The 117,165-nt window shown below is 44.3% G+C and overlaps 1 protein-coding gene across 1 annotated transcript; it reads right to left on the bottom strand.

The window, feature by feature from the left end:
- Window positions 1-9,521: 9,521 nt before the first annotated feature.
- Window positions 9,522-86,622, bottom strand: slc13a2 (solute carrier family 13 member 2). Its single transcript, XM_046297767.1, has 12 exons — window positions 86,244-86,622; window positions 62,856-62,984; window positions 62,465-62,601; window positions 61,493-61,746; window positions 60,920-61,100; window positions 53,879-54,001; window positions 12,804-13,013; window positions 12,528-12,643; window positions 10,651-10,769; window positions 10,388-10,549; window positions 10,070-10,207; window positions 9,522-9,774 (listed from the first exon to the last, which is right to left on the bottom strand). Exons 1-12 carry the CDS (start codon window positions 86,340-86,342, stop codon window positions 9,640-9,642), a joined length of 1,803 nt encoding a protein of 600 aa, XP_046153723.1. The 5' UTR covers window positions 86,343-86,622; the 3' UTR covers window positions 9,522-9,639.
- Between the last annotated feature and the right edge of the window lie 30,543 nt (window positions 86,623-117,165).

Consider the following 117,165-nt stretch of genomic DNA (forward strand, 5'->3'; position numbering starts at 1 on the left):
ATTCAACCACGAAGGCCTGATTCATGTAGTCTCCTCTGAACAGTTGATGTTGAGATGTATCTGTTATTTGAACCCTGTGAAGCATTTATTCGGGCTGTAATTTCTGAGGCTGGTAACTCTAATGAACTTATCCTCTGCAGCAGAGGTAACTCTGGGTCTTACATTAATGTGGCAGTCCTCATGAGATCCAGTTTCATCCTAGCGCATGATGGTTTTTGCTACTGCACTTGAAGAATATTTCAAAGTTCTTGAAATGTTCCATATTGACTGACCTTTGTGTCTTAAAGTAATGATGGACTGTCAATTCTCTATGCTTATTTGAGCTGTTCTTGCCATAATATAGACTTGGTCTTTTACCAGATAGGGCTATCTTCTGTATACCACCCCTACCTTGTCACAACACAACTGATTGGCTCAAACGCATTAAGGGAAGAAATTCCACAAATGTATTTTTAACAAGGCACACCTGTTAATTGAAATGCATTCCAGGTGACTACCTCATCCTTCAGGGCCTGAGCTACAGGCAGTTTGGTTAAGGTATGTAATTTTAGGCGAAAATTGAAAAAAAAGGGGCTAATCCTTAAGAGATTTTTGAATGACTACCTCATCTCTGTACCCCACACATACAATTATTTGTAAGGTCCCTCAGTCGGCAGTGATTTTCAAACACAGATTCAACCACAAAGGGAGAAAAACAGACATTAAATTTCCCTTTGAGCATGGTGAAGTTATTCATTACACTTTGGATGGTGTATCAATACACACAGTCACTACAAAGATAGGAAACCGCTCAGGGATTAACCATGAGGCCAATGGTACCTATAAAACAGTTACAGAGTTTAATGTCTGTGTCAGTAGAAAACTGAGGATGGAGCAACCGCATTGTAATTACTCCACAATTACTAACCTAATTGACAGAGTGAAAAGAAGGACGCCTGTACAGAACACATATATTTCAAAACATGCATCCTGTTTGATACAAGGCACTAAAGTAATAACAATAAAAATGTGGCAAAGAAATTAACTTTTTGTCCTGAATTAATACAAAGTATTATGTTTGGCGCAAATCCAGTACAACACATTACTGAGAATCCGAGAGGAAAACCTGGTTCAGTCTGCTTTCCACCAGACACTGGGAGATTAATTCACCTTTTAGCAGGGCCAAATCTACACTGGAGTTGCTTACCAAGAAGTCAGTGAATGTTCCTGAGTGGCCAAGTTACAGTATAATTGTCACGCCCTGACCTTAGAGAGACGTTTTATGTCTCTAGTTGGTTTGGTCAGGGTGTGATTTGGGTGGGCATTCTATTCTATGTGTTGTATTTCTTTGTGTTTAGCCGAGTGTGGTTCCCAATCAGAGGCAGCTGTCTATCGCCGCAATTGCTGCCAAAGGTGATTCTAACATGTGCTGACTCAGACTTATGTAAATGAGATATTTCTGTATTTCATTTTCAATAAATTTGCGTGGATCTGTTTCTACATCTGGATTGCTTGCTGTCTTGGGTTTTAGGCTGGGTTTCTGTACAGCACTTTTTTACATCGGCTGATGTAAAAAGGGCTTTATAAATCAATTTGATTGATAGTGAACCACATCAAGTTCCACTCTCTCTCTCTCTCTCTCTCTCTAGTGAACCATGGGAAGTTTCCTAAGCAGGAGGACTCGCATGCGTTCGAGGAGGACAGCAGCAGTGGCAGTCTGTCTCCAGAGCAACACCACAGTGATGAGTCACAGGGGTCCGCATGCCTAAGTGCAGCACCAGCCCTCAATAGCCCTAAACAGGTAATAGTCCTTCTCCTCCCTCTTACCTCCTTCGTTACCAGACCCAAATAGGCCTATCGTCCTCTCATTTCCCCTCCATCTCTGTTTCCCTCTTCTTCTTGCTGCTTCTTCTCTTCATTATCCTCCTCCCTCTTGATAATGTATCTTAACATAAACTATCCTCCATGAGTGCACACACTATGAACAAAAGGTGCACCAAAGCCTCCCCTATTCCTTCACAAACATACCCAAGTCAGTTATATGGTATATGTTAGTTATAGTTATATGGTATAAATTTTGAGCTTAACAAACAAGAACCCTCTACCTGGACATACAGTCCCAAATGGCACCCTATTCCCTTTATAGTGTACTACTTTTGACCAGGGCTCATTGGGCACTATATAGGGAATAGGGTGCCATTTGAGATGTGTGCGCAGTCATCAGTCAAATGATTTGTTAAGGACATTGAATTGTTGTGATCTTATTGTCTGGATAAGAAACTGTTAAAAATGACAACCATATAGATCCATGCAACACAAAATCATGTAGCCTAATGTGTGATGATGCTACTGCATATTACATATTGTATCTGGTTAAAAAAATAACCACAATAACAAGTTCAAAGTTCAAGTAGAATTGTATTAATTTAATTTATACGTATTCACAGAGCCGATACCATGACCTCTGCTTTAGCTATAAGAATATATGTTGAGGATCAATACCTTTTTTACATTTATTTAACCTTTATTTTACTACACTGTAAAAAATGTTTTTGCACTTAAGTTAAAATAACTTTATTTAATCTATTCAAGTCAATTAAATGTGAAAAATGTGTTGATTTGACAAATCATGTTAAGTTGACTTCAATTCAACAAAAGCTGTACAAAAAAATTAGTTCAGTTAGCAAATAAAAATTTGCTCAGTCAACTTTCAAATCAGAACTAATAAGTCAAACTAAAACAAGATCCTAGTTGTGCTGACGAAAAATGGCAAGTTATAATAACTACAAGTCATTACATTGTCTTAACTTGTGGTGGCAGGGTAGCCTAGTGTTTAAAGTGTTGGACTAGTAACCAAAAGGTTGCAAGTTTGAATCCCTGAGCTAACAAAGTACAAATCTGTTGTTCTGCCCCTGAACAAGGCAGTTAACCCACTGTTCCTAGGCCGTCATTGAACACGAGAATTTGTTCTTAACTGACTTGCCTAGATAAATAAAGCTAAAATAAATAAATAAAACTTACAAAATCAAGTTGAATCAGCTATCAACTATGTGTGCACTCAACTTTCAAATTAGATCCAATAAGTCAAATGAACTAAATAAAGACAACAGTTGTTTTGACTTTAAATGTCAAGTTGGGATAACTACAATTTTTGACATGAACTTCACTTACAAATTTAAGTTAAATCAGCTAAGACCTGTGTGTTTAACTTTCGAGTCAGAACCAATAAGTCAAATCAACAACACCAACATAACAGTTGTGTTATGTGTTATGATAACTACAATGAATCACACTGTCTTAACTTACAAAATCAATTTGAATCCCCCAAGAACAATTTGTTCAGTTAACTTACAAAAAAAAGTTAAATAAACTAAAACAAGATCCCAGTTGTGTTGACAAAAAAATGACATGTTATATTAAGTCATTACATTGTCTTTGCTGATTCAACTTGGTTTTATAAGTTATGAACTATGTGTTCCCTCAACTTTCAAATTAGATCCAATAAGTCAAATGAACTAAATGAAGACAAAAGTTGTCATGTCTTTAAATGTCAAGTCAGGATAACTACAAATTTGTACATTAACTGACTTAAAATTAATATGTGCTTATTTAACTTCTAAGTCAGAACCAAGAATCAAGAAGTAAAATCAGTAGTCTGTGCAACTGCCTCCGGTGCACATGTACTGGTGTGTGGGTTGGAGTCTGGGTTTGAACTTCTTAATTATAGCCCAAATAGTGCACCCATTGCTAGTGGAAGCCGTTTTCTTTTGTGTGTTTTTGCCTTTGTGTGTTTTTGCCTTTCCACATTGTGATTGATGATGAAAAATGCCTTATTTTTAAATCCCAGTTAAGGGAGCCATGGAAGGCCACAATACAACTTTGCTGGAGTGACTTCCCCCATATTCCTTGCAGCCAATAAATTCATTTTTTGTCTCTGAGGGCAAAAGTCACATGTAATATCTCATTTTCTCATTTCTGACACCACTGCAGCTAATGTTAAAGAATATGGAGCCACATAGCATGAACTGTGGCAATTGTATGGGTTATGGGTTCATATTGTGTTAGCTGAGAGTTACAGGTTTTTACTGCATGAAGGTCTACACGTGTAAGGCCAAGCTGCTTGCTTAGTAAGTAGGCATATTGCTTATTCCTGTGCAGACTAACTGTTAGTCGCTCTGGATAAGGGTGTTGATTGATAGGGGATATTGATCAAACTTAATTTTCAGTGGTAATTTATAGGCAGCGGCGCATTTCAGGAAGCGGATTGATCAAGACCACGCTTCGGCAACTCCTATACTGCATTCAATGTCTTTCCAAGCAGGAGTGAGTAGCTTGGCAAAATATGTTTATAAAAATAATGACAACTTTTCAGCACGAGAATAGCAAGGACATTAGCCACTGTGTTACATGCTAGCTAGCTGGTTAGCACCACACACACACCATGTTAAAATGGTAATTTGGTTAAATTAAGAAAGAAAATCAGATGTTTGGCAAATAGTATTTTACTATATCAGTTAAAATCAGATTACTTGTGCAATTCTGCTATGTGTACTGTAGTATAATTGCAGCTAAGCTTGCTGTTATCGTGCTGTTAAATAGCACCTCTCTAGCTAGCAGCACACATGGCGCCTGTTACTGTAATGAGTGAAGAGGTGTGGAGTCAGGCGCAGAGAGCAAAAGATGTGGGAAAACAACACGCTTTAATGTCCCGGAAACATAACATGTACAAAAGTGAAACACAAATGAACAGAAATATAAACGGACAGCGTGAAACCCAAATGCCAACAAAATAACCTCAAACAACAAAACAGACGAACAAGCCCGCACGAAACAGAAGCGGGCTAAACAGACTATATATAACCCTATCCTAACAACCAAACTAGAAACAGGTGCTACCAATTAGACAAAACTAAACGAACACAGAACAACGGATCGGCGATAGCTAGTAGACCGGCGACGACGACCGCCGAGCGCCACCCGAACAAGAAGGGGAGTCACCTTTGGTAATATTCGTGACAGCGCCAACTGACTAACTAACTAACTTGTCATTTGTTTGATAACCTGCATAACAGTAGCTAGCTACAAAAGCCAACTGTTGCTACTGTAGCTATGCTTATAGTTACAATTACTATTAGATTGGGTGGTAATGCCCTGTTATCAGTTTATTTTACTATTGTGGTTATATTCGGTGACTTGCTCGTCAAAAATCGAAAAGTCAAGCTAGTCAAAAATCAGATATCAAACATCAAACAATAGCATGGTTGTGCTGCTATCCTGTTAGAAGGTAATATATTATTTTATTACAATGGTTAAGGTGGATTTTCATTGTGTTCCATGGTGTTATTCACCCCCTAGTGGAGCTTTCTGATACTTAGAAAGACTGTACACAAACAAGAAGTGGAGAATTCGTTCTGCACGCTTAGAAGCAGCGAAAAACAACGTTACGGTGCAGGTCTTTTAGTGTAGTTATTTCTTGTCACTCTTCAGCCTCTGAAAGGCTGCTCCAGTTTCAACTGTTCTGCCTTATTATTATTTGACCATGCTGGTCATTTATGAACATTTGAACATCTTGGTCATGTTCTGTTATAATCTCTACCCGGCACAGCCAGAAGAGGACTGGCCACCCCACATAGCCCGGTTCCTCTCTAGGTTTCTTCCTAGGTTTTGGCCTTTCTAGGGAGTTTTTCCTAGCCACCGTGCTTTTACACCTGCATTGTTTGCTGTTTGGGGTTTTAGGCTGGGTTTCTGTACAGCACTTTGAGATATCAGCTGACGTACGAAGGGCTATATAAATAAATTTGATTTGATTTGATTTGAAAATATTTGTAAGTTCGATTCAAGCATTTAGCTAGTGATGATAATCTTGTTATTGATAGAGTTGCTTACATATCAATGTTGGTTGGTTGCATTTACTTACACAAATTGCAATGCCTTTCATGTATGCCATTAGCTGTATTACTTTGCTCTTTGCTCAGTGTTTGAATTATTAATTACCGTGCCATAAAACCATGTTTTAATGGTGCCATTTACAAATGTGTATGGGTTTATTGGACAGTTGAATGAAATCAAACTTAGACAAAACATTTTATCTTAATAAAAAAAAAAAATCTTCCCTGATATTGGTTAAAATACCAATTAGTGACAGCAGAATTTGGCTGCCCGTTTAAATGCACCCAAAGACATTAATCTAAAAATATGCGTTGTTAGATTTTTTTTATGACAATAAAAATGCATTCTAGGGAGCGATACATTGTTGCAAATGTATTTGTTAATACATAGTGTAATAAATGTTCTGAAATACACAAAAGGACTATTTTGTCATTACAAGCTGGATATAATTAATTGATTTCAATGTAAGTTGTTGAATCGATCAATGTCCTCTTGATAGTAAAACAATCATTGTAAATATAAAGTCATTTTAAAATGGAGATAAGCTTTACTGAATCTGAACATTGTTCAACTGTACATACGGGGTTATATTACGTTTACAATTTGTATTAGTCAGTCATTTTGTTGAGTTAAAACAGTGGTTCTCAACCTGCAGCCTATGGCAATCTTGTCTGTTATGTCATTAATAGTATAGTTATTTATTTGTGTGTGGCCTGCTTGACTTGCTCGTAGCCATAGTGTAGCGCCACCAGCCAAACAGGTTGAGAACTATGTGTTACAATAACTCAATATGACGTAGGCTTGACTCTTTTTTTAAATGTGACATTAAATCAGATAACTCACACTTTAATGTTGTTTCAACTTGTTATTTCCAGTCATCTAGTTGCGTGGCCTTTTTCAAGCTCAGAGCACTTAACATGTCACGTTATCCTTGCATAGACCATTTTGTTATGTAAACTTTAAATGTAGTTTTGATAATTATTACTAGTTACAGTAACTTAATTGAAAGTTGACTTAACAAAATGTGAAATTAACTCAACAAAAAACGGTTGGTTATACTGACATGATGATGTGGACTTAGGTGTTTTTAATTTGTCAACAAATGTTGCTTTATGTTGCTATGATAACACAACATTTATTGTTGACGTAATAAACATTTAAGTTACACTGAAATGAAGCAGTGTAATTAGATGTCTTATTTGGCAACAATAATGTAGCTTTAGTTATTAGAATTCCACATTTATTGTTAACATAACAAAGGTTTAAGTTGATTAAAATAATAATATTAAATTAACAATTTACAAACATCAAATTAACAGTCTATTGTTAGTCACAATAAATGTAATCAAAGCTAGGATACCGTGAAATGTGTAGTACTCTGAGCTTGAAAAAGGCCACTGGAAATAATAAGTTGAAACAAAATATCTTTTTTTTACAGTTAGGTAAGTCAGTTAAGAACAAATTCTTATTTACAATGACAGCCTACCCCAGGCCAAACCCTCCGCTAACCCAGACGAAGCTGGGCCAATTGTGCGCCTCCATATGGGACTCCCGATCACAGCCGGTTGTGACAAAGCCCGGGATTGAACCACTGCGCCACCCCATTCCTACTTATATGCTATATTTCAAGATATATATACATACACATTGCTGCACAATGCTTGCTTTGAAGTTGTAGTCTCGTTTTAAGGATATACTTGTCTGGAACTGGGACAGATTCGATTCAAAGGAGTGCACTACTGTGTTGAAGCACCATTCAACCCTATTCCGCTTCACCAGATTTACAATTACATGTAATGAACACTAGGGGGCAATGGAACTGTATTGTAATGTATGGCCCAGTCCAGGAACCACCAAGACCCTAGTTCGCTAGCCCCTTGCCCTGACCACCTAGGCACTTTTAACATCAGACTTAGCCTATCAGAGGGTAAGGTAGAGCTGCAACCATATTGTATATGGTATCTTATTTCTAAACTGTCCTAAATTAAGGAGAAAATACTGCAGCTGGTGTACTTGTTCATTGTCACTTCAACATTATGTGTGTGTGCTTAATCTCCCTTTCCCATTCGCTTTGTCTCTCTCTGTCTATGTCTGACTTTCTGTTTGCCTGTCAGTCCACATTTACAGTACCAGTCAAAAGTTTGGACACACCTACTCCTTCAAGGGTTTTTCTTAATTTTTTACTATTTTCTACATTGTAGAATAATAGTGAAGAAATCAAAACTATGAAATAACATCTATGGAATCAAGTAGTAACCAAAAAAGTGTTAAACAAATCAAAATATATTTTATGTTTGAGATTCTTCAAAGTAGCCACCCTTTGCCTTGATGACAGCTTTGCACACTCTTGGCATCCTCTCAACCAGCTTCACCTGGAATGCTTTTCCAACAGTCTTGAAGGAGTTCCCATAAATGCTGAGCACCTGATGGCTGCTTTTCCTTCATTCTGTGGTCCAACTCATCCGAAAACTATTTCAATTGGGTTGAGGTTGGGTGATTTTGGAGGCCAGGTCATCTGATACAGCACTCCATCACTTTTCTCCTTAGTCAAATAGCCCTTACACAGCTTGGAGGTGTTTTGGGTCATTGACCTGTTGAAAAACCAATGATAGTCCCACTAAGCGCAAAGCAGATGGGATGGCGTATCGCTGCAGAATGCTATGGTAGACATGTTGGTTAAGTGTACCTGGAATTAAGTAAAACCAGCAAAGCACCCCCACAGCATCACACCTCCTCTTCCATGCTTCATGGTCGGAACCACACATGAGATCATCCATTCACCTACTCTGCGTTTCACAAAGACATGGCGGTTGGAACCAAAACTGACAAATTTGGACCATCAGACCAAAGGACAGATTTCCAAGGTCTAATGTCCATTGCTCGTGTTTCTTGAACCAAGCAAGTCTCTTCTTATTGGTGTCCTTTAGTAGTGGTTTCTTTGCAGCAATTTGACCATGAAGGCCTGATTCACAAAGTCTCCTCTGAACAGTTGATGTTGAGATGTATCTGTTACTTGAACTCTGTGAAGCATTTATTTGGGCTGCATTTTCTTAGGCTGGTAACTGTAATGAACGTATTCTCTGTAGCAAAGGTAACTCTGGGTCTTCCTTTCCTGTGGCGGTCCTCATGATAGCCAGATTCATTATAGTGCTTTATGGTTTTTGCGACTCCGCTTTAAGAAACTTTCAACGTTTTTGAAGTGTTCCATATTGACTGACCTTCATGTCTTAAAGTAATGATGGACTGTCATTTTACTTTGCTTATTTGACTTGCTCTTTTGCCAAATAGGGCTATCTTCTGTATGCCCCCACTACCTTGTCAGAACACAACTGATTGGCTTAAAAGCATTAAGCAGGAAAGAAATTCCACAAAATAACTTTTAACAAGGCACACCTGTTAATTGAAGTGCATTCCAGGTGACTACCTCATGAAGCTGGTTGAGAGAATGCCAAGGCAAATGAGAATACCAAGGCAACTGGTGGCTACTTTGAAAAATCTCATATAAAATATATTTTTATTTGTTTAACACTTTTTTGGTTACTACATGATTCCATTCACATTTTTGATGTCTTCACTATTATTCTACAATGCAGAAAATAGTAAAAATTAAGAAAAACCCTTGAATGAGTAGGTGTGTCCAAACTTTTGACTGGTAATGTCTGTCTGCCTGCCTGCCTCTCTATCTCTCTCTCTCCCTTGCTCTCTTTGGTGCTCATATCAAAATCCTCCCTCCATCCTCCTCCTTCCTCCTGCCTCTCTCTCCTCCCCCTCTCAGGGCTTGGTCCCATGTGTGATGTTGGCCCAGTCAGGGAAAGTGCTGAGCTGGAACATTGCGTCTCCCCAGGTGTTGATGCCCAAGTTGATGGTCAGGATCCCGATCATGTTCAGCATGAAGCCTGCCTTCACCTGGACAACACAACAACACAAATTCAGGGTATACAGTAAACACTGTTGTTTCTGAATGTGTAATAACATAATATATGCATTTTAGCTGACACTTTAATCCAAAGCGATTTACAGTAGTCTGTGCATACATTTCAGTGTATGTGACCCCAGTGGGAATTGAACCTACTATTTTGGTGTTGCAACACTATGTTACCATCTGAGCAACACAAGACCACTACTATGGTTGTGTGTCTGTGTCTATCCATTTGTGTGTGTGCACTTATGCACCTGTGTGTGTGCATGTGTTGGGTCTCACCATGTCCATGACTTTGAGATTTCCATAGGAGAAGACTATGGCATTGGGAGGTGTTGCCACAGGCAACATGAATGCCAACGAGGCACAGATGGTGCAGGGCAGCATCACGTACAGAGGATGCAGCCTAATAGCTGTGGCCTGGTGGGAAGTAGAAAGGAACACACCAAGTCAGTCAACACACTTGGACATGTGGATGAGAGAGACAGACAGAGAGAGGGAGTGTGTGTGTGTGTATGCAAATGTGCATGCATGCACACTTATTGTGTGTGTGCGTTCGTTCGTGCATGAGTGCGCATGTGTCTGTTTGTGTGTGGTTACCATAGAGGCCAGTATGGGCAGGAACAGTGTGGTAGTAGCTGTGTTGCTGGAGCACTCAGTGAAGGTCCCCACCAACAGACAGAGTAGCAGAGAGATACCGAAGGGAGGAATGGACTGTAGAGGAGCTAGACTCTCACCCAGCCATTGAGACAGACCAGATGCCTAGAGAAACAGATGGGGTGGGCGAGATGAGGGGGTGAGTGGAGGTGAGAGCGAGAGAGACAAGATACAGGGCATTATGAACTAGATGCCTGCACACAAACCTCGCTACCGCTGGCCAAAGCAAAACCTCCTCCCAGCAATAGGATGATATTCCAGGGCATGCGTTCGTGGACCACATGCCAGTTCAACAGAGCACCTGGGGCCTTTTGCTTCCTCTTGCCTGGAGAGTGGGTGGGGAGTAAGAGAAGGAATAAGTGAAATTAATATTAACAATGCACATTAAAGGCCTATCTCTTCATTAGACAGTGAAACTGAACTTTGTCTCATTGAGTCTTCTTAACTGAACAGAATCTGCAGACAAAGATACAGTTGAAGTCGTTTACATACAACTTAGCCAAATACATTTACATTTAAACTCAGTTTTTCACAATTCCTGACATTTAATCCTAGTAAGATTTCCATGTTTTACGTCAGTTAGGATCACCACTTATTTTAAGGATGTGAAAAGTCAGAAAAATTGTGTAGATTGATTTATTTCAGCTTTTATTTCTTTGATCACATTCCCAGTGGGTCATAAGTTTACAAACACTCAATTAGTATTTGGTAGAATTGCCTATAATTGTTTAACTTGGATCAAACTTTTCTGGTAGCCTTCCACAAGCCTCCCACAATAAATTGGGTGAATTTTGGCCCATTCCTCCTGACAGAGCTTGTGTAGCTGAGTCAGGTTTGTAGGCCTCCTTGCTCGCACACGCTTTTTCAGTTCTGCCCACATATTTTCATTGAAATTGAGGTCAGGGCTTTGTGACGGCCACTCCAATACCTTGACTTTGTTGTCCTTAAGCCATTTTGTCACAACTTTGGAAGTGTGCTTGAGGTCATTGTCCATTTGGGAGACCCATTTGCGACCAAGCTTTAACTTCCTGACTGATGTCTTGAGATGTTGCTTCAATATATCCACATAATTTTCCTGCCCTCATGATGTCATCTATTTTGTGAAGTGCACCCGTCCCTCCTACCCCCCACAACATGATGCTCCCACCCCGTGCTTCACGGTTGGGATGGTGTTCTTCGGCTTGTAAGCCTCTCCCTTCTTCCTCCAAACATAACAATTGCCAAACAGTTATATTTTTGTATCATCAGACCAGAAGACATTTCTCCAAAAAGTACGATCTTTGTCCCCATGTGCATTTGCAAACCATAGTCTGGCTTTTTTATGTCGGTATTGGAGCAGTGGCTTCTTCCTTGATGAGCGGCCTTTCAGGTTATGTCGATATAGGACTCGTTTTACTGTGGATATAGATACTTTTGTACCTGTTTCCTCCAGCATCTTCACAAGGTCCTTTGCTGTTGTTCTGGGATTGATTTGCACTTTTCGCACCAAAGTACGTTCATCTCTAGGAGACCGAACGCGTCTCCTTCCTGAGCAGTATGACGGCTGCGTAGTCCCATGGTGTTTATACTTGCGTACTATTGTTTGTGCAGATGAACGTGGTACCTTCAGGTGTTTGGAAATTTCTCTTAAGGATGAACCAGACTTGTGGGGGTTCATCCAGGTCTTGGCTCATAATTGCCCATGATGTCAAGCAAAGAGGCACTGAGTTTGAAGGTAGGCCTTGGAATACATCCACAGGTTCACCTCCAATTGACTCAAATTAGCCTCAGAAGCTTCTAAAGCCATGGCATCATTTTCTGGAATTTTCCAATGGCAGCCAACTTAGTGTATGCAAATTTCTGACCCACTGGAATTGTTTTCAGTGAATTATAATTTAAATAATCTGTCTCTAAACAATTGTTGGAAAAACTTGTGTCATGCACAAAGTAGATGTCCTAACCAACTTGCCAAAACTATAGTTTGTTAACAAGACATTTGTGTGGTTGAAAAACGAGTTTAAATGACTCCAACCTAAGTCTATGTAATATTCAGACTTCAACTATATTTGTTATTGTGTCTCTGTCATTGAACCCCCCCCCTCACCTTCCTCCCCAGCCTCTCCCTCCTCTTCCTCAGCACTCCCACAGCAGAACGGCCGTGAGGGGATAATGAAGAAGAGCGTGGACATGAAGATGGCAACAGTCCCGTCTGTCACAAACCTGAAGGACACAACACAGCGAAAGAGTTTAGAATTCAGTTAGAAGAACAGACATTCACATTTTATTGGTGTGTGTTTGTGTGTGCGTGCATGCATCTGACTGCATGCCTGCCTGTGCCAGCCTGTGTGCATGAATGTATCTGTATGTGTGTGCTACTCACGCTCCATCCATGTTAAACAGTACAGTGGCCCAGCCTGGCATGAAGCCTGGTTCTCTGGTGAACCACATCACCACCAGCAGGACAAAGATGGTCAGCACAGCCCCCTCAGCGAAGGTCATGCTCCCCAGCTTCCTGTACTCCTCCTTCATCACTGCGAACGCCTCCTTGTCTCCCTCATTCTTCTTCCCGCAGCCAAATGACTTCTTCATGCTGTCAACGACACACACGGACAAGGAGTGAGACCTCAAAGAATCAATTCATATCAAACTAAATTGAATTAGGAGCCATTAGTTAGAAGTAATGTAGCATGTTCAGCGGCTTCTGCTAAAGTGATGTTTCACCGCTGCGCATTCGATGTAAATGTCCATTAATTTGTTTTTAAAAAAGTAGAGAATTGCCTCACTACACAGAAATACCAGTGTTTCTGCATCTCGCTGGAAGGGAAGGGCCATCTACATTTCCTGGTTGTAAAAGCAAACCATAATATGTGGAATTCATGGCGATTTCAGGATGTAGTGCCGCACCTGTCGGAGTTGATCCAGTTGAGAATTGGTGTCAACAGATAGCTAACGTTAATTACGGGACCAGCCACTCGTTCAAACATCAGAGGGTGTCTCAGGGGAGTCGGGATATGCAAAAAAAGACATTTCCATTTACACCTCACACTTAAAGGACAAATATAAACACTCCCTATTTGACCTTTTGAGATTGCGAAGAACTTTTTATTTTTGTGTCAACAACAACTGTAAAGTTTAGTCATGTTGTAGTGCTCAATAGCTGGATGTGCAAACTTCAAGTAAGTGCAGGCTGCTGGGGTAACATTTCATTGGTTACCTGCCGGAAATATTCCTTTGAGCCGATAGTGGCTGGCGGCAGTGCTTAATTTAAGCTAAAGCCTGCTGGAACAGGAACTGGCACTTCTCCGTTTTGGATTGTTTCGTTCCGGGAACCCATTTGGCCGGCAGGTACCTCTCATGGCATGAAAAATAATTGTCAAAAATTTCAATAAACGCGTTGAAAGTTCATTCGAGTTGCCTCTGTTAATTGTCCTCATTATTAGGACTATGATTTACTCCTCATATTGTAGCATACAATATGTGTCTCCACACACCTAGGCCATTGATGGATTCAATACAACGTTGTTTTCATTGATTTCAGATCATCAGTTCGTCAGTGTCAAAGTAGCCTGACTTTTTGATAATTTGTGCTTTCAAGACAACTGGGAACTGAAAAAAATGAGGTCGAATCATGACGTCAGTGATCTTCAGGTCGGAACTTTGGGCATTTAGAAAGAGGCCAGGGTTCCCCACTTGAAATTCTGATTTGGCTGACCATTCAAGATGTATTTTCACCAGTCTGAGCTAATGTTTGTCCAGAGTTCCCAGTTGTCTTGAACTTAGTGAAGTATGAGAGTATGAGAGACCATGAGTTTCCATGGTCCAATGTATTCAAACTTATAGCAGGCAGGGTGAGTGCTTTGCAACTCTTGCAGTTAGCCACTTATTCCTTCCAAACCACTCATTGTTGAATTTGTAATATTCGGTCCAATGGCCGATGAGCACCAATACCTTTTATCTATCATTTATCTTCATACGATAAGGATTAGAAAGGATTTGCCAGTAGATTGTCGAGGTGATTCAAGATGTCTTGAGTCAACCGGTTTAATGGCCAACCGGTTTGTAATGGCCAACCTAAATTCACTGCATGAATTTAGGATTAAAGATGTGCTTAATATGTTGCATGGGCTCTGTGTTTTAATAATAGTGTTTAACATGATTTTTACATAACTACCCCAGCTCTGTACCCCACACATATAATTATCTGTAAGGTCTGTAAGGTCCCACATTCGAGCAGTGAATTTCAAGCACAGATTCAACCACAAAGAATAGGGAGGCATTCCAATGGTTCTCAAAGAAGGGCACCAATTGGTAGATTGGTAAAATAAAAATAAATCAGAAATTTAATATCCCTTTGCGCATGGTGCAGTTATTAATTATACTTTGGATGCTGTCTCAATACACCCGGTCACGACAAAGATACAAGCGGCTTTCCTAACTCAGTTGCCGGAGAGGAATGAATCCATTCAATTGATTTTAACTTAAAAAACTAAACATGGCGGTCTTCGCCTTAGCAATCTCACTGCAATAAAGACCTCCTCCGTTCCTGTCATTATTGTAAGAGATTGTGATATCTCACAACTCAAAATAGAGCTAGTCACTTCCAAGGCAGTCAGTCAGTCAACTAATAACTGATCATAACATTGATGTGATTGGCCTGACTGAAACATGGTTCAGTGGGGTTCAGTGGGGTTTGTCCAGCATGTCTAAGGACCTACGCATTGCCACAGTCATACCCTGGATCTAGGTTTGTCTCGTGGAATACAATTTGTGAATCTAAATGTTTTTCCTGATAATCCTGGACTATCGGACCTCCCTTTTATTACAATTGAAATCTCAAAAAACATCTGCTAAAACCCCAACAAACTGTTATTAAAACCTGCGAAAAAAAAATATTGGACAACCCAAAGACTCCCTCCACCTACCCAATGACACCGGAGTACAACAATCAGTCAACCACCTACATTTTTAGGCTTTGCATAATACCCTAGATGCAGTCACACTTCAAAAAAAAAAAAATTCAAAATAAATGAGCTCCCTGAAATACAGAAAATACCCGACCCTTGAGGCAAGCTTCCAGAAAATTGGAACGGAAATTACGCTCCACTAAACAAAGTCTTCTGACGAGCTTGGAAAGACAGTAAAGTGCAAGATTGAAGAGCCCTCACTGCTCCTCGATCAGTCTACTTATCCAACCTGAGTAAGGAGAATAAAACAATCCAAAACATATTGTTGATACTGTTGCAAAGCCAACTAAAAAGCAGCAATCCCCAAGTGAGGATGGCCTTCACTTCAGCAATGATGAATTCATGAACTTCTTAGATTAAAAGATTATGATTATTAGAAAGCAAATTACGGACTCCTATTTAAATCAAGTCAGGTAAGGCAGGTCCTCACCAGACACCAACGGCAACAATGTCGCCTATGGGCACAAATCCACCATCACAGAAGCAGACAGGACTGGCAAAAAAAGTGCTCTTCACTTCTTCGTTACACCGAGGCTTGTACTCTGGAGCGGGATCGATTTTGAGGTGGAGGATCCGTCATGGTCTGGGGTGGTGTGTCACAGCATCATCGGACTGAGCTTGTTGTCATTGCAGGCAATCTCACCTCTATGCGTTACAGGGAAGACATCCTCCTCCCTCATGTGCTACCCATCCTGCAGGCTCATCCTGACATGACCCTCCAGCATTCCACCAGCCATACAGCTTGTTCTGTGTGTGATTTCCTGCAAGACAGGAATGTCAGTGTTCTGCCACGGCCAGCGAAGAGCCCGGATCTCAATCCCATTGAGCACGTCTGGGACCTGTGAGGGTGAGGGCTAGGGCCATTCCCTCCAGAAATGTTCTGGAACTTGCAAGAGCCTTGGTGGAAGAGTGGGGTAACATCTCACAGTAAGAACTGGCTTATCGGGTGCAGTCCATGAGGAGGGGATGCACTGTAGGACTTTATGCAGCTGGTGGCCACCCCCCCTTTGTTCAGAGACACATTATTTCATTTATGTTAGTCACATGTCTGTGGAACTTGTTCAGTTTATGTTTCAGTTGTTGAATCTAAACACAGTTGACAGTGAGAGGACATTTATTTTTTTGTTGAGTTTATATCGGCCTATATTGAATCTTCCTTTCCTGTCAACATTTTTTGAAAAAGTTGTTTAGCAGCTACTCACTGCCTTGCTGAGGACAAATAATGTATATGAAACACTCAAGGCTGGTTTTAGACCCCATCATAGAGACTGCACAGTCCCCTCTATATTGGTTTCCTAAGGCTGATTTCAAGGTTTTATACTGCTAACCTAAACAGCAATAAATTAACTTGCTCCTACCTATCTCTCCAATTTGGCCCTGCCTTACATATTTATATGTACTCTATGTCACAAGACACAGGACTCTTTATTGACCCTAGAATTTCTAAGCAAACAGCTGGAGGCAGGGCTTTCTCCTATAGAGGTACATTTTCATGGAATGGTCTGCCTATTTATGTGGGAGACGTCTCAACCTTTAAGTCTTTACTAAAGATTCATCTCTTCAGTAGGTCCTATGATTGAGTGTAGTCTGGCCAAGTGGTGCGAAGGTGAACAGCAAGGCACTGGAGTGACAAACCGTCCTTGCTGTCTCTGCCTGGCAGGCTCCCCTCTCTTCATTGGGATTCTATGCCTCTGACGCTATTATGGGGGCTGAGCCACTGGTTTACTAGTGCTTTTCTATTCCATCCCTAGGAAGGGCGATGGACTAGAGTGGGTTGAGTCATTGACATGATCTTCCTGTCCGGTTTTGTGCCCCATTGGGCTCACGCGGTGGAGGAGATATTCGTGGGCTACACTCAGCCTTGTCTCCTTGTAGTAAGTTAGTGGTCTATTGATATCGCTTTAGTGTTTTTTTTATTTATTTTATTTTATTTCACCTTTATTTAACCAGGTAGGCTAGTTGAGAACAAGTTCTCATTTGCAACTGCGACCTGGCCAAGATAAAGCATAGCAGTGTGAACAGACAACACAGAGTTACACATGGAATAAACAATTAACAAGTCAATAACACAGTAGAAAAAAATGGGCAGTCTATATACAATGTGTGCAAAAGGCATGAGGAGGTAGGCGAATAATACAATTTTGCAGATTAACACGAGTGATAAATGATCAGATGGTCATGTACAGGTAGAGATATTGGTGTGCAAAAGAGCAGAAAAATAAATAAATAAAAACAGTATAAAAACAGTATGGGAATGAGGTAGGTGAAAATGGGTGGGCTATTTTCCTATAGACTATGTACAGCTGCAGCGATCGGTAAGCTGCTCGGATAGCTGATGTTTGAAGTTGGTGAGGGAGATAAAAGTCTCCAACTTCAGCGATTTTTGCAATTCGTTCCAGTCACAGGCAGCAGAGTACTGGAACGAAAGGCGGCCGAATGATGTGTTGGCATCATTGGGGGCTATTCCGTGGCAAAGTGGGTGGAGTTCTCTCGCTCTCTCTCTTTCTCTCTCGGTCTACCTCTGGCTCTCTCTCTGTTTCTCTCTCTCCTTCTTTCTACCTCTCTACTGCACCTGCTGTCTCTGAATTCTCGGCTATGAAAATCCATTTGACATTTACTCCTGAGGTGCTGGCCTGTTGCACCCTCTACAACCACTGTGATTATTATTTGACCCTGCTGGTCATCTATGAATGTTTGAACATGTTGAAGAACAATCTGGCCTTAATGGCCATGTACTCTTATAATCTCCACCCGGCACAGCCAGAAGAGAACTGGTCACCCCCTCAGAGCCTTCTTCCTCCCTAGATTTCTTCCTAGGTTCCTTTCTTTTCTAGAGGGGTTTTCCAAGCCACTGTCACGCCTTGGTCTTAGTATTTTGTGTTTTTGTTATTTATTTGGTCAGGCCAGGGTGTGACATGGGTTTATTTTGTGGTGTGTTTTTGTATTGGGGTTTAGTAGGTATTGGGATTGTGGTTGAGTAGGGTTGTCTAGCATAGTCTATGGCTGCCTGAGGCGGTTCTCAATCAGAGTTGATTCTCATTGTCTCTGATCGGGAACCATATTTAGGTAGCCTGGGTTTCACTGTGTGTTTGTGGGTGATTGTTCCTGTCTTTGTTGTCACAAGATAACCTATACAGCCTTTCTCGTTTTGTAGATTTAGTTATTTCATGTATCGTTAATTTTTTCATTAAAGAACATGAGTAACCACCACGCCACATTTTGGTCTGCTCCTCTTTCAACAGACGAACACGGTTACTGCCACCATGCTTCTACATCTGCATTGCTTTCTGTTTGGGGTTTTAGGCTGTGTTTCTGTATAAGCTCTTTGTGACATCTGCTGATGTAAAAAGGTCTTTATAACTACATTTGATTTGACATTGAATGTTTCTGAGTGGTCTAATTACCGTTTTTGATTTAAATTGGCTTGAAGATCTATGGCAAAACTTGACCATTGCTGTCTAGCAATGATCAACAACCAGCTTGAAGAATTTTAAAAATAATAATGGGCAAATATTTTATAATCCAGGTGTGTAAAGCTCTTAGAGACTTACCCAGAAAGATCCACCGCTGTAATCGCTGACAAAGTGTCACGCCCTGACCTTAGACTCTCTAGGGTAGGGGGCAGCATTCGGAATTTTGGATGAAAAGCATGCCAGAATTAAACGGCCTGCTACTCGGGCCCAGAAGATATGATATGCATATAACTGGTAGGTTTGGATAGAAAACACCATCGCTAGTTTCCAAAACTGTTAAAATAGTGTCTGTGAGTATAACATAACTGATTTGGCAGGCTGAAACCTCAGAAAAATCCATTCAGGAAGTACTTTTTTTTTTGGTTTTGTAGTTTTCTATTCAATGCCATTACATACCTTAAAACCACTTAAGCCTACCCCTTACTTTTTCAAACATTCTGTTAAAAATCGCGCAACATTTCAGCGTCCTGCTACTCATGCCAGCAATATAGTATATGCATATGATTAGTATGTGTGGATAGAAAACACTCTGACGTTTCTGAAACTGGTTAAATCACGGCTGTGACTATAACAGAACGTGTGTTTCATCGAAAAGCGCAAGGAAAACTGATCACCGAAAACTGGAAAAAATATCAATGCACCACTTGCATGTATTGTCTATGGGACAGCAAATTAGATGGGGCCGAGATTGCAAGTCCTACAGCTTCCACACGATGTCGCCAGTCTTGTCAATTGCCTGGGCGTTGTTTCTTGGTCAAACGAGTAATCCGGTCTCCGACAGGATGTTTTGGAAGAGAGATTTCCGACCATGATTTGAAGACGTGGAGCTATTGAATACACATCGCCCCGTGATCAATTTGATAGATTATTAACGTTTACTAATACCTAAAGTTGGATTACAAAAGTATTTCGAAGTGTTTCGTGAAAGTTTATCGTCGACTTTTTTAATTTAAAAAAAATTACGTTGCGTTTTAAAACGCTGTTTTTTTTCTGGATCACACACTTTTCATAGATGGATATTTTGGGTATATATGGACCGATTTAATCTATAAAAAAAAGACCCAATACTGATGTTTATGGGACATATAGGAGTGCCAACAAAGAAGCTCGTCAAAGGTAATGAATGTTTTATATTTTATTTCTGCGTTTTGTGTAGCGACGGCTATGCAAATGTTTTTGTTTACGTCCCCTTCAGGTATTTCGGGATGTTGCATGCTATCAGATAATATCTTCTCATGCTTTCCCCTAAAAGCATTTAAAAAATCTGACTTGTTGGCTAGATTCACAACGAGTGTAGCTTTAATTCAGTACCCTGCATGTGTGTTTTAATGAACGTTTGAGTTTTAACGAGTGCTATTAGCATTTAGCGTAGCGCATTTGCATTTCCAGATGGCTAGATGGGACGCCTGCGTGTCGGGTGGGCTTAAGGAACATTTTGACATTTGCCATATGGTTAGTGAGAAAGTCCACATTGCAAATATACGGTCCCTTAATAGACGTCCGAATACGTTTCTAAAATTCGCAGACGGCGTCGGGCCGTGCGGCAGGAAGTCATTAAACGAACTCTCTCGGACATTCGGTTTCTGTTTTATAAAATAATCAAATTTTGGTCATTTTTCCGCTGTCCTGGTAAATCCCACAAGAGGGCGAATGGAATCATATTGCAAATGTACAAAACATCACCAATCACGACGTGGCCTTATCTCCTAAATGGAAAATATTTCGAAGCCAAAACTTGGTGAGCATAGGTTTGGCATAATGGGCAGTTGGCCCCGAACAAGAGGGCGTCTAGGTTTTTGAGTTATGGCCATTTTTCGGGGATAAAAGGTCCAAAATGAAAATAGAGCAATAATTTTTCCGCTTCACGTCAAAGTAAAGGAACCTACGGTGTCAATAAAAAAAGAACCAGCCATTTATCTATAGTCATTTAAGAGAAATCGTACAATGTCAAATTAGTGATGTTCAACAGTTATCGATCCAGTTGCAGCATGTTCATACAAATCTTTTTAAAGTGTGCTTTTTAAAGTGTGCTTCGGAGCTCTGCGAGATTTCTGTGATTTTCTGAAATAATAAACACTCACTAAACCCTCCGCAAATAAGTCAGTTCTTAACGTAGACTTAAAACTCAATATTCTATAATTGCCTACCCCAGGGAGGATATGTGTTCACTTTCAGCTTCCTGTGTAAACTGGAAGTGCCTTAAAATTGTGTCATAGGTGCTGTTTCGAAGGGTTTCAAAACTTCATATGTGTGATTAGGCAACCCTCATGAACTGTATGTCAGTCATTTCTCCCAACAGATATCAAAGGGCGGCAGGGTAGCCTAGTGGTTAGAGCGTTGGACTAGTAACCGTAAGGTTGCAAGTGCAAACCACCAAGCTGACAAGGTACAAAGCTGTCATTCTGCCCCTGTACAGGCAGTTAACCCACTGTTCCTAGGCCGTCATTAAAAATATGATTATTTTCTTAACTGACTTGCCTAGTAAAATAAAGGTTAAAAAAAACTCTCTCATACACACACACAGCAATGATGGAGTGACAAAATTCAGTGCTTAAAGACACACAGAGCCTGCAATGGCATTTCCATATTCTCAAGGCTGTGCCGAGTTCAACGAGATTCCCCGCTTGACCATAGCACGCTCTGAGTGCAGCGACCGTGAAAAAAGTAGGCCCAAAATTAAGCCTGGCCCTAAATGTCATTTGCTTTTGGGTGACAGTGAGAGAAGGGTTAGGGTGAGAAGCACAATTCGACCTCAGGTACGTTCCTGAGGTCCTCCCGATCTGTGCAAGCCTAACCTTGACCGTGGCATTAACCCTTAACAGTTAATCAGGGTTTTTTGATCTCACAGATTACAATGACATCGCTCCCCATAGGAATACATTGCCTGCTCCTCTAAAGTCAACCTGAAGCCTATGTGGGTTATGAATGCCTTATGAACCTGTCTTCAATGACAATTCATCAGGCCACTATGAGGTCTACCTGTGTTGATTCTAAGCCTTCCTGGAGCAACCGGAAGTGGTTAAAATCACCCTAAAAATGTTTTTCCATACCCAAGCAGCAGTTTGTGATAAATAGTGCATTCAACCCTGTGTAAATTGGTCAGTTCTTAACGTAAACACTGTAAAGATTCTGTAATGGCATACCCCAATCAGGATATGTGTTTACTTATAGCTTCCTGTGCCAATCGGAAGTGCCTTAAATGGTGTCATAGGGGCTGATTCAAAGGGTTAAAAAGGTCAGATCTTTTCAAAACTTCATATGTGTGATTAGGCACCCCCCATGAACTGTAAATCAGTCATGTCTCCCATAAAATTTCCAAGAAAAAAAATCACACACACACACAGCTAGGACAGGGGGACACAGTGTGGTGCCTAGAGACAGACAGTGCCTGCAATAGTTACCTTTGTTCGAGCTAAAAAATAACCGTCAGACTTAGAGTTCTGAAACTTTAGAAACCTGTTCTAGACCTCAGGTTGATAGTGCGTGGTGAGTTACTTGGATCTAGAAGGTTCTCGGACCGAGAAAAAGCCACGTACATTTGCTATGAATTCAATTCATTTAGACCATTACGAAAATGACGACATTTAGAAAAGTCTCCGAGACACAAGACTAGGTGCATTGAAACCGGCTCGGCCCATAGAGACGGACCCCAATGTTTCTGTCCCATAGCTCATTTATGGACCCCGTAGCAAGGCATGGAAAAAAAGTGGATTTTCAGCACCAATTAAGGTCTTGTTTGGGCGCCGAAGGACCTATTGAGCTGAAACTCGGGATTCGGGGTCGCCTCATATAGGCCTACACAGAATGTCAGAACTGGACCCGCAGCTAGAACGTAACTATGTGTTTTACGTTTTTATTATGTTTTAAACTGAAGGCGCTGTGAATTATGGGCCTGCTCTGATATATGTGATAGTTGGCTTCTAAATGAGTTGGAAAAAGTGGGTTTGGTGTCAGATGGTATCAGTTTGGTGTCAGAATGACATCTAATTGACTGACGGACACTGACTTGCTTGTTAACCTTTGTACATTTGCAAAATGTTTAAACGGAGAGGGACCATCACCAAAATGGCATTCTGAAATCATCACTAAAAATGGCATCACCATAGTCTCCAGACTGTGCCGAGTTCAATGAAACACCCGATGGACCATAGCTCGCACTGAGTGCAGCAACAGTGGGGAAAAAGCAGGCTCAAAATGAGGCCTGGCCCTAAATTTCAGGGGCTTTTGGGGGACAGCGGCGGAACCGTTAGGTTTAGCAAAGCATTTTGTCCAGCTAGCAGCAGGTAACTTGGTCACGGAAATCAGAAAAGCAATCAAATTAAATCGTTTACCTTTGATGAGCTTCGGATGTTTCCACTCACGAGACTCCCAGTTAGATAGCAAATGATCCTTTTTTCCAAAAATATTATTTTTGTAGGCGAAATAGCTCCATTTGTTCTTCACGTTTGGCTGAGAAATCGCCCGGAAATTGCAGTCACGAAAACGGCAAAAAATATTCCAAATTAGCTCTATAATATCGACAGAAACATGGCAAACGTTGTTTATAATCAATCCTCAAGGTGTTTTTCAAATATCTATTTGATAATATATCCATCGGGACAATACATTTTTCAGTAGGACCGATGGCTACCTCTGTATTTTAAGCGAGAATCTCTCTGGGAGCATCAGGTGACCATTTGCGCAATGTAGCCGCCTACGGGTATTCTTCAACATAAATGCGTAAAACTACGTCACAATGCTATAGACACCTTCGGGAATACGGAGAAAGAGTAATCTGGTTGATAGCCCATTCACTGCTCAATAGGGATGTATTGGAACGCAGCACTTTCAAAACATGAGGCACTTCCGGATGGGATTTTTCTCAGGCATTCACCTGCAACATCAGTTCTGTTATACTCACAGACAATATTTTTACAGTTTTGGAAACTTTAGAGTGTTTTCCATCCTAAGCTGTCATTTATATGCATATTCTAGCATCTTGTCCTGACAAAATATCCTGTTTACTATGGGAACTTTTTTTCCAAAAATGAAAATACTGCCCCCTAGTCACAAAAGGTTTTAATAGTAATAATTCTAATTTGATTTTCAATGTTGTTTTTTACACATGAATCACGTTGTGAGTCGTGTGTCAAAATGGGGGAGTTACCAGTCCTTTAAGGTTTTGGATTGAAGTTTACACACCTAAGAGAGACCACTGTTTACTCACCTAAAAGAGACCACTGCAAAAGTATCAGTTTCTCTGGTTTTACTATTTATTGGTATGTGTTTGGGTAAAATTAACATTTTTGTTTCATTCTATAAACTACTGACAACATTTCTCTCAAATTCCAAATTAAAATATTGTCATTTAACCTCCTGTCTGGCACAGGCGTTCTGCTGGCGACCCACCTCGACAGCAAACGGTGAAATTGCAGAGCGCCAAATTCAAATTAACATTCATGAAAATACAATAATTATTCATCAACATAAAGCTTAACTTCTTGTTAATCCAGTCGCTGTGTCAGATTTCAAAAAGGCTTTACGGCAAAAGCACACCATGTGATTATCTGAGGACAGCGCCCCACATACAAAAGCATGAAAAACATATTTGAACCAGTCAGGTGCGCAATGAAAGTCAGAAATAATGATATAATAAATGCCTTACCTTTGAAGATTTTCTTTTGTTGGCACTCCAAAAGGTACCAACTACATCACAAATGGTCCTTTTGTTCGATAATGTCCTTCTTTATATCCCAAAAACTCAGTTTAGCTGGCGCGCTTCAGTCAATAATCCAATTCCCTCCTTCAAAATGCATACAAAATGAATCCCAAATGTTACCAATAAACTTCTCCAAACAAGTCAAACAACGTTTATAATCAAACCTCAGGTACCATAATAATTAAATAAACAATACAATTTAAGACAGAGAATCGTTATAGTCTTTACTGGAGATAAATAACAAAGAACGCACTCTCATCCATGCGCATGACAACAGTACAGCCAAAATTGGAGCCACTTAGAAAAACGACAAATTCTATCAAATTTTTCCGAAAACAAGCCTGAAACTCTTTCTAAAGACTGCTGACAGCTAGTGGAAGCCCTATTAACTGCAATCTGGGAGGACTTGCCTCATAATAAAGATGACAGCCAATTGTAATTTTTTTGGGATGGTTTTTCCTCTGGGTTTCGCTTGCCATATCAGTTCTGTTATACTCACAGACATAATTTTAACCGTTTTAGAAACTTTAGAATGTGTCCTATCCAAATCTTCCAATTATATGCATATCCTAGCCTCTGGGCCTGAGTAACAGTTTACTTTGGGCACGCTTTTCACCTGGACGTCAAAATACTGCCCCCTAGCCCAAAGAGTTTTTAAAACATTTACATGCAGACAACTGGTCAAAATAGCAAAAACAATGCAGTGTTGTCAGACCTTGAATAATGCAAAAAAAACATTTCATATTCATTTTTAAACAACACAATACTAATATTTTAACTTAGGAAGAGTTCAGAAATCAATATTTGGTGGAATAACCCTGATTTACAATCACAGCTTTCATGCATCTTGGCATGCTCTCCACCAGTCTTTCACATTGTTGTTGGGTGACTTTATGCCACTTCCTGGTGCAAAAATAAAAAAGTTCAAGCAACTCTGCTTTGTTTGAAGGCTTGTGACCATCCATCTTCCCCTTAATCACATTCCAGAGGTTTTCAATAGGGTTCAGGTCTAGAGATTGGGCTCGCCATGACAAGGTCTTGATCTGGTGGTCCAAAAAATCCTATAGACTCTGATAGACTCTGATTATCTACCCGTGAATGCGCACTCTTCAAAATCTCCACTCAATGTTGCTATCTCTTGCCCCCAAAACGTGTACCATCTGGGTCAACTTTCTTGAGTTTACCAAAACAAATCAGACATAAATCATCCTCACTGGCTGGTGTCAACGATACGGGCATCATCCCAGATTATAATAAACAATTATTTGTAATATTTAGAAAAAAGGTACAAAATTATGAATATGTTTGTTCCCCATTTCAACAACCTGAACCTCCTTTCTGTACAAGTGAGAGGATAAACCCACAAGTACATCACAAAGTACATATCTTCATACACATCTTCATAAGGACAATATAATTACTAGGTGTTACACAGGATATAGCTAGTTAAAATATATGTGTATCTTCAGGGGTACTTACTTGTAACTAGTGTGTACTTATATAGTACATTACCCATCCTGACAGCAAATGTATTTGGAATTAACTAGAAGTAACTAGTTACAATCTTACTGTCACGTCTATTCTCCCTCCCTGGCGCTCGAGGGCGACAGTCTGCCCTTCATTAAGCACACCTGTTATAACGTCTGCTTCCAACTCACACCCTCAAACACATAGATCCCTTAATTAAACGCAGCTCACTTTCCAGCCCACTTTCCAGCTCACACTCTCAAACACCTAGGTCCCTTGAACGCAGCTCACTCTCCAGATCCCAATCACCTGAATTATAATCACCTGTTCACACACCTGTATGCCATTATCACACAATATTTAGTTCAGTTCTTTGCACCCCAACACTGTGAGATATTGTTTGTTTTGTGACACACGTCTTTCGGAACTCTGTTTTTCCTTGTGATTTATTCCTCCCATGTATGATAGTTTTTGCCTGCCTCGCTAACGATGCCTTTGGCATATTCCCAGTCTTTAGCCTATCGGTTTTCCTGTTATCTACCTATTGCCTGATCTCCTGGACGACGTTACTAGCCTTTTCCCTGCCTGTACTTTAGCCTGTCGAATTTCCTGTTATCTACCTATTAACTGATCACCCGGACGACGTTACTAGCCTTTTCCCTGCCTGTACTTTAGCCTGTCGAATTTCCTGTTATCTACCTATTAACTGATCACCCGGACTACATTACTAGCCTTTTCCCTGCCTGTACTGTTGCCCTTTTGGACCCCCTGTGTATAACCTTCTGCCTGCTCAGCTACCTGCCTCCTCCTGTGGTCCATTGCGATAAACACCTGCTGCGCCCTGCTCTTGAAACCAGCTCTCTGTCTCCCCCCGTGTTCATTTTACCTGTCACCATCATTACGCACAGCAGCGCTCATTGGACTCACCTGGACTCCTACCCTTTGTTGATTACCCCGTCTATAACTGTCTGCTCCCCCGTTTGTTCCCTGTGTCTGCATTATTGTCGTTATGTGTTCATGTCCAGACGCTGTCCTGTCCTGTTTCATGTGTGTTGACATTAAATGTTCACTCCCTGTACCTTCTTCTCTTCTCTAGCAGCATTGATTCTTACACTTACTGCTATAGAAAATGGTGAAGGGACATTCAACATTCATTAATTTGCAAGTAAACGTTTCAATAAAACTAGATTGGTCTGTCAATATAGGAAACAGTTTAAACATGGCTTGTATGCAAGACAACATTTATTTGTGAGTTTTACACAGCAGTATGCAGGGACAGTTAGGACCACCTGCTCTTTCCATGACAGACGGACCAGGTGAATCCAGGTGAACGATATGATCCCTTATTGATGTCACTTGTTAAATCCACTTCAATCAGTGTAGATGACGGGTTGAAGAAGGATTTGTTAGCCTTAAGACAATTGAGACCTGTATTGTGTATGTGTGCCATTCAGAAGTTGAATGGGCAAGACAAAAGATTTAAAGTTACTTTGAACGGGGTATGGTGGTAAGTGCCTGGCGCACTGGTTTGTGTCAACTCCAATGCTGCTGAGTTTTTCACGCTCAACAGTTTCCTGTGTGTATCAAGAATTATCCACCACCCAAAGGACATCCAGCCAACTTGACACAACTGTGGGAAGCATTGGAGTCAACAATGGGCCAGAATCCTTGTGGAACTGTAATGGATTTCCTCCTCTTCGTCTGAAGAGGTGTAGCAAGGATTGGACCAATACGCAGCGTGGTAAGTGTCCATGTTTTAATAGAAAAGACTGAACATGACACAAATACAAAACAACAAAGTGAAATGGAAACTAAACTGTCCAGTGTGGCACAGACACTGACACAGGAAATAATCACCCACAAAATACCCAAAGAATATGGCTGCCTAAATGTGGTTCCCAATCAGAGACAACGATAAACACCTGCCTCTAATTGAGAACCAATCTAGGCAACCATAGACCTACATAAACACCTAGAGGGAAACAACCCCATAAATCTACAAAAAAACGAAATAGTACAAACACCCTAGATTAGACGAAAACGCACGTATCACCCATGTCACACCCTGACCTAACCAAAATAATAAAGAAAACAAAGAATACTAAGGCCAGGGTGTGATAGAAACGCTGTCAACATCTTGGCTGTTCTGAGGGCAAAAGGGACGAAACGAAATATTAGGAAGGTATTCCTAATGTTTTGTACACTCAGTGTATATACTGTTGTTGAGAATATATACTACTAACACCTATAATAAATACTACAGTTCTACACAGGGAATACCTGGATATGGTGTGTTTGGCCTGTGTAGTGAGGTGTTACAAGGGGAGATTGTTGTTATGGGACCTTTCACATCTCCTCTTGAGAGTAATTGACACGCAGGGAAAGGATTCGATTCCCCTGCCTAGATTCTCCTCACATAGAACCAACTCCAAAAATAACCTATAGGCCAACAAGCGGTATTGTCTGTAAGAGATTGACAAAAACGCTATTAGCTTTTCACGAGCAGTCCTTGTGTACTGTCTGTATTCCTATTGTAGCAGCACAGTGCAGAATATGACATCTCACAAACACGTTCGTTAGCTACAACACACATGTAGTTACCTAGACTCATATGAGTCATAAAGCCAAAATCATTACTTTTTTGCTCCTAATGAGATGCTCTGAGGCTAGCTAAGCTAGGTAGCTAATGTCAACCTACAGTACATTTTGGGTATAGCAAACAAAGCTAGCCAGCTCAACTTGGCTAGTGGTACCAGCAAGCCCTGTTATGGCTGAATTGATCACAAAAGTATACTGTACTGAACAACACCGCCTTGTGTAAAAAGATAGCTTATATTGCTAGCTAGTTACCGACAGCAAAACAACTTACTTGTTTGTGATTTGCCCTCCTGGTCCAGCTGGTCAAGGCTGCCGCCACCAATTGATCTTGGAGGTTCTGAAGAACGTCCCCAGCACAATTGGACAAGGAAGTAAAACACAATTGGACAAGGAAGTAGGGCTCCCGTCACATTGTAGTCTCTACAAAGCCAGGGAAAATGAGTCAACTTAGATATCCTGCAATGTCGTGGCAGATTTGAACATTGTTGAGATGCAATGGCTATATTCAAAGAGGAAAACCATCTCTACCTGCTGCTAGCGTGATTGTGCAGTTGGCGAACAGAGGCCACAATAATTGCTACAAATCATGACTCATTTTTAGATCAGGCTCAATCAACTGATGACGTCATTGGTTGAACTCTCAAAAATGTTAAAATACAGCTATTGTCCATAATTATGTCCGAAACACCTATCATCACTCATAATTATGTAGGGAGACTGGAAACAGCCCAAATAGTGTCTACTGATGAAGTTTATGTTAAGCGGAGTGGAACAGGGAAACCCAAGAGCAGACTCAGACGAAGAGACTGGAATGAAGTAACCAAGGTATTTATTGAAACCCAGGGGGAAGATGGAGTGTAGGCCAGGGGAAGCTCTGGCAGGTTGCAGGAAACCAGGTGTGGAGGCTGAGGCTGGAGTGAGAGGGGTTGGGACAGGGTAAGCAGGTCTGTAAGGGAATCCAAGGCAGCAGTGTAGGAAATCCAGGGCAGAGTAGCAGGATGAGGAGACGTGGTACTGGAGACGGGAACCAGAGTCAGAGTATTTATAGAGGTCTTGATTATGGAACAGGTTGCAGCTGGTGGGGATCTGCTCTGACTCCAGCACACCTGTCTCCACCCACACAATCACGCACACACAGAGACAGAGAGACAGAGAGACAGAGACAGAGAGAGGGAGAGGGATAGATAGGGCACTGGGGGAGTGGCGGCAGGTCAAGGAGACACAGGATGAGCAGTAGAGGGCGTGACGAGCAAATGTAACAGTTTCCCTAAAATAAACCCTTTCTCAAAGTTGTGTAAGGACAGACGCTGGAGACGAGAAGCAGGTACGGGGAGTGAACATTTAATGAAACATGGACATGAAACAGATCACGGACTGCGTCTGGAAAGGGCAAATGTAAACGACAAGAATGCTGACACCGGGAACCAACAGAGGAACAGACAGATAAATATGGGGCAATCAACAAAGTGAAGGTGTCCAGATGAGTCCAGGGAGCGCTGATGCGCTTAATGATGGTGACAGGTTTGCTTAATGAAGGGCAGGAGCAGGCGTGACAGTACTCCTCCCTCTAGGGGCGCTACCTGACGACCCACCTGCGCGAGCCTGATAGGCTGGCCGAGGCATGGGCACTGGACAAGCCGGCTGGGGCGTAGAAGCCCGACAAGCCAGTATAGGCGTGGGAGCCTGGCGAGCCGGCTGAGGCAAGGGAGGGAGTCGGGAGCGAGAGGGAGAGCGGGACCAGGCATGACAAGTTGTGTCTTAAATTTTACTCTTATTCCCACAATAAACTAGATGACTAATAGGGGGATCTGTTTTGAAGCAAATACACCTCCATCTTGGCACTTCCCCACCATTGTAAAACATATGTTGGATGCTATAGAAATGCATTTATTACAGGGCCAATCAGCAACAATAACAAAGCACCACTGTTTCGGTACAAACCTGAGGGATGAGGCAGGAAAAACGTAATCACTATCAATACAAAGCAATGACTGCAAGGACTGAAAATCCAAAATGAAAGTTTAACCATGTTTTGAGGCCATAAAGTGTTTGATTACATTTACTTGGTTTGCAAACGTTGTAAGTAAACAAGCTTAGAATTTGGGTTCTGACAGGGTACGAAAGTTAAACTAAGCTCATGAGGCATTTAAACTACATGACCAAAAGTTTGTCAAACATCTAATTCCAAAATCATGGACATTAATATGGAGTTGATACCCCCTTTGCTACTAGAACAGCCTCCACTATTCTGGGAAGGCTTTCCACTAGATGTTGGAACATTGCTGCGTGGACTTCAATCAGCCACAAGAGCATTAGTGAGGTCGGGCACTGGTGTTGGGCGATTGGGACTGACTTGCAGTCGATGTTCCAATTCATCCCAAAGGTGTTCGATGGAGTTGAGATCAGGGTTTTGTGCATGCCAGTCAAGTGCACAGGGGGCATTGTCATGCTGAAACAGGAAAGGGCCTTCGAAACAGGAAAGGGCCTTCCCCAAACTGTTGCCACAAAGTTGGAAGCACAACATCGACTAGAATGTCATTGTATGCTGTAGTGTTATGATTTTCCTTCACTGGAACTAAGGGGCCAGGCCCAAACCAGGAAAAACAACCCAACACCATTATTCCTCCTCCACCAAACTTTACAGTTGGCACTAGACATTGGGGTAGGTATCATTCTCCTGGTATCTGCCAAATCCAGATTTGTCCATCGGACTGCCAGATGTGTTTCATCGCTCCAGAGAACGTATTTCCACTGCACCAGAGTCCAATGGCGGTGAGCTTTACACCACTCCAGCTGACGCTTGGAATTGTGCATGGTGATCCTAGGCTTGTGCGACTGCTCGGTCTTTGAAACCCATTTCATGAATTCCCGACGAACAGGTCTTGTGCTGACGTTGCTTCCAGAGGCAGTTTGGAACTCTGTTGAGATTTTTACACATTACACGTTTCAGCACTCACCGGTCCCATTCCGTGAACTTGTATTGCCCACCACTTCGCGGCTGAGCCGTTGTTGCTCCTAGACATTTCCACTTCACAATAACTGCACTTACAGTTGACCGGGGCAGCTCTAGCAGGGCAGACATTTTACAAATTAACTTGTTGGAAAGAAGGCATACTACAGTATGACAGTTCCAGTCACTGAGTCACTGTCACTGAGCTCTTCAGTAAGGCAATTCTAATGCCAATGTTGGTCTATGGCGATTGCATGGCTGTGTGCTCGATTGTATACACCCGTCAGCAACGGGTGTGGTTGAAACAGCCAAATCCACAAATTTAAAGGGGTGTCCACATACTTTTGTATAAACAGTGGCTTTGGAAAGTTTTCAGAACCCTTGACTTTCTCAAAATTTTGTTACGCTTCAGACTTATTCTAAAATAGATTAAATAATCCTCATCAATCTACACACAATACTCCATAATGACAAAGCAAAAACCGGCTTTTAGAATTTTTGGCAAATTTATTAAAAAATTATACTTATTTACATAAGTATTCAGACCCTTTGCTATGAGACTCACAATTGAGCTCAGTTGCATCCTGTCTCCAGTGGCGCAGCGGTATAAGGCATTGCATCTCAGATTGGGACTCCCATAGGGTGGCGAACAATTGGCCCAGCATTGGTCGGGTTTAGCCGGGGTAGGCCGTCATTGCAAATAAAATTTGATCTTAACTGGCTTGCCTGGGTAAATAAATGTTAAATAAAAAATCATCCTTGATGTTTCTGCAACTTGATTGGAGTCCACCTGTGGTAAATTAAATTGATTGGACATGATTTGGAAAGGCACACTCCTGTCTATATAAGGTCCCACAGTTGACAGTGCATGTCAGAGCAAAAACCAAGCCATGAGATCGAAGAAACTATCCATAGAGCTTCGAGACAGGATTGTGTCGAGACACAGATCTTGGGGAGGGTACTAAAACATTTATTTAGCATTGAAGGTCCTCAAAGACACAGTGGCAGCATCATGCTGTGGGGATATTTTTCAGCTGCATGGACTGGGAGACTAGTCAGGATCGAGGCAAAGATGAACAGAGCAAAGTACAGAGATATTCTTGATGAAAACCAGCTCCAGAGAGTTCAGGACTGGGGGCAAAGGTTCACCTTCCAACAGGACAACAGTCCTAAGCACACAGCCAAGACAACACAGGAGTGGCTTCGGGACAAGTCTCTCAATATCCTTGAGTAGCCCACCCAGAGCCCGGACTTGAACCTGATTGAACATCTCTGGAGTGACCTGAAAGTAGCTGTGCAGCAATGCTCCCCATCCAACCTGACAGAGCTTGAGAGCTAGTTAAGGTCTTGTTGAGCAGCTAATTAGCAGAATCAGGTGTGTTAAATTAGGGTTGAACTGAAAACCCACAGGAAATTAGATCTTTAGGAAGAGGGTTGGGCAGCCCTGCCTTAATGCATACTTTTAAATGCTATTATGTGAGCTAAACATAACAAAAAAAGGAATATAATTTATAAAACATTTTCATTCAAGTATAAAAAAAAGTTTGAACGTTTACTGCCCCAACTACAACAAGAAAAACACTTAAATACAGTACAAAACTGTAGAATTCCATTAGTTTTTCTGGGGAGTGCCAACATGGCCAACCGATGGCTTCAAAGCCTCTTATTGGCCAATACATAGCATCAGCATTCCAGGGTTGATACAGCAGGTCTATAAATATTTGGACATTGACCAAGTTATTATTATTTTAGGTGTCTACCACAGCATATTGGAATAATGAATATGAGCTGAAAGTGCATACTTTAGGGATAGGGGACAGCATTTTCACTAGTGAACTGCCTCCTACTCTGTCCCAGATGCTAATATATGCATATTATTATTACTATTGGATAGAAAACACTCTGAAGTTTTTAAAACTGTTTGAATTATGTCTGAGTATAACAGAACTCATAGGGCAGGCAAACAACCAAACAGGAAGTGGAAATTCTGGGGCTGGTTGATTTTCAACTCATCGCCTATTCACATCCAAATAAGATATGGATCGGTTCGCACTTCCTATGGCTTCCACTAGATGTCAACAGTCAGTAGAACGTGGTATGAAGCCTCTTGTTATGCAGGTGAATGAGGACCCAAAAGCGACTTGGCGAAAACAGAGTCTTTAATCCAGTAAAGTAAAAATACAATCAAAAAACACAATTTCCACTCGTAATGACGAGAACAGACTGGAGACTCGATCTTGAACTGCAGGTTGCCTCGGGAAGGCACTTGAACTTAGCAGACTCAGACACCTGCTCACCACGCAGCATCTGAGGGAAACACGACACGACAGGGCGATACACAGACACAGCACGGTGAACAATAGACAAGGATCCGACAAGGACAGAAGTGGAAAACAAGGGGAGAAATAGGGACTCTAATCAGAAGACAAAATAGGGAACAGGTGTAAAAAGACTAAATGAGTGAGTTAGGAGAATGAGGAACAGCTGGGAGCAGGAACAGAACGATAGAGAGAGGAGAGAGAGAGAGGGGGAGAGAGAGGGATAGAAAAAGGGAACGAACCTAATAAGACCAGCAGGGGGAAACGAACAGAAGGGAATATTATATTGTCTTGTCATTTTGCTTTTCCTTCTGTTCGTTTTCCCCCTGCTGGTCTTTTTAGGTTCGTTCCCCTTTTTCTCCCTTTTTCTCTCTCCCTCCCTCTCTCTCTTCTCTCTATCGTTCCGTTCCTGCTCCCAGCTGTTCCTATTCCCCTAATCAATCATTTAGTCTTCCCACACCTGTTCCCTATCTTTTCCCCTGATTAGAGTCCCTATTTCTCCCCTTGTTTTCCGTTTCTGCCCTGTCGGATCCTTGTATATTGTTCACCGTGCTGTGTCTTTGTATCGCCCTGTCGTGTCGTGTTTCCCTCAGATGCTGCGTGGTGAGCAGGTGTCTGAGTCTGCTACGGTCAAGTGCCTTCCCGAGGCAACCTGCAGTTCATGATCGAGTCTCCAGTCTGTTCTCGTCATTACGAGTGGAATTGTGCTTTATGATTGAATATTTACTTTACTGGATTAAAGACTCTGTTTTCGCCAAGTCGCTTTTGGGTCCTCATTCACCTGCATAACAGAAGGATCCGACCAAAGAATGGACCCAGCGACTACAGACGCTCGTAACACTGCCGTCGAGATCCAAGGAGCCATGCTCGGCAGACACGAGCAGGAATTGTCTGCTGCTCGCCATGCCGTGGAGAACCTGGCCGCTCAGGTTTCCGACCTCTCTGGACAGTTCCAGAGTCTTCGTCTCGTGCCACCTGTTACTTCCTGGCCTGCCGAGCCTCCGGAACCTAGGGTTAATAACCCACCTTGCTACTCCGGGCAGCCCACGGAGTGCCGCTCCTTTCTCACCCAGTGTGATATTGTGTTCTCTCTCCAACCCAACACATACTCTAGAGAGAGAGCTCGGGTTGCTTACGTCATTTCACTCCTTACTGGCCGGGCTCGAGAGTGGGGCACAGCTATCTGGGAGGCAAGGGCTGATTGCTCTAACAATTACCAGAACTTTAAAGAGGAGATGATTCGGGTTTTTGACCGTTCAGTTTTTGGTAGGGAGGCTTCTAGGGCCCTGGCTTCCCTATGCCAAGGTGATCGATCCATAACGGATTACTCTATTGAGTTTCGCACTCTTGCTGCCTCTAGTGAGTGGAATGAGCCGGCGCTGCTCGCTCGTTTTCTGGAGGGACTCCACGCAGTGGTTAAAGATGAGATTCTCTCCCGGGAGGTTCCTTCAAGTGTGGACTCTTTGATTGCTCTCGCCATCCGCATAGAACGACGGGTAGATCTTCGTCACCAGGCTCGTGGAAGAGAGCTCGCGTCAACGGTGTTTCCCTGCTCCGCATCGCAACCATCTCCCTCCTCTGGCTCAGAGACTGAGCCCATGCAGCTGGGAGGTATTCGCATCTCGACTAAGGAGAGGGAACGGAGGATCACCAACCGCCTGTGCCTCTATTGCGGACTTGCTGGACATTTTGTTAATTCATGTCCAGTAAAAGCCAGAGCTCATCAGTAAGCGGAGGGCTACTGGTGAGCGCTACTACTCAGGTCTCTCCATCTAGATCGTGTACTACTTTGTCGGTCCATCTACGCTGGACCGGTTCGGGTGCTACATGCAGTGCCTTGATAGACTCTGGGGCTGAGGGTTGTTTCATGGACGAAGCATGGGCTCGGAAACATGACATTCCTTTCAGAGAGTTAGACAAGCCTACGCCCATGTTCGCCTTAGATGGTAGTCATCTTCCCAGTATCGGATTTGAGACACTACCTTTAACCCTCACAGTATCTGGTAACCACAGTGAGACTATTTCTTTTTTGATTTTTCGTTCACCTTTTACACCTGTTGTTTTGGGTCATCCCTGGCTAGTATGTCATAATCCTTCTATTAATTGGTCTAGTAATTCTATCCTATCCTGGAACGTTTCTTGTCATGAGAAGTGTTTAATGTCTGCCATCCCTCCCGTTTCTTCTGTCCCCACTTCTCAGGAGGAACCTGGCGATTTGACAGGAGTGCCGGAGGAATATCATGATCTGCGCACGGTCTTCAGTCGGTCCCGAGCCAACTCCCTTCCTCCTCACCGGTCGTATGATTGTAGTATTGATCTCCTTCCGGGGACCACTCCTCCTCGGGGTAGACTATACTCTCTGTCGGCTCCCGAACGTAAGGCTCTCGAGGATTATTTGTCTGTGTCTCTTGACGCCGGTACCATAGTGCCTTCTTCCTCTCCGGCCGGGGCGGGGTTTTTTTTTGTTAAGAAGAAGGACGGTACTCTGCGCCCCTGCGTGGATTATCGAGGGCTGAATGACATAACGGTTAAGAATCGTTATCCGCTTCCCCTTATGTCATCAGCCTTCGAGATTCTGCAGGGAGCCAGGTGCTTTACTAAGTTGGACCTTCGTAACGCTTACCATCTCGTGCGCATCAGAGAGGGGGACGAGTGGAAAACGGCGTTTAACACTCCGTTAGGGCATTTTGAGTACCGGGTTCTGCCGTTTGGTCTCGCCAATGCGCCAGCTGTTTTTCAGGCATTAGTTAATGATGTTCTGAGAGACATGCTGAACATCTTTGTTTTTGTCTATCTTGACGATATCCTGATTTTTTCACCATCACTCGAGATTCATGTTCAGCACGTTCAACGTGTTCTACAGCGCCTTTTAGAGAATTGTCTCTACGTGAAGGCTGAGAAGTGCTCTTTTCATGTCTCCTCCGTTACTTTTCTCGGTTCCGTTATTTCCGCTGAAGGCATTCAGATGGATTCCGCTAAGGTCCAAGCTGTCAGTGATTGGCCCGTTCCAAGGTCACGTGTCGAGTTGCAGCGCTTTCTAGGTTTCGCTAATTTCTATCGGCGTTTCATTCGTAATTTCGGTCAAGTTGCTGCCCCTCTCACAGCTCTTACTTCTGTCAAGACGTGTTTTAAGTGGTCCGGTTCCACCCAGGGAGCTTTTGATCTTCTCCTCTCTGCACAGACCATACAAACGCTCCACACCGCGTGGCCGCTGCCACCCTAATCTGGTGGTCCCAGCGCGCACGACCCACGTGGAGTTCCAGGTCTCCGGTAGCCTCTGGAACTGCCGATCTGCAGCCAACAAGGCAGAGTTCATCTCAGCCTATGCCTCCCTCCAGTCCCTCGACTTCTTGGCACTGACAGAAACATGGATCACCACAGATAACACTGCTACTCCTACTGCTCTCTCTTCGTCCGCCCACGTGTTCTCGCACACCCCGAGAGCTTCTGGTCAGCGGGGTGGTGGCATAGGGATCCTTCTCTCTCCCATGTGGTCATTCTCTCTTTCTCCCCTTACCCATCTGTCTATCGCCTCCTTTGAATTTCATGCTGTCACAGTTACCAGCCCTTTCAAGCTTAACATCCTTATCATTTATCGCCCTCCAGGTCCCCTCGGAGAGTTCATCAATGAGCTTGATGCCTTGATAAGCTCCTTTCCTGAGGACGGCTCACCTCTCACAGTTCTGGGCGACTTTAACCTCCCCACGTCTACCTTTGACTCATTCCTCTCTGCCTCCTTCTTTCCACTCCTCTCCTCTTTTGACCTCACCCTCTCACCTTCCCCCCTACTCACAAGGCAGGCAATACGCTCGACCTCATCTTTACTAGATGCTGTTCTTCCACTAACCTCATTGCAACTCCCCTCCAAGTCTCCGACCACTACCTTGTATCCTTTTCCCTCTCGCTCTCATCCAACACTTCCCACACTGCCCCTACTCGGATGGTATCGCGCCGTCCCAACCTTCGCTCTCTCTCCCCCGCTACTCTCTCCTCTTCCATCCTATCATCTCTTCCCTCTGCTCAAACCTTCTCCAACCTATCTCCTGATTCTGCCTCCTCAACCCTCCTCTCCTCCCTTTCTGCATCCTTTGACTCTCTATGTCCCCTATCTTCCAGGCCGGCTCGGTCCTCCCCTCCCGCTCCGTGGCTTGACGACTCAATGCGAGCTCACAGAACAGGGCTCCGGAAGGCCGAGCGGAAATGGAGGAAAACTCGCCTCCCTGCGGACCTGGCATCCTTTCACTCCCTCCTCTCTACATTTTCCTCCTCTGTCTCTGCTGCTAAAGCCACTTTCTACCACTCTAAATTCCAAGCATCTGCCTCTAACCCTAGGAAGCTCTTTGCCACATTCTCCTCCCTCCTGAATCCTCCTCCCCCCCCCTCCCTCTCTGCAGATGACTTCGTCAACCATTTTGAAAAGAAGATCGACGACATCCGATCCTCGTTTGCTAAGTCAAACAACACCGCTGGTTCTGCTCACACTGCCCTACCCTGTGCTCTGACCTCTTTCTCCCCTCTCTCTCCAGATGAAATCTCGCGTCTTGTGACGGCCGGCCGCCCAACAACCTGCCCGCTCGACCCTATCCCCTCCTCTCTTCTCCAGACCATTTCCGGAGACCTTCTCCCTTACCTCACCTCGCTCATCAACTTATCCCTGACCGCTGGCTACGTCCCTTCCGTCTTCAAGAGAGCGAGAGTTGCACTCCTTCTGAAAAAACCTACACTCGATCCCTCCGATGTCAACAACTACAGACCAGTATCCCTTCTTTCTTTTCTCTCCAAAACTCTTGAACGTGCCGTCCTTGGTCAGCTCTCCCGCTATCTCTCTCAGAATGACCTTCTTGATCCAAATCAGTCAGGTTTCAAGACTAGTCATTCAACTGAGACTGCTCTTCTCTGTATCACGGAGGCGCTCCGCACCGCTAAAGCTAACTCTCTCTCCTCTGCTCTCATCCTTCTAGACCTATCGGCTGCCTTCGATACTGTGAACCATCAGATCCTCCTCTCCACCCTCTCCGAGTTGGGCATCTCCGGCGCGGCCCACGCTTGGATTGCGTCCTACCTGACAGGTCGCTCCTACCAGGTGGCGTGGCGAGAATCTGTCTCCTCACCACGCGCTCTCACCACTGGTGTCCCCCAGGGCTCTGTTCTAGGCCCTCTCCTATTCTCGCTATACACCAAGTCACTTGGCTCTGTCATAACCTCACATGGTCTCTCCTATCATTGCTATGCAGACGACACACAATTAATCTTCTCCTTTCCCCCTTCTGATGACCAGGTGGCGAATTGCATCTCTGCATGTCTGGCAGACATATCAGTGTGGATGACGGATCACCACCTCAAGCTGAACTTCGGCAAGACGGAGCTGCTCTTCCTCCCGGGGAAGGACTGCCCGTTCCATGATCTCGCCATCACGGTTGACAACTCCATTGTGTCCTCCTCCCAGAGCGCTAAGAACCTTGGCGTGATCCTGGACAACAAACTGTCGTTCTCAACTAACATCAAGGCGGTGGCCCGTTCCTGTAGGTTCATGCTCTACAACATCCGCAGAGTACGACCCTGCCTCACACAGGAAGCGGCGCAGGTCCTAATCCAGGCACTTGTCATCTCCCGTCTGGATTACTGCAACTCGCTGTTGGCTGGGCTCCCTGCCTGTGCCATTAAACCCCTACAACTCATCCAGAACGCCGCAGCCCGTCTAGTGTTCAACCTTCCCAAGTTCTCTCACGTCACCCCGCTCCTCCGCTCTCTCCACTGGCTTCCAGTTGAAGCTCGCATCCGCTACAAGACCATGGTGCTTGCCTACGGAGCTGTGAGGGGAACGGCACCTCAGTACCTCCAGGCTCTGATCAGGCCCTACACCCAAATAAGGGCACTGCGTTCATCCACCTCTGGCCTGCTCGCCTCCCTACCACTGAGGAAGTACAGTTCCCGCTCAGCTCAGTCAAAACTGTTCGCTGCTCTGGCTCCCCAATGGTGGAACAAACTCCCTCACGACGCCAGGACAGCGGAGTCAATCACCACCTTCCGGAGACACCTGAAACCCCACCTCTTTAAGGAACACCTAGGATAGGATAAAGTAATCCTTCTCACCCCCTCCCCCCTTAAAATATTTAGATGCACTATTGTAAAGTGGTTGTTCCACTGGATGTCATAAGGTGAATGCACCAATTTGTAAGTCGCTCTGGATAAGAGCGTCTGCTAAATGACTTAAATGTAAATGTAAATGTAAAAGAACGTTTTACGTCCGCTCCTATCCTCGTTACTCCTGACGTCACTAGACAATTCATTGTCGAGGTTGACGCTTCAGAGGTAGGCGTGGGAGCCATTCTATCCCAGCGCTTCCAGTCTGACGATAAGGTTCATCCTTGCGCTTATTTTTCTCATCGCCTGTGAGAAACAGTGGTTGGAGGGGGCGACCGTTCCTTTTGTCGTTTGGACAGACCATAAGAACCTTGAGTACATCCGTTCTGCCAAACGACTTAATGCTCGTCAAGCTCTTTGGGCGTTGTTTTTCGCTCGTTTCGAGTTTGTGATTTCTTACCGTCCGGGTAGCAAGAACACCAAGCCTGATGCCTTATCCCGTCTTTTTAGTTCTTCTGTGGCTTCTACTGATCCCGAGGGGATTCTTCCTTATGGGCGTGTTGTCGGGTTGACAGTCTGGGGAATTGAAAGACAGGTTAAGCAAGCACTCACGCACACTGCGTCGCCGCGTGCTTGTCCTAGTAACCTTCTTTTCGTTCCTGTTTCCACTCGTCTGGCTGTTCTTCAGTGGGCTCACTCTGCCAAGTTAGCTGGTCATCCCGGTGTTCGAGGCACTCTTGCGTCTATTCGCCAGCGCTTTTGGTGGCCGACTCAGGAGCGTGACACGTGCCGTTTCGTGGCTGCTTGTTCGGACTGCGCGCAGACTAAGTCAGGTAACTCTCCTCCTGCCGGTCGTCTCAGACCGCTCCCCATTCCTTCTCGACCATGGTCTCACATCGCCCTAGACTTCATTACCGGTCTGCCTTTGTCTGCGGGGAAGACTGTGATTCTTACGGTTGTCGATAGGTTCTCTAAGGCGGCACATTTCATTCCCCTCGCTAAACTTCCTTCCGCTAAGGAGACGGCACAAATCATCATCGAGAATGTGTTCAGAATTCATGGCCTCCCGTTAGACGCCGTTTCAGACAGAGGCCCGCAATTCACGTCACAGTTTTGGAGGGAGTTCTGTCGTTTGATTGGTGCGTCCGTCAGTCTCTCTTCCGGGTTTCATCCCCAGTCTAACGGTCAAGCAGAGAGGGCCAATCAGACGATTGGTCGCATACTACGCAGCCTTTCTTTCAGAAACCCTGCGTCTTGGGCAGAACAGCTCCCCTGGGCAGAATACGCTCACAACTCGCTTCCTTCGTCTCCTACCGGGTTATCTCCGTTTCATAGTAGTCTGGGTTACCAGCCTCCTCTGTTCTCATCCCAGCTTGACGAGTCCAGCGTTCCCTCCGCTCAAGCGTTTGTCCAACGTTGTGAGCGCACCTGGAGGAGGGTGAGGTCTGCACTTTGCCGTTACAGGGCACAGACTGTGAGAGCCGCCAATAAACGTAGGATTAAGAGTCCAAGGTATTGTTGCGGCCAGAGAGTGTGGCTTTCCACTCGCAACCTTCCTCTTACGACAGCTTCTCGTAAGTTGACTCCGAGGTTCATTGGTCCGTTCCGTGTCTCCCAGGACGTCAATCCTGTCGCTGTGCGACTGCTTCTTCCGTGACATCTTCGTCGCGTCCATCCTGTCTTCCATGTCTCCTGTGTCAAGCCCTTTCTTCGCACCCCCGTTCGTCTTCCCTCCCCCCCTCCCGTCCTTGTCGAGAGCGCACCTATTTACAAGGTACGTAGGATCATGGACATGCGTTCTCGGGGACGGGGTCACCAATACTTAGTGGATTGGGAGGGTTACGGTCCTGAGGAGAGGAGTTGGGTTCCGTCTCGGGACGTGCTGGACCGTTCACTTATTGATGATTTCCTCCGTTGCCGCCAGGATTCCTCCTCGAGTGCGCCAGGAGGCGCTCGGTGAGTGGGGGGGTACTGTCATGTTTTGTCTTATATTGTCTTGTCATTTTGCTTTTCCTTCTGTTCGTTTTCCCCCTGCTGGTCTTTTTAGGTTCGTTCCCCTTTTTCTCTCTCCCTCCCTCTCTCTCTTCTCTCTATCGTTCCGTTCCTGCTCCCAGCTGTTCCTATTCCCCTAATCAATCATTTAGTCTTCCCACACCTGTTCCCTATCTTTTCCCCTGATTAGAGTCCCTATTTCTCCCCTTGTTTTCCGTTTCTGCCCTGTCGGATCCTTGTATATTGTTCACCGTGCTGTGTCTTTGTATCGCCCTGTCGTGTCGTGTTTCCCTCAGATGCTGCGTGGTGAGCAGGTGTCTGAGTCTGCTACGGTCAAGTGCCTTCCCGAGGCAACCTGCAGTTCATGATCGAGTCTCCAGTCTGTTCTCGTCATTACGAGTGGAATTGTGCTTTATGATTGAATATTTACTTTACTGGATTAAAGACTCTGTTTTCGCCAAGTCGCTTTTGGGTCCTCATTCACCTGCATAACAAGAACGACGGGTAGATCTTCGTCACCGAGCTCGTGGAAGAGAGCTCGCGTTAACGGTGTTCCCCCTCTCCGCATCGCAACCATCTCCTCCCTCCGGCTCAGAGACTGAGCCCATGCAGCTGGGGGGTATTCGCATCTCGACTAAGGAGAGGGAACGGAGGATCACCAACCGCCTGTGCCTCTATTGCGGTTTTGCTGGACATTTTGTCAATTCATGTCCAGTAAAAGCCAGAGCTCATCAGTAAGCGGAGGGCTACTGGTGAGCGCTACTACTCAGGTCTCTCCATCTAGATCCTGTACTACTATGTCGGTCCATCTACGCTGGACCGGTTCTGCTGCTTCATGCAGTGCCTTGATAGACTCTGGGGCTGAGGGTTGTTTTATGGACGAAGCATGGGCTCGGAAACATGACATTCCTCTCAGACAGTTAGGGAAGCCCACGCCCATGTTCGCCTTAGATGGTAGTCATCTCCCCAGTATCAGATATGAGACACTACCTTTAACCCTCACTGTATCTGGTAACCACAGTGAGACTATTTCCTTTTTGATTTTTCGTTCACCTTTTACACCTGTTGTTTTGGGTCATCCCTGGCTAGTATGTCATAATCCTTCTATTAATTGGTCTAGTAATTCTATCCTATCCTGGAACGTTTCTTGTCATGTGAAGTGTTTAATGTCTGCTATCCCTCCTGTTTCTTCTGTCCCCTCTTCTCAGGAGGAACCTGGTGATTTGACAGGAGTGCCGGAGGAATATCATGATCTGCGCACGGTTCTCAGTCGGTCCAGAGCCAACTCCCTTCCTCCTCACCGGTCGTATGATTGTAGTATTGATCTCCTTCCGGGGACCACTCCCCCTCGGGGTAGACTATACTCTCTGTCGGCTCCCGAACGTAAGGCTCTCGAGGATTATTTGTCTGTTTCTCTTGACGCCGGCACCGTAGTGCCTTCTTCCTCTCCTGCCGGAGCGGGGGTTTTTTTTGTTAAGAAGAAGGACGGTACTCTGCGCCCCTGCGTGGATTATCGAGGGCTGAATGACATAACGGTTAAGAATCGTTATCCGCTTCCCCTTATGTCATCAGCCTTCGAGATTCTGCAGGGAGCCAGGTTCTTTACTAAGTTGGACCTTCGTAATGCTTACCATCTCGTGCGCATCAGAGAGGGGGACGAGTGGAAAACGGCGTTTAACACTCCGTTAGGGCATTTTGAGTACCGGGTTCTGCCGTTTGGTCTCGCTAATGCTCCAGCTGTTTTTCAGGCATTAGTTAATGATGTACTGAGAGACATGCTGAACATCTTTGTTTTTGTCTACCTTGACGATATTCTGATTTTTTCACCGTCACTCGAGATTCATGTTCAGCACGTTCGACGTGTACTCCAGCGCCTTTTAGAGAATTGTCTCTACGTGAAGGCTGAGAAGTGCGCCTTTCATGTCTCCTCTGTCACTTTTCTCGGTTCTGTTATTTCCGCTGAAGGCATTCAGATGGATCCCGCTAAGGTCCAGGCTGTCAGTGATTGGCCCGTTCCAAGGTCACGTGTCGAGTTGCAGCGCTTTCTAGGTTTCGCTAATTTAAGAGTCCTAGGTATAGTCGCGGCCAGAGAGTGTGGCTTTCCACTCGTAACCTTCCCCTTACGACAGCTTCTCGTAAGTTGACTCCGCGGTTCATTGGTCCATTCCGTGTCTCCCAGGTCGTCAATCCTGTCGCTGTGCGACTGCTTCTTCCGCGACATCTTCGTCGCGTCCATCCTGTCTTCCATGTCTCCTGTGTCAAGCCCTTTCTTCGCACCCCCGTTCGTCTCCCCCCCCCCCGTCCTTGTCGAGGGCGCACCTATTTACAAGGTACGTAGGATCATGGACATGCGTTCTCGGGGACGGGTCACCAGTACTTAGTGGATTGGGAGGGTTACGGTCCTGAGGAGAGGAGTTGGGTTCCATCTCGGGACGTGCTGGACCGTTCGCTGATTGATGATTTCCTCCGTTGCCGCCAGGATTCCTCCTCGAGTGGGCCAGGAGGCGCTCGGTGAGTGGGGGGGGTACTGTCATGTTTTGTCATATATTGTCTTGTACTTGTGCTTTTCCTTCTGTTCGTTTCCCCCTGCTGGTCTTATTAGGTTCGTTCCCTTTTTCTATCCCTCTCTCTCCCCCTCCCTCTCTCTCTTCTCTCTATCGTTCCGTTCCTGCTCCCAGCTGTTCCTCATTCTCCTAATTCACACATTTAGTCTTTTCACACCTGTCCCCTATTTTGTCCTCTGATTAGAGTCCCTATTTCTCCCCTTGTTTTCCGTTTCTGTCCTTGTCGGATCCTTGTATGATGTTCGCTGTGCTGTGTCCTTGTCTCGCCCTGTCGTGTCTTGTCTCCTTCAGATGCTGCGTGTGAGCAGGTGTCTTAGTCTGCTACGGTCGGTGTCTTCCCGAAGCAACCTGCAGTCAATGGTCGAGTCTCCAGTCTGTCCTCGTTACTACGAGTGGATTTAAGTTTTTTCCTGTTTTGTTTTCTTCTTTAGTGTTCCAGGATTATTACTTTTGCCATTTACTGGAATAAAGACTCTGTTTTCGCTAAGTCGCTTTTGGGTCCTCATTCACCTGCATAACAATTTTATTCGACCTGGAATATATCTTTTTGAATTTTTCGTCCGAGTTCGCCTGGACCAGCGCCAGCTTTTGGACATGTGAACTAAACGTGCTAGCAAAAGTAGCTAATTGGACACAAGTAATGGACATTATGGAACAAAACAACGATTTATTGCGGAACTAGGATTCCTTGCACTGCATTCTGATGAAAGATCATCAAAGGTAAGGGAATATTTCTGATGTAATTTCGTATTTCTGTTGACTCCAATATGGCGGAGAAATATATTTACGTCTGAGCGCCGTCTCAGATTATTTCATGGTATGCTTTTTTCGTAACATTTTTAAAACATCTGACACAGCGGTTGCATTAAGAACCAGTGTATCTTTAATTATATGTAAAACATGTATCTTTCGTCAAAGTTTATGATGAGTATTTCTGTTATTTGACATAGCTCTCTGTAATTACTCCGGATATTTTGGAGGCATTTCTGAACATGGCGCCAATGTAAACCGAGATTTGTGGATAGAAATATGCATATTATCGAACAAAACATAAATGTATTGTGTAACATGATGTCATATGAGTGTCATCTGATGAAGATTATCAAAGGTTAGTGATTAATTTTATCTCTAATTCTGCTTTTGTGACTATCTTTGGCTGGGAAAAATGGCTGTGTGTTTTTGGGGATTTGGTGGTGATCTAACATAAATATATGTTGTGTTTTCGCTGTAAAACATTTTAAAAATCGGACACGATGGGTAGATTGACAAGATGTTTGTCTTTCATTTGCTGTATTGGACTTGTTAATGTGTGAAAGTTAAATATTTCAAAATAATATTTTTGAATTTCCCGCGCTGCCTTTTCAGCGGAATGTTGGGGGGGGGGGGTTCTGTTATCGGAACCTGTGTCCTAGTGTCCTAATTTGAGGGTATTTACATCCAAATCGGGTGAACGCTGTAGGAATTACACCCCTTTTATATGTGCTCTCCCCCTTTTTAAGGGATCAAAAGTAATTGGACAATTGGCTGCTCAGCTGTTCCATGGACAGGTTTGTGTTATTCCCTCATTAGTTTACATTTACATTACAATAGTTTACATTTACAAGTAAGCAGATGAAAGGTCTAGAGTTGATTTGAAGTGTGACATTTGCATTTGGAATCTGTTGCTGTTAACCCTCAGTATGAAGTCCGAAGAGATGTCACTGCCAGTGAAGCAAGCCATCATTAGGCTGAAAAATCTAAACAAACCCAACAGAAAGATAGCAAAAACATTATGTTTGGCCAAATCAACTATTTGCTCCATTCTTAAAATGAAAAAAACTCACTGATGAGCTCAGGGACACCAAAAGGCCAGGAAGACCACAGAAAACAGCTGTGCTGAATGACAGGATAATTATTTCCCAGATGAAGAAAAAACCTTCACAACAGTTGGCCAGATCAATAACACCCTCCAGGAGGTAGGTATACCTGTGTCAAAGTCAACAATCAAGAGAGGACGTCACCAGAGTAAATGCAGAGGGTTTGCCAGAAGATGTAAACCATTGGTAAGCCTCCAAAAAAGGAAGACCAGATTATCATTTGCCCAAAAACACGTAAAAAACCATGTACAGTACTGGAACAATATCCTTTGTACAGATGAGTCAAAGATCAACTTGTACCAGAATGATGGGAAGAGAAGAGTATGGAGAAGGGAAGGAACTGCTCATGATCCAAAGCATACCACCTCATCTGTGAAGCATGGTGGAGGTAGTGTTATGGCGTGGACATGTATGGCTGCCAATGGAACTGGTTCCCTTGTATTTATTGATGATGTGACTGCTGACAAAAGCAGCAGGATTTATTTTGAGGTGTTTAGGGCTATATTATCTGCTCAGATTCAGCTAAATGCTTCAAAACCTATTGGATAGCGCTTCAGAGTGCAGATGGACAATTACCCAAAGCATACTGCGAAAGCAACCCAATACTTTTTTAAGGCAAAGAAGTGTAATGTTCTACAATGGCCAAGTCAATCACCATGACCTTAATCCAATTGAGACGCAAAACGGAAGTCATAGCATCCACCAGGGGAGAAACCAAGCATCTGGTGATGTCTATGAATTCCAGACTTCAGGCAGTCATTGACTGCAAAGGGTTTGCAACGAAGTATTCAAACTCACAATTTAATTTCTGATTACGTTTATCCAATTACTTTTGAGCCCCTACAATTGGGCGGCTGTGTTTAAAAATAGTTTTAATTCCTACACGGTTCATATAATAAGTTTGACAAAACCCTTATATTAAAGATGAAAGTCTACACTTCAAGCGCATCTTGATTGTTTCCTTTCAAATCCATTGTAGTGGCGTACAAAGCAGAAATTATGCAAATTGTGTCACTGTCCAAATACTACATTGGTTTCGCACAGTGATTACGCATGTCAGCCTTGAAGGAAAAAGACGCCCCTGCAGTGGATAGTAGATGTGTTTTTCTTACTTACTGATCTGAAGTTTTTTTGTACATAATATCACCACCATCATATCCTGTGACCGAAAACAGCTTCATGACATCAGAACAGCAGTCACTAACCTCAATGTGGATTAACATTTCTACTCCAACTAGTTGACAGCTCTGGATGTTCTGCTTACACTGGACCAGACCATAATTCCCGGGAATCGAAAGAGGAAGTGTCGGCGAAAGAGGCAGGCGAGGCAGCATCCTGCTGATACTATGCCGGTGAGCAAATAGACCATTGTCCTCTGTTCTATTACCGAACGTGCAGCAAATGATGGATGAGCTCCGTTCGAGACTATCCTATCAACAGGTCCTGAAAACTGTAAAATTCTATGTTTCTGAGTTGTGGTCGAATGAGGACATCAATAATGTACTGTACATCTTTCTGATTTTTCTATGCATGGTCAAGACCGGACGGCAGACTCAGTTAAGACAAAGTGAGGCAAGGTGCTTCTCTATTTTAACATCAGCTGGTTTTTGCTGACCTGAGTTAGAATACTGAGTTAGAGTACCTCATGATAAGCTGCAGACCATACTATTTACCAAGAGATTGTTCATCTATATTTTTTTGTCGCTGACTATTTACCACCACAAACCGATGCTTGCAACACTCAACGAGCTGTATAGGACTATAAGCAAACCAGAAAATGTACATTCAGAGGCAGTGTTTTGTTATGGCCAGTGATTTTAATGCAGGGAAACTGAGATCCGTTTTATACCAGCATGTCACCTGTGCAACTCGAGATGACAAAACTCTAGATACATTTTACTCCACACACACACACACACACACACAAACACATGCAAGGCCCTCCCTTTGGCAAATCAGACCACAAATCTATCCTCCTGCTTACAAGCAAAAACTCAAACAGGAAGTACTAGTGATGTGCACAATATGGAAGTGGTCTGATGAAGCAGATGCTAAGCTACAGGATTGTTTCGCTAGCACAGAATGGAATATATTCCGGGATTAATCTGACAACATTCAGGAGTTTACCACATCACTCATCGGCTTCATTATTAAGTGCATCGACGACAGTGACCATACCTATCCCAACCAGAAGCCATGAATTACAGGCAACATCCACATTGAGCTAAAGGCTAGAGCTACCTCCCGCTTTCAAGGAGCAGGACACCAATCCAGATGCTTACGGATCTGATGCTCGACAGATGTGGCAGGGCTTGCAAACTATCACGGAATACAAAGGGAAACACAGTCGTGAGCTGCCCAGCGACACGAGCCTACCAGACCAGCTAAATGCTTTCTATGCTCACTTTGAGGCAAGCAGCACTGGACCATGCATGATAACTGTTCCAGGCGACGGTGTGATCTCGCTCTCTGTATCCGATGTGAGTATCTTTAAACAGGTAACATTTACAAGGACACAGGGCCAGATGGAATACCAGGACGCATACTCAGAGCGTCTTTACTGATATTACAACCTATCCCTGACCTGGTCTATAATAGTAACTTGTTCGAAGCAGTCCACCATAGTACCTATGCCCAAGAACGCCAAGGTAACCTGCCTAAATTACTATCGCCCTGGAGCACTCACATCTATAGCCATGAAATGCTTTGAAAGGCTGGACCCATTCCAATTCTCATACCGCCCTAACAGATCCACAGATAATTAAATCTCTATCCCACTTCACACTACCCTCACCCAACTGGAAAAAAAGGAATACCTGTGTAAGAATGCTGTTCATTGACTACAGCTCAGCATTCAACACCCTTGTCCCCTCCAATCCCTTCACCAAGCAAAGGGCCCTGGGACTGTAAACCTCTCTCTGCCACTAGATCCTGTACTTCCTGACGGCTGCCCCCAGGCGGTGAGCGTAGGCAACAACATATCTGCCACACTGACCATCAACATGTGGGCCACTCAAGGGTGTGTCCTTAATCCCCTCCTATACTCCACAACTGCATGGCAGCGCATGACTCCATCCCCATAATCAAGTTTCTGACAACATGTCGGTGGTAGGAGTGACCAGTGATGATGATGAGGCAGCCTATAGGGAGGAAGTCAACCTCTCCCCAAGGTAAGCAAGTTACAGCCTGGCTGCTCTAACTGTGGTGAGTTCATTATAAAATCTGAAAAATAGTAATTGTTCTCCGCCCAGTGTTTTTCTACATTTACATTTACATTTAAGTAATTTAGCAGACGCTCTTATCCAGAGCGACTTACAAACTTTCTACATAGAGAGTCATCCATCCACCATCTAAAGAACCCTGAAACGACAGGAGCTGCAGTCCCAGGAAATCTGGAGACAGAGCTCTGAGAGGCTACACCAAAAACGAACACTCAGACGGGCTGGTGCATAGTAAGGAACAGTCAGCGACCTGCCACTAACAACCGACCCAGACATCACCCACCCTCTGCGCTTCTTTCTCACATTCACATTCAACGAGATACAGACATTAACACAGTTGTGCGGGGGCTGGTGTGGGCATCTGCGGCCACGGAGGGAGCATCTAAGTCCCCAGCGGAGCCAGGATGTAACGTCGTTCTTCGTTTGTGGAAAGAGAGTCAGACCGAAATGCAGCGTGGTAGTTACTCGTGACTTTAATGAAAAAAGTGACACATGAAATAACGATACATAAATACAAAACAACAAACGGAACGTGAAACCTAATTACAGCCTGTCTGGTGAAACGACACGGAGACAGGAACAATCACCCACAAAATCCAAAGCGAAACCCAGGTTACCTAAATACGGTTCCCAATCAGAGACAACGAGAATCACCTGACTCTGATTGAGAATCGCCTCAGGCAGCCAAGCCTATACAACACCCCTAATCAGCCGCGATCCCACATACTACAAACCCCAATACGAACATACAATATAACATAAACCCATGTCACACCCTGGCCTGATCAAATAATAAAGAAAACACAAAATACTCTGACCAAGGCGTGACACAGGAAATGTTTGTTCCCTTGGACTGTTGGCGTGCAGCAGTGAAAACTCATTTGAATATGCTGGGTACTCGCGTTCTATCAAATGTATAATCTGCAACATGTTCGTTGTTGTCACAAGGAAAGGTCTGATGGATACCTTCATTTGTGAAAAATGTATAGAACTTAATAACGCTAAAGAAAGGACTATTTGACCAGGCACCTTGAACTGAATAAGGATGCTTTGAGACTATCGGTATCTTTAAATGATTCCTATCAAAACACCCAAGAGGATCATAATGGAACCTTCCTGGACTGTGATCTATTTCCACCACTGCAGCCCTTTACTAGCTTGGACCAGAAAATGGTTGCTCATTATTTGACTCCAGGTGAGTGAAAAATAAATGCGGATCTAAACCAGAAAGAAGGAGAATAATCGTTCTCGGCATGCCTGCCTTCTTCCCCCGCATCCGGACTTAAAACTTTCAAATCGCTTTGAGCCCTTAGTCTTCTTGAGTCTTCTGCCGGGGGCTTGGGTGTTCCCTCCATGGCTGTGGATGCCCCTCCAGCTACCTCTTCCTGTCCTAGTCAATCAACAGCCTGGGCACAGCCTGGACCAAGGTGGCCCTTTTGGCCCCGCAATATGCCTGTTACCAACCCTGAGTGAACTTTTAGTAAACTTTTAGTAAACACAAAAATGTGTGTTATAACAGGATCCCAAACTATTTTACAGTAATCAAATTGACAACAGACTTTCAGCAAGCTTATAGGGAAGGACATTCAACAAGCACAGCACTTACACAAATGACTGATGATTGGCTGAGAGAAATTGGTGATATAAGATTGTGGGGGCTGTTTTGTTTGACTTCAGTGCGGCTTTTGACATTATAGATCATAGTCCGTTGCCGGAAAAATGTATGTGTCATGGCTTTACACCCCCTGCTAAATTGTGGATAAAGAGTTACCTGTCTGACACAACACAGAAGGTGTTCTTTAATGGAAGCTTTTCCAACAAAATCCAGGTAGAATCAGGAATTCCCCAGGGCAGCTGTCTAGGCCATTTGATTTTTTCAATCTTTACTAACAACATGCCACTGGCTTTGTGGAAAGCCAGTGTGTCCATGCATGCGCATGACTCAACACTATACACGTCAGCTACCGCAGTGACTGAAATGACAGTAACTCTTAACAAAGAGCTGCAGTTAGTTTCAGAATGGGTGGAAAGGAATAAGTTAATCCTAAATACCTCAACTAAATCTTGAAATTAATAATGTTGAAATTGAGCAAGTTGAGGAGACTAAACTGCTTGGAGTAACCCTGGAATATAAACCGTCTTGGTCAAAACAATCTGTCTATAATAAAGCGCTTCTCTAGATTCTTAAGAGCACTATCAGCAAGGCAGGTCCTACAGGCCCTAGTTTTGTCGCACCTGGACTACTGTTCAGTCTTGTGGTCAGGTACCACAAAGAGGGACTTTGCAATTGGCTCAGAACAGGGCAGCACGGCTGGCCCTTGGACGTACACAGAGAGCTAACATTAATCATATGCATGTCAATCTCTCCTGGCTCAAAATTTACTTCATCACTACTTGTATTTGTGAGAGGTATTGCCATGTTGAATACACCGAGCTGTCTGTTTGAACTACTGGCACACAGCTCAGATAACCATGCATACCCACAAGACATGCCACCAGAGGTCTCTTTACAGTCCCCAAGTCCAGAACAGACTATGGGAGGTGCACAGTACTACATAGCCATGACTACATGGAACTCTATTCCACATCAAGTAACTCATGCCAGCAGTAAAAAATAGATTAAAAAAACAATATAAATATACGCCTTATGGAACAACACAAGCATAGACACATGCACATTATAACATATGCACTATACACACATTTACACATGGATTTTGTCTAATAGATACATGGTAGTAGAGTAGAGGACTGAGGGCACACAGTTAATATGTTGTGAAATCGGTTATGAATGTATTGTAACGTTTTTAAAATGTATAACTGCCTTAATTTTGCTGGACCCCCGGAAGAGTAGCTGCTGCCTTTGCAGCAACTAATGGGGATCCATAATACATTCAAATACAAATACAAAAGGAGCTGATCATGGACTACAGGAACCGTATGAGCAAGCACGGCCACGTGAATGATGCTGTAGTAGAGTATGTCGAGATGTCCACAACACCTTAGTGTTAACGTTAACATTTTCCACACACACCCACAGAGTTGTGAAGAGGGCACAACAGCACATCTTCCCCCCAGGAGGCTTAAATATTTGCCATGGGCCCTCAGATCCTCAAAAAGTTACACAGCTGTACCATTGAGAGCATCTTGACTGGCTGCATAACCGATTGGTACGGCAACTGCATGTCATCCGACCGTAAGGCACTACAGAGGGTAGTGGGTACGGCCCAGTACATCACTGGGGCCGAGCTCCCTGCCATCCAGGACCTCCATACCATGCGGTGTCAGAGGAAGGCCCATTTTTTGGGGGGAGGGGGGGACTTTTTCAAAGACTCCAGCCATAGATGGCAAGCGGTACCACTGCACAAACTCTGTAACCAACAGGACCCTGAACAGCTTCTACCCCCAAGCCATAAGACTGCTAAACAAGACTGATAAATAGCTCATCAAAATGGCTAACTGGACTATCTGCATTGACCATTTTTTGCAATAACTCTTTCACTGACTCTGTACACACACAATGGACTCTACCCATACACTAACACATACTTACACTGACACCCCAACACACACACACACACACACACACACACACACACACACACACACACACACACACACACACACACACACACACACACACACACACACACACACACACACACACACACACACACACACACACACACACACACACACACACACACACACACACACACACACACACATACACACACACACACACACCTTTACACTCCCCGCATACACTGCTGCTACCCTCTATTTCCATCGAGTTGCCTAGTCACTTTACCCCCTACCTGTATGTACATACATGTAGCTACCTAAATTACCTCGTACCCCCTGCACATCGATCGGTACTGGTACTCTATGTATATAGCCATGTTATTTTTTACTTATTATTAATCTGGTTTGATTATTGTACAGGGATGATGTGAAGTGAGCCTTGTGAATGTCGCCCAGTGAGGACACATGATGTGAGCATTGTGAATGTCACGCGTTCAAAACAACTGGGAACTCGGAACTGGGAAAATGGAAATCTCCAACATCTAACTTTTAAACATTTTTATTAAACCTTTTTAATAGGCAAGTCAGTAAATAACACATTTGGCGTGTTTAAACTACTGGGAACTTGGAAAAAAATGAGTTCTGACTGGGAAAAATCGATTTGAACGGTTCTGAGCTGAAGATCACTGATTTGACCTCCCATTTCTCCGTTGTTCCCAGTTGTTTTGAATGCAGCATTACTTACTTGAAGCCCATGTACATGAACTGCAGCCAGAGCCAGGACAGGATAAGCATGATGATCATGTTGGGAAAGGCAAAGCCAAACCATGACGCAAAGTTGATCACATCACCATTACCTGGGAAGATCCTATAGGGAGGAGGAGAGGGGGAGAAGGAGGAGAAAGGAGAGGGGAGAAGGGGGGGAAAGGAGAGAGAGAGAGGAGAAGGGAGAAGGGGAGAAAGGAGAGAGAGGAGAGGGGAGAAGGGGCAGAAAGGAGAGAGCGAGGAGAGGGGAGAAGGGGGAGAAAGGAGAGAGAGAGGAGAGAGGAGAGGGGAGAAGGGGGATAAAGGAGAGAGAGAGGAGAGGGGAGAAGGGGGGGAAAGGAGAGAGAGAGAGAGGAGAGGGGAGAAGGGGGAGTCAGGAGAGAGAGAGAGGAGAGGGGAGAAGGATGGGGAGGAGATTTAGATATGGCCCGATTTTTATCTTCATCAAGACTGTATGAACATAATGGTCATGTACTCAATGTCATATTTATGGAGTGTGCGAGCATGAATGCATGCACCAACACATGTGGGTATCTGTGTCTGCTATGTTACACCCTTATTCTAAAATTGATTCAATAGTCTTTTTTTCTCATCAATCTACACACAATAACCACAATGATCACACATTTGCAAAAGTATTCAGAACCTTTACTCAGTACTTTGTTTAAGTCCATTTGGCAGCGATTACAGCCTTGAGTCTTCTTGGGTATGACACTACAAGCTTGATACAACTGTATTTGGGGAGTCTCTTTTCTGCAGATCCTCTCAAGCTCTGTCAGGTTGGATGGGGAGTGTCGCTGGACAGCTATTTTTAGAGAGATGTAAGATAGGGTTCAAGTCTGGGCTCTGACTGGGCCTCTCAAGTACATTCAGAGACTTGTCCTGAAGCCACTCCTGCATTGTCTTGGCTGTGTGCTTAGGGTTGTTGACCTGTTGGAAGCCCCAGTCTGAGGTACTGAGCGCTCTGGAGCAGGATTTCATTCAATGCTGAGCTGTAGTCGATGAACACCATTCTTACGTAGGCATTCCTCTTGTCCAAATGGGTTAGGGCAGTGTGCAGTGTGATTGTGATTACGTCGTCTGTGGACCTGTAGTAAACTGTGGTAAATTCCATTGATTCGACAGGATTTGGAAAGGGACAAACCTGTCCATATTTAAGGTCCCACAGCTGACAGCGCATTTCAGAGCAAAAACCAAGTCTTGAGATCAAAGGAATTGTCCGTAGAGCTGAGACAGGACTGTGTCGAGGCACTGATCTCGGGAAGGGTACCAAAACATATCTGTAGCATTGAAGGTCCCCAAGAACACATTGGCTTCCATCATTCTTTTATTTAAAAAATGTACCCATTACACCCCCACCCCTCTTCGGAAGACACATACCTTGTATGTTTTTTACAGCTTTTCTGCTACATATACACTACCATTAGAAGTTTGGGGTCACTTAGAAATGTCCTTGTTTTTGAAAGAAAATCTATTTTTTGTCCATTAAAATAACATCAAATTGATCAGAAATACAGTGTAGAAATGGTTAATGTTGTAAATCACTATTGTAGCTGGAAATATTATGGAATATCTACATAGGCGTACAGAGGCCCATTATCAGCAACCATCACTCCTGTGTTCCAATGGCACGTTGTGTTAACTAATCCAAGTTTATCATTTTAAAAGGCTAATTGATCATTTGAAAACCCTTTTGCAATGATTTTAGCACAGCTGAAAACTGTTGTCCTGATTAAAGACAATAAACAATAAAACTGGCCATCCTTAGACCAGTTGAATATGTGAGGCATCAGCATGTGTGTGTTTGATTACAAGCTCAAAGATGCCAGAAACAAGAACTTTCTTTTGAAACTTGTCAGTCTATTCTTGTTCTGAGAAATGAAGGCTATTCCATGCGAGAAATTGCCAAGAAAGTGAAGATCTTGTACAACTCTGTGTACTACTCCCTTCACAGAACATAATTTTTTAAACACATTTTTCACCTTTATTTAACCAGGTAGGCTAGTTGAGAACAAGTTCTCATTTGCAACTGCGACCTGGCCAAGAAAAGCATAGCAGTGTGAGCAGACAACACAGAGTTACACATGGAGTAAACAATTAGCAAGTCAATAACACAAGAGGAAGAAAAAAAAGTGGAGTCTATATACATTGTGTGCAAAAGGCATGAGGTAGGCGAATAATTACAATTTTGCAGATTAACACTGGAGTGATAAATGATCAGATGGTCATGTACAGGTAGAGATATTGGTGTGCAAAAGAGAAGAAAAGTAAATAAATAGGGGTAGGTAAAAATGGGTGGGCTATTTGCCGATAGACTATGTACAGCTGCAGCGATCGGTTAGCTGCTCAGATAGTTGGTGAGGGAGATAAAAGTCTCCAACTTCAGCGATTTTTGCAATTCGTTCCAGTCACAGGCAGCAGAGAACTGTAACGAAAGGCGGCCAAATAAGGTGATGGCTTTAGGGATGATCAGTGAGATACACCTGCTGGAGCGCGTGCTACGGATGGGTGTTGCCATCGTGACCAGTGAACTGAGATAAGGCGGAGCTTTACCTAGCATGGACTTGTAGATGACCTGGAGCCAGTGGGTCTGGAGACGAATATGTAGCGAGGGCCAGCCGACCACGGCGTACAAGTCGCAGTGGTGGGTGGTATAAGGTGCTTTAGTGACAAAACGGATGGCACTGTGATAAACTGCATCCAGTTTGCTGAGTAGAGTGTTGGAAGCAATTTTGTAGATGACATCGCCAAAGTCGAGGATCGGTAGATAGTCAGTTTTACTAGGGTAAGTTTGGCGGCGTGAGTGAAGGAGGCTTTGTTGCGGAATAGAAAGCCGACTCTTGATTTGATTTTCGATTGGAGATGTTTGATATGAGTCTGGAAGGAGAGTTTACAGTCTAGCCAGACACCTAGGTACTTATAGATGTCCACATATTCAAGGTTGGAACCATCCAGGGTGGTGATGCTGGTCAGGCATGCAGGTGCAGGCAGCGAACGTTTGAAAAGCATGCATTTGGTTTTACTAGCGTTTAAGAGCAGTTGAAGGCCATGGAAGGAGTGTTGTATGGCATTGAAGCTCGTTTGGAGGTTAGATAGCACAGTGTCCAAGGACGGGCCGGAAGTATATAGAATGGTGTCGTCTGCGTAGAGGTGGATCAGGGAATCGCCCGCAGCAAGAGCAACATCAATGATATATACAGAAAAAAGAGTCGGCCCGAGGATTGAACCCTGTGGCACCCCCATAGAGACTTCCAGAGGACCAGACAGCATGCCCTCCGATTTGACACACTGAACTCTGTCTGCAAAGTAATTGGTGAACCAGGCAAGGCAGTCATCCGAAAAACCGAGGCTACTGAGTCTGCCGATAAGAATATGGTGATTGACCGAGTCGAAAGCCTTGGCAAGGTCGATGAAGACGGCTGCACAGTACTGTCTTTTATCGATGGCGGTTATGATATCGTTTAGTACCTTGAGCGTAGCTGAGGTGCACCCGTGACCGGCTCGGAAACCAGATTGCACAGCGGAGAAGGTACGGTGGGATTCGAGATGGTCAGTGACCTGTTTGTCGACTTGGCTTTCGAAGACCTTAGATAGGCAGGGCAGGATGGATATAGGTCTGTAAGAGTTTGGGTTCAGGGTGTCTCCCCCTTTGAAGAGGGGGATGACTGCAGCAGCTTTCCAGTCCTTGGGGATCTCAGACGATATGAAAGAGAGGTTGAACAGGCTAGTAATAGGGGTTGCGACAATGGCGGCGGATAGTTTCAGAAAAAGAGGGTCCAGATTGTCAAGCCCAGCTGATTTGTACGGGTCCAGGTTTTGCAGCTCTTTCAGAACATCTGCTATCTGGATTTGGGTAAAGGAGAACCTGGAGAGGCTTGGGCGAGTAGCTGTGGGGGGGGGGCGGAGCTGTTGGCCGACGTTGGAGTAGCCAGGCGGAAGGCATGGCCAGCCATTGAGAAATGATTGTTGAAGTTTTTGATAATCATGGATTTATCGGTGGTGACCGTGTTACCTAGCCTCAGTGCAGTGGGCAGCTGGGTGGAGGTGCTCTTGTTCTCCATGGACTTCACAGTGTCCCAGAACTTTTTGGAGATGGAGCTACAGGATGCAAACTTCTGCCTGAAAAAGCTGGCCTTAGCTTTCCTGACTGACTGCGTGTATTGGTTCCTGACTTCCCTGAACAGTTGCATATCACGGGGACTGTTCGATGCTATTGCAGTCCGCCACAGGATGTTTTTGTGCTGGTCAAGGGCAGTCAGGTCTGGAGTGAACCAAGGGCTATATCTGTTCTTAGTTCTGCATTTTTTGAACGGAGCATGCTTATCTAAAATGATGAGGAAGTTACTTTTAAAGAATGACCAGGCATCCTCAACTGACGGGATGAGGTCAATGTCCTTCCAGGATACCCGGGCCAGGTCGATTAGAAAGGCCTGCTCACAGAAGTGTTTTAGGGAGCGTTTGACAGTGATGAGGGGTGGTCGTTTGACTGCGGCTCCGTAGCGGATACAGGCAATGAGGCAGTGATCGCTGAGATCCTGGTTGAAGACAGCGGAAGTGTATTTGGAGGGCCAGTTGGTCAGGATGACGTCTATGAGGGTGCCCTTGTTTACAGATTTAGGGTTGTACCTGGTGGATTCCTTGATGATTTGTGTGAGATTGAGGGCATCTAGCTTAGATTGTAGGACTGCCGGGGTGTTAAGCAATCAATTCACAAATGGTGTCCAGGGCACAGCTGGGTGCTGAGGGGGGTCGGTAGCAGGCGGCAACAGTGAGAGACTTATTTCTGGAGAGATTCATTTTCAAGATTAGTAGTTCGAACTGTTTGGGTATGGACCTGGAAATTATGACATTACTTTGCAGGCTATCTCTGCAGTAGACTGCAACTCCTCCCCCTTTGGCAGTTCTATCTTGACGGAAGATGTTATAGTTGGGTATGGAAATCTCAGAATTGTTGGTGGCCTTCCTGAGCCAGGATTCAGACACGGCAAGGACATCAGGCACTGGGTGATGATGAGAGAGGTTGTATCTCTGGACATGCTGGTTGTAATGGGTAAGGTCACCGCATGTGTGGGAGGTGGGACAAAGGAGGTATCAGGGGTATGAAGAGTGGATCTAGGGGCTCCATTGTAAACTAAAACAATGATAACTAACCTAAACAACAGTATACAAGGCATATTGACATTTGAGAGAGACATACAGTAATCACAGGTGTTGAATTGGGAGAGCTAGCTAAAACAGTAGCTAAAACAGTAGGTGAGACAACAACAGCTATTACAGTGAAATAATACCATGGTTTTGTTAGAGGAAAGTGCACAGTTATGAACTTGAAAATGTATTAATTAACCAATTAGGCACATTTGGGTATTCTTGATAGAACATTTTGAACAGAAATGCAATGGTTCATTGAACAGTCTAAAACTTCGCACATTCACTGCTGCCATCTAGTGGACAAAATCAAAACTGTGCCTAACCTGGAATGGTACATTATGGCCTTTCTCTTGCATTTCAAAGATGATGGGACAATTTGTTTTTATAAATGCATGTTTTTCTTTGTATTATCTTTTACCATATCTAATGTGTTTTATTTTCACTTTTCCACAAACTTTAAAGTGTTTCCTTTCAAATGGTATCAAGAATATGCATTTCCTTGCTTCAGATCCTGAGCTACAGGCAGTTAGATTTGGGAATGTCATTTTTGGCAAAAATTTAAAACAAGGGCATGATCCTTAAGAGGTTTTAATTAACACCATAGTACCCAACAAAGTCGTCATCCCTGGGTCTCGACCCCACCGTGTGCAACTGGGTCCTGGACTTCCTGACGGGCCGCCCCCCAGGTGGTGAGGGTAGGTAACAACATCTCCACCCCGCTGATCCTCAACACTGGGGCCCCACAAGTGTGGATTCTCAGCCCACTCCTGTACTCCCTGTTCACCCATGACTGCGTGGCCATGCATACCTCCAACTCAATCATCAAGTTTGCAGACGACACTACAGTGGTAGGCTTGATTACCAACAACGACGAGACGGCCTACAGAGAGGAGGTGAGGGCCCTCGGAGTGTGGTGTTAGGAACATAACCTCACACTCAATGTCAACAAAACAAAGGAGATGATCGTGGACTTCAGGAAACACCAGAGGGAACACCCCCTTATCCACATTGACGGGACAGTAGTGGAGAAGGTGGAAAGTTTTAAGTTCAATGCCGTACACATCACGGACAAACTGAGGCACTGGTCCACCCAGTGCCTCTTCAACCTCAAAAGGCTAAAGAAATTTGGCTTGTCACCAAAAAACACTCACAAACATTTACAGATGCACAATCGAGAGCATCCTGTCGGGCTGTATCACCGCCTGGTACGGCAATTGCTATGCCCACAACCGTAAGGCTCTCCAGAGGGTAGTGAGGTCTGCACAACACATCACCGGGGGCAAACTAGCTACCTTCCAGGACACCTACACCACCCGATGTCACAGGAAGGCCAAAAAGTTCATCAAGGACAACAACCACCCGAGCCACTGCCACCCGAGCCACTATCTCAAGGCCATCAGACTGTTAAACAGCCATCAGTAACATTGAGTGTCCGCTGCCAACATACTGACTCATCTCTAGACACTTTAATAATGAAAAATGTATGTAACAAATGTATCACTAGCCACTTTAAACAATGCCACTTTACGTGTATATAATGTTTACATTCTCATCTCATATTTATATACTGTACTCTATACCATCTACTGTATCTTGCCTATGCCGTTTGGCCATCGCTCATTCATATATTTTTAGGTACATATTCTTATTAATTTCTTTACAGTTGTGTGTAAAAGGTAGTTGTTGTGAAATTGTTAGATTACTTGTTAGATATTACTGCATGGTCTAACTAGAAGCACAAGCATTTCGCTACACTCGCATTAGCATCTTCTAGCCATGTGTATGTGACAAATAAAATTTGATTTGATTTGGGAAGGGTTCTGAATACTTTCTGAATGCACTGTATATGTGTGCCTGTGTGTGTGTAACTTACTCATCCACCTGTCCCTTGAGGATGAGGTTGGGTGTGGTGCCAGTGAGGGTGGCTGTGCCTCCGATACTGGCAGAGTAGCACACACTCAGACTCATCCCTTTAGTCAAGAGCTGGTACTTCAACTCTCTCTCTTTTCTTCTCCTCTCCAGAGGTGAGTCCGCATCCCTCTCCTCATCCTTGTCTGGAGGGAGGGAAGATGAGGAAGGACAGAGAGGGAGAGGAGGGGTAGAGAGAGAAAGAGGAATGTGGTTAGCGGGCTATGGGGGAAAAAGGGCTAGGTTTGAGAGTTAGTCAGGAATAGGGTCACATTAAACGAAACATGTTTCTGTCATTCCCTGTTCTCCATTCATTCACACACACCTGTCTCAGAAGAATCATTAACACTGTATTCAGGTTACTCTTTTCAACTTATTTAAACATATTGAAAACATATTGAAAATGGTTCTAGGAACCATATCAGGCAATAATGGGTTGTTCTTTATAACATCACTTTTAAGTTTTTAAGAAAGAACCATAAAACTCCCCTTAAACAGATTACATTCAGGAAAGAAAGGACTGTATCTTTACACTTACACATATAATCCTGCTGAATCTTGACCAGGTCCTGTTTGGTGTTGATCTCTTCTTCTTGGGGTGCTTTGGTGTCCAGTTCAAAGGCCTGGTTGTCTTTCCCTTCAACCTGCAGCTCCCGCTCATCCTGCATGGCCTCTGTGGCACACAGCTGTCCTAGCACAGCCTGGGCGATGGGCACCATCATGGCTGTGGTGGCTGTGTTACTGATCCACATGGAAAGGAAGGCTGTCACACCCATGAACCCCGACATCAGCCTGGAGAGAGTGAGATGGGGATGGTGATTGCATTCAAATGTTACTTTTGTATTGCATGTCATTTCTATCTGTATTGTTTTTTTATACCTACTTCTAACATTGTTCTTATTGTTTAATGTGATAGAGTAGCTAATGTTGCTAACTGTCACTGCATTTTACAGTACAGTACCTAATATGTCAAAATCTGGCTGTATTTTGTAGAATGGTAGTTAATTTTGATAACTCTGACTGTATTTTGCATTACTGTAGCTAATGTTGCCAAATCTGACAGTATTTTGTAGAACAGTCGCTAACGTTACTTACTCTGACTGCATTTTGTATTACGGCTCAGACACAAGAGGTATGTGGCAGGGTCTACAGTCAATCACGGATTACAAAAAGAAAACCAGCCCCGTCACGGATCAGGATGTATTGCTCCCTAAATTACTTTTTTGCCCGCTTTGAGGACAAAACAGTGCCACTGACACGGCCCGCAACCAAAACATGCGGACTCTCCTTCACTGCAGCCGACGTGAGTAAAACATTTAAACGTGTTAACCCTCGCAAGGCTGCAGGCCCAGACGGCATCCCCAGCCGCGCCCTCAGTGCATGTGCAGACCAGCTGGCTGGTGTGTTTACGGACATATTCAATCAATCCTCATCCCAGTCTGCTGTTCCCACATGCTGACTGTAAATGCTACTGTATTACAGTGGCTACTAGCTAACTTAGTGTACTTACAGTGCCGGTCGTACCCCCACCACTAGTAGTACTCGGAGGGCGATGCGTTTGTGAAGATTCCAGTTCTCAACAGCGATGGCCACCAACAGACCACCGATGAACAGCATGTTAGAGTCCTTTAAGTACTGGACACACACCTGGAAAAGGTAACATGCACACACACACACACACACACACACACACACACACACACACACACACACACACACACACACACACACACACACACACACACACACACACACACACACACACACACACACACACACACACACACACACACACACACACACACACACACACAGGTCAAGACCTAGTCAGCCCGCTGACTAAAGCGTAGACATCAGGTTTCAGTCATTTGTTTTGATTTGTTTGTGTAATGTTTGCGTACTTCTCCAGACTCCATGATGCCCATCATAGGGAAGAGGACAACAGGCAGTAGGGCAGTCACAGCCAGGGGCATACACTCTGTACACCAGTACAGTGCCATCAGGATGATAGCATACCCACACTTAGCCTCCTGTACACAGACACAAATGGAGAGAAAGAGAGAGAGAGTGAGAGGAATAGGGGGGGGGGGGGGTTAGAATACAAACTTGAAACAGAATATGGCCAGTTTCATTACACGTTGAACAACAGTAGCAACTGCCTAGCTCTCCATTAGACCAGAAAGGGATTGATTTTCACTTGTGGGTTCTGGGATTGCTAAACTGACTAAATTAGAAAATGTATAGCACTACTACTGTTTCTCTGTATTAAGTCTCTCTCTTAAACATACATGCACATAATCTTAAACACACACACACAACAGATAAATAGTAAATAGCTGTAACCTTTGATCATAAAAACGAACAGTCATCCATGAGCTTGTCTTTTATGACACACTTTATGGGCCTGAGGGAGAAATACAAACTCATGGAGATTATTTAACCTCCCTGGCTGAAAACTTTCCATTCCAACAAATTGGTTTAGAACAGATAACCTTTTACAACAAACCAGGAGAGAGTTACAGTAGAAAGGAAACAGTGTGAAAGGTAATCATAGTAGTAGCTAGCTAGTTGACCTAAGGTCAGGAATTCAGCTTTGAACTGAGCTTTCCTTTATCCCTTGGTCTACCATGTAGCCTTGGGTTTGGGTTCTCTCTCTCTCTCTCTCTCTCACACACACACACACACACACACACACACACACACACACACACACACACACACACACACACACACACACACACACACACACACACACACACACACACACACACACACACACACACACACACACACACACACACACACACACACACACACACACACACACACACACACGTTACCTTAGTACCATGGTCACCTCAGAGAGTCCAATGAGCCAACATATCCATTACAATTTCATCATGTTATTGCTGTCAGCTGTACTCTTGTACAATTCCATTGATTGTGATATTCAGTTTCAGGTTGTGTCAGTGTGCCACCAACAAAATGTGTAAGGGCAGAATGTGGTGGTACAACATGTGTATGACATGGGCAATGTCCACTGTATGTATTGAGTATTTGTTGAGTGTGAACAGTGCAGATCTGGGTTCAAATACTATTTAGGGTATTTCAATTACTTTCAAATACATTTTGACATAATCTTTCTTGAAAATACAAGTAGTTGAATATGTTTGATTGATATGATTTATTTAAGTCTCTGAAAATCTACCGGTGCCCAGCCACATGGGCTTACAAGACACTACGAAACACAATACCATTTTCCTTGTACTGAAAGCTAAATAACATTTGGCAAATTATACACATATACAATAATTATGTACAGCTACCATCTAGCCACATTACACAAATAGTACATTTCTCCTCCTCCTCCTCCTCCTTCTCCAGGCATTGTGAACAAACTGAGCAAACTAAACATAATGCAAGCCTCCCACTGAAGAGTTGATCTATCTACAGCTATTAATTTGGTCTCGCAATCCAGGGTTTTAATCAAGCCCTGGACTACTACCAATGTGCTATCCTGAGAATGATTATTGAGAGATATCTTAATAACTAAATATATTCACTGTTGTTTTCGAAGTCAATCCAACATTTTGGTTTAAATGAACAAATTAAATGTAACCATACTTCATTAGTCACACAGTGATTTCGGAAAGTATTCAGACCCCTTGACCTTTTTCACAACTTGCGTTACAGTCTTATTCTAAAAGGGATTAAATAAATTAAAAATCATCAGCAATCTACAAACAATACCACATAATGACAAAGCCAAAACGTGTTTTTTAAAACAGAAATACCGTATTTACATAAGTATTCAGACCCTTTGCTGTGAGACTCGAAATTGAGCTCAGGTGCATCCTGATTCCATTGATCATCCTTGAGATGTTTATACAACTTGATTTGAGTCCACTTGATTGGACAGGATTAGCAAAGGCACACTCCTGTCCATATAAGGTCCCACAGTTGATAGTGCATGTCAGAGCAAAAATCAACACATGAATTGGAATTGCAATTGTCTGTAGAGCTCCGAGACAGGATTGTGTCTAGGCACGGATCTGGGGAAGGGTACCAAAAAATATCTGCAGCATTGAAGGTCCCCAAGAACACAGTGGCCTCCATCATGCTTAAATGGAAAAAGTTTGGAACCATCAAGACTCTTCCTAGAGCTGGCCACCTGGCCAAACTGAGCAATCGTGGGGAGAAGGGCCTTGGTCAGGCAGATGATCAGGAACCCGTTGGTCACTCTGAAAGAGCTCCTGAGTTCCTCTGAGGAGATTAACCTTCCAGAAGGACAACCATCTCTGCAGCACTCCACCAATCAGGCCTTTATGGTAGAGTGGACAGACAGAAGCCAGTCCTCAGTAAAACTGCACATGGCAACCCGCTTGGAGTTTGCCAAAAGGCACCTAAAGATTCTCAGATGAAACCAAGATTGCACTCTTTAGCCTGAATGCCAACCTTCACGTCTGGAGGAAACCAGGCACTATCCCTACGGTGAAGCTTGGTGGTGACAGCATCATGCTGTGGGGATGTTTTTCACTGGGCAGGGACTGAGAGTCTTGTCAGGATTGAGACTGGGGCGAATGTTCACCTTCCAACAGGACTTGAATCCGATCGAACAGCTCTGAAAATACCTGAAAATAGCTGTGCAGCAATGCTCCCCATCCAACCAGATAGAGCTTGAGAGAATCTGCACTGAGGAATGTAAGAAACTCTCCAAATACAGGTGTGCCAAGCCTGTAGCTTCATACCCAAGAAGACTCGATGGTCTAATTGCTGCTAAAGGGTCTGAGTAAAGGGTAATAAGTAATAAGTATAAGTAATACTTATGTATGAATACTTTCCGAAGGCACTGCATATCATCAATGATATTATTTAAGCCTATATATCATTTGAAAAGTCACCAACAGCTTTTGCTTCAATTCAACCCAGGGTTTAACAAAAAATGCACAATCAACTCAGCAGAAAAATAAAAATACCTTTTTCAGGACTCTGTCTTTCAAAGATAATTAGTAAAAATCCAAATAACTTCATAGACCTTCATTGTAAAGGGTTTTTAACACTGTTTCCCATGCTGGTTCAATGAAACATAAACAATTAATGAACATGCACCTGTGGAATGATTGTTAACATCTTACAGACGGTGGGCAACTAAGGTCACAGTTATGAAAACTTAGGACACTAACGAGGCCTTTCTACTGACTCTGAAAAACACCAAAAGAAAGATGCCCAGGATCCCTGCTCATCTGTGTGAACGTGCCTTGGGCATGCTGCAAGGGGGCATGTGTCATGTTTTGTCATTGGTTATCATGTCTTGTCTCTGTGCTTCCCTTCTATTCGTTTCCCTCTGCTGGTCTTATTAGGTTCTTTCCCTCTTTCTATCCCTCTCTTCCCCTCCCTCTCTCCCTCTCTCGCTCTCTCTCCTTATCGTTCCGTTCCTGCTCCCAGCTGTTCCTCATTTACTCTTTTCACACCTGTCCCCTATTTTGCTCTCTGATTAGAGCCACTATTTCTCCCTCTGTTTTCCGCTTCTGTCCTTGTCGGATCCTTGTATGATGTTCGCTGTTCTGTGTCCTTGTCTCGCCCTGTCGTGTTTTATCTTCTTCAGATGCTGCGTATGAGCAGGTGTCTTAGTCTGCTACGGTCGGTGCCTTCCCGAAGCAACCTGCAGTCTATGGTCGAGTCTCCAGTCAGTCCTCGCAACTACGAGTGGATTTAAGTTTTTCCTGTTTTGTTTTCTCCTTGATATATCCAGGATTATTACTTTTGTCATATACTGGAATAAAGACTCTGTTTTCTTTAAGTCGCTTTTGGGTCCTCATTTACCAGCATAACAGCATGAGGACAGCAGATGTGGTCATGGCAATAAATTGCAATGTCCGTACTGTGAGATGCCTAAGACAGCGCTACATGGAGACAGGACAGACAGCTGATCGTCCTCGCAGTGGCAGACCATGTATAACAACACCTGCACAGGATCAGTACATCCGAACATCACACCTGCAGGACAGACACAGGATGGCAACAACAACTTCCCGAGTTACACCAGGAAGGCACAATCCCTCCATCAGTGCTCAGACTGTCCGCAATAGGCTGAGAGAGGCTGGACTGAGGGCTTGTAGGCCTGTTGTAAGCAGGTCCTCATCAGACATAGCCGGCAACAACGTCACCTATGGGCACAAACCCAATGTCGCTGGACCAGACACGACTGGCAAAAAGTGCTCTTCACTGACGAGTCACGGTTTTGTCTCACCAGGGGTGATGGTCGGATTCGCGTTTATCGTCGAAGGAATGAGCGTTACACCAAGTCCTGTATTCTGGAGCGGGATCGATTTTGGAGGAGACTAAATTAAATAAAACCTTAAATGTACTTTACACAAAGTCTGATGTGATTATTGGTTGAGATGGAGTCGTAAATCCAACGTATCAATTCTTAGTTTGTAGAAAAACTGAAATTGAAGCCAGACTAAGTCACCTGTACAAAATATACGTCTCCTTCAAATGTTTTGAGTTGTTGAGTTGACTATCAAACACAATTCATCATTTTTATATATTACTTTTGTAATACAGTAAATAGCCAAAAGTTAATCTTACAAACTAATATAACAGTATTTATTTAACCTTAAAATGAGTAACGGCCACATTGAGGGTAGCCTATATTAACTATGAATATAAATATCTTCTTATGTAATCATGGAGCGTTTGCATGTTCAAGATAACATGCAAAGATCGCAGGTCGGTGGAGATCTTCACAATTGCTGTAATAATTTGTGCAGGATCTCGAACAGCATTGATCACTTGCACCATGTACTTTTAATGTAATCTCAACTGGATACCATGTCATTTGGTTTTGCTATTAGATGAAGCACAGTGATAAAACATCACGCTTTTGTATGAATCAAAAATATCTGACATTGTATTCCCATTTGAACTTTATTTTGCTTTTAAATGGTTGAAAGTGCAGTAATAACACATCTAGATGACCACTAAACCAAAAATCAGACATTGTTATTCCATTGTAATTTGCTTGGGGTTTTAGATGGTTGAAAGCGTAGTGATAACACATCGGGAATTCAACAATTCTGGCTGTCTTTTTGAGTGAGTGAATAAAGGTTGAAATCTCATTGATCAATGTCTCAGCCAAATTTTACCCACATTGAAATGCCGTGGTATGTGTGCCCAGTGGGAGTGTACATTCTAAGTTGAAGTTTAAACCAAATATCAGCTTCCCATTTTTCCTTGTGGATTAGAAAAAGTTTATCCTTGATTTGAGTTACACCACATGATAATCTGTTCCTGAATATTTATACTGAAAATCAGTTTCACAAAAAATAGATAACAATTCTCTAGTCCACGGATTGTTGTTATGAGTAAGGTCCCAGTCAAACTCTTTTTTTGTGATTCTGTGTTCTGGCAGATTTATCCGTCGGCGCCATAGACATACCATGTCACCTTTTTGCCTAACTACACATGGTTCCCAACCCATATCTCCACAGATGGCCAGGTTTGGAGTCAGTTCGCACCCTACAAGAAAGCAGCGGATTTCTCTATTTTGAACATTGTTACAATTAGTATGCATGTTGGATCCCCATACCCCAGCAGCATAGTCCATCACTGGAAAAACAAAAGGTTTATGCATCTGAGAATAAGCACACAGTAAAAACACAATATTGTGTATTTAGAAATACACTAGCAAATGATTGGAAAATTATTGGCATGTATTTGCAAATATTAATGTTTAAATACTCCCATGCATTTGAACCCGTGTCTGTTTGGTTTTTCAAATATTGTATTTGGAAATAAGTATTTGAAAATAGTTCAAAAGAGTACAGTAAATTATTTGAAAATACTTAAAAATACTTCCAATAGAAGTATAGGATTCTTGAAAGTCTGGAAAATGTATTTTTATAGGTGAAAAAAGTATGTTGTTATTTGAGCTTACTTTTAGGGGGAATTTTTTGAAGGTGAAAGATTTGCTTTTAATATTTTCAATATTATTCATATCCATGTCGGCTCCATGCCCAGAAATGCCCATGTCCGGAGTAAAGGATCCCAATTTAAAGCGCTGCCCCAAAATGATTTTCCTGTTTTAAAAACTGTGATTCCTGAAAAATGTGTCCAGAGATTTGGTCAACTCAGTCAAATTTGTCTACAATCCTAAATTAATCAGGAATGAGCAGGGAGCTACATTATTCGTGGGCAGGACCCCTTATTCATGTCCTCATTAGTGCAACACGACCTCATGGTCTGTAAAGTTATCTTTTTTTTGATTGATTTAAACAAACAATATTGAAATTATTATAAATGGTCAACTCCATCTCCCTGATAGATTAAGATAGGATGTACACTTTTTTGTTTATTTTAATTAGGTTTTAAAGTCATAAAGCAATGAAGGGAGCGTGTGTGTGAGAGAGAGAGAGAGAGAGAGAGAGAGAGAGAGAGAGAGAGAGAGAGAGAGAGAGAGAGAGAGAGAGAGGGAGAGAGAGAGAGACACACAGCTGCATGTGAGCTCTCACATTTTTTTATAAGAAGAAAGATTTAGAGTTAGGTAAACTTGCATTTTTCGGGTAGGCACATATACAGGATGCTACCCTCCACAGCTTAAACTTTAGTCCGCTTTCAAAACTCCAAACCTAAAACCAAATTTTTGGACAAAATGACCTTTATGTAACGATTCTCGTTGGTGGAAGAAGGAGTAGACCAAAGCGCAGCGTGATACGTGTTCATGATGCCTTTAATAAACTGAACACCGAATACAAAACATAGAATACCCACCGCAACTCACGCCCTGACCAAACTAAAATAGAGACATAAAAAAGGAACTAACGTCAGCACGTGACACTTTAAGGATTACGACTAATCAAGCATTCTTTCTTCCAAGCTAACAAACAGCAGAAACCTGAGGACACCACCCAACCTGTGACAGACGAGATACAACTTCTATTAGCACTGAGGTGTGAAGAGAGAGGTGTCGAAGCCTTTGAGCCCAACAAATGGCAGGAGTCTCTCACAGCCTTCCACACCCAAATCCGAAGGCCTTTGAAGCACCCTCCCACTGTTAAAATACCATTCAGTGGCATTTTCTTCAAGAACTCTGCCTCCAGATATAAAAGCTTCTCCCAAGTGGGTGTGACACCTACTCCCATTACCTGCTGCTTGGATTCCACCTGGTGATCTGTTCACCGTCTGCACTGTTGACTCTGAACTTACAATGGCTAGCCCCACGTCGTTATTTTTCTTCTTGTGCATTTTCCTATTTTGCTATTTGCCTCATGACTCCTGCATGCTTTGTTGACTATGAACGTGCTTGTTTACCCAACCGTGGGATAGACTATGTTTGTTCCCACACTCGGGACTCTGACTCTATTGGTTACACAGACTTTTGGCCTCCCATCCTATTCTAACCACCTCTCGCCAGCTTGATATTCATGTTACCTGATGAAATTTCTGTGCAATATGATCCTGTTGCCATCTAGCTCACATTCAAATGTCATAAATCAGCACTGCAGAGCTCTCCCTGTCCTTGATTGTATTACTGCTGATGATATCTAGAAATGTACATGTACACCCTGGCCCATCGACTGTTGCTAGCCCCAATTCTGACCCCAATTGTGCTCTGATATCTGCTTCACTGATTTCTTCTCTTGTAATAGCCTGGGTTTTCTGCACGTTAACACGAGAAGCTTATTACCTAAAATTGATCAATTGAAAGCGTGGGTTCACAGTTCCAATCCAGATGTGTTGGTCATTACTGAGACGTGGTTGAGGAAATGTTTTGAATACTGATGTTAACCTTTCTGGTTGTAACCTTTTTTAGCAAGACAGATCTTTCAAAGGTGGTGGAGTGGCAATCTTTATCAAGGATCACCTTCAGTGCTCGGTTGTCTCCACCAACTCTGTCCCCAAACAATTTGATGTGCTGGTTTTAAGCATTACCCATTCAAATAGCTCTTTGTTGACTGTTGCTCGTCCTCCATCATCAACCAGCCTGTACCCTACCTGCCCTAAGCTATCTCCTGGCCCCTTACACTAAGTCTGAATTTGTCCTCCTAGGAGACCTAAACTGGGACATGCTTAAAACACCTGACCAAGTCCTAAAGCAATGGGACTCCCAAAAATCTTCCTCATATTATTACCAATCCCACAAGGTATGACTCCAAACACCAGAAAAGGCTACTCTCCTCCATATTATCCTCACAAATAAACCTGATAGGTATCAGTCTGGTCTTTTCTGTAATGACCTTAGGGATCACTGTGTTACAGCCTGTGTTCTTAATGGGCGCTCAGTGAAATGACCTGTCCTAATTTGTCATACAGGCTTGCAAAACAACTTTAATGGGCAAGCGTTCCTTCGTGACCTGGCCTCTGTAAATTGGTATAGAATCAGCTTGATCCCTTGTGTTGAACACACTTGGACCTTCTTTTTGTATTTTCAGTGGTACTGTTAACAAACACACCCCCATAAATAAAATGAGAAATAGAAACAGGTTCAGCCCCTGGTTCGTCCGTGATCTTGCCGATGTCACAGAAAGGCCATAAAGATCATCAATGACAACAACCACCCGAGCCCCTGCCTGTTCACCCCGCTATCATCCAGAAGGCGAGGTCAGTACAGGTGCATCAAAGCTGGGACTGAGAACAGCTTCTATCTCAAGGCCATCAGACTGTTAAACAGCCACCACTAACATTGAGTGGCTGCTGCCAACATACTGACTTAACTCCAGCCACTTTAATAATGTAAAAATGTATGAAAACAAATGTATCACCTGCCAATTTAAACAATGCACTTCGTATAATGTTTACATACCCTACATTACTCATATCATATGTATATACTGTACTCTATACCATTTACTGCATCTTGCCATCTTTATGTAATACATGTATCACTAGCCACTTTAAACAATGCCAATTTTATATGTTTACAAACCCTACATTACTCATCTCATATGTATATACTGTACTCGATACCATCTACTGCATCTTGCCTATGCAGTTCTGTACCATCACTCCTTCATATATTTTTATGTACATATTCTTCATTCCTTTACACTTGTGTGTATAAGGTAGTTGTTGTGAAATTGTTAGGTTAGATTACTCATTGGTTATTACTGCATTGTCTTAACAAGAAGCACAAGTATTTTGCTACACTCACATTAACATCTGTTAACCATGTGTATGTGACAAATCACATTTCATTTGATATTATTATTTGTTGCAGGTAAATGATAACAGTTGAATATAAGATGAGAATTAGTTTTCTTCTGAATCTTGAAAAAAATCCCAAAACAATCAAAAATGATTTTCCCTGGAGCATTATACAGCACTACAACATGAAACTAAAAGGGATTGGAGAGATTTGGAGATTTGTATGAAATATTTGAATAATCTAATGTTTATCTAATAGAACACCCAACCAAAAACTTGTTGAACAATAAATGAAATGCCAGACTGTTGGCAGCAGCCACTCAATGTTAGTGGTGGCTGTTTATTAACAGTCTGATGGCCTTGAGATCAAATCAAATCAAATCAAATGTATTTATATAGCCCTTCGTACATCAACTGATATCTCAAAGTGCTGTACAGAAACCCAGCCTAAAACCCCAAACAGCAAACAATGCAGGTGTAAAGATAGAAGCTGTTTTTCATTCTCTCGGTCCCTGCTTTGATGCACCTGTACTGACCTCGACTTCTGGATGATAGCGGAGTGAACAGGCAGTGGCTCGGGTGGTTGTTGTGTCATGTTTTGTCTTATATTGTCTTGTCATTTTGCTTTTCCTTCTGTTCGTTTTCCCCCTGCTGGTCTTTTTAGGTTCGTTCCCTTTTTTCTCTCTCCCTCTCTCTCTCTCTTCTCTCTATCGTTCCGTCCTGCTCCCAGCTGTTCCTATTCCCCTAATCAATCATTTAGTCTTCCCACACCTGTTCCCTATCTTTTCCCCTGATTAGAGTCCCTATTTCTCCCCTTGTTTTCCGTTTCTGTCCTGTCGGATCCTTGTATACTGTTCACCGTGCTGTGTCTTTGTATCGCCCTGTCGTGTCGTGTTTCCCTCAGATGCTGCGTGGTGAGCAGGTGTCTGAGTCTGCTACGGTCAAGTGCCTTCCCGAGGCAACCTGCAGTTCATTATCGAGTCTCCAGTCAGTTCTCGTGATTACGAGTGAAATTGTTTCTTATGCTTTATTTACCGCTCCGATTTGTCTAGGATTATTGCTATTTCCTTAAACTGGATTAAAGACTCTGTTTTCGCCAAGTCGCTTTTGGGTCCTCATTCACCTGCATAACAGAAGGATCCGACCAAAGAATGGACCCAGCGACTACAGACGCTCGTAACACTGCCGTCGAGATCCAAGGAGCCATGCTCGGCAGACACGAGCAGGAATTGTCTGCTGCTCGTCATGCCATGGAGAACCTGGCCGCTCAGGTTTCCGACCTCTCTGGACAGTTCCAGAGTCTTCGTCTCATGCCACCTGTTACTTCCTGGTCTGCCGAGCCTCCGGAACCTAGGGTTAATAACCCACCTTGCTACTCCGGGCAGCCCAAGGAGTGCCGCTCCTTTCTCACCCAGTGTGATATTGTGTTCTCTCTCCAACCCAACACATACTCTAGAGAGAGAGCTCGGGTTGCTTACGTCATTTCACTCCTTACTGGCCGGGCTCGAGAGTGGGGCACAGATATCTGGGAGGCAAGGGCTGATTGTTCAAACAATTACCAGAACTTTAAAGAGGAGATGATTCGGGTTTTTGACCGTTCAGTTTTTGGTAGGGAGGCTTCTAGGGCCCTGGCTTCCCTATGCCAAGGTGATCGATCCATAACGGATTACTCTATAGAGTTTCGCACTCTTGCTGCCTCTAGTGACTGGAACGAGCCGGCGCTGCTCGCTCGTTTTCTGGAGGGACTCCACGCAGTGGTTAAAGATGAGATTCTCTCCCGGGAGGTTCCTTCCAGTGTGGACTCTTTGATTGCTCTCGCCATCCGCATAGAACGACGGGTAGATCTTCGTCACCAAGCTCGTGGAAGAGAGCTCGCGTCAACGGTGTTTCCCTGCTCCGCATCGCAACCATCTCCCTCCTCTGGCTCAGAGACTGAGCCCATGCAGCTGGGAGGTATTCGCATCTCGACTAAGGAGAGGGAACGGAGGATCACCAACCGCCTGTGCCTCTATTACGGATTTGATGGACATTTTGTCAATTCATGTCCAGTAAAAGCCAGAGCTCATCAGTAAGCGGAGGGCTACTGGTGAGCGCTACTACTCAGGTCTCTCCATCTAGATCCTGTACTACTATGTCGGTCCATCTACGCTGGACCGGTTCGGGTGCTACATGCAGTGCCTTGATAGACTCTGGGGCTGAGGGTTGTTTCATGGACGAAGAATGGGCTCGGAAACATGACATTCCTTTCAGACAGTTAGACAAGCCTACGCCCATGTTCGCCTTAGATGGTAGTCATCTTCCCAGTATCAGATTTGAGACACTACCTTTAACCCTCACAGTATCTGGTAACCACAGTGAGACTATTTCTTTTTTGATTTTTCGTTCACCTTTTACACCTGTTGTTTTGGGTCATCCCTGGCTAGTATGTCATAATCCTTCTATTAATTGGTCTAGTAATTCTATCCTATCCTGGAACGTTTCTTGTCATGTGAAGTGTTTAATGTCTGCCATCCCTCCCATTTCTTCTGTCCCCACTTCTCAGGAGGAACCTGGCGATTTGACAGGAGTGCCGGAGGAATATCATGATCTGCGCACGGTCTTCAGTCGGTCCCGAGCCAACTCCCTTCCTCCTCACCGGTCGTATGATTGTAGTATTGATCTCCTTCCGGGGACCACTCCTCCTCGGGGTAGACTATACTCTCTGTCGGCTCCCGAACGTAAGGCTCTCGAGGATTATTTGTCTGTGTCTCTTGACGCCGGTACCATAGTGCCTTCTTCCTCTCCGGCCGGGGCGGGGTTTTTTTGTTAAGAAGAAGGACGGTACTCTACGCCCCTGCGTGGATTATCGAGGGCTGAATGACATAACGGTTAAGAATCGTTATCCGCTTCCCCTTATGTCATCAGCCTTCGAGATTCTGCAGGGAGCCAGGTGCTTTACTAAGTTGGACCTTCGTAACGCTTACCATCTCGTGCGCATCAGAGAGGGGGACGAGTGGAAAACGGCGTTTAACACTCCGTTAGGGCATTTTGAGTACCGGGTTCTGCCGTTTGGTCTCGCCAATGCGCCAGCTGTTTTTCAGGCATTAGTTAATGATGTTCTGAGAGACATGCTGAACATCTTTGTTTTTGTCTACCTTGACGATATCCTGATTTTTTCACCGTCACTCGAGATTCATGTTCAGCACGTTCGACGTGTTCTCCAGCGCCTTTTAGAGAATTGTCTCTACGTGAAGGCTGAGAAGTGCTCTTTTCATGTCTCCTCCGTTACTTTTCTCGGTTCCGTTATTTCCGCTGAAGGCATTCAGATGGATTCCGCTAAGGTCCAAGCTGTCAGTGAGTGGCCCGTTCCAAGGTCACGTGTCGAGTTGCAGCGCTTTCTAGGTTTCGCTAATTTCTATCGGTGTTTCATTCGTAATTTCGGTCAAGTTGCTGCCCCTCTCACAGCTCTTACTTCTGTCAAGACGTGTTTTAAGTGGTCCGGTTCCGCCCAGGGAGCTTTTGATCTTCTTAAAGAACGTTTTACGTCCGCTCCTATCCTCGTTACTCCTGACGTCACTAGATAATTCATTGTCGAGGTTGACGCTTCAGAGGTAGGCGTGGGAGCCATTCTATCCCAGCGCTTCCAGTCTGACGATAAGGTTCATCCTTGCGCTTATTTTTCTCATCGCCTGTCGCCATCTGAACGCAACTATGATGTGGGTAACCGCGAACTGCTCGCCATCCGCTTAGCCCTAGGCGAATGGCGACAGTGGTTGGAGGGGGCGACCGTTCCTTTTGTCGTTTGGACAGACCATAAGAACCTTGAGTACATCCGTTCTGCCAAACGACTTAATGCTCGTCAAGCTCGTTGGGCGTTATTTTTCGCTCGTTTCGAGTTTGTGATTTCTTACCGTCCGGGTAGCAAGAACACCAAGCCTGATGCCTTATCCCGTCTTTTTAGTTCTTCTGTGGCTTCTACTGATCCCGAGGGGATTCTTCCTTATGGGCGTGTTGTCGGGTTGACAGTCTGGGTAATTGAAAGACAGGTTAAGCAAGCACTCACGCACACTGCGTCGCCTCGCGCTTGTCCTAGTAACCTTCTTTTCGTTCCTGTTTCCACTCGTCTGGCTGTTCTTCAGTGGGCTCACTCTGCCAAGTTAGCTGGTCATCCCGGTGTTCGAGGCACTCTTGCTTCTATTCGCCAGCGCTTTTGGTGGCCGACTCAGGAGCGTGACACGCGCCGTTTCGTGGCTGCTTGTTCGGACTGCGCGCAGACTAAGTCAGGTAACTCTCCTCCTGCCGGTCGTCTCAGACCGCTCCCCATTCCTTCTCGACCATGGTCTCACATCGCCCTAGACTTCATTACCGGTCTGCCTTTGTCTGCGGGGAAGACTGTGATTCTTACGGTTGTCGATAGGTTCTCTAAGGCGGCACATTTCATTCCTCTCGCTAAACTTCCTTCCGCTAAGGAGACGGCACAAATCATCATCGAGAATGTGTTCAGAATTCATGGCCTCCCGTTAGACGCCGTTTCAGACAGAGGCCCGCAATTCACGTCACAGTTTTGGAGGGAGTTCTGTCGTTTGATTGGTGCGTCCGTCAGTCTCTCTTCCGGGTTTCATCCCCAGTCTAACGGTCAAGCAGAGAGGGCCAATCAGACGATTGGTCGCATACTACGCAGCCTTTCTTTCAGAAACCCTGCGTCTTGGGCAGAACAGCTCCCCTGGGCAGAATACGCTCACAACTCGCTTCCTTCGTCTGCTACCGGGTTATCTCCGTTTCAGAGTAGTCTGGGTTACCAGCCTCCTCTGTTCTCATCCCAGCTTGCCGAGTCCAGCGTTCCCTCCGCTCAAGCGTTTGTCCAACGTTGTGAGCGCACCTGGAGGAGGGTGAGGTCTGCACTTTGCCGTTACAGGGCACAGACTGTGAGAGCCGCCAATAAACGTAGGATTAAGAGTCCAAGGTATTGTTGCGGCCAGAGAGTGTGGCTTTCCACTCGCAACCTTCCTCTTACGACAGCTTCTCGTAAGTTGACTCCGCGGTTCATTGGTCCGTTCCGTGTCTCCCAGGTCGTCAATCCTGTCATGCAGGTGAAAGAGGACCCAAACGCGACTTAACAGAAACAGAGTTTATTAAAGTCCAAAACGGAATAACAGAAATCCTCTAGATTTGTAGAGGGGAAAACAACTGGAGAAGCGGCCACAGACTGCAGGTCGCTTCGGGTAGGCGCAGGCCGTAGTCGACTGAGACACCTGCTCACACGCAGCATCTGATGAAGGCACAAAACACGACAGGACAGGGTGATACACAATCACGGCAAAAACACGACAGGACAGGGCGAAACGCAATCACAGCATGGTGAATACAATACAAGGAACCGACGGAACAGGAACGGATCACAAAGGAATAAATAGGGACTCTAATCAGGGGAAAGGATCGGGAACAGGTGTGGGAAGACTAAATGATGATTAGGGGAATAGGAACAGCTGGGAGCAGGAACGGAACGACAGAGAGAAGAGAGAGCGAGAGAGTGAGAGAGGGAGGGGGAGAGAGAGGGATAGAACCAAACAAGACCAGCAGAGGGAAACGAATAGCATGGGGAGCACAGGGACAAGACATGACAATAAATGACAAACATGACAGTACCCCCCACTCACCGAGCGCCTCCTGGCGCACTCGAGGAGGAATCCTGGCGGCAACGGAGGAAATCATCGATGAGCGAACGGTCCAGCACGTCCCGAGACGGAACCCAACTCCTCTCCTCAGGACCGTAACCCTCCCAATCCACTAGGTATTGGTGACCCCGTCCCGAGAACGCATGTCCATAATCTTATGTACCTTGTAAATAGGTGCGCTCTCGACAAGGACGGGAGGGGGAGGGAAGACGAACGGGGTGCGAAGAAAGGGCTTAACACAGGAGACATGGAAGACAGGATGGACGCGACGAAGATGTCGCGGAAGAAGCAGTCGCACAGCGACAGGATTGACGACCTGGGAGACACGGAACGGACCAATGAACCGCGGAGTCAACTTACGAGAAGCTGTCGTAAGAGGAAGGTTGCGAGTGGAAAGCCACACTCTCTGGCCGCAACAATACCTTGGACTCTTAATCCTGCGTTTATTGGCGGCTCTCACAGTCTGTGCCCTGTAACGGCAAAGTGCAGACCTCACCCTCCTCCAGGTGCGCTCACAACGTTGGACAAACGCTTGAGCGGAGGGAACGCTGGACTCGGCAAGCTGGGATGAGAACAGAGGAGGCTGGTAACCCAGACTACTCTGAAACGGAGATAACCCGGTAGCAGACGAAGGAAGCGAATTGTGAGCGTATTCTGCCCAGGGGAGCTGTTCTGCCCAAGACGCAGGGTTTCTGAAAGAAAGGCTGCGTAGTATGCGACCAATCGTCTGATTGGCCCTCTCTGCTTGACCGTTAGACTGGGGATGAAACCCGGAAGAGAGACTGACGGACGCACCAATCAAACGACAGAACTCCCTCCAAAACTGTGACGTGAATTGCGGGCCTCTGTCTGAAACGGCGTCTAACGGGAGGCCATGAATTCTGAATACATTCTCAATAATGATTTGTGCCGTCTCCTTAGCGGAAGGAAGTTTAGCGAGGGGAATGAAATGTGCCGCCTTAGAGAACCTATCGACAACCGTCAGAATCACAGTCTTCCCCGCAGACAAAGGCAGACCGGTAATGAAGTCTAAGGCAATGTGAGACCATGGTCGAGAAGGAATGGGGAGCGGTCTGAGACGACCGGCAGGAGGAGAGTTACCCGACTTAGTCTGCGCGCAGTCCGAACAAGCAGCCACGAAACGGCGCGTGTCACGCTCCTGAGTCGGCCACCAAAAGCGCTGGCGAATAGACGCAAGAGTGCCTCGAACACCGGGATGACCAGCTAACTTGGCAGAGTGAGCCCACTGAAGAACAGCCAGACGAGTGGAAACAGGAACGAAAAGGAGGTTACTAGGACAAGCGCGCGGCGACGCAGTGTGCGTGAGTGCTTGCTTAACCTGTCTTTCAATTCCCCAGACTGTTAACCCGACAACACGCCCATAAGGAAGAATCCCCTCGGGATCAGTAGAAGCCACAGAAGAACTAAACAGACGGGATAAGGCATCAGGCTTGGTGTTCTTGCTACCCGGACGGTAAGAAATCACAAACTCGAAACGAGCGAAAAACAACGCCCAACGAGCTTGACGGGCATTAAGTCGTTTGGCAGAACGGATGTACTCAAGGTTCTTATGGTCTGTCCAAACGACAAAAGGAACGGTCGCCCCCTCCAACCACTGTCGCCATTCGCCTAGGGCTAAGCGGATGGCGAGCAGTTCACGGTTACCCACATCATAGTTGCGCTCAGATGGCGACAGGCGATGAGAAAAATAAGCGCAAGGATGAACCTTATCGTCAGACTGGAAGCGCTGGGATAGGATGGCTCCCACGCCTACCTCTGAAGCGTCAACCTCGACAATGAATTGTCTAGTGACGTCAGGAGTAACGAGGATAGGAGCGGACGTAAAACGTTCTTTTAGAAGATCAAAAGCTCCCTGGGCGGAACCGGACCACTTAAAACACGTCTTAACAGAAGTAAGAGCTGTGAGAGGGGCAGCAACTTGACCGAAATTACGAATGAAACGCCGATAGAAATTAGCGAAACCTAAAAAGCGCTGCAACTCGACACGTGACCTTGGAACGGGCCAATCACTGACAGCTTGGACCTTAGCGGAATCCATCTGAATGCCTTCAGCGGAAATAACGGAACCGAGAAAAGTAACGGAGGAGACATGAAAAGAGCACTTCTCAGCCTTTACGTAGAGACAATTCTCTAAAAGGCGCTGTAGAACACGTCGAACGTGCTGAACATGAATCTCGAGTGACGGAGAAAAAATCAGGATATCGTCAAGATAGACAAAAACAAAAATGTTCAGCATGTCTCTCAGAACATCATTAACTAATGCCTGAAAAACAGCTGGCGCATTGGCGAGACCGAACGGCAGAACCCGGTACTCAAAATGCCCTAACGGAGTGTTAAACGCCGTTTTCCACTCGTCCCCCTCTCTGATGCGCACGAGATGGTAAGCGTTACGAAGGTCCAACTTAGTAAAGCACCTGGCTCCCTGCAGAATCTCGAAGGCTGATGACATAAGGGGAAGCGGATAACGATTCTTAACCGTTATGTCATTCAGCCCTCGATAATCCACGCAGGGCGCAGAGTACCGTCCTTCTTTTTAACAAAAAGAACCCCGCCCCGGCCGGAGAAGAAGAAGGCACTATGGTACCGGCGTCAAGAGACACAGACAAATAATCCTCGAGAGCCTTACGTTCGGGAGCCGACAGAGAGTATAGTCTACCTCGAGGAGGAGTGGTCCCCGGAAGGAGATCAATACTACAATCATACGACCGGTGAGGAGGAAGGGAGTTGGCTCGGGACCGACTGAAGACCGTGCGTAGATCATGATATTCCTCCGGCACTCCTGTCAAATCGCCAGGTTCCTCCTGAGAAGTAGGAACAGAAGAAACGGGAGGGATGGCAGACATTAAACACTTCACATGACAAGAAACGTTCCAGGATAGGATAGAATTACTAGACCAATTAATAGAAGGATTATGACATACTAGCCAGGGATGACCCAAAACAACAGGTGTAAACGGTGAACGGAAAATCAAAAAGAAATAGTCTCACTGTGGTTACCAGATACTGTGAGAGTTAAAGGTAGTGTCTCAAATTTGATACTGGGAAGATGACTACCATCTAAGGCAAACATGGGCGTAGGCCTGTCTAACGGTCTGAAAGGAATGTTATGTTTCCGAACCCATGCTTCGTCCATGAAACAACCCTCAGCCCCAGAGTCAATCAAAGCACTGCATGTAGCACCCGAACCGGTCCAGCGTAGATGGACCGACATAGTAGTACAAGATCTAGATGAAGGGACCTGAGTAGTAGCGCTCACCAGTAGCCCTCCGCTTACTGATGGACTCTGGCCTCTTACTGGACATGAATTAACAAAATGTCCAGCAACTCCGCAATAGAGGCACAGGCGGTTGGTGATCCTCCGTTCCCTCTCCTTATTCGAGATGCGAATCCCTCCCAGCTGCATGGGCTCAGTCTCAAAGCCAGAGGAGGGAGATGGTTGCGATGCGGAGCAGGGAAACACCGTTGATGCGAGCTCTCTTCCACGAGCCCGGTGACGAAGATCTACCCGTCGTTCTATGCGGATGGCGAGAGCAATCAAAGAATCCACATCTGATGGAACCTCCCGGGAGAGAATCTCATCCTTAACCACTGCGTGGAGTCCCTCCAGAAAACGAGCGAGCAGCGCCGGCTCGTTCCACTCACTAGAGGCAGCAAGAGTGCGAAACTCAATGGAATAATCCGTTATGGACCGTTCACCTTGGCATAAGGAAGCCAGGGCCCTAGAAGCCTCCCCACCAAAAACTGAACGGTCAAAAACCCGAATCATCTCCTCTTTAAAGTTCTGGAATCTGTTAGAGCAATCAGCCCTTGCCTCCCAGATAGCTGTGCCCCATTCTCGAGCCCGGCCAGTAAGGAGTGAAATGACGTAAGCAACCCGAGCTCTCTCTCTAGAGTATGTGTGGGGTTGGAGAGAGAACACAATCTCACACTGCGTGAGAAAGGAGCGGCACTCAGTGGGCTGCCCGGAGTAGCAAGGTGGGTTATTAACCCTGGGTTCTGGAGGCTCGGCAGGCCAGGGAGTAACAGGTGGCACGAGACGTAGACTCTGGAACTGTCCAGAGAGGTCGGAAACCTGAGCGGCCAGGTTCTCCACGGCATGGCGAGCAGCAGACAATTCCTGCTCGTGTCTGCCGAGCATGGCTCCTTGGATCTCGACGGCAGTGTAACGAGCGTCTGAAGTCGCTGGGTCCATTCCTTGGTCGGTTCCTTCTGTCATGCAGGTGAAAGAGGACCCAAACGCGACTTAACAGAAACAGAGTTTATTAAAGTCCAAAACGGAATAACAGAAATCCTCTAGATTTGTAGAGGGAAAACAACTGGAGAAGCGGCCACAGACTGCAGGTCGCTTCGGGTAGGCGCAGGCCGTAGTCGACTGAGACACCTGCTCACACGCAGCATCTGATGAAGGCACAAAACACGACAGGACAGGGTGATACACAATCACGGCAAAAACACGACAGGACAGGGCGAAACGCAATCACAGCATGGTGAATACAATACAAGGAACCGACGGAACAGGAACGGATCACAAAGGAATAAATAGGGACTCTAATCAGGGGAAAGGATCGGGAACAGGTGTGGGAAGACTAAATGATGATTAGGGGAATAGGAACAGCTGGGAGCAGGAACGGAACGACAGAGAGAAGAGAGAGCGAGAGAGTGAGAGAGGGAGGGGGAGAGAGAGGGATAGAACCAAACAAGACCAGCAGAGGGAAACGAATAGCATGGGGAGCACAGGGACAAGACATGACAATAAATGACAAACATGACAAATCCTGTCGCTGTGCGACTGCTTCTTCCGCGACATCTTCGTCGCGTCCATCCTGTCTTCCATGTCTCCTGTGTCAAGCCCTTTCTTCGCACCCCCGTTCGTCTTCCCTCCCCCCCTCCCGTCCTTGTCGAGAGCGCACCTATTTACAAGGTACGTAGGATCATGGACATGCGTTCTCGGGGACGGGGTCACCAATACTTAGTGGATTGGGAGGGTTACGGTCCTGAGGAGAGGAGTTGGGTTCCGTCTCGGGACGTGCTGGACCGTTCACTGATTGATGATTTCCTCCGTTGCCGCCAGGATTCCTCCTCGAGTGCGCCAGGAGGCGCTCGGTGAGTGGGGGGGGTACTGTCATGTTTTGTCTTATATTGTCTTGTCATTTTGCTTTTCCTTCTGTTCGTTTTCCCCCTGCTGGTCTTTTTAGGTTCGTTCCCTTTTTTCTCTCTCCCTCTCTCTCTCTCTTCTCTCTATCGTTCCGTTCCTGCTCCCAGCTGTTCCTATATTCCCCTAATCAATCATTTAGTCTTCCCACACCTGTTCCCTATCTTTTCCCCTGATTAGAGTCCCTATTTCTCCCCTTGTTTTCCGTTTCTGTCCTGTCGGATCCTTGTATACTGTTCACCGTGCTGTGTCTTTGTATCGCCCTGTCGTGTCGTGTTTCCCTCAGATGCTGCGTGGTGAGCAGGTGTCTGAGTCTGCTACGGTCAAGTGCCTTCCCGAGGCAACCTGCAGTTCATTATCGAGTCTCCAGTCAGTTCTCGTGATTACGAGTGAAATTGTTTCTTATGCTTTATTTACCGCTCCGATTTGTCTAGGATTATTGCTATTTCCTTAAACTGGATTAAAGACTCTGTTTTCGCCAAGTCGCTTTTGGGTCCTCATTCACCTGCATAACATGTTGTCCTTGATGATCTTTATGGCCTTCCTGTGACATCGGGTGGTCTAGGTGTCCTGATGGCAGGTAGTTTGCCCCCGGTGATGCGTTGTGCAGAACTCACTACCCTCTGGAGAGCCTTACGGTTGTGGGCAGGAGAGGGTAGGAGAGAGTACAGGAGAGGGCTCAGAACGCACCCTTGTGGGGCCCCAGTGTTGAGGATCAGCGGGGTGGAGATGTTGTTATCTACCCTCACCACCTGGGGGTGGCCCGTCAGGAAGTCCAGTACCCAGTTGCACAGGGCGGGGTCGAGACCCAGGGTCTCAAGCTTGATGACGAGTTTGGAGGGAACTATGGTGTTAAATGCTGAGCTGTAGTCGATGAACAGCATTCTCACATAGGTATTCCTCTTGTCCAGATGGGTTAGGGCAGTGTGCAGTGTGGTTGAGATTGCGTCATCTGTGGACCTATTTGGGTGGTAAGCAAATTGAAGTGGGTCTAGGGTGTCAGGTAGGGTGGAGGTGATATGGTCATTGACTAGTCTCTCAAAGCACTTCATGATGACGGTGAGTGCTACAGGGCGGTAGTCGTTTAGCTCAGTTACCTTAGCTTTCTTGGGAACAGGAACAATGGTGGCCCTCTTGAAGCATGTGGGAACAGCAGACTGGGATAAGGATTGATTGAATATGTCCGTAAACACACGGACATAAAGACTTTGGTCTTTCCAAAAAATATGTTTGAAATGTTGTTAATATTAAGAAATATATTTTTGAAAAAAGTAGAGATGGTTCTGTGTTAAAGAATCCCTGAGTTGATTCAGGACACATTATTTGAAAATTCTCAAACACAGAGAAAATACGTATTTCAAATACAAATAATCAAATACACATGCATTTGAATCCAGGTCTGGAAGAGTGTATATTTAAGCAATAAGGCCGAACGTGTGGTATATGGCAATATACCGTGGCTAAGGGCTGTTTTTATGCATGGATTTTCCGCTGTATATTGACCATATACCACAACCCCCCGAGGTGCCTTACTGTTATTATAAACTGGCTACCAACATACTTAGAACAATAAACAAGTCATGTTGCATCATACCCATGGTATATTGTCTGATAAAACTGGCTTTCAGCCAAAGAGCATCCAGGATAATTTGACAATTTCCATGAACAATAAAGCATATCCCATCTTATTGCCTTATTATCCCCCTATCTATCCACATGTAACCGCCTAATAGGACATGCTTTGTGTTCAGTAGGCATGAAGTAAGAGAAAACAGTTTGAAACAGATGAGATATGTTACTAAATGTCCTGAATCTGACCAATAATAACACTAATTTGATTTAATTGTTCTGTTTCAAAATCTTTCAACATGTTTTTCAATCTTGTGCATACTGAGCATGCGATCACAGTTTTATTTTTATGTTTGATTCTCTTCCAGGCAAACTAGCATGGTGAGGAGTATTTGGTAGACCCTAGATGTCACACCTTGACCATAGAGAGCCTTTTTATTCTCTATTTTGGTTAGGTCGGGGTGTGACTATGGTGAGTAATCTAGGTTGTTGTAATTCTATGTTGGCCTGGTATGGTTCCCAATCAGAGGCAGCCATTTCCTCACTGTGTTTGTGGGATCTTGTTTCTGTGTAGTTGCCTGTGAGCACTCCATAGCTTCACGTATCGTTTGCTTTTTTTATATTGTTTTGTGCGTTTCAAGAATAAAAAGATGTGGAACCCATATCACACTGCGCCTCGGTCCGAATGTTATTTAATGTATATCTACTAGTATCTGCTGTTATCTAATAATGAACCTTGGTATTTTGGAGCCTCGCTCCTCACAGTGTTTTGCACTTGATGACATCAACATGTTCCCTCCTCAGAACTGCTGGCTCATTCTGATTTAGGACCTCTTTCTCTTCATTATGGATACCAATCAATATCCCTCTAACCAGGCAAGCTCCTCTGTGTTCATATCACTAAGGATTTCACATGGTCCACACACAAATGCACCATTGAGAGAATTTAAAACTTCTTATGGCTGGGGGTGGTATTTCACGTTCAGATGAAAAGCGTGCCCAGAGTAAACTGCTTGCTACTCAGGCCCAGAAACCAAGATATGCATATTAGTAGTAGCTTTGGATGGAAAACACTCTGAAGATTCTAACATTGTTTGAATGATGTCTGTGAGTATAACAGAACTCATATGGCAGTTTTTCAAGTCATTGCCTATCCAATATACAGTGTAAAATTTGGTCCGATTGCACTTCCTAAGGCTTCCACTAGATGTCAACAGTCTTTAGAATTTTGTTTCATGCTTTGACTGTGAAGGGGGAGCGAATAAGAGCTGTTTGTATCAGGGGTCTGGCTGAAAGCCATTAGTTTAGTCACGTGCGCGGCCTTGAGCACGAGCTCTGTTCCTTCTCATTTCTAAAGACAAAGGAATTGTCCGGTTGAAACATTATTAACGATTTATGATAAAAAGTAAGTAAGTAAGTAAGTATAGTAAGTATTTCACTGTTAGTCCACACCTGTTGATTACGAGGCATGTGACAAATAACACTCGATTTGAAAATACTTTTTAATAAGAATGTAAATGCTAGCAACACACACACACACACACACACACACACACACACACACACACACACACGCACACACACACACACACACACACACACACACACACTCACACACACACACACACACACACACACACACACACACACACACACACACACACACACACACACACACACACACACACACACACACACACACACACACACACACACACACACACACACACACACACACACACACTTACTGGTGTGGGGATGAGCAGAGGCAGAGGCAGGAGGAGAAGTGGGGTGAGGAGGATAATGAGGTAGTTCCTATGGCTCCACATCCAGCTACACCCAACCATGGCTCTCCAACAGACAGGTAACCCAGAGACAGAAACACACCTGGACCACAGGTGACCTAGCGTTAACTTACTACTAACCTACAGGTAATACGAAAAACTGTTTGGTCAGGTATACACCTGGGCACCAGATAGCTCAACCTTCAGGGTACCAAAATGTAAACCGGAAAGCAGTGAACAGAAAGGTACATCGGCACTCCTGGCTGAGCTACAGGTCAAATACAGGTAAGCCTCAGGTTAGCTACTGGTAAGGTAGTGGGAAAGGTGTGCTCCAGGCTGACAGCGTAGCAGGAAATGTGCCTAATAAGACTGTAATTTACTGTTTATATCACAGAGAAAGTATTAAACATTAACTCAACCACAAGGGAGGGTGATCATAGAGAGTGAGGGAGAGAGATAGGGAAAGGAGAAAGAGGGAGGGAAGGGTAAAGGATAGGAGGAGGGAGGGAGGGAGGGAGGGAGGGAGGGAGGGAGGGAGGGAGGGAGGGAGGGAGGGAGGGAGGGAGGAGGGAGGGAGGGAGGGAGGGAGGGGGAGGGAGGGAGGGAGGGAGGGAGGGAGGGAGGGGGAGGGAGGGAGGGAGGGAGGGGGAGAGAGAGTGATCACCAAACTATAGAGGATTGATTTACCAGACAATAAAGTTCTTTCAACTTTATCTAAATGTCCAATTCCAATGATTTATCACAAACACTATTATTGGAAGTTACTTGAAACCCCTTTTCATCTCTTGCCGTGGTGATAAGCAAGTGGGTTTACTCTGGCACACACACACACACACACACACACACACACACACACACACACACACACACACACACACACACACACACACACACACACACACACACACACACACACACACACACACACACACACACACACACACACACACACACACACACACACACACAGTGCCTTTGGAAAGTATTCAGACCCCTTGACTTTTTGCACAATTTGTTAGGTTACAGCCTTATTCTAAAATTGATTAAATCGTTTTTATCTTCGTCAATCTACACGCAATAACCTATAATGTCAAAGCAAAAACAGAGTTTTAGACATTTTTGCTGATTTATTAAAAGTAAAAAAAGAAATATCACATTTACAGAAATATTCAGAACTTTTACTCAGTACTTTGTTAAAGCACCTTTGGCAGCGATTACAGCCTCGAGTCTTCTTGGGTGTGACGCTACAAGCTTGGTACACCTGTATTTGTGGAGTTTCTCCCAATCTTCTCTTCATATCCTCTCAAGCTCTCAATTGCTGACCCTTATTTAAAGCCCTTGGTGAATACCTTTTTCCATATTCTTCTCGAACGCGTGTTTTAGATTGTAGTACTTTTTAAAAAAAGAGAACAAAGAAATTAATGATTTTTAAGCTATTGTCACAGTTAATTAACAATAATAATAAAAAAAATATATAATTATTTAACCTTTATTTTCTTATTTACAATGGCGGCCTACCGTCATGATCCAAATACACACAATGATCCAATTATACATTTCCTGTCTCTGTAGTTGTGTTTGCTGTGGGATCTTAGAACTCTGCTTTTGACATATACAGCACACTATTGTAACACTCATGTTACAGTCGGAAAGCAGCATCAGTGTATTGTTGACACACAAAGGATATAGTATGTGTGAATGCGATCCAATGATGTCAACAGAGTGGTATTCCAACCATTTTATCAGTATTCTGTGGACTGTCCCCCAAACTGGTCGCTTTCACATAATCAGTTGTTTTAATATGTTATAACTGTTTTGTAATACAAAGGCAGACAAATTGGCAGACATATTAGATATTATGACATTTATTTGACCATTCTGGTTTGGAAAGAATTAAAATGTTACCATTTGAATTTGACCAAAGGAACAACCTTACGATTTGACTTTGGACGATACAGTGTAAATCTATTTGTCTGAGAACACACAGACACTGTGAATTCGTAAGAACTGTAAGAACAGTACGTGCTAATCCACTTATTAAGGTATCAATACTAATGTTCCTGCTTTAAGATCATAAATCCTTACATACTGTAAGAACACTGTGTCCCTTTCTTCTCTCAACAACTTTAATTAAGTCGTAAACTACAGCGCCAAAGCTGTAAAAAGATCAAATAAATTCTTACACTCCCACAATTACAGAACGCTTGACCAATGGTGAAAACATAATGAGGAAGTATTCTAGCCCCTTTGGCACTAAATACCATATCGTGTAATATTACACTATATATGCACAAAAGTATGTGGACAACCCTTCAAATTAATGGATTTGGCTATTTTAGCCGAATTTTATATACCTTTGATGACAGGTATATAAAATCGAGCACACAGCCATGAAATCTCCATAGACAAACACCGGCACTAGAATGGCCTGGTCATAGGATGCCACCTTTCCAACAAGTCAGTTTGTCAAATTTCTGCCGTTATTGTGAAATGGAAACATCTATGAGGAACAACGTCTCAGTCGCGAAGATAAAAGTTAGAACAGCACACTCCGGGCGGTCTGTGCATATTTGTAAACAACAGCTGGTGCACGAAATCTAAGGAAGTCTATAGTATCTTGTGATAAAATACAGACCACACTATTTACCAAGAGAATTTTCAGCTATACTTTTCATGGCTGTTTATTTACCACCACAGACGGATGCTGGCACTAAGACCGCACTCAGTCAGCTGTATAAGCAAATAAGCAATCAGGAAACCGCTCACCTAGGTGCGGCATTCCTAGTGGCTGGAGACTTTAATGCAGGGAAACTTAAATCAGTTCTAGCTAATTTCTATCAACAGGTTAAATGTGCACCCTGAGGGGGTAAAACATCTAGATCACCTGTATTCCACACACAGAGACACGTAAAAAGCTTTCCCTCGCCCTCCATCTGGTAAATCCAACCACAATTCTATCATTCTGATTCCTGCTTACAAGCAAAAATTAAAGCAGAAAGCACCAGTGACTCGGTCTATAAAAAATTGGTCAGGTATGCATATACTAAACTATATGACTGTTTTACTATCACAGACTGGAACATGTTCCGGGATTCTTCCGATGGCATTGAGGAGCACACCACATCAGTCACTGGCTTTATCAATAAGTGCCTCGAAGACGTCGTCCCCACAGTGACTGTAAGTACATACCCCAACCGGAAGCCATGGATTTCAGGCAACATTCGCACTGAGCTAAAGGGTAGTGCTGCTGCTTTTAAGTTGCGGGACTCTACCCCAGAAGCTTATAAGAAATCTTGCTATGCACTTCGACCAACCATCAAACAGACAAAGCGTCAATACAGGGCTAAGATTGAATCGTAATACACCGGCTCCGACTCTCGTCTTATGTGGCAGGGCTTGCAAACTTTTACAGACTCGAATGGGAAGCACAGCCGCATGCTACCCAGTGACACAAGCCTATCAGACGAGCTAAATCACTTCTATGCTCAGTTCGAAGCAAGCAACACTGAGGCATGCATGAGAGCATCAGCTGTTCCAGGCGAATGTGTGATCACGCTCTCCGTAGCTGACATTAGTAAGACCTTTCAACAGGTCAACATTCACAAGGCTGCGGGGCCAGACAGATGAACCAGGATGTGTGCTCTGGACATGTGCTGATCAACTGGCAGGTGTCTTCACTGACATTTTCAACATGCCCCTGGTTGAGTCTGTAATACCAACATGTTTCAAGCAGACCACCATAGGCTCTGTGCCCAATAACAAGGCAATCTGTCTAAATGACTACAGACCCGTAGCACTCACGTCCTTGGCCATGAAGTTCTTTGAAAGGCTGGTAATGGCTCACATCAACACCATTATCCCAGAAACCCTATTTATTTTTCCTTTATTACTAGGCAAGTCAGTTAAGAACAAATTCTTATTTTCAATGACGGCCTAGGAACAATGGGTTAACTGCCTGTTCATGGGCAGAACGACAGATTTGTACCTTGTCAGCTCGGGGATTTGAACTTGCAACCTTCCGGTTACTAGTCCAACGCTCTAACCACTAGGCTACCCTGCCGCCTCAAGACCCACTACAATTTGCATACCGCCCAAACAGATCCACAGATGATGCCATCTCTATTGCACTCCACACTGCCCTTTCCAACCTGGACAAAATGAACACCTACTTGAGAATACTATTCATTGACTACAGCTCAGTGCTCAACACCATAGTGCCCTTAAAGCTCATCACTAAACTAAGGATCCTGGGACTAAACACCTCCCTCTGCAAATGGATCCTGAACTTCCTGACGGGCCGCCCCCAGGTGGTGAGGGGAGGTAGCAACACATTTGCAATGCTGATCCTCAACACTGGAGCCCCTCAGGGGTGCGTGCTCAGTCCCCTCATGTACTCCCTGTTCACCCATGCCTGCAACTAGAATGGTCCAAACACTCCAAGACAATCGTGAAGAGGGCACGACAAAGCCTATTCCCCCTTAGGAAACTAAAAATATTTGTCATGGGTTCTCAGATCCTCTAAAGGTTCTACAGCAACAACACTGGTTGCATCCCTGCCTGGTACGGCAATTGCTCAGCCTCCGACCGCAAGGCACTACAGAGGGTAGTGCTTACGGCCCAGTACATCACTGGGGCTAGCTGCCTGCCCTCCAGGACCTCTACACCAGGCGGTGTCAGAGGAAGGCCCTAAAAATTGTCAAAGACCCCAGCGACCCCAGTCATAGACTGTTCTCTCTACTACCGCATGGCAAGCGGTACCGGAGTGCCAAGTCTAGGACTAAAAAGGCTTCTCAGCAGTTTTTACCCCCAAGAGATAAGACTCCTGAACAGGTAATCAAGTTGCTACCCGGAATATTTCCATTGTGTGCCCCCCAACCCCCCTTTTATGCTGATGATACTCTCTGCTTATCATATATGCATAGTCACTTTAAACTATACATTCATGTACATACTACCTCAATTGGCCCAACCAACCAGTGCCCACACACATTGGCTAACCGGGCAATCTGAATTGTGTCCCGCCACCCGCCAACCCCTATTTTACCCTACTGCTACTCTTTGTTTATCAAATATGCATAGTCATTTGAACCATTTCTAAATGTGCATACTACCTCAATCAGCCCTACTAACCGGTGCCTGTATATAGCCTCGCTTGTCATGTTTGTCATTTATTATCATGTCTTGTCCCTGTGCTCCCCATTCTGTTCGTTTCCCTCTGCTGGTCTTATTGGGTTCTTTCCCTCTTTCTATCCCTCTCTCTCCCCCTCCCCCTCTCACTCTCTCGCTCTCTCTTCTCTCTATCGTTCCGTTCCTGCTCCCAGCTGTTCCTATTCCCCTAATCATCATTTAGTCTTCCCACACCTGTTCCCGATCCTTTCCCCTGATTAGAGTCCCTATTTATTCCTTTGTGTTCCGTTCCTGTCCGGTCGGTTCCCTGTTTAGTATTCACCATGCTGTGATTGCGTTTCGCCCTGTCCTGTCGTGTTTTTGCTGTGATTGTGTATCGCCCTGTCCTGTCGTGTTTTTTGCCTTCATCAGATGCTGCGTGTGAGCAGGTGTCTCTGTCTACTACGGCCTGCGCCTACCCGAAGCGACCTGCAGTCTGTGGCCGCTTCTCTTGTTATTCCCCTCTACAGACAAGAGGATTTCTGTTATTCCCTGTTTGGACTTGAATAAACTCTGTTTCTGTTAAGTCGCTTTTGGGTCCTCTATCACCTGCATGACAGAAGGAACCGACCGAGGAATGGACCCAGCGACTTCAGACGCTCGTTACACTGCCGTCGAGATCCAGGAGCCATGCTCGGCAGACACGAGCAGGAATTGTCTGCTGCTCGCCATGCCGTGGAGAACCTGGCCGCTCAGGTTTCCGACCTCTCTGGACAGTTCCAGAGTCTACGTCTCGTGCCACCTGTTACTTCCTGGCCTGCCGAGCCTCCAGAACCTAGGGTTAATAACCCACCTTGCTACTCCGGGCAGTCCACTGAGTGCCGCTCCTTTCTCACGCAGTGTGAGATTGTGTTCTCTCTCCAACCCAACACATACTCTAGAGAGAGAGCTCGGGTTGCTTACGTCATTTCACTCCTTACTGGCCGGGCTCGAGAATGGGGCACAGCTATCTGGGAGGCAAGGGCTGATTGCTCTAACAAGTTCCAGAACTTTAAAGAGGAGATGATTCGGGTTTTTGACCGTTCAGTTTTTGGTGGGGAGGCTTCTAGGGCCCTGGCTTCCTTATGCCAAGGTGAACGGTCCATAACGGATTATTCTATTGAGTTTCGCACTCTTGCTGCCTCTAGTGAGTGGAACGAGCCGGCGCTGCTCGCTCGTTTTCTGGAGGGACTCCACGCAGTGGTTAAGGATGAGATTCTCTCCCGGGAGGTTCCTTCAGATGTGGACTCTTTGATTGCTCTCGCCATCCGCATAGAACGACGGGTAGATCTTCGTCACCGGGCTCGTGGAAGAGAGCTCGCATCAACGGTGTTTCCCTGCTCCGCATCGCAACCATCTCCCTCCTCTGGCTTTGAGACTGAGCCCATGCAGCTGGGAGGGATTCGCATCTCGACTAAGGAGAGGGAACGGAGGATCACCAACCGCCTGTGCCTCTATTGCGGAGTTGCTGGACATTTTGTTAATTCATGTCCAGTAAGAGGCCAGAGCCCATCAGTAAGCGGAGGGCTACTGGTGAGCGCTACTACTCAGGTCTCTTCATCTAGATCTTGTACTACTATGTCGGTCCATCTACGCTGGACCGGTTCGGGTGCTACATGCAGTGCCTTGATTGACTCTGGGGCTGAGGGTTGTTTCATGGACGAAGCATGGGTTCGGAAACATAACATTCCTTTCAGACCGTTAGACAAGCCTACGCCCATGTTTGCCTTAGATGGTAGTCATCTTCCCAGTATCAAATTTGAGACACTACCTTTAACTCTCACAGTATCTGGTAACCACAGTGAGACTATTTCTTTTTTGATTTTCCGTTCACCGTTTACACCTGTTGTTTTGGGTCATCCCTGGCTAGTATGTCATAATCCTTCTATTAATTGGTCTAGTAATTCTATCCTATCCTGGAACGTTTCTTGTCATGTGAAGTGTTTAATGTCTGCCATCCCTCCCGTTTCTTCTGTCCCTACTTCTCAGGAGGAACCTGGCGATTTGACAGGAGTGCCGGAGGAATATCATGATCTGCGCACGGTCTTCAGTCGGTCCCGAGCCAACTCCCTTCCTCCTCACCGGTCGTATGATTGTAGTATTGATCTCCTTCCGGGGACCACTCCTCCTCGAGGTAGACTATACTCTCTGTCGGCTCCCGAACGTAAGGCTCTCGAGGATTATTTGTCTGTGTCTCTTGACGCCGGTACCATAGTGCCTTCTTCTTCTCCGGCCGGGGCGGGGTTCTTTTTGTTAAGAAGAAGGACGGTACTCTGCGCCCCTGCGTGGATTATCGAGGGCTGAATGACATAACGGTTAAGAATCGTTATCCGCTTCCCCTTATGTCATCAGCCTTCGAGATTCTGCAGGGAGCCAGGTGCTTTACTAAGTTGGACCTTCGTAACGCTTACCATCTCGTGCGCATCAGAGAGGGGGACGAGTGGAAAACGGCGTTTAACACTCCGTTAGGGCATTTTGAGTACCGGGTTCTGCCGTTCGGTCTCGCCAATGCGCCAGCTGTTTTTCAGGCATTAGTTAATGAGGTTCTGAGAGACATGCTGAACATCTTTGTTTTTGTCTATCTTGACGATATCCTGATTTTTTCTCCGTCACTCGAGATTCATGTTCAGCACGTTCGACGTGTTCTACAGCGCCTTTTAGAGAATTGTCTCTACGTAAAGGCTGAGAAGTGCTCTTTTCATGTCTCCTCCGTTACTTTTCTCGGTTCCGTTATTTCCGCTGAAGGCATTCAGATGGATTCCGCTAAGGTCCAAGCTGTCAGTGATTGGCCCGTTCCAAGGTCACGTGTCGAGTTGCAGCGCTTTTTAGGTTTCGCTAATTTCTATCGGCGTTTCATTCGTAATTTCGGTCAAGTTGCTGTTCCTCTCACAGCTCTTACTTCTGTCAAGACGTGTTTTAAGTGGTCCGGTTCCGCCCAGGGAGCTTTTGATCTTCTAAAAGAACGTTTTACGTCCGCTCCTATCCTCGTTACTCCTGACGTCACTAGACAATTCATTGTCGAGGTTGACGCTTCAGAGGTAGGCGTGGGAGCCATTCTATCCCAGCGCTTCCAGTCTGACGATAAGGTTCATCCTTGCGCTTATTTTTCTCATCGCCTGTCGCCATCTGAGCGAAACTATGATGTGGGTAACCGTGAACTGCTCGCCATCCGCTTAGCCCTAGGCGAATGGCGACAGTGGTTGAGGGGGCGACCGTTCCTTTTGTCGTTTGGACAGACCATAAGAACCTTGAGTACATCCGTTCTGCCAAACGACTTAATGCCCGTCAAGCTCGTTGGGCGTTGTTTTTCGCTCGTTTCGAGTTTGTGATTTCTTACCGTCCGGGTAGCAAGAACACCAAGCCTGATGCCTTATCCCGTCTGTTTAGTTCTGCTGTGGCTTCTACTGATCCCGAGGGGATTCTTCCTTATGGGCGTGTTGTCGGGTTAACAGTCTGGGGAATTGAAAGACAGGTTAAGCAAGCACTCACGCACACTGCGTCGCCGCGCGCTTGTCCTAGTAACCTCCTTTTCGTCCCTGTTTCCACTCGTCTGGCTGTTCTTCAGTGGGCTCACTCTGCCAAGTTAGCTGGTCATCCCGGTGTTCGAGGCACTCTTGCGTCTATTCGCCAGCGCTTTTGGTGGCCGACTCAGGAGCGTGACACGCGCCGTTTCGTGGCTGCTTGTTCGGACTGCGCGCAGACTAAGTCGGGTAACTCTCCTCCTGCCGGTCGTCTCAGACCGCTCCCCATTCCTTCTCGACCATGGTCTCACATCGCCTTAGGCTTCACTACCGGTCTGCCTTTGTCTGCGGGGAAGACTGTGAGAGCCGCCAATAAACGCAGGATTAAGAGTCCAAGGTATTGTTGCGGCCAGAGAGTGTGGCTTTCCACTCGCAACCTTCCTCTTACGACAGCTTCTCGTAAGTTGACTCCGCGGTTCATTGGTCCGTTCCGTGTCTCCCAGGTCGTCAATCCTGTCGCTGTGCGACTGCTTCTTCCGCGACATCTTCGTCGCGTCCATCCTGTCTTCCATGTCTCCTGTGTTAAGCCCTTTCTTCGCACCCCCGTTCGTCTTCCCTCCCCCCTCCCGTCCTTGTCGAGAGCGCACCTATTTACAAGGTACATAAGATCATGGACATGCGTTCTCGGGGACGGGGTCACCAATACTTAGTGGATTGGGAGGGTTACGGTCCTGAGGAGAGGAGTTGGGTTCCGTCTCGGGACGTGCTGGACCGTTCACTCATCAATGATTTCCTCCGTTGCCGCCAGGATTCCTCCTCGAGTGCGCCAGGAGGCGCTCGGTGAGTGGGGGGGTACTGTCATGTTTGTCATTTATTATCATGTCTTGTCCCTGTGCTCCCCATTCTGTTCGTTTCCCTCTGCTGGTCTTATTGGGTTCTTTCCCTCTTTCTATCCCTCTCTCTCCCCCTCCCCCTCTCACTCTCTCGCTCTCTCTTCTCTCTATCGTTCCGTTCCTGCTCCCAGCTGTTCCTATTCCCCTAATCATCATTTAGTCTTCCCACACCTGTTCCCGATCCTTTCCCCTGATTAGAGTCCCTATTTATTCCTTTGTGTTCCGTTCCTGTCCGGTCGGTTCCCTGTTTAGTATTCACCATGCTGTGATTGCGTTTCGCCCTGTCCTGTCGTGTTTTTGCTGTGATTGTGTATCGCCCTGTCCTGTCGTGTTTTTTGCCTTCATCAGATGCTGCGTGTGAGCAGGTGTCTCTGTCTACTACGGCCTGCGCCTACCCGAAGCGACCTGCAGTCTGTGGCCGCTTCTCTTGTTATTCCCCTCTACAGACAAGAGGATTTCTGTTATTCCCTGTTTGGACTTGAATAAACTCTGTTTCTGTTAAGTCGCTTTTGGGTCCTCTATCACCTGCATGACATCGCTACTGTTATAGCCTCGCTACTGTATATAGCCTCGCTACTGTTATTTTTCACTGTCTTTTTCACTGTTGTTTTTATTTCTTTACTTACATATTGTTCACCTAATACCTTTTTTGCACTGTTGGTTAGAGCTTGTAAGTAAGCATTTCACTGTAAGGTTGTATTCAGCGCATGTGACAAATAAACTTGATTTGATTTGTTTTGACCATCTGGCAGTCCAACGGACAAATCTGGGTTTGCTGGATGCCTAGAGAACGCTACCTGCCCCAATGCATACTGCCAACTGTAAAGTTTGGTGGAGGAGGAATAATGGTCTGGGGCTGTTATTCATGGTTCTGGCTAGCCCCCTTAGTTCCAGTGAAGGGAAATCTTAACTCTACAGCCAGGGCGACCTGTCATTCAGGGCGGTGGGGGGGCAGAGCCCCCAGAGCCCCCTGTTTTGAGCCCCATCTGTTTTGCAAAAAAATAAATATATATACAGTATATACAGTACCAGTCAAACGTTTGGACAGACCTAGTCATTGAAGGGTTTTTCTTTATTTTGACTATTGTCTACATTATAAATAATAGTGAAGATATCAACACTTTGAAATAACACATATGGAATCATGTAGTAACCAAAAAGTGTTAAATCAAAGGATATTTGACCAAAAGGAGAATGATGGAGTGCTGCATTAGATGACCAGGCTTACACAATCACCCAACCTCAACCCAATTGAGATGGTTTGGGATGAGTTGGAGCACAGAGTGAATGAAAAGCAGCCAACAAGTGCTCAGCATATGTGGGAACTCCTTCAAGACAGTTGGAAAAGCATTCCTCATGAAGCTGGTTGAGAGAATACCAAGAGAGAATAGCAAGAGTGTGCAAAGCTGTCATCAAGGCAAAGGATCGCTACTTCGATGAATCTCAAATATAAAACTGTGTGATTGACAAAATGATTCCATATGTGTTATTTCATAGCTTTGATGTGTTCACTTTTATTAGAAATAAGTAGGAGGAGGGTTGTCGCCAGGAGGGTTGTTAATACAGTGTCCAAACAAGGGCCAGAAGTATACAGAATGGTGTCGTCTGCATAGAGGTGGATCAGAGACTCACCAGCAGCAAGAGCGATATCATTGATGTATACAGAGAAGAAAGTCGGGCCAAGAATTGAACCCTGTGGCACCCCCATAGAGACTGCCAGAGGACCGGACAACAGGCCCTCCGATTTGACACACTGAACTCTATCAGAGAAGTAGTTGGTGAACCAGGCGAGGCAATCATTTGAGAAACCAAGGCTGTCGAGTCTGCCGAAGAGGATGTTGTGATTGACAGAGCCGAAAGCCTTGGCCAGGTCAATGAATACGGCTGCACAGTATTGTTTCTTATCGATGGCAGTTAAGATTTCATTTAGGACCTTGACAGTGGCTGAGGTGCACCCATGACCAGCTCTGAAGCCAGATTGCATAGCGGAGAAGGTATGGTGGGATTTGAAATGCTCGGTAATCTGTTTGTTGACTTTGCTTTCGAAGACCTTAGAAATGCAGGGTAGGATAGATATAGGTCTGTAGCAGTTTGGGTCAAGAGTGTTACCCCTTTGAAGCGGGGATGATCGGAGCTGCTTTCCAATCTTTGGGAATCTCAGACGACACGGAAGAGAGGTTGAACAGGCTAGTAATAGGGATGGCAACAATTTCGGCAGATAATTTTAGAAAGAAAGGGTCCAGATTGTCTAGCCCGGCTGATTTGTAGGCGTCCAGATTTTGCAGCTCTTTCAGAACATCAGCTGACTGGATTTGGGAGAAGGAGAAATGGGGAAGACTTGGGCGAGTTGCTGTGGGGGGTGCAGTGCTGTTGACCGGGCTGTTGACTCTGGTCGGTCAACATTGTCCCTGAAGAGAGCATAGTAAATACACCTCCTGCAGCGCATGATGCTTGCTTTTTCCTCTGAACGAGAAGGCTTCCATAAGAAGAGACATAGCAACTCAATCTGTGTTGCAGAGATAGCGATTTACAGACACAGTAAAACACATATGTATTTATCCGGACCTATGCAGGCCGTTGGTTAATATACCCAATACAAACCTTTAAATGAAACTAAATACACTCTAGCCTGTTACACTTAACCTTTTGGAGGAGAAAATGCAACAAACAGCACAGTGACATTGCGGAGGTCTGTGACCACAACATCAGAATATATTAAGACATCAGTCATTCATCTTTATAACATTGTTAACAATAGACAATTAGCAAGGCCATAGTGAATCATTGAGGAGACATCTCTATCACTTTAAAGTGACAATAGCTGAATTACAGCCATAACCCTTAACCCCAGGAATGTCATTTAGGGCATTAAATGCTGTTTAAGTGCTGTTATATGGTAACGCCTATCCTCAGAGGGATCAACCTCTGGTTTAATAGGCAGCTAGAATGTACAGCCTATCACAGGTATAACTCTTTTGGGATTCATGTAGAACCCTCTGTGGACAGGGTTATGAATGGATCTTTGAAGGGTTCTACCTGGAATCAAAAGGGTTCTTCAAAGGGTTCTCCTATGGGGACAGCCGATCAACCTTTTTATCTAAGAGTGCCGATGGGCAGGGTTTACAGTTTTGGGACTATGTTATTTGTTCCATTTGCCTGACAAACTCAATCAAGCACAGATTAAGTATTTTAAATGATTTCGAATAGTGTTTGAACCCAGGTCCGTTAGACATTGGTTAATTTTATGTTTTGTTATCATAGGATAAGCTGGCCAGTGTCTGGTAGAATGTAAATGAACTCTGGACTTTAGTGCCTGCCAGATATCGTATATGTGATTTAAGTTTTATATTATAATAATAAATAATCCCTGGGATTTATATAGCACATTTCAATGACTGAATGTGATTTGTCCTGCTCTCTTTTTAAAACACAGGCTTTAGTACAAAAGAGGAAAGAGGACATGTGAACTGTCGTCTATGGACACACTGACTGTAATGTAACAAGCATGGGTGGCGCTTGGAGCGCTGGACAGGGCTGGGATAGGGAGAGAGAGATTATAAAGATTTGTAATATCCACCAGACTAGACTAGACTAGACTAGAAAGAGAGAGAGAGCGAGAGAGACAGAGGCCATATCGGATGGAGGTGAGAGGTGGATAGGGGTACACAAAGAAAGCTGAATGAATGACTCAGTAAACTAGAGTAACGTATGTGTCTCTCAAAGCTTGTCAATATTATGTCTGATTATGACATGTTTATGGGCTACCATTGCTTTGCAGAGTATTACAACCAGCTGTCGGAGCTAGAAAAGATGGAAAACAACAAAGCAATTTGTTTATTTAATCTGTTTTGGTTACATATGATTTGGCTTTGGTCCTTCTCCTACATCAGAACCAAGAAATATAATTATAAGATTAGAATTAAGTGTCATTTCCATTCAAAGCAAAGTTTAGAACAAAAGTGTACAACTCATCGAATCAGAATTAGAAGAACAGACAAGTGACCGGCATATTGTGTGTACCATTTGGAATGTTCAATTAATTTATGCTTATCCTACTGTTACGAAACCAATAACCAGCCTGTAGATATTGTTGCACTTGCTTGTCTACTGGTCCTAGGAAAACTTACCTTGGTCTAGGTCCAGCTCTGTCTCTATTGACCTCTTGGTCGTCCAGCCCAAGCACATTATAATTGGTTCAGATAGGGATGAAACTTAAACATATTCAAAAAGGAAAAATATCAAAGTCATGCCCAAAATAAAAGACTCAAAAACAACCAAAAGGCATCATTGCCACCAAACCAACCCTATGTGTAGACTGAGGTTACTACATTCCGTGCCCACTGCTAATGAGGCTGCTAGCGCTGTCTCTGTTCCACATCAGTACAGAAGGTGGAGGTAATGCACGAACATTGGATGTCCACTACCAAAAAGCCCCAACGAAGAAGGAGGCTGCTAGCTAGCTTGGGGACACTGGAATACATTGTCTTTTGCCCCAGCCTGCCGAGCACTGCTTTCCCATCAGTTCTGTTAATTTACAGAGATGGAAGTAGCTAGCTAGTGAAGCCAACCCAACTCTTGCTTGGAAGTAATTACCCTCACCATAATGATAAAATAACTGCAGGAAAGCAGAGCTCGGCAGGCGGGGGGAGAAAGACACTGTGTGACTGTGTCCTAGCTAGCTTGCAGCCTCAATGGCAGTGGCGGTGTGCAGATAGACCCTTCTCAACCAACCAACAACCTCACGACTCTCCAAGCTGGCACTCTGACTGACAACCACCTTAATTGGCAGCATCTGATGTGCTTATCAAGCCTTTGCTCAGCACCTATACCCAGTGGCTGCCAAGTGGGAAATGGAGTGTGGAAGTGTATCCTGGAAAGTGTGTGTATGATCTCACACTAACCATTCACTTATATCATAACAATACCATAGATAAGCATGTGACCTGACCAGGAAAAACTCTCAAGCCTTTAACTAGGGTGAGGAAAAAGTCCCTGTCCTTTGGAAAACAACTATAACCATGATATGTCCCAGACAGTCACGAAGCACCAGAGTATCTGCTGGCCCGCGTCCCAACCTCTCCCTCTACAAGCAGCTCAGATAAGTTGACAAGACTATGACCCTACCTGGTCTGTAAGCTGCCAATCATAGGACAATGTGGGATGGACCTGATTGGTAGTCAAACTGAAAGAAATCTGATTGAAACAAGAATGTACTCTATTCCACATTTCTTCTATGCACTCTATTTCTACCTGCTATATTAGTATAGAGTGTGCTAACTTCAGTCCAGCCAGCAGACAACTCAAGGCTCTTCCCTTTGTCATATACCTGTTCAAGTTGTCACACAGAGCACAGAACATCTACAACCTATTACCAGGCACCACACTACCTATATTAAACTCTGGCATTGTTAGCGTGTAGGTTCTTAGCATATCTCAATGGATGCCAGAGACGGCATGAACTGGCAGGGACAGTGTAGATTGTGTAATATGTGAGTAATAACAGGCGGAAATCCCTGCTCCTTCACTGAGTGTACTGTACTGTACCAAAAGTATAGGTAATGTTCCAAATGGAACCCTATTCCCTACACAGTGGGAATGGGCCCAGGTCAAAAGTAGTGAACCATGTAGGGAATAGGGTGTCATTTGGGACGCATCTACCATTTTATCACTCTGCAACCCAAGGCCATCGCACCTAACAAAATATGTTCAAATTATTAATAGAACATTATTACAGATATGTGGTTGCCATCCAGAACTCACATAACATCATAAACCCACAGGAACGTCCCTCGGAGAGACAAAGTACACCCACAGTGAAAATGTAACAATGGCCTGAAGGCCTTGGGTACTGCAATGTTCTGTAATGTCTGAATGGAATGTTTCTCTGGCTCAGAGGGACTCATCTATAGCTAATAGGAGATCTGACGTTTTGCAACTACAAACTAGAGTTTCTGTTGGACAAACTCTGGTAGGTCCCTCCCAGCTTCGTTCCGTTTGCTTCTGTTTAAGAACCATTTTGCAACGGAATCGGTGTAATGAATACCCCTCCATGTGATCAGAGACCGAGCCATTGACCAGGAAGTCCTTTGTGAAACACACACACACACTCAGACACACACTCAGACACACACTCAGACACACACTCACACTCAGACACACACTCACACACACACACACACACACACACACACACACACACACACACACACACACACACACACACACACACACACACACACACACACACACACACACACACACACACACACACACACACACACACACACACACACACACACACACAGATGTTTAAGGCTCTAATTGTTACAAATATTATTGGTAGCAATGGCACTCCCAACTTAAAAACTTAGGAGCACCACTTAAAATGTATTATTGATTGAGTGTCACGTCTGCTCCTGCTCCTCCGGCTTACGACGTTGCCAGAGTACTGGTCCTGGGATTCATCATTACGCACACCTGGCACGTATCATTACGTGCCATTATGATTCACCCCTGGACTCCATTACCTTCATAATTTCCTCCCCTTTATATGTCACTCTCCCAGGTTCACTCACCAGTTGATATTGTTCTTGTGTATCGGCGTTCTGCCTTATGTTAGTGTCGGTTTCCTGGTTTTGTTTTATTAAAATGTTTCACCTGCACCTGCTTCCGACTCATCATTACATTGAGATGCAGCTTTTATTGGGCCTATATGAATTCTAGCTACTTTTGAGGCAGGTGCTGTGCTCTAGAAACTAACATGTAAAGACAATTGTTCATTATAAGATAAAATGTTGAAACAAATACCTGTCATTGAAATTACAAAGAATGTTAGGTTTCTACATTGTGTGAAAGCACTGTTTTCTACTGAGATGCATTACATTGAAAATGTAACACTGTCTCTAAGAATGTCACATTTGTTTTGTGACAACACGCAAATCCATCATTCATCACTGATCTCCTGGGGCCTCACATATAAACGTGTTTTGCCCCAAAACATGCGTGCGCCACTTTTCACACAAAATTTGGCATTTATAAAAACTGGACATAAGTTGTGCTTATCCTCCCGCAAACAGTAGACCATAAACACACAGTTTCTAGTCTGTTGAAGCATTGCAAGAAGGCAAAGAAGCAGCCTTGTGCAATTGGAATATATGACAATCTTATAACAAAAAAACAAGTAGTCTAGCTAAATATAATATAACAAGATGCAAACATTTTCACATTCAAAAACAATTTGAAATCGGCATATACTTCCTATTTAATTTCCATGATCATTGCAGAATAAGTTCTTCATCTTTTCTGACTTTGATGGTTTCATATGCTACTCATGTCGTGAAATAGCCTGTAGCAGTGGTGGATAAAGTATTCAAATATCATACTTGAGTAAAAGTAATGATACCTTCAATAGAAAATGACGTAACTAAAAGTCACCCACTAAAATTCTACTTAGGTAAAAGTCTAAAAGTATTTGGCTTAAAATATATTTCAGTATATTTGAGCAATTACATTTATTTTTGATACTTAAAACTTCTCTAGGATAGGGGGCAGCATTTGGAATTTTGGATGAAAAGCATGCCCAAATTCAACTGCCTGCTACTCATCCCCAAAAGGTAAGATATGCATATTATTATTTGGATTATTTGGCATATAGTAGATTTGGATGGAAAGCATTCTGAAGTTTCTAAAACTGTTTGAATCATGTCTGTGAGTATAACAGAACTGATGTAGCAGGCGAAACCCCGAGGACAAACAATTCAGACTTTTTTGTTGTTGAGGTCACTCTCTTTTCAATGGGGTTTCATTGGGAATCCAGATTTCTAAGGGACATGCTTGCAGTTCTTACGGCTTCCACGGGATGTTACCACTCTTTAGAAATTGGTTGAGGTTATTCCTTTGTGTAATGAAAAAGTACGGCCATCTTGAACCAGGGTCACTTCATGTGTACTGTTTGATAGAGGCGCATGACCAGAAAGAATGCTTCAGTTTGTTTTCTTCCTGTATTGAACACAGATCATCCCATCTTCAATTTTATCGATTATTCACGTAAAAAAATACCTAAAGTTGTATTACAAAAGTAGTTTGAAATGTTTTGGTAAAGTTTACAGGTAACTTTTGAGATATTTTGTAGTCACGTTGCGCAAGTTGGAACCAGTGTTTTTCTGGATCAATTGCACCAAATAAATTGACATTTTGGAAATATATTGACGGAATTAATCGAATAGAAGGACCATTTGTGATGTTTATGGGACATATTGAAGTGCCAACAGAAGAAGCTTGTCAAAGGTAAGGCATGATTTCTATTTCTATTTCTGCGTTTTGTGTCGCGCTTGCAGGGTTGAAATATGTTTTCTCTCTTTTGTTTATGGAGGTGCTATCCTCAGATAATAGCATCGTTTGCTTTCGCCGAAAAGCCTTTTTGAAATCTGACATGTTGGCTGGATTCTCAACACGTGTAACTTTATTTTGGTATCTTACATGTGTGATTTCATGACAGTTAGATTTTTATCTGAATTAATTTGAATTTGGCGCTCTGCATTTCCTCTGGCTTTTGGCCATTTTCTCTGGCTTTTGACGCTACCGTCCCACATATCCCAGAGAGGTTTTAACTTCTTGACGCTACCCATCCCTTAAGCAGGATAATTGTCATCTGCAACCGTTGAATAGTCAAAAAATATTACCGCAAATATTAATATTCATGAAATCACAAGTGCAATATTGCAAAACACAGTTTAGCCTTTTGTTAATCCACCTGTCGTCTCAGATTTTGAAATTATGCTTTACAGCGAAAGCAATCCAAGCGTTTGTGTAAGTTTATCGATCGCATGAAAAAACATTAAGTACACTTAGCATCAGGTAGCTTGGTCACGAAAATAAGAAAAGCAATCAACTTAGTCGTTTATCTTTGATGATCTTCGGATGTTTTCACTCACGAGACTCCCAGTTACACAACAGATGTTCCTTTTGTTCCATAAAGATTATTTTTATATCCAAAATATCTCTGTTTGTTTGGCGCATTATGTTCAGAAATCCAAAGGAAAGAGCGGTCACGACAACGCAGACAAATTCCAAATAATATTTGTAATGTCCACAGAAACATGTCAAAGTTTTTTTATTATCAATCCTCAGGTTGTTTAAACGGTCTTGTTCAGTAGGAGAGGGAAGGGAAATGGCTGTCCGAACTCTGTTGCGCTTGCAAAACACATGTGACTACCTGACGTGATGTTGTCTTTCCGGCTTATTTTTCAAAATAAAAGCCTGAAACTATGTCTGAAGACTGTTGACACCTTGAGGAAGCGATAGGAAAAGGAATCTGGTTGATAATGGAGGAAAGGGAGGCTATGGAACATGGAGTTTTCAAAGTAGAAGCCACTTCCTGGTTTAATTTTTCTCAGGATTTCGCTTGCAATATCAGTTCTGTTATACTCACAGACCATATTTTGACAGTTTTGGAAACTTTAGAGTGTTTTCTATCCTAATATGTCAATGATATGTATATTCTAGCATCTGCTTCTGAGAAATAGGCTGTTTACTTTGGGAACGTTATTTTTCCAAACATAAAAATAGTGCCCCCTAGCTTCAAGAGGTTATTAAGTACTAAAAGTATAAATCAAAATTCCTTTTATATTAAATTAAACAAACCAGATGGCCCCATTTTCATTTTTTCACTTACGGAAGCCAGGGGCCCACTCCAACATTCAGATATCATTTATAAACAAAGCAGGTGTGTTTTGAGAGTCTACCAGTTCAGAGGCAGTAGGGTTGATAAGTACGTGAATTGGACTCTTCCTTTTGGAAGTCTAGGAAAATGTAAAAAGTTAAATATTTTCTTAAGGAATGTAGTGCGGTAAAAGTAAAAGTAGTCAAAAATATAAACAGTAAAGTACAGATACCCCAAAAAACTACTTAAGTAGTACTTTAAAGTATTTTTACTTAAATAGTTTAGACCACTGCCAAAAGGCCTACAACAAGTTAGTATAGGATACCATTACTCCCATCTCTCATTGAATTGTAGTCACACATAAATAGATAAGGTATTTTATTATAGGAGATCCAATCTGAAGCTCTGGTTAACAGTAGAACAGATGTTTCACCTTCTCTATTGAAGTCTGTAGGCTATGTCTAAATACTGTAATGTCAAATTTCTCATGTAGACAATAATTAATTTATATACATAATACATAATGTACATCATAACCATTGCAGAATATATTCCTCAAATGTTCTGGCCATGTTGAGACAGTTAAGTTCATACTCTTGAAGTAGCCATACAAAATAAAATAACATGTGCATCTCTCATTCAAGTGGGCCTGTTAGATATAATTTCAAGATTAGGCTCTATGCATCTGACAGGGAGCACGGTTTATGACATATAGCAGAAATGTATTAGGTGAACAGACAGTTGATCTTTTACATTGAAGTGGGCAGGCTAACACTGTAAGTAGGCCTACTGTACTTTCCATTGAAAGGTGAACAAACAGTTGATCTTTATATTGAAGTTTGTAAGCTACCACTGGAAGTAGGTGTACTGTAGTTTCCATTAACAGGTGAACAGAGAGTTGATATTTACAGTGAAGTGTGTAGGCTACCAATGTAAGTACGTGTCACATCTGCTCCTGCTACGCCCTCGTGTGTTCATCCGGTGTATTCTTGACCTGCAGTTACTCCCCCTGTACTCTCTCTCTCTCTCTCCCTCTCTGTGTGATTGTGTGATTGGAGACAGGTGTGCTGGAGTCAGAGCAGATCCCTACCAGCTGCAACTCGTTCCATATCAAGACCTCTACAAAAACTCAGTTCTGCCACTTCCACTCTTCCAGATCATAATCTCTGCTCAGTCAGTTCATGATTCTGGCCATTTATGATTATTCAAGATCCTGTTACTCTGCTGTGCATGTTTCCCTGCCTGACACTGTTTATCCTCTCGTTGCAGTTTACTGATCTGTATCGGTAACCTGTCTCCTGTTCCACATCTCACCACCCAACTACCTTGCTCTGGATTTTACTCACTACCTTGGATTCCCCTCAGGACCTAATTACCCTGTTCCACTCAGTCACCACATCTTTTTCTCTGCAATTCATCTGAGTTTTCCCAGATCTGCGCTCCATAGCTCCTTGTTCTGACAATACATATTTTGATTCATTCATTCCCGTTTCCTCATCTGAGTCTGCTCTTGGGTTCCCCTGTGTTGCTCTGCTTAACAGTAGGATCTGGCCAAGAGATGAACCAAGCAGACTCTACTACTCTTCAAACTCTTGTTGGACAAGGCACCCTTCTTGAGCAACATGACAAAGCCCTGCTGGAGAACATCAAGGAGTTTTCACGGAGCCTGTCTGACCTACAGGTCCGAACCTCCGACCAGAGTTCACAACCAGTCTCAAGTCCCTCTTCCTCTTCTCTGCCCCGAGAGCTTTTCGTTCCGACTCCTGAGCGCTGCGATGGTAATCTTGGCGCTTGCAGAGCCTTTCTTGTGCAATGTTCACTAGTATTTGTGCAACAGCCCTACTCTTATGTTAGTGAACGAGCCAATATTTATTTTTTCATTGGTTACCTTTGTGGAGCAGCGCTTTCTTGGGCCACTACAGTGTGGGAGAGTCACCTATCTGCTTCTCCTATGATAGATTCACAGATGAGATGAGGAAGGTCTTCGACCACCCGGTCTTTGGAAAATAATTCTGTCCCGTCGTCAAGGCTCTGAGTGTGGCTGAAATGGCATGTGAGTTCTGCACCCTCACTGCAGAGTGGCTGGAATGACGAAGCTCCTTCAGGGAGCATTCCGGAACGCACTCACTGAGACCCTCAAAGACAAGTTGGTGTCCAGAGAGGAGCCTGATGGACTTGACAAACTAATTTCTCTCACTATCCGCATTGACAACCATCTCTGAGTGGCAGAGGGAGAGGCGAGGTAGGGTTGCATGTCCCATAACATCTGCTTCAGTGCCTTGCTCTCCTTCTCCAACTGCATCTTCTAATCCTGAACCCATGCAGCTCATCCGGACCCATCTATCTCCAGAGTTAAGGCAGCTGCGTATCAGTACTAGGAGCTGTCTATATTGTGGCCAGTTTGGTCACCTGGTCTCCACTTGTTCACTGTGTCCAGAAAAGGCAGGGGCTCAGCAGTAGTGGGGGATATACTGTTGAGCCAAATCGCCTGCCCATCATCTCCCAGACCCCTTGAGGCCAACCTTGTGTGGCAGGGCCAGGCTTCTCCTCTGCCTGCTCTCATTGATTCAGGCGCCGATGAGAAATTAATGGCCCGAGGGGTCATTAATGAGTTGGGTCTGGACACTGTTTCACTCGATTCACCTCTGGATGCCAACGCTATCAATGGAAAGCTACTCTTCTGTGTTTTGGAGAGAACTGTTCCTGTTATCCTGCGTCTCTCTGGAAATCATCAGGAAAAGCTCCGTTTCGACATAATCGACTATTCTCACTCACCTCTAGGTCATCGATGGTTAAAGCTACACAATCTACAGACTGACTGGTCCACCGGAAGGATAACTACTTGGAGTACATTTTGTTATTCCAATTGTTTACATTCTGCCCTTCCGCCTGCCTTGTCTGCACCCCAGGCCATTCCAGAACCCTCAGACCTGTCTTCTGTTCCTCCAGAATATCACGGCCTACCTCCTGTATTCAGTAAGCACCACACGCCATCTCTGCCGCCTCATCGGCCGTACGATTGTGCTATCGCGCTTCAGCCTCCTCTCCCTAGTAGCATGTTTCCTAACCTCTCTCGCCCCGAGCAAGATGCCATGGAAGAATACATCCATGACTCCCTGGCTGTCGGACATATCAGGCCTCCTTCCTCTCCGATGGGAGCTGGCTTTTTCTTTATCAAGAAAAAGGATGGGTCACTGAGGCCATGCATAGACTTCCGTGGGTTGAATAGTATCACTGCCAGGAACAAATATCCCTTGCCACTCATGCTGCTCTTGCCACTCATGCTGCTTTTTATCTGTATCAGAGAAGGGTGATGAGTGGAAAACAGAGGTCAACACACCACTTGGACATTTCAAGTATTTGGTCATGCCTTTTGGTCTCACTAACGTCCCTGCTGTTTTTCAGAGACTGGTTAATGATGTCCTGATGGATGTCATTGTGCTATTTGTTTTTGTCTATGTGGATGACATTAATTTTCTTTTTTCAAATGACCTTGAGGCTCACAAGCAACACATTCTCCAAAGGCTGTTGGAGAATAAGCTATTTGTAAAGGCTGAGAAATGTGAGTTTCATGATTCCTCGGTCCTTCTTGGGTTACATTACTGCTCAAGGACAGCTACGAATGGACCATGCCAAGGTTAGTGCAGTCACAGGGTTGCCTGTGCCTGCGACTCTGAAGCAGTTACAGCGTTTTCTGGGGTTTGCTAATTTTATAGATGCTTCATCAGTGACTACAGTCGTTTGGCAGCTCCTCTCACCTCCAGTCAATTCCCCTGAGGCCGAGGCAGTGTTCTGGGAACTCATGCACCGCTTCACTTCTGCTCCAATCCTTACCCAGCCAGATCCAGAACTCCAGTTCGTCCTCCAGGTGGACGCTTCCGACACTAGGATAGGTGCAATCCTGTCTCAACGTTCTTTTGCCGCCTTTTCCTGCAAGCTCTCACCTGCAGAGAGAAATTGAGGTATAGGTAACCGGGATCTCCTGGCCGTTAAGCTGGCTCTGGAGTGTTTGGTCCTGCCCTTCGGTCCTGCCCTTCGTTGTGTGGATGGATCACAAAAATCTAGCTTACATCTGAACTCTTGGCAGGCCAGGTGGGCATTTTTTTTATTTTTTGGGAAGAAGCAACTTCACTCACTTATCGCCTTGGTTCTAAGAATACCAAGCCTGACGCCCTCTCCCATCAGTTCACCGCAGACAACACAAGTTCCGAGCTAGAAAACATTTAGCCATCCTCCTACGTCGTTGCTGCTGTCTCCTGGGAGATTGCGTCACTTGTTCGCCAGGCTCTGCCTAAATTAGCCTGATCCTCTAAACAGTCCTTGTAATGCTCTGCTTGTTCCAGATTCAGTTCATTCTGATGTTCTCCATTGGGCCCATTCTACTCACCTGTCATCCTGGCATGAACCGGACTGTCGCCTTCCCTTCCTCCTGGAGTGCCCAGCTACCCTGGGTGGAATATGCCCACAACACCCTCATCAATGCCTCATTGGGTATGTCTCCCTTTGAGTGTGCTCTGGGTTACCAACCTCAATTGTTCCCTGCCCAAGAGGTCAAAGTAGCTGTGTCCTCAGTCCTGGACCACATGGGCCGTTGTCACACCTGGAGGAGCTGCTCTTCGTGCCTCCGCCAGGACCCAATTCCAAGCTAACCTGTCGCTGTGCTTCAGCCCAAGTCTACACTACAGCCCAAAAGGTATGGCTTTCATCTAAGGACTTGCCCCTGAAAGTGGTTTCCAAAAAACTATCTCCCTCACTCATTGTCCCCTTTGAGATTGATCGTGTCATAAACCCCTCTGCTGTTCATCATGAAACTCCCACACTCTCTCAAAATTCACCCCACCTTCCATGTATCCTTAATTAAACCAGTCTGCTCCAGTCCCCTCCAACAGCTGCTCCTCCACCCCCTCGGCTCATCGACCATCCTGCCTATACCATCCTGTGCGCCGTCGAGGTTGGCAGTATCTGGACTGGGAGGGATACGGGCCTGAGGAGCGCTGCTGGATGTGCCTTTGTCACATTCTGGATCCCTCCCACCTTACAGGATGTTCATACCTCACACCCAGATAAGCCGGGTCGTGCGCCATCATGCATTCTACTCAGCTAACTCCAAACTCAGTCTCCACATCTGTTTTTCTGGCAAATCATCTGAGCTTCCACGGATCTGCACTCCATATCTTTGTTTTTAATTAACAATACATGTTTTGGTTCATTCATTCCAGTTTCCTTATGTGAGTCTGCTAATGGGTTCACCTGTGATGCTCCACTTAACAGTACGCCTAATGTAGTTTCCTTTAACAGTTGAACAGACAGTTGATCTTTACATTAAGTATGTATTATACCAATGTAAGTAGACCTAATTACTGTGTAGGCTACCTCTTCCGTAAACATACAGCATATTTACTTTGACTTGTGTAGACTAATTCTGTAAGTCGGCCGACTGTATTTAACATTAAAGTGGAACAGTTAGCCTACACACTTCAATGTAAAGATCAACCAACTGTTCAACTTTAATGTTAACTGTCACAAAGCGCTGTACAGAAATCCAGCCTACAACCCCAAACCGCAAGCAATGCAGGTGTAGAAGCACGGTGGCTAGGAAAAGCTCCCTAGAGAGGAACCAGGCTATGAGGGGTGGCCAGTCCTCTTCTGGCTGTGCTGGGTAGATGTTATAACAGAACATGGCCAAGATGTTCATAAATTACCAGCATGGTCAAATAATAATAATCACAGTAGTTGTCGAGGGTGCAACAGGTCATCTCAGGAGTAAATGTCAGTTGGCTTTTCATAGCCAATTATTGAGAGTATCTCTACCTCTCCTGCTGTCTCTAGAGTGTGGAAACAGCAGGTCTGGGACAGGTAGCACGTCCGGTGAACAGGTCAGGTTTCCATAGCCACAGGCAGAACAGTAGAAACTGGAGCAGCAGCATGGCCAGGTGGACTGGGGACAGCAAGGAGCCATCAGGCCAGGTAGTCTTGAGGCATGGTCCTAGGGCTCAGGTCCTCCGAAAGAAAGAGAGAATTAGAAAGAGCATACTTAAATTCACACAGGACACCGGATAAGACAGGAGAAATACTCCAGATAAAACAGACTGACCCTAGCCCCTCGACACAAACTACTGCAGCATAAATACTAGAGGTCAAGACCGGAGGGATCTGGAGATACTGTGGCCCCATCCGATGATACCCCCAGACAGGGCCAAACAGGCATTATATAACCCCAACCACTTTGCCAAAGCAAAGCCCCCACATGACTAGAGGGATATCTTCAACCACCAACTTACCATCCTGAGACAAGGCTGAGTATAGCCCACAAAGATCTCCGCCACGGCACAACCGAAGGGGGGCGCCAACCCAGACAGGAAGACCACGTCAGTGACTCAACCCACTCAAGTGATGCACCCCTCCTAAGGGCGGCATGGAAGAGCACCAGTAAGCCAGTGACTCAGCCCCTGTAATAGGGTTAGAGGCAGAGAATCCCAGTGGAGAGAGGGGAACCGGGCAGGCAGAGACAGAAAAGGAGGTTCGTTGCTCCAGTGCCTTTCCGTTCACCTTCACACTCCTGGGCCAGACTACACTCAATCATAGGACCTACTGAAGATTTGAGTCTTCAATAAAGACCGAGTCTACGTCTCCCACATGGGTAGGCAGACCATTCAATAAAAATTGAGCTCTATAGGAGAAAGCCCTACCTCTAGCTGTTTGCTTAGGAATTCTTGGGACAATTAGGATACCTGTGTCTTGTGACCGTAGTGTATGTGTAGGTATGTACAGAAGGATAGGTAGGAGTAAGCCCATGTAATGCATTGTAGGTTAGCAGTAAAACATTGAAATCAGCCCATGCCTTAACAGGAAGCCATTGTAGGGATGCTAGAACTGGAGTAATTTAATAAATTATTTTGGTTCTAGTCAGGATTCTAGCAGCCGTATTTAGCACTAACTAAAGTTTATTTAGTGCTTTATCCGGGTAGCTGGAAAGTAGACCATTGCAGTAGTCCAACCTAGAAGTGTCAATATCATGGATTAATTTTTATGCATTATGTTTGGACAGAAAATGTCTGATTTTTGCAATGTTACGTAGATCGAAAAAAGCTGTCCTTGAAACAATCTTGATATGTTCGTCAAAAGAGAGACCAGGGTCCAGAGCAACGCCGAGGTCCTTCCCAGTTTCATTTTAGATGACTGTACAACCATCAAGATTAATTGTCAGATTCAACAGAAGATCTCTTTGTTTCGTGGGACCTAGAACAAGCATCTCTGTTTTGTGCGAGTTTAAAAGTAGAAAGCTTGCAGCCATCCACTTCTTTATGTCTGAAACACAGGCTTCTAACGAGGGCAATTTTGGGGCTTCACCATGTTTCATTGAAATGTACAGCTTTGTGTCATCTGCATAGCAGTGAAAGTTAACATTATGTTATCGAATGACATCCCCAAGAGGTAAACTATATATTGAAAACAATAGTGGTCCTAAAACGGAAGCTTGAGGAACACCGAAATGTACAGTTGATTTGTCAGAGGACAAACCATCCACAGAGACAAACTAATATCTTTCCAACAGATAAGATCTAAACCAGGCCAGAACTTGTCCGTGTAGACCAATTTGGGTTTCCAATCTCTCCAAAAGAATGTGGTGATCGATGGTATCAAAAGCAGCACTAATGTCTAGAATCACAAGGACAGATGAAGAGTTTTAGTCTGAAGACATTAAAAGGTCATTTACCACCTTCACAAGTGCAGTCTCAGTGCTATGATTGGGTCTAAAACCAGACTGAAGCATTTTTGTATACATTGTTAGGCCGATAGTTTTTTATATTTTCTGGGTCAAGGTTTGACTTTTTCAAGAGACTCTTTATTACTGGCACTTTTAGTGAGTTTGGTACACATCCAGTGGATAGAGAGCCGTTTATTATGCTCAACATAGGAGGGCCAAGCACAGGAAGCAGCTCTTTCAGTAGTTTAGTTGGAATAGGGCCCAGTATGCAGCTTGAAGGTTTAGAGGCCGTGATTATTTTCATCATTGGTTCAAGAGATATAGTACTAAAACACTTGAGTGTCTACCTTGATCCTGGGTCCTGGCAGAGTTGTGCAGACTCAGGACAACTGAGCTTTGGATTAATACGCAGATTTAAAGAGGAGTCCATAATTTGCTTTCTAATGATCATGATCTTTTCCTCAAAGAAGTTCATGAATTTATTACTGCTGAAGTGAAAGCCATTCTCTCTTGGGGAATGCTGCGTTTTAGTTAGCTTTGCGACAGTATCAAAAATACATTTTGGATTGTTCTTATTTTCCTTAATTAAGTTGGAAAAATAGAATGATCGAGCAGTAGTGGGGGCTCTTTGATACTGCACGGTAATGTCTTTCCAAGATTGTTATTTATTTTTATTTCACCTATATTTAACCAGGTAGGCAAGTTGAGAACAAGTTCTCATTTACATTTGCGACCTGGCCAAGATAAAGCACAGCAGTTCGACAGATACAACGACACAGAGTTACACATGGAGTAAAACAAACATACTAAACTAAGCTAGTCGGAAGACTTCCAGTTTGGGGTGGCGCCACTTCCGTTCCAATTTTCTGGAAGCTTGCTTCAGAGCTCGGGTATTTTCTGTATACCTGGGAGCTAGTTTCTTATGAGAAATGTTTTTAGTTTTTAGGGGTGCGACCGCATCTAGGGTATTGCGCAAGGTTAAATTGAGCTCCTCAGTTAGGTGGTTAACTGATTTTTGTCCTCTGACGTCCTTGGGTAGGCAGAGGGAGTATGGAAGGGCAGCAAGGAATTTTTGGGTTGTCTGAGAATTTATAGCACAAATTTTGATGATCCTTGGTTGGGGGTCTTAGCAGATTGTCACGCCTTGGTCTTAGTATTTTGTGTTTTCGTTTATTATTTTGGTCAGGCCAGGGTGTGACATGGGTTTATGTTGTTGTATTTTCGTATTGGGGTTTTGTAGGCATTGGGATTGTGGTTGATTAGGGGTGTGTCTAGTATAGGCTTGGCTGCCTGAGGCGGTTCTCAATCAGAGTCAGGTGATTCTTGTTGTCTCTGATAGGGAACCGTATTTAGGTAGCCTGGGTTTCACTGTGTATTTCGTGGGTGATTGTTCCTGTCTCTGTGTAGTTTCACCAGATAGGCTGTAAGTAGATTTCACGTTCCGTTTGTTGTTTTGTATTTTGTATAGTTATTTCATGTGTCACTTTTCCATTAAAGTCATGAGTAACCACCCAGCTGCATTTCGGTCCGACTCTCTTTCGACAAACGAAGAACGACGTTACACAGATTATTTGTTGCGATTGCAATCGTAATAAAATGGTGGTCCGATATTCCAGGACTATGAGGAAAATCATTAAGATCCACAACATTTATTCAATGGGACAAAATTAGGTCCAGAGTATGACTGTGACAGTGAGTAGGTCCAGAGACATGTTGGACAAAACCCACTGAGTCGATGATTGCTCCGAAAGCCTTCTGGAGTGGGTGTGTGGACTTTTCCATGTGAGGAATGCTGTATATGGCCCAGGAGGCCTGTAAACAGTAGCTATAAAAAGTGATTGAGTAGGCTGCATAGATTTCATGACTAGAAGTTCAAAAACATTTTTTTTTTGTAAGTTGAAATTTGCTATCGTAAATGATAGCAACACCTCAGCCTTTGCTGGATGCGCGGGGGATATGGTCACTAGTGTAACCAGGAGGTGAGGCCTCATTTAACACAATAAATTAATCAGGCTTTGTCCATGTTTCAGTCAGGCCAATCACATCAAGATTATGATCAGTGATTAGTTCATTGACTATAACTGCCTTGGAAGTGAGGGATCTAACATTAAGTAGCCCTATTTTGAGATGTTAGGTATCACAATCTCTTTCAATAATTTACATTTACATTTAAGTCATTTAGCAGACGCTCTTATCCAGAGCGACTTACAAATTGGAATGGAGGAGGTCTGTATTCCATTGATATTGCTAAGGCGAACACCATCATGTTTAGTTTTGCCCAACCTAGGTCGAGGCACAGACACGGTCTCAATGGGGATAGCTGAGCTGAATACACTGACAGTGCAAGTGGCAGACTCCACTAAGCTGGCAGGCTGGCTAACAGCCTTCTGCCTGGCCTGCACCCTACTGTAGTTTCAATTCACAGTGATCAATTAGGTGATGTTTACATTGAAGTGTGTAGGCCTCCACTGTATTGTACACCTAAGTTTCCATTAACGGTGAACAGCTAGTTGATGTTTACATTTGTTCAGAATAACATTGTAAGTATGCCTACTATTAGTTTCTATCAACAGGTAAATAAACAGTTGATCTTTACATTGAAGTGTGTATGCTACCACTGTAAGTAGGCCTACTGTAGTTTCCTTTTTTTTGAGTATACAATGTTTCAAAATTCGCAGGCAACGCAGGTTTGGGAAAACAATCTCTTTACAGGTCCACAACAGAAACGGTGAGATGCAGGAAATGTTACTACAAAAGAAAACATTCTGCCAATACCTCCTAAGACATTTGATCAAGTTTGGCATGCATTGCTATTTCCTTTAGATACTGTCTTGGCCTAATTCCAAAACTTCAAAACTATACAGCAAATAAGGGCGCTATTGTCACCATAAAATATGAAAATTTTCCAGGCCTTTTTCAGGCATATATTGCTCGTTCACTCGTGCACAATTTGTAATAACTGTTCATAATAAGGTGTATTACCACAACTGACCTCAGTTCATCTTTCAATCACCCACAATGAGGGGGTGGCACGTGGGTATATTCTTCTATAAACCATTATTATGAAAGTTAGATGCCAATCGCCAAGTTAGATGCCAAGTCCAAAGAAAAAAAGCCTGGAAAGAGGAGAGATGACTAGAAACAACTCAGTTGACATTTTTATGTGTGGATTAGATGTCGGAGTAGAGGACCTTGTGCATTTAAGGTAAAATAACAACTCAAAATGTATATCCCAGGATAAATTAGCTAGCAACAGAAATCTAGCTAAATAGTACAAATTAGCTAGCAACTGCAAGCTAGCTAGGTAAATTGACATAAATAGTTCATGCTTTTCAACAAATTAATATAATTTGTTCAGTTTGTTTTGATATTTCAACCTGTGCGTCGTGGTTGCGTTGGGTGTGGGGGGACAACATCAATTTGCTCATGATGGCGCACGTGGACGTTTGGGCATGGTGTCCTGGACTCAATCAAAAGTGCATCTCTATTGCTCAACAAAAAATGCACGATAGGAATATTTATCATGGTGACGCTTTTGTTTTGTTGTGACCACAATATACCATCATGGATTAAACAAATTTTATGTACAATAATATGAGGCTAGTTAGAATAACCAAACGTTTGGGAAATAGCCTGTAGCCTACTTGAAGTCTGTGATTGGCTAATTCATTCGGAATTTCGGAATATGATCATGTCCAATGCTGTAGGTTGGTGGGCTCAATTATTTAGTCTGTTCTTCTAACGTCGTCATTGGAAAAATTATAGAGAATTGCGCCGGTCGGGTCATCGGGGCTAACACTGAGTTGGAAAGCTCTGGCTCCCATATTTGCCTAGGGTTGTTGTTCCACTCCACAAATCAATAGGTCGTTACACAGAGGTTAGATTCACATAGGGACTTACACTGATCATATGCCTGCCATGCACACTTTACTGTCGTAAGTCTATTAATTAATTCCAATGTGCACTGTTGAAAAGTAGCAATCTGTGCATAAACCGCTTGCGTGAGTTCACGACCCGA

The sequence above is a fragment of the Oncorhynchus gorbuscha genome, linkage group LG14 (assembly GCF_021184085.1).
Source record: "Oncorhynchus gorbuscha isolate QuinsamMale2020 ecotype Even-year linkage group LG14, OgorEven_v1.0, whole genome shotgun sequence".
Taxonomy (NCBI): domain Eukaryota; kingdom Metazoa; phylum Chordata; class Actinopteri; order Salmoniformes; family Salmonidae; genus Oncorhynchus; species Oncorhynchus gorbuscha.

Coding starts and splice junctions, on each gene's coding strand:
- slc13a2 (XM_046297767.1), bottom strand. CDS start 86,342: ATGGTTGGGTGTAGCTGGATGTGGAGCCATAGGAACTACCTCATTATC. Junction 54,002..60,919: donor CTCAAGGGACAGGTGGATGA/GTAAGTTACACA, acceptor TCCTCCCTATAG/GATCTTCCCAGGTAATGGTG. Junction 9,775..10,069: donor ATCTCAAAGTCATGGACATG/GTGAGACCCAAC, acceptor TGTGTTGTCCAG/GTGAAGGCAGGCTTCATGCT.